The sequence below is a fragment of the Rhinoderma darwinii genome, chromosome 1 (assembly GCF_050947455.1).
Source record: "Rhinoderma darwinii isolate aRhiDar2 chromosome 1, aRhiDar2.hap1, whole genome shotgun sequence".
NCBI classification, from domain to species: Eukaryota; Metazoa; Chordata; class Amphibia; order Anura; family Rhinodermatidae; genus Rhinoderma; species Rhinoderma darwinii.
In genome coordinates, this window is record NC_134687.1 from 181,746,299 (window position 1) to 181,890,477 (window position 144,179).

The following is a 144,179-nucleotide window of genomic DNA, read 5'->3' on the forward strand; positions in this document are numbered from 1 at the left end:
GGTCAATACGAAGCAGGGACAAGTAGTTCAAGAAGCTGCAGCAGGGCCAGGAAACCAACAGAGAAGAATCACAAGCAAGGAGGACCAGGAAAGGCAGGTATAAATAGACAGATGGCGGGAGCTAGCTCCGTCTGGCCAGGCTGCGATAGGCTCTCCCACTCCTAAGCCTGCCATCCTGAGTGGTGGAAGATGGAGTCAGTCTCACAGACATAGAAGCAGGTGCAGACTGATTACCTATGGGCGTGGATACAGAAGCTGTGCCTGGCAGATCCTTAACAGTACCCCCCCTTTTATGAGGGGCCACCGGACCCTTTCTAGATGGACCTGGTTTATTGGGGAAACGAAGGTGGAACCTCCTGACCAATACCCCAGCGTGAACATCCCGGGCGGGTACCCAAGTCCTCTCCTCAGGCCCGTATCCTCTCCAATGGACCAGGTACTGGAGGGAGCCTTGGACCATCTTGCTGTCCACAATCTTGGCCACCTCGAATTCTACCCCCTCAGGGGTGAGAACGGGGACAGGAGGTTTCCTCGAGGGAGCCAAGGACGGGGAGCAGCGTTTAAGGAGGGAGGCATGAAACACGTCGTGTACTCGAAAAGATGGGGGCAACTCCAGTCGGAAGGAGACAGGATTGAGGACTTCAATGACCTTGTACGGCCCTATAAACCGGGGAGCAAACTTCTTGGACGGGACTTTAAGGCGCAAGTTCTTTGACGATAGCCACACCAGATCCCCGACCATAAACAAGGGGTTAGCAGAACATCTTCAATCTGCCTGAGTTTTTTGCATGCTCTGAGACGCCTCTAGGTTCTTCTGAACCTGGGCCCAGACTGTGCACAGTTCCCGATGAACGACCTCTACCTCGGGATTGTTGGAACTACCAGGTGAAACGGAGGAGAACCGTGGATTAAACCCAAAATTACAGAAAAAGGGGGAGACCCCTGACGAGTTACTGACCCGGTTATTAAGGGAAAATTCGGCGAGGGGAATGAATGAGACCCAATCATATTGACAGTCAGAGATAAAACACCTTAAATATTGTTCTAGAGACTGATTAGTCCTCTCGGTTTGGCCATTACTTTCAGGATGGAAGGCAGAGGAGAAGGACAGATCAATCTCCAACTTTTTACAGAAGGCTCTCCAAAACAAAGAAACAAATTGTACCGCTCTGTCAGAAACAATATTGACAGGGACCCCATGGAGACGCAGGATGTGTTTGACAAACAAGGTAGCTAACGTCTTAGCATTGGGTAGTTTTTTGAGGGGCACAAAGTGGCACATCTTACTGAAGTGGTCTACTACAACCCACACCACCGACTTGCCTTGAGATGGAGGCAAATCGGTGATAATATCCATGGAGATATGGGTCCAAGGTCTCTGGGGAATGGGCAAAGAACGTAGTAAGCCCGCTGGTCGGGACATTGGAGTCTTGGACCTAGCACAAACCTCACAAGCGGTGACGTAGGCCTTAACGTCTTTAGGCAACCCAGGCCATGAATAGGTTCTGGCAATGAGGTGTTTGGTACCCAGGATGCCTGAATGACCAGATAGTGCGGAGTCATGATTTTCCCTAAGTACCCTTAGCCGGAATTGCAGGGGAACAAACAGCTTGTTCTCAGGAAGGTTCCCGGGAGCTGAACCTTGATCAGCAGCAATTTCAGAGACTAAATCAGAATCAATAGAGGAAATGATTATACCTGGAGGCAAAATACAAGCAGGATCTTCCTCCGAAGGAGGGCTGGTCATGAAGCTACGTGACAGTGCATCAGCCTTAATATTTTTAGACCCAGCCCTATAGATAACCAAAAAATTGAATCTGGTAAAAAATAACGCCCATCGAGCTTGTCTCGGGTTTAGCCTCCGGGCCGATTCTAGGAAAACCAGATTCTTGTGGTCAGTAAGGACTGTTACCTGGTGCCTAGCCCCCTCCAGGAAGTGGCGCCACTCTTCAAATGCCCATTTAATGGCTAAGAGTTCACGGTTGCCAATATCATAGTTACTCTCAGTGGGCGAAAACTTCCTGGAGAAGTAGGCACAGGGACGGAGATGGGTGAGGGACCTGGTACCCTCGGACAAGACAGCCCCCACTCCCACCTCGGACGCGCCAACCTCCACGATAAATGGCTCCATTTGGTTGGGCTGAACCAACACCGGGGCCGAGATAAAGCACTTCTTAAGGGCCTCAAAAGCCTGGACAGCCTCAGGAGGCCAGTGGAGGAGATCAGCACCCTTGCGAGTGAGGTCCGTAAGAGGCTTAGCGATGACCGAGAAGTTAGCAATAAATCTCCTGTAATAATTAGCGAACCCCAAGAAGCACTGTAACGCCTTCAGGGAGGCAGATTGGACCCATTCCGCCACAGCCTGGACCTTGGCGGGGTCCATGCGGAATTCATGAGGAGTGAGGATTTGACCAAAAAATGGTATCTCCTGCACCCCAAACACACATTTTTCGGTCTTCGCAAACAGTTTGTTTTCCCGAAGGACCTGGAGCACCTTCCTGACATGCTCAATGTGGGAGGACCAGTTCTTGGAAAACACAAGAATGTCATCAAGGTACACTACAAGAATTACCCCCAGGTAATCTCATAAAATCTCATTTATGAAATTCTGGAAGACCGCGGGAGCATTACACAACCCAAAGGGCATGACGAGGTATTCGAAATGACCTTCGGGCGTGTTAAACGCAGTCTTCCACTCATCCCCCTCTTTGATGCGGATAAGGTTATACGCCCCCCGTAGATCAAACTTAGAGAACCATTGGGCCCCCTGAACCTGATTAAAGAGATCAGGAATCAAAGGAAGGGGATACTGGTTCCTTACAGTGACCTTATTCAAGTTACGGTAGTCAATGCATGGCCTAAGACCACCATCCTTCTTCCCTACGAAGAAGAAGCCAGCACCTACCGGAGAAGTAGAGGGGCGAATGTAACCCTTGGCCAGGCATTCCTGGATATATCCTCTCATGGCTTCACGTTCGGGACAAGAGAGATTAAATATCCTACCCTTAGGGAGCTTAGCTCCTGGTACCAAATCGATAGCGCAATCGTATTCTCTATGAGGAGGTAACACTTCGGAGGCCTCCTTAGAGAAAACATCAGTGAAGTCCTGAACAAACTCAGGTAGCGTGTTCACCTCCTCAGGGGGAGAAATAGAATTAACAGAAAAACATGACATCAAGCATTCATTACCCCATTTGGTAAGATCCCCAGTATTCCAGTCAAACGTGGGATTATACAACTGCAACCAGGGAAGGCCTAAAACCAAATCGGACGATAATCCCTGCATCAACAGTACAGAGCACTGCTCCAAATGCATGGAGCCAACAAGGAGTTCAAAAACAGGGGTATGCTGTGTAAAATAACCATTGGCAAGAGGAGTGGAGTCGATACCCACTACCGGGACAGGTTTAGGCAAATAAATCAAAGGCATAGCTAGAGACATAGCAAATTCCACAGACATGATATTAGCAGACGACCCTGAATCCACGAAGGCACTGCCGGTAGCAGACCTACCACCAAAAGAGACCTGAAAGGGAAGCAAGATTTTATTACGTTTCATATTTACGGGAAATACCTGTGCGCCCAAGTGACCTCCCCGATGATCACTTAGGCGCAGAAGTTCTTCCGGCTGCTTATTGTTACGCCCAGGAGAGGTGTTCACTTGATGCTTGTCATCCCCACAATAGAAGCAGAGACCATTCTTCCTGCGGAACTCTCTACGTTGTTGGGGGGACACGGAGGCCCCGAGTTGCATAGGTACCTCCGAGTCTTCCGTGGAAGAACGAAGCAACGGAACCTCGGGAGGCATCATGGGGGAGTCAGAGGAGAAAACACATAAATGTTCACGTTGTCGTTCCCTGAGACGTCGGTCAAGTCGTACCGCTAAAGCCATAACCTGGTCTAGGGAGTCAGAAGAGGGATAGCTAACTAGCAGGTCTTTCAGGGCGTTCGACAGACCCAACCTAAACTGGCACCTTAAGGCAGGGTCATTCCACCGAGAAGCTACGCACCACTTCCTAAAGTCAGAGCAATACTCCTCAACAGGTCTCTTACCCTGACGTAAGGTCACCAGCTGACTCTCGGCAAAGGCAGTCCTGTCAGTCTCGTCATAACTGAGTCCGAGAGCAGAAAAGAAAAGATCAACGGAGGTAAGTTCAGGAGCCAAGGAGAAGGCCCATTCTTGGGGCCCTTCTTGGAGCCGGGACATAATTATACCCACCCGCTGGCTCTCAGAAGCTGAGGAGTGGGGCTTTAAACGAAAATAGAGCCTACAACTCTCCCGAAAGGAGAGAAAAGTCTTCCGGTCAGGCAACTTGAGGTTGGGTTCAAGAGGTGAGGTGAGGGGCACTACCATGGTAGCATCAGGCTGGTTGACCCTCTGAGCCAGGGCCTGGACCTGTAGGGAGAGACCCTGCATTTGCTGAACCAGGGTCTCAAGGGGGTCCATAGTGGTGTGAGGAACCAGGGTAGAGTAGGTATATGGGCTTGTGATTATGTAATGACAGGGATAGGGAAACAGACAAGTGAGCCCTAATCTACCCACCACTCAGTCCCTGTCTACTTGCAACGACCCGCCCTAGGCGACAGGGTACAACTGGGCGACGGTCCCTACACTCAGTAAGTGCACGACGGACAACCAGACAAGGAAACACAGAACAAAGGGAAACGGGGCAGTTGTCCACGGCAACACCGTGAGCAACAAGAGTAGTAAATGAGCCGAGTCAAACCAGGAGAGTACGAGGTGCCAAACGCAGAGCAGGAGAGTAGTGAACAAGCCGAGTCAAACCAGGAGTGTACGAGGTACCAAACGCAGAGCAGAAGAGTAGTCAGTAAGCCAGGGTCAATACGAAGCAGGGACAAGTAGTTCAAGAAGCTGCAGCAGGGCCAGGAAACCAACAGAGAAGAATCACAAGCAAGGAGGAGCAGGAAAGGCAGGTATAAATAGACAGAGGGCGGGAGCTAGCTCCGTCTGCCAGGCTGCGCTAGGCTCTCCCACTCCTAAGCCTGCCATCCTGAGTGGTGGAAGATGGAGTCAGTCTCACAGACATAGGACAAGGTGCAGACTGATTACCTATGGGCGTGGATACAGAAGCTGTGCCTGGCAGATCCTTAACAATTTCATTACAATGATGCCTGTGATCAGTCAGTTCTTGAAGTTGATGTGTTGGAAGCAGAAAGAAAATAGGCAAGTGTAAGGATGTGTGTGCCTTTGACAAGGGCAAAATTGTGATGGCTAGGCGACTGGGTCAGCATCTCCAAAATGGCCGCTCTTATTGGGTGTTCCTGGTATGCAGTGGTCAGTACCTACCAAAAGTCTAAAGAAAGACAACCGATGAATCGCGACAGGATCATGGGCACCCAAAACTCATTGATGAATGTGGAGAACGAAGTCAAATTGCTGAAAAGGTTAATGCTGCATATAATAGGTATCAAAACACACAGTGCATCGGAGCTGGCAGTGTTTGGGCCTGCGGCTTAACCGCAGGCTGGTCATAGTACACTACTTCATGGCAACGTATTCCTTAATGTCAGTGATCTCTTTCAGCAGGATAATGTGCCCTACCACACTGCAAATATTGTTCAACAATAGCTCGAGCATCTGTGGAAAGCGCTGGAAAAACAAGTCCGATCCACGGAGGCCCCTCAGAACATACAGGACTTAAAGGATCTGCTGCTAACGCCTTGGTGCCAGATACCACAGGACACCTTCAGAGGTTCTATGGAGTCGGCAGGTGGTTTTAATGTTATGGCTCATCGGTGTGTTTGTATGTATGTGTGTATATATATATATACACCGCGTTCCAAATTATTATGCAAATGTTATTTTTCGCTGATTTTCCTAAATAGTCAATGCAAATGACAGTCAGTATAATCTTCAAGCCATCAACCGTTGGAGTATAATGCAAATTTTATTGAACAAATCTAATAACAGATTTTTTTTAAGAAGTAAAAAACTCAAAATGCACGGTTTCAAATTATTATGCACAACAGAGATCAAAACATTTTAAAGGTTGTAAAGAGAACTAAAATGGTAATTTGTTGAATTTGCAGCATCAGGAGGTCATATTTACAGAAATCAAAAGCTCTTTCAATCAAAATAAACTTAACAGGCCAAGTTACATGTTAACATAGGACCCCTTCTTTGATATCACCTTCACAATTCTTGCATCCATTGAATTTGTGAGCATTTGGACAGTTTCTGCTTGAATATCTTTGCAGGATGTCAGAATAGCCTCCCAGAGCTTCTGTTTTGATGTGAACTGCCTCCCACCCTCATAGATATTTTGCTTGAGGATGCTCCAAAGGTTCTCAATAGAATTGAGTTCAGGGGAACATGGGGGCCACACCATGAGTTTCACTCCTTTTATGCCCATAGCAGCCAATGACACAGAGGTATTCTTTGCAGCATGAGATGGTGCATTGTCATGCATGAAGATAAGTTTGCTACGGAAGGTACGGTTCTTCTTTTTGTACCACGGAAGGAAGTGGTCAGTCATAAACTCTACGTACTTTGCAGAGGTCATTTTCACACCATCAGGGACCCTAAATGGGCCTACCAGCTCTCTCCCCATGATTCCAGCCCAAAACATGACTCCGCCACCTCCTTGCTGACGTCGCAGCCTTGTTGGGACATGGTGGCCATTCACCAACCATCCACTACTCCATCCATCTGGACCATCCAGGGTTACACGGCACTCATCAGTAAACAACACGGTTTGAAAATTAGTCTTCATGTATTTCTGAGCCCACTGCAACCGTTTCTGCTTGTGAGCATTGTTTAGGGGTGGCCGAATAATAGCTTTATACACACTTGCAAACCTCTGGAGGATCCTACACCTTGAGGTTCGCGGGACTCCAGAGGCACCAGCGGCTTCAAATACCTGTTTGCTGCTTTGCAATGGCATTTTAGCAGCTGCTCTCCTAATCCTATTAATTTGTCTGGCAAAAACCTTCCTCATTATGCCTTTATCTGAACGAACCCGTCTGTGCTCTGAATCATCCACAAATCTTTTCACAGTGCGATGATCACGCTTAAATTTTCTTGAAATATCCAATGTTTTCATACCTTGTCCAAGGTATTGCACTATTTCACGCTTTTCGGCAGCAGAGAGATCCTTTTTCTTTCCCATATTGCTTGAATTCACTGTATTGAACGATACATATGATTTGCGCTCCCACAAAATATGAAAAAATTGTAAATTCACTGAAGTGATATATAAGTAGAATGTATAACTTTATTTCATAACTCTCTAAAAACAGGGGTACAATCACCTCTGTGAAAAAGCCCCACCGTGTGTATTAAAAACGTATTAAACAATTACTCCAAGTCCTGATTCAGTTGCGAACCCTCTATGACGGGGTGTACTGCAAGCTACAAGCTACAGACCCCTGATGATAAGTATAGAAACGCGTAGGGTTGGTTTCAAGTAAGGAATTTTAGCGTAGGGGACAGTGGCATTGTTTTGTACCTGAGCATTAGGAGTTTTTGGTGCGGTTATCGCGGGCTCCGGTGTGTTTGAGGGTCTAAACCACTGTTACACCAATGTTTAAACGCTGATTCCAGATTTGTATCTTTGTAGTACACCCATATTGCTTGAAACCTGTGGCCTGCTTAATAATGTGGAACGTCCTTCTTAAGTAGTTTTCCTTTGATTGCGCACACCTGGCAAACTAATTATCACAGGTGTCTGAGATTGATTACAATGATCCAAAGAGCCCTAAGACACAATACCATCCACGAGTTTAATTGAAAAACTAATAATTTGGAACACGGTGTATATATATATGTATATATATATATATATATATATATATATATATATATATATATATATATATATACATATACACACACAGTATATAGCATCGCTCGATAATGCTTTTAAAGGGTTCATCACTATATAGGAATCAAAGTAAAGTTGCCCTAAATAATAACTGTGTTGTGTTACCGTAGAGGTATTTATCCAGCACTTAGTAGATATTATTGCCACTCATCTCTATGACCTCTGTGTTTACCGTGCATGATATGTGTGAAACAATGTAAGGAGAAATCACCGTTTAAATAATGAGGGTACCATCTAAAAAGTCTTCCAGAACAATCATTAACTAAAAGACCTTTAGTCAACAAAACTAACACATGGAGTTTGGATTCTGACCTTTACTACATCTAGATAAACATTGTTCTCCAGGCTCAATCGTTCCTTACCTAGTCTGAATCTCTCCCCAGTAACAACTGGTCACCGATTCCTAGTAAATGAACTAAAGCCGCCCTTGGAGCAGAGAACGGAATAATGATATCGCTCACCTTATTATTTCTGCTTTGTATATTTTCCACATTTTCTGCTTCCATTAAAGGTAAGTAAATATATATACAGTATATATATATATATATATATATATATATATATATATATATATATATATATATATATTAGGAAAGTAAGACAATTTCATAGGCTTGGTTTTACTTAAGTTGTGTTCCTTAGATAGCACAGACTGGGTGTAATAGTAAGCTCTCCCATGACATATAATGTGTCCTGGTCTATATTTACTTGGGCCATATATAACAGAACATTGTTTGGTGTGATATTGTATAGCATTCCTGTGTATGATGTGTTTAGAAATGTGGAGAAGGCCTTGCTGTTGCATTGCACTAGTTGCTGTTGCACTAGTTGTATTTAAGAAGTTACTGTGACTTTAGACAAAGCATAATATTTAAATCAAAAACACAAATATATATATATATATATAAATATATATATATATATATATATATATATATATATATATATATATATATATATAATTTACAGTATGTATTGTGGGCCAGTATAAATAGTGTAGATAAGATTTGTAGATTCTGAAAATAAACATTTTGGTGAACATTGCTGGAAACATTAATGGTGTCCTCCAGATTTAGTAAATCATCCTTCACCTAGATCCAAAGTTGTGTGGACAGGGTGTTTCGGTTTACATATGCACAATCATATACAATAATGATCCCCAATAATTATGCTTAGAGATCAAAATCCACACATAAGTATAATGCAAGTATAAGAGATATAGAAATAATTTACATATTTGGTTTAGTCTGATGTTTTCTATATGTTGTTGCACACTTGGTACTTGAAGTGGCACAAGGGTCCCTCTTGCTCATAAGGGAATAGCAGTATAAGGTCCCGTGCACATCGTAAAAAATCTCTGTAATTGCGGACCTTAATACACTCCGCAATTACGGACCCGTTCGGTTCAATTAGGCACGGACACCTTTCCGTATCGCTACGGATAGGTTTTCCGCTCGTAGAATCGTGCCGGGAATCATGGAGCATGTTCTACTTTTCGTATTTTACGGGTTGTGCGCCCATGCTTTGTATGGGAGCACAGCATGAAAATGTGGGCCGGGGTGGGCCGTAATTACGGGCACGGCCGCGTGCATGAGGCCTAAGGATAAGTTCACACTCAGCAGATTTATCCATCAACCAGACATAGTAATCCCAGAAAGTTCAGTAGTAATGTACAAAAGTTACAAGAATTGTCCTCACTAAAAACCCGAATCCAAAAGTCATAATGGTCATATGGACGTGATGTAGTAGTACAAGAATAGACACCATGTAATACTACTTTTCACTGCAGGGCAATTGGGTGGCAATCCACACTATCAGCTGGTCATTGGGATTTTTCAGCAGCCAGATCTATGGTGATCAGCTGATCGCTGGGGCAACTGCATTTTGAAAGGGGGTTGTCCAGTTGGGACAGCCCTTTTAACTAACTTACTATTTCATTCATTTGTATTAGCACACTTTTGTTACTGAACGTTAATGCTGTCAAAGGATGGTGCCGATGAATAGATGGATGGATCTAAGCAGCAGTTTGATATGTTTTCACCTCACATCAGGATGTTCGGCGGTGGGGGGACCTGCATGAACAATTTTTAAAATGAGTGGAATATTCGTTGCATTGTAAATGTTGTTCAAGTTTATTGAAGATCATTTCACAAAATGTTACATTTTAGAAAAAAGCACAAATATTTTTGGGCCCCTATGGGCACCTAAAGTGACATAAAAAAATAAAGGAGTTTTCTAGTCTTAAAGGGGTTGCTCGCTACAAGTGGAGGTACACTTTAAAGGGATTTTCCATTAATTTTCTATGTGGCTGCCATAGTGAGTGCTCGGTAACCCCAGAGAAAATTAATGAAGCGGTGGCCGAACATGTGTAGTGGTGCTCCATTCATATGGGGTGCACAGGGACAACCTGGTAAGCCCGTTATCGGGAACAGTGGTGGTCCCCGCAGGCGGACCCCCATCGATCAGACTTTTAATAGCTTTACTGTGGCTAGTTGATAAATATTGATTATGAGAAAGCCCCTTTAATCATTGTTCAATGAAGTTTCAATTAATATAGTTTATGTTTTAATTTCTAACCATTTTCAAGATCTCTACTTGCTGTTGGTGAATGGAAACATTAATGTTTACATTCTCAAGTTTAAAACCCTGATCTGCCCTAGCTCACAGCTGAACTCTTGCTATCTAGTACTGAAAATCCCCTGTAAGCTAAACACAGCACAAATTTCACATCTGTCCTGGACAAGTTATTGTTTTATGAATTGCAAATCTGCCTAGTTACATGGAAATATCAGGGGAAGAGTTATTGACACATTTTATTGAAGTATAGTAGTACAGTAGCCACCGCTAGGAAGATTCTTAAATAAACTCGATTTGTAATAGTTAGCATTTCTACATTGGCTCGATTTGGAAAACGTTGGCAGTATGAGGTAATTATTGTAAGTGCAAGGTTACCTCTGTATTACCAATTATCTATTATTTTATAGTATTTTATTGCTCCCATTTATTGATTAAATGATCTTATTCTGAAGGTCAGTGCTTCTGCTGAGATAACTATGGTTGTGTTGGCCATTGACTTGTAAAGCTTAGGTAGTTGTTGGTTGAGCAAGGTATTATATACCGGAGTTTAGATAAGAAGTTGGGTAGCTGGCATTTCTGAACACTCATTGATAATATAGTCCTTGATAAACAAGTTACAGGAAAGCAGTATCACTTTTAGAACACGCATACACAAGTCTTGTCACAGCCAATTTGACCAGAGCCAAGGAATCTGATTAAATGTGTCCTTACTGTGTCCTTGTGTCGTCACTCTCCATTTTCCAATGGGACTGTAAATCTGTGCTCTTCTTGCTTTCTTTATCAGAGGGACACCGTGAGATAATTTTGCCCTAGGCCATATGTACAGCCCTCTTAGGCAAAGACCCCATTAAAAAGAAAATATCGTTGCTTCCTATTGTCTACTAGATTTCCACTTGGTGTTGTAGTCCTATCATCCGCTACTGATCTCAGTGCCCGTGATCTTGCCTCCTATTTTAAGAACAAGATTGATAACATATGTCAAGAGATTCCATCACATACTCCCCAAAATGATATTTCATAATCCATCTTGCACCTTCTCTATATTTGACGCTGTAACAGGGGAAGAAGTCTCTGCACTTCTTTCCTCTGCTGCCCAACCACCTGTACTTTAACAACCTAACCCCATTCCCTCATATCGTGTCTGTGTTGTCACCAGCTGTCATTCCCCACTTGAGTAAAATGATCAACCTGTCTCTCTCATCTGGAATTTTCCCTTCATCTTTTAAGCATGCTCTCATCACCGCAATTCTAGGGAAGCCAACTCTCTACTCCTCTCCTAACTATCTCCTAGGTTCTATCCTTCCCTTTGCTTCTAAATTTCCAGAATATCTTGTCTATACTCATCTGGTCAATTTTCTGTCTACTACCTCTCTGATAAACACCTCACAGTCTACCTTCTGAGCTTTAGTGGGAGTTCACACAGAGTTTTTTGGCACACGTTTTGACTCGGAAACCACGCCAAAAAATGGTCTGAAAAGGCCTTCCATTGATTTCATCGGGAGGCGGAGGCATTTTTTTCCTGCGAGCGGTAAAAATTGCTCGTGGGAAAAATAAGCGACAATCCCTATCTTTAAGAACTACAAAAGAGAAAAAGAGACACGGCGCCACATGGTGCAGATAAAATAAGAGATGTTGGGAGAGCAACTCAATTAATAGAAAGTGGTCACCTTAAAGTGTAAATACTGGCAGGTATCACACTAAGGAAAGGATGTATGAACAAAAGCTGCTGCCTGGTCCACAAACACAACAAACATGCGTTTGTTGCCAATAATAATGAACAAAAAGTAAAAATGGAAACAAAGAGGCGCTGCTAATGAAAGGCATAAAGGCTATACAAAGTTCATAATTTAATAATGGTGTGCAAGGTTGACAAGCTACGCGTTTCAACGCCGAACTGGCGTCTTCATCAGGCTAACACAGACATGGCACTTTACAGCAGTTTAAATACACCAATAACGAATTACAATTATCTACAAGCCGAGAAAAAAACGCCAAACGGCGGGTCAAAAGTCATTGATTACGTCACAAGAAACACACATCACCAGCATCACTTTTGTGTTAAAAGATTTAGAAAAAACAGAAATCATCTACACACTTTAAAGATACGATATTAACCCCTTAGCGCACCAGGACGTACCGGTACGTCCTGCATTGAAGTGCTTTAAGCCACAGGGACGTACCGGTGCGTCCTGGCTAAAAACTGTCACCCTGTCAAAGGACAAGGTGACAGAACTGTGCCGTCAACTGTTTATGACAGTTGACCGGCACAGTAAGACGGCAGGGGACTATTCACAGCGGTCTCCTGCCGGCGATCGCTGTGATTGGTCAGTCAAAGCAGACTGACCAATCACAGCTCTATGACATGGGTATGTGATGACGCTGGCTCAGAAGCTGAGCCAGCGTTATCACCGCCGGGAATCAGATGTCCGGCACCCCTCTGCAACAGCCAGGCCCGGAGCTAGGCTCCGATCCGGCCGATTAACCCCTTCGATGCATCGATCAACGTGATCGATGCATCGAAGTGGCTTGTAGCCTGTCGGCAACCACGATGATTGCCGCGGGTGTCAGCTGTTTGTCACAGCTGACATCGTGCCCTAACGGCCAGGACCGGAGCAAGGCTCCGATCCGGCCGATTAACCCCTTAGATGCAGCTATCGCTGCATCTAAGTGATTAGATCGTACCCTATGATTGCTAATAACAACCATCGGCACCCGCGAAGGTTCCGATGGTTGCTATGGCAACCATAGCCTAACAATCGCTTCCTAGTACGGAAGCCTATTAGGCCCCGCCGGGAGGCGAAGCCTAATAGGCTTGCTGTCAGTGAATAGCTGACAGCTCTAATACACTGCACTATGTAGGTAGTGCAGTGTATTAGAATAGCGATCAGGGCTTCATGCCTTCAAGTTCCCTAGTGGGACAAAAAGTTAAAACAAGTTAATAAAAATGTTGTAAAAAAGTAAAAAAAAATACTTTTCATGTTAAAAAATACTATAACAGCCTTTTTTCCTATAATAAGTCTTTTATTATAGTAAAAACCAAAAAACATAAAAAAAGTACACATATGTGGTATCCCCGCGTCCGTAACGACCCCAACTATAAAAATATCACGCTATTTTACCCGTACGGTGAACACCGTAAAAAAATTAAATAAAAAACTATTCCAGAATCGCTGTTAGTCACTACCCCTTGCAAAACAGAATAAAAATAGGGATCTAAAAGTTGCATGTACCCCAAAATTATACCATTAAAAAACGCAGCCCGTCCCGCAAAAAACAAGCCCTCCCGCAGCTTTTTTGACGGAAAAATAAAAAAGTTATCGCTCTAAGAATATGGTGACACCAAAAATAAATTATTTGAAACAAAAGGGATTTTATCGTGCAGACGCTGCAAAACATAAGAAAAACTATATACATCTGGTATCACCGTAATCGTACCGACCCGCAGAATAACGTAAAATTGTCATTCATAGCGCATGGCGAACGCCGTAAAAAAAATAAATAATAAAAAACATCAGAATTGCAGGTTTTTGGTCACCTGGCTTGCCAAAAAAATGAAATACAAAGTGATCAAAAAAATCGCATGTACCCCAAAATGGTACCAATGAAATCTACAGATTGTCCCGCAACAAATAAGCCCTCACACAGCTCCGGGGGAGAAAAAATAAAGACGTTTTGGCTCTCAGAATATGGCGATGCAAAATGTGCAAAGTGTCTAAAAGCGGATAAGATCGGGCGCCATTTATCAGTGCGACACCGGCCACATATCTGTGGATTATTATTTATTTACACCATTGTTATACCCTCTTATTATACCCTGATGTACTCCGCACAGATAACATATTCCCCCACATCATAAACTCAAATACCAGCAATACCCCAAACAGAACAACTAGCGAGCAAAATCCACGCTCCAAAAGCCAAATGGCGCTCCCTTCTGAGCCCTGCAGCGTGCCCAATCAGCAGTGTACGTCCACATATATGGCATCGCCATACCCGGGAGAACCCGCTTAACAGTTTGAGATATTTGTCTTCAGTGGCACGAACTGGGCACAAAATATTGTGCACTAAAATGGCACATACCTGTGGAAATTTGCAATTTTCACTTTGCACCATCCACTGAGCATTCATTTCTAATAGAAAAAAAAAACCTGTGTGGTCAAAATGCTCACTATACCCCTTAATAAAATGCCTTTAGGGGTGCAGTTTCCAAAATGGGGGTCACTACTTGGGGGTTTGTTTTCCTATTTGACCCCAGAGCCCTGCCATTGTGGGCTAATGCTGCGAAAATCACCATAATAGGTCTCACATGCGCCTTTCACTCCTAAGCCCTGTCATATATCCAGGCAAATGATAAATGCCTTGAGGGGTGTAGTTTAAAAAATGGGGTCACTTCTCATGGTTTTACACTCTACTCTGGTACCTAAGGGAGCTCTGCAAATGCGACATGGCGCCCCTACACCAGTCCAGCAAAATCTGTCCTCTAAAAGCCACATGGCACTCCTTCCATTTTGAGCTCTGCCATGTGCCCAAATAGCAGTTTAGGGCCACACATTGGGTATTGCCGTACTCGGGAGAAATTGGGTAACAAATGATGTGTTGTTTTTTCTCCTATTACCCCTTATGGGGAAAAAAATTGGGTGCAAAACTACATATTTTTGGGAAAAAATTATTTTTTTCATTTTCACTGCCTGATTCTAATACAATCTATGAAACACCTGTGGGATCAAAATGCTCAGTACACCCCTAGATGATTACCCTGAAGGGTAAAGTTTCCAAAATGGATTCACTTCTCAGGGGTTTCTACTGTACGGGTACCTCAGGGGCTCTGCAAATGTGACATGGCGCCCAAAAAACAATCAACCAAAATCTACATGCCAAGTAGCACTCCTGCCATTCTGAGCCCTGCGGTGTATCCAAGCAGCAGTTTATAACCACATATAGGGTATTTCCGTACTCGGGAGAAATTGCTTTACAATTGTTGGGGCGCTTTTTCTCCTTTATTCCTTGTGAAAATGAAAACAATTCAACATTTTAGTGGAAAGAATGTAGATTTTCATTTTCACTGCATAATCCCAATAATTCAGCAAAAAAACTGTGGGGTCAAAATGCTCACTATACCGCTAGATAAATTCCACGAGGGGTATAGTTTCCCAAATGGGGTCACTTTTGCCGGGTTTGCACTATTTTGGCCCCTCAGTGGCTTTGCAAATGTGACATGGGGCCGCAAACCATTCCAGCAAAACTTGAGCTCCAAAAGTCAAATGGCGCTCCGTCCTTTCTAACTTCCGCCATGTGTCCAAACAGCAGTGTATTACCACATATGGGGTATTGATGTGCTCAGAAGAGTTTGCTTTACAAATATTGGGGTGTTTTTTCTCCTTTATGTGTTGTAAAAATGAAAAAATCTGAGCTAAAACTACATTTTATTAGAAAAAAATTAGATTTTCAATTTCACGGCATGATTCCCATAGATTCAGCAAAAACCGTGTAGGGTCAAAATGCTAACTATACCCCTAGAAAATTCCTTGAGGGGTGTAGTTTCCAAAATGGGGTCACTTTTGGGGAGTTTCCACTGTTATGGTCCCTCCAGGGCTTTGCAAACACGACATGGCACCGAAAACCATTCCAGCAAAATCTGCGCTTCAAAATCCAAATGGTCCTCGTTCCCTTCTGAGCCCTGCCGTGGGTCCAAACAGCAGTTTATTACCACATATGGGGTATTGCTGTAATCGGGAGACATTGCTTTACAAATGTTGGGGTGCTTTTTCTCCTTTATTCCTTGTAAAATCTAAAACATCGTATGTTTTTCCAGAAAAAAAGTAGATTTTCATTTTCACAGACCAGTTCCAATAAATTTAGCAAAAAACCTGTGGGCTAAAAATGCTAACTATACCTCTTGAAAAATTCCTTGAGGGGTGTAGTTTCCAAAATGGGGTCACTTTTGGGAAGTTTCCACTGTTATGGTCCCTCCAGGGCTTTGCAAACACGACATGGCACCAAAAACCATTCCAGCAAAATCTGCGCTTCAAAATCCAAATGGCCCTCGTTCCATTCTGAGCCCTGCCGTGGGTCCAAAGAGCAGTTTATTACCACATATGGGGTATTGCCGTAATCGGGAGACATTGCTTTACAAATGTTGGAGTGCTTTTTCTCCTTTATTCCTTGTAAAAACGAAAACATCGTATGTTTTTTCAGAAAAAAAGTCGATTTTCATTTTCACAGACAAGTTTCAATAAATTTAGCAAAAAACCTGTGGGCTAAAAATGCTAACTATACCCCTAGAAAAACTCCTTGAGGGGTGTAGTCTCCAAGATGGGGTCACTTTTGGGGGGTTTCCACTGTTTTGGCACCACAAGACCTCTTCAAACCTGACATGGTGCCTAAAATATATTCTAATGAAATAGAGGCCCCAAAATCCACTAGGTGCTCCTTTGCTTCTGAGGCCGGTGTTTCGGTCCTTTACCGCACTAGGACCACATGTGGGATATTTCTAAAAATTGCAGAATCTGGGCAATAAATATTGAGTTGCATTTCTCTGATAAAACCTTCTGTGTTGCAGAAAAAACTGTATTACAAACGAATTTCGTAAAAAAAAAAATTACATTTGTAAATTTCACCTCTACTTTGCTTTATTTCTTGTGAAATGCCTAAAGGGTTCAAATAATTTCTGAATGCTGTTTTGAATACTTTGAGGGGTGCAGTTTTTAAAATGGGGTGATTTATGGGGATTTTCTAATATATAAGGCCCTCAAAGCCACTTCACAACTGAACTGGTCCCTGAAAAAATAGCCTTTTGAAATTTTCCTGAAAATGTGAGAAATTGCTGCCAAAGATCTAAGCCTTGTAACGTCCTAGAAAAATAAAAGCACATTCAAAAAACGATGCAAACATAAAGTAGACATATAGGAAATGTTAACTAGTAACTATTTTGTGTGGTATTACTATCTGTTATACAAGCAGATACATTACAATTTAGAAAAATGCAGATTTTTGCAAATTTTCTCTAAATTGTGGTATTTTTTACAAATAAATATTACATAGTTACATAGTTACATAGTTTGTACGGTTGAAAAAAGACACATGTCCATCAAGTTCAACCAAGGGATGGGAAAGGGGAAGTGGGATAGGAAAGGGGAAGTAAAAAATTTCTACACATAGCAGTTAATATTTTTTTGTTCTAGGAAATTATCTAAGCCTTTTTTAAAGCCATCTACTGTCCCTGCTGCGATCAGCTCCTGCGGTAGGCTATTCCATAGATTCACAGTTCTCACAGTAAAGAAGCCTTGTCGCCTCTGCAGGTTGAACCTTTTTTTCTCCAGACGGAGGGAGTGCCCCCTTGTTTTTTGAGGGGGTTTTACATGGAACAGGATTTCACCATATTTTTTGTATGCGCCATTCATATATTTATATAAGTTAATCATGTCCCCCCTTAGTCGTCTTTTCTCAAGGCTAAATAGGTTTAGTTCTTTTAATCTTTCCTCATAACTTAGATTCTCCATGCCCCTTATTAGCTTCGTTGCTCTTCTTTGTATTTTTTCCAACTCCAGGGCATCCTTTCTATGAACTGGAGCCCAGAACTGGACTGCATATTCTAGATGAGGCCTCACTAATGCTTTGTAAAGTGGTAATATTACCTCCCTGTCCCGCGAGTCCATGCCTCTTTTGATACACGACAATATTTTGCTGGCCTTTGAAGCAGCTGATTGACACTGCATGCTGAAATTTAGTTTATGATTTACAAGTACACCCAGATCCTTCTCAACAATTGACTCCCCCAGTGTAGCTCCCCCTAGGACATATGATGCTTGCAGGTTTTTCGTACCCAGATGCATAACTTTACATTTATCTACATTAAACTTCATTTGCCAAGTGGACGCCCAAACACTTAGTTTGTTTAAATCTGCCTGCAATTCACAAACATCTTCCATAGTCTGAACTATATTGCATAGCTTGGTGTCATCTGCAAAAATAGAAATAGTGCTATTAATCCCATCTTCTATATCATTAATAAATAAGTTGAATAATAGTGGTCCCAGCACTGAACCCTGGGGTACACCACTTATAACTGGGGACCATTCAGAGTAGGAATCATTGACCACAACTCTCTGGATACGGTCCTTGAGCCAATTCTCAATCCAATTACAAACTATACTTTCTAAACCTATAGTCCTTAATTTACCCATTAGATGTCTATGAGGGACAGTGTCAAATGCCTTTGCAAAGTCCAAAAACACTATATCCACAGCGGCCCCTCTGTCTAGGCTTCTGCTTACCTCTTCATAAAAACAAATCAGGTTGGTTTGACAGCTTCTGTCCTTTGTAAAACCGTGCTGGCTGTCACTTATAATACTATTTATTGTCACATAATTCTGTATATAGTCCCTCAATAGTCCCTCAAACATTTTCCCCACAATTGATGTTAAGCTTACTGGTCTATAATTACCCGGCGAAGACCTAGTGCCCTTTTTGAAAATAGGCACCACATTTGCCCTGCGCCAGTCCCTTGGCACTATACCACTCATGAGAGACTCTCTAAATATTATGAAGAGGGGGAGAGAAATATTGAATTTAACGCCAAAATTTTTTCAGTATCATAAAGTACAACATGTCACGAGAAAACAATCTCAGAATCGCTTAGATAGGCAAAAGCATTCCGGAGTTATTACCACATAAAGTGACACATGTCAGATTTGCAAAAATCGGCTGTGTCCTGAAGGCCAAAATAGGCTGTGTCCTTAAGGGGTTAAAAGAATCTATATAAATTATTATGAGTAAATAAATATATAAAAATAATAAACTAATAATCGATACTGATGCTAAACAGATAAGAATAGGTACGTGCAATTACTATTTCGCAAGGAACAGAAATAAACGAATATCACAATATATATATATAAAATACCACTCACCCAAATGGTGATGGGAGAGACCCTGTGTAGAAAATGCATGATCCAGAAGAAATAATAATAATACATGATCCAGAAGAAATAAAGGATAAAACACAGGCGGCGCTGGGGTAGCGTCCCTGGCGTCTAGTCAACCATGAAATTACATTGGCCGAGGAAGAGTCTTATTATTATTTTTATATATTTATTTATTTATTCATAATAATTTATATCGATTCTTTTAATATCGTATCTTTAATGTATGCAGATGATTTCTTTTTTTCTAAATCTTTTAACACAAAAGTGATGCTGGTGATGTGTGTTTCTTGTGACGTAATCAATGACTTTTGACCCGCCGTTTGTTTGTTTTTTTCGGTTTGTAGATAATTGTAATTCGTTATTGGTGTATTTAAACTGCTGTAAAGTGGCATGTCTTTGTTAGACTGATGAAGACGCCAGTCCGGCGTTTAAACGCGTAGCTTGTCGACCTTGCACACCATTATTAAATTATGAACTTTGTTTAGCCTTTATGCCAGCACCTCTTTGGTTCCATTTTTTCTTTTTGTTCATTGTGCCCTATCTTTGGGCGTTTACGTGTCTGACCTCCCATTGCGGTTTTCGCAGACTTTTTTGCCCGCGGCGCTCAATGGCTGCGTGCGAAATACACAGAGGAAAACACGGCAAACAGTGTGCAGGCAGGTCAAAATCTGCCTCAAAATTCCTGAAGGAATTTTGAGGCAGATTTTTCCGCCTGCAAAAAACTCCGTGTGAACAGGGCCACACATTCTACTAAAACTGAAAGGGTATGTTCACACGCAGCGAGCAAAAACGTCTGAAAATACAGAGCTGTTTTCAAGCGAAAACAGCTCCTGATTTTCAGACTTTTTTTTTAACAACTCGCGTTTTTGTCTGCTTTTTTTACAGCCGTTTTTGGAGCTGTTTTTCAATGGAGTCAATGAAAAACGCCTTCAAAAACGTCCCAAGAAGTGTCCTGCACTTCTTTTGACGAGCCGTCATTTTACACGCCGTATTTTCACAGCGACGCGTAAAATAAAGGCTCGTGGGAACAGGACATCGTAAAACCCATTGAAAGCAATGGGCAGATGTTTGTAGGCGTAATGGAGCCATTTTTTCAGGCGTAATTCGAGGCGTAAAACGCCCGAATTACGTCTGAAAACAGTGCATGTGAACATACCCTTACACTGGTTACCGTTTCATGCAGAATTAAATTAAGACTCTCCTAGTCTACAATGCTCTCCACAATTCTGCACCGCCATATATCTCCGTTCTTATCTACATTTACCTAGTCACTGGTGTTATTTGCTCTATCAATGACCTATAAGGGTATGTTCACACGCAGTGTTTTCAGGCGTTTTACGCCTCGAATTACGCCTGAAAAAACGCCCCTAATACGCCTACAAACATCTGCCCATTGCTTTCAATGGGAATTACGATGGTCTGTTCCCACGAGCCTTTATTTTACGCGTCGCTGTCAAAATATGGCGCGTAAAATGACGGCTTGTCAAAAGAAGTGCAGGACACTTCTTGGGACGTTTTTGGAGGCGTTTTTCATTGACTCCATTGAAAAACAGCTCCAAAAACGGTCGTGAAAAACAGCTCCAAAAACGGTCGTGAAAAACGCGAGTTGTTAAAAAAACGTCTAAAAAATCAGGAGCTGTTTTCGCTTGAAAACAGCTCCGTAATTTCAGACGTATTTTGCTACTGGGTGTGAACATACCCTAAGCCAACAAGGGTCCTACATACTAACACAGGGGCCCTCTGCTGTCTATGTCTGCCCCTGTCCTAGGCACCTGCCTAGGTGTTCTTTGTGCTATATAAACTTTTTTCTGTTTAAAGAGAACCTTCTACCTGCCCATACATGTGCAGCTGAGTGCAGCATGTAATAGTCAGGGCTGCACAAATCCTGTGGCTCTTTACACTTTTTTCCTATCCTGCTCCGTTATTTAGATAGTGGTGCCGTTATATTTGTCGCCCAATATTTAAATAACCCCCTTAACTGTCAATGGGGCGTGTAATTGGCAAGGAGGTGTGTTACTATCGCTGTGACACTGTCCAATCAGCTACAGACAGTGTCACAGCAAGAGCTGGAGAGAGAAAAGCGCACGTGCAGATCCTCCGCCACCACTGAACAGAAGAGGAGAAGAATGTGAAGGACGTCAAGACTGTGTTATCTCTCGTGAGAGATCACAGTCTTGTCTTCCTTGTCTGCCGAGAGCTGAAAAGTGAGAGCGTGCGCGCGCACAGCTCCGACGCCGCTGCTGACGATACTCCCGCCGTCACGGAACTGAAGAATTCACATTCTTCTCCTCTTCTGTTCAATGGTGATGGCAGAGCTGCGTGTGCGCTCTTCTCTCCAGTTTTTGCTGTGACACTGTCCGTAGCTGATTGGACAGTGTCACCGCGATAATAAAACGCCCCCTTGCCAATTACACCCATCTTTGACATTTCAGGGGGTTATTTAAATATCGGGCGCCAAATATAACGGCACCGATATCTAAATAACGAAGGAGGATAAGAAAAAGATTTAAAGAGCCCCAGGATTTGTGCAGCCCTGCCTATTACATTGTGCACTCAGCTGTATGGGCAGGTGAAAGGTTCTCATTAAGAAAAATGACAATCTAATCTGGGCAGTGCTATTATTTTTAATTGCAGTAGTGCTTGTAAGTGTCAGAAATTGACATGACTTTGTATATATTTGAACTCTATTATATACACATATGTATTATTTATGATTGTGTAATGACAGGGGGTAGGGAAACAGACAAGTGAGCCCTAATCTACCCGCCACTCAGTCCCTGCCTACTTGCAACGACCCGCCCTAGGCGACGGGGTACAACTGGGCGACGGTCCCTACGCTCAATAAGTGCACGACAGACAAACAGACAAGGGTACACAGAAGCAAAGGGAAATGGGGCAGTTGCCCACGGCAACACCGTGAGCAACAAGAGTGGTGAACGAGCCGAGTCAAACCAGGAGTGTACGAGGTACCAAACGCAGAGCAGGAGAGTAGTGAACAAGCCGAGTCAAACCAGGAGAGTACGAGGTACCAAACGCAGAGCAGGAGAGTAGTCAGTAAGCCAGGGTCAGTATGAAGCAGGGACAAATAGTAAGAAGCTGCAGCAGGGCCAGGAAACCAAACGAGAAGAATCACAAGCAAGGAGGAACAGGAAAGGCAGGTATAAATAGACAGAGGGCGGGAGCTAGCTCCGTCTGGCCAGGCTGTGATAAGCTCTCCCACTCCTAAGCCTGCCATCCTGAGTGGTGGAAGATGGAGTCAGTCTCACAGACATAGAAGCAGGTGCAGACTGATTACCTATGGGCGTTGACACAGAAGCTGTGCCTGGCAGATCCTTTACAGTACCCCCCCTTTTATGAGGGGCCACCGGACCCTTTCTAGGTGGACCTGGTTTATTGGGGAAACGAAGGTGGAACCTCCTGACCAATACCCCAGCGTGAACATCCCGGGCGGGTACTTAAGTCCTCTCCTCAGGCCCGTATCCTCTCCAATGGACCAGGTACTGGAGGGAGCCTTGGGCCATCTTGCTGTCCACAATCTTGGCCACCTCGAATTCTACCCCCTCAGGGGTGAGAACGGGGACAGGAGGTTTCCTCGAGGGAGCCAAGGACGGGGAGCAGCGTTTAAGGAGGGAGGCATGAAACACGTCGTGTACTCGAAAAGATGGGGGCAACTCCAGTCGGAAGGAGACAGGATTGAGGACTTCAATGACCTTGTACGGCCCTATAAACCGGGGAGCAAACTTCTTGGACGGGACTTTAAGGCGCAAGTTCTTAGACGATAGCCACACCAGATCCCCGACCATAAACAAGGGGTTAGCAGAACGTCTTCTATCTGCCTGAGTTTTTTGTATGCTCTGGGACGCCTCTAGGTTCTTCTGAACCTGGGCCCAGACAGTGCACAGTTCCCGATGAACGACCTCTACCTCGGGATTGTTGGAACTACCAGGTGAAACGGAGGAGAACCGTGGATTAAACCCAAAATTACAGAAAAAGGGGGAGACCCCTGACGAGTTACTGACCCGGTTATTAAGGGAAAATTCGGCGAGGGGAATGAAGGAGACCCAATCATATTGACAGTCCGAGATAAAACACCTTAAATATTGTTCTAGAGACTGATTAGTCCTCTCAGTTTGGCCATTAGTTTCAGGATGGAAGGCAGAAGAGAAGGACAGATCAATCTCCAACTTTTTACAGAAGGCTCTCCAAAACAATGAGACAAATTGTACCCCTCTGTCAGAAACAATATTGACAGGGACCCCATGGAGACGCAGGATGTGTTTGACAAACAAGGTAGCTAACGTCTTAGCATTGGGTAGTTTCTTGAGGGGCACAAAGTGGCACATCTTACTGAAGCGGTCTACTACAACCCACACCACCGACTTGCCTTGAGATGGAGACAAATCGGTGATAAAATCCATGGAGATATGGGTCCAAGGTCTCTGGGGAATGGGCAAAGAACGTAGTAAGCCCGCTGGTCGGGACCTGGGAGTCTTGGACCTAGCACAAACTTCACAATCGGCGACGTAGGCCTTAACGTCTTTAGGCAACCCAGGCCACCAATAGTTTCTGGCAATGAGGTGCTTGTTACCCAGGATGCCTGGGTGACCAGATAGTGCGGAGTCATGATTTTCCCTAAGTACCCTTAGCCGGAATTGCAGGGCAACAAACAGCTTGTTCTCAGGTAGGTTCCCGGGAGCTGAACCTTGATCAGCTGCAATTTCAGAGACTAAATCAGAATCAATATAGGAAATGATTATACCTGGAGGCAAAATACAAGCAGGATCTTCCTCCGAAGGAGGGCTGGCCATGAAGCTACGCGACAGTGCATCAGCCTTAATTTTTTTTAGACCCAGCCCTATAGGTAACCAAAAAGTTGAATCTGGTAAAAAATAATGCCCATCGAGCTTGTCTCGGGTTTAGCCTCCGGGCAGATTCTAGGAAAACCAGATTCTTGTGGTCGGTAAGGACCGTTACCTGGTGCCTAGCCCCCTCCAGGAAGTGGCGCCACTCTTCAAATGCCCATTTAATGGCTAAGAGTTCGCGGTTGCCAATATCATAGTTACTCTCAGTGGGCGAAAACTTCCTGGAGAAGTAGGCACAGGGACGGAGATGGGTGAGGGACCTGGTACCCTGGGACAAGACAGCCCCCACTCCCACCTCAGACGCGTCAACCTCCACGATAAATGGCTCCATTTGGTTGGGCTGACCCAGCACCGGGGCCGAGATAAAGCACTTTTTAAGGATCTCAAAAGCCTGGACAGCCTCAGGAGGCCAGTGGAGGAGATCAGCACCTTTGCGAGTGAGATCCGTAAGAGGCTTAGCGATGACCGAGAAGTTAGCGATAAATCTCCTGTAATAATTAGCGAACCCCAGGAAACACTGTAACGCTTTCAGGGAGGCAGGTTGGACCCATTCCGCCACAGCCTGGACCTTGGCGGGGTCCATGCGGAATTCATTAGGAGTGAGGATTTGACCCAAAAATGGTATCTCCTGCACCCCAAACACACATTTTTCGGTCTTCGCAAACAGTTTGTTTTCCCGAAGACCTGGAGCACCTTCCTGACATGCTCAATGTGGGAGGACCAGTCCTTGGAAAACACAAGTATGTCATCAAGGTACACTACAAGAAATACCCCCAGGTAATCTCTTAAAATCTCATTTATGAAATTCTGGAAGACCGCGGGAGCATTACACAACCCAAAGGGCATGACGAGGTATTCGAAATGACCTTCGGGCGTGTTAAACGCAGTCTTCCACTCATCCCCCTCTTTGATGCGGATAAGGTTATACGCCCCCCGTAGATCAAACTTAGAGAACCATTGGGCCCCCTGAACCTGATTAAAGAGATCAGGAATCAAAGGAAGGGGATACTGGTTCCTTACAGTGACCTTACTCAAGTTACGGTAGTCAATGCATGGCCTAAGACCACCATCCTTCCCTACGAAGAAGAAGCCAGCACCTACCGGAGATGTAGAGGGGCGAATGTACCCTTAGGGAACTTAGCTCCTGGTACCAAATCGATAGCGCAATCGTATTCTCTATGAGGAGGTAACACTTCGGAGGCCTCCTTAGAGAAAACATCAGCGAAGTCCTGAACAAACTCAGGTAGCGTGTTCACCTCCTCAGGGGGAGAAATAGAATTATATAGTTCACTGAAGTAACAATAAAGTAAAAAATACCTTTTAATTAGTAACTAGTTAAAAACAGGGGTAACACACCACTGTGACATAAGCCCCACCGTGATTGTTAAAAAACGTATTAAACAAAAAACACTGAGTCATTGTGATACATCTAACTCGGTGTTTATAACAATATTATGTCTGGAAACAGCATATATCCAGGGCACATCAGTAGTACAATCCCAAAATAAAGCACAGGCGTCCGAATAGATCGGGTCTCCTAGTGCTGGGTGTAACACGATATGACTATCCCCAATGCAAACATTCCATAAACAGTACAACGTACTGTTTATGGAATGTTTGCATTGGGGATAGTCATATCGTGTTACACCCAGCACTAGGAGACCCGATCTATTCGGACGCCTGTGCTTTATTTTGGGATTGTACTACTGATGTGCCCTGGATATATGCTGTTTCCAGACATAATATTGTTATAAACACCGAGTTAGATGTATCACAATGACTCAGTGTTTTTTGTTTAATACGTTTTTTAACAATCACGGTGGGGCTTATGTCACAGTGGTGTGTTACCCCTGTTTTTAACTAGTTACTAATTAAAAGGTATTTTTTACTTTATTGTTACTTCAGTGAACTATATAATTTACTCATATTGTGGGAGCACAATTAGATTTCTATCAAACTAGACAGTGAAATTGGAGAAATAGAATTAACAGAAAAACATGACGTCAAGCATTCATTACCCCATTTGGTAAGATCCCCAGTATTCCAGTCAAACGTGGGATTATGCAACTGCAACCAGGGAAGGCCTAAAACCAAATCGGATGATAACCCCTGCATCAACAGTACAGAGCACTGCTCCAAATGCATGGAGCCAACAAGGAGTTCAAAAACGGGTATGCTGTGTAAAATAACCATTAGCAAGAGGGGTGGATTCGATACCCACTACCGGGACAGGTTTAGGCAAATCAATCAAAGGCATAGCTAGAGACATAGCAAATTCCACAGACATGATATTAGCAGAAGACCCTGAATCCACGAAGGCACTGCTGGTAGCAGACCTACCACCAAAAGAGACCTGAAAGGGAAGCAAGATTTTATTACGTTTCATATTTACGGGAAATACCTGTGCGCCCAAGTGACCTCCCCGATGAACACTTAGGCGCGGAAGTTTTCCGGCTGCTTATTCCTACGCCTAGGACAGTTGTTTACTTGATGCTTGTCATCCCCACAATAGAAGCAGAGACCATTCTTCCTGCGGAACTCTCTACGTTGTTGAGGGGACACGGAGGCCCCGAGTTGCATAGGTACCTCCGAGTCTTCCGTGGAAGAACGAAGCAACGGAAACTCGGGAGGCATCATGGGGGAGTCAGAGGAGAAAACACAAAAACATTCAAGTTGTCGTTCCCTGAGACGTCGGTCAAGTCGTACCGCTAAAGCCATAACCTGGTCTAGGGAGTCAGAAGAGGGATAGCTAACTAGCAGGTCTTTCAGGGCGTTCGACAGACCCAACCTAAACTGGCACCTTAAGGCAGGGTCATTCCACCGAGAAGCTACGCACCACTTCCTAAAGTCAGAACAATACTCCTCAACAGGTCTCTTACCCTGACGTAAGGTCACCAGCTGACTCTCGGCGAAGGCAGTCTTGTCAGTCTCGTCATAAATGAGTCCGAGTGCAGAAAAGAAAAGATCAACGGAGGAAAGTTCAGGGGCGTCAGGAGCCAAGGAGAAGGCCCATTCTTGGGGCCCTTCCTGGAGCCGGGACATAATTATACCCACCCGCTGGCTCTCAGAACCTGAGGAGTGGGGCTTTAAGCGAAAATAGAGCCTACAACTCTCCCGAAAGGAGAGAAAAGTCTTCCGGTCCCCTGAGAACCGGTCAGGCAACTTGAGGTGGGGTTCAAGAGGTGAGGGGCACTACCATGGTAGCATCTGGCTGGTTGACCCTCTGAGCCAGGGCCTGGACATGTAAGGAGATACCCTGCATTTGCTGAGCCAGGGTCTCAAGGGGGTCCATAGTAGTGTCAGGGACCAGGGTAGACTAGGTATATGGGCTAGTGATTATGTAATGACAGGGGGTAGGGAAACAGACAAGTGAGCCCTAATCTACCCGCCACTCAGTCCCTGCCTACTTGCAACGACCCGCCCTAGGCGACGGGGTACAACTGGGCGACGGTCCCTACGCTCAATAAGTGCACGACAGACAAACAGACAAGGGTACACAGAAGCAAAGGGAAATGGGGCAGTTGCCCACGGCAACACCGTGAGCAACAAGAGTGGTGAACGAGCCGAGTCAAACCAGGAGTGTACGAGGTACCAAACGCAGAGCAGAAGAGTAGTGAACAAGCCGAGTCAAACCAGGAGAGTACGAGGTACCAAACGCAGAGCAGGAGAGTAGTCGGTAAGCCAGGGTCAGTATGAAGCAGGGACAAATAGTAAGAAGCTGCAGCAGGGCCAGGAAACCAAACGAGAAGAATCACAAGCAAGGAGGAACAGGAAAGGCAGGTATAAATAGACAGAGGGCGGGAGCTAGCTCCGTCTGGCCAGGCTGTGATAGGCTCTCCCACTCCTAAGCCTGCCATCCTGAGTGGTGGAAGATGGAGTCAGTCTCACAGACATAGAAGCAGGTGCAGACTGATTACCTATGGGCGTTGACACAGAAGCTGTGCCTGGCAGATCCTTTACAGATTGACTTGACATTGCTCCTCTTGCTATCTTTATCAGGGGGGCATCAGCGTGTCACAGTGACCTAGGAAATTGGCCACAGTTCTGTGTGCTATAATCGTTTCTTTGTGCTTTCCATTGCAGATTCTAGTTTTCCTGCATTTTGCATACACAATATTATGTATATGTATTTTGTAATGTTGTATATTATGTATATTTTGCTGCACTTATTGATATGCAGTTAACACAATATTTGCATTGTAGAGGAGTTAATGTTATACAGAGTTCGATATTGTAGAACAACAGTACTAATCTTAGATTTTTCATTTACATTTTATTAAGGACATCAGTCTATAAAACAAACACCAACAGACCAATGCCAGTCTAAAATCTCTGTTATGTCCATGCCCACCCACATTTCCTATTCTTTGAATTTTACCTATGACTAGTATGCATCCAGGTGCTTTTTACAGTTGCTGTGAATGATGACCCATCTACTTCCTTTATTTTGGCTTAGATTACCCATGCTCCAAGGGGACATTTAACGTTACGCTAACCCAATGACAGCTATGAAGGTCAGATAAATTTAAGCCTTCCAGATGTCCTAGTTTAGTATTCCAAAAGCTAAGTGTACTGAGTGATCAGAATCTAGGACATGAGTTTACATAAGGTGGTACATTTGTAAAAGTAGAATAGACAGTAATTATAATATTATATATATATGCTGAGAATGCTTTCAAAAATAGAAGTGTTAATAGTTTTTTTTTATCAATTAATAAAATACAAAGTGAGTGAACAGAAAGTAAACCTTAATCAAATCAACATTTGGTGTGACCACACTTTGCCTTCAAAACAGCATCAATTCTTCTAGGTACTCTTGCACAAATTCATGGATTTTGTAGCATTCTAGTAGCATGATTAACCCCTTCACGACTGCCATACGGCTATATACGTTCCAACTGCCGATGCCCCGTTCAGTTGTCACGTATATAAACGTTGGCAGCCCGGAACGGGGTTTAATGAGTGTAGTGCTGCTTCAGTGTGAGCAGCGCTGCACGCTCCTGTCTGCCGGGGCTTTGAGAGCCCTGAAATACACCCACGACTGTAGATAGCCCCACACACACAACCCTTTGTAGATAGTGCAAAACCCCCGATAGAAAGCGCCACCTAAACTCCCTCTAGGAGCGGAATCCCCGACCAGCGCTCTGGTCGGGGATTCCCCTCCTAGAGTGAGCCCCCGACGTCTCTCCATCCCCGCTGTAGATGGTGCCACCCCCTTCAGATAGCGCGACCCCCCTCTAGATAGCAAACCCCCCACTGTAGCTAGCATTGCACCCCCCTATAGGTAGCGCCACCTAAACTCACACTAGAAGTGGAATCCCCGCTGTCAGATGGCTCTGTGCTGGGGATTCCGCTTCTAGAGAGAGCCCCTGATGTCACTGTCCATTTGGACAGTGACGTCAGGGGCCCTCTCTAGGAGCGGAATACCCGGCCGACACTCTGACCGGGGATTCCGCTATTGGAGAAGCCCCTGGTGTCACTATCCATATATGAACAGTGACATCAGGGGCTACTCCTGGAGCGGAATCCCTGGCCAGAGCGATGCCGACTCTCTGGCAGGGGATTCCGCTTTTGAGTTAGCCTCTGATGTCACTGTCCATATATGGACAGAGACATCAGGGGCTCCCTCTAGGAGCGGAATCCCTGGCCAGAGGGATTCCGCTCCTACAGGGAGCTACAGTTGTGCTATCTACAGGAAAGGTGCCATTTATGGGGGTGCTGCTATCCACAGGGGGAGTGGCACTATCTACAGGGGAAGTGGCGCTATTTGCAGGGTGGTGGCACTATCTGAAGGGGGTGTTGCTATCTACAGGGGGGGGGTGGTGCTATCTACAAGGGGATGGTGCAATCTACAGGGGGGGGGCTATCTGCAGGGGGTGCTATCTGCAGGGGGTGGCGCTATCTACATGGGGTGCTATATACAGGGGGTGTGGCACTATCTAAATGGGCACTGTGGCATTATATGGGAATTATCTGCAGGGGTCACTATGGCGCTATCTACATGGGCACTGTGTGTGGCACTATCTGCAGTGGGAACTGTGGCACTATGTCGGCACCGGCACTATCTACAGTGGGCAATGTGGCACTAACTACAGTGGTATTGTGTCACTATCCACATGGGCACTGTGGTGTTTTCAGGTGGGTGGGACAGAAAAACCCCTAACGAATAAAACTCATCCAGTTTTTTTTAACGTAAATAGCGGTTAAAATCGGTGAGCCGGCGGGAAATGGATTCAAATTTTTAGACACATTGATGCAAAACAGACATGAAAAACTGACAGTTAATCCGTTTACTGCTATTTTTTTCACGTCGTGTGAATGTAGTCTAAGGGCATGACCACACGTGGCGGATTTCCTCCGCAACTGTCCGCATCAATGCCGCACAGAATCTGCGTTGCAGATTCTGCTGCGGATCTGCACAAAATGTGCAGTAAATTGATGCGGACTAGCTGCTGCGGACTGCGGGAAAAGTGCTTCCCTTCTCCCTATCAGTGCAGGATAGAGAGAAGGGACAGCACTTTCCCTAGTGAAAGTAAACGAATTTCATACTTACCGGCCGTTGTCTTGGTGACGCGTCCCTCTTTCGGCATCCAGCCCGACCTCCCTGGATGACGCGCCAGTCCATGTGACCGCTGCAGCCTGTGCTTGGCCTGTGATTGGCTGCAGCCATCACTTAGACTGAAACGTCATCCTGGGAGGCCGGACTGGAGACAGAAGCAGGGAGTTCTCGGTAAGTATGAACTTATATTTTTTTACAGGTTGCTGTATATTGTGATCGGTAGTCACTATCCAGGGTGCAGAAACAGTTACTGCCGATCGCTTAACTCTTTCAGCACCCTGGACAGTGACTATTTACAGACGTCTCCTAGCAATGCTCCCGTCATTACGGGAGCCCCATTGACTTCCTCAGTCTGGCTGTAGACCTAGAAATACATAGGTCCAGCCAGAATGAAGAAATGTCATGGCAAAAAAGCAAGACGCATCCGCAGCACACATAACATGTGCATGACAGCTGCGGACTTCATTGCGGAACTTAGAATCTCCATTGCTGTCAATGGAGAAATTCCGCCATGAGTCCGCCACTGCTCCGCAACAGACAGAGCATGCTGCGGACACCAAATTCCGCTCCGCAGCCTATGCTCCGCAGCGGAATGTTACGCATCGTCTAAACGAACACTTCTGAATAGAAGTGGAAGTCAATGCAGAAACGGCTCCGCTGCGGATTAACGCTGCGGAGTGTCCGCAGCGGAATTTAAGTGAAATTCCGCCACGTGTGAACCCAGCCTTATAGCCCTCCTCACTCTACGTTCACAGCAATCCAGAGTGACGGAGGGAGAAGAAGACTAATTGTTATAGAGCTGCACAGTGTGTGTATATATATATATATATATATTTATATATATGTGTGTGATTTGTCTGTGAAAAACATGGAATTAAGTAAACTAATCTAGAAAATGAAAGCTTCATATGTCTTGTAAAAAAAACGAGGTAAAAATAATTGTGATATTCAAAGTGGTTGCAAATATATTATCATTTAAAGAAGTGCATATCAGAGATTTGACCTGGACACAGGGGCAACAATGCCCCTTGGTCATGAAAGGGTTAACCAATTATATCAAACAGGACACCATTAATCCTGACTAAATCCCCAAATCCATTTACTGAAATGCAGCCCCAAACTTTCAAGGAACCTCCACCATGCTTCACTGTTGCCTGCAGACACTCATTATTGTAACGCTCTCCAGGCCTTCGGCGAACAAACTGCCTTCTTTTACAGCCAAATATTTTACATTTTGATTAATGAGTTCAGAGAACATACTGCCATTTTTCTGCACCCCTGTTCCTATGCTTTCGTGCATAGTTGAGTTGCTTGACCTTGTTTCCACGTCGAAGGTATGGCTATTTGGACGCAATTCTTCCATGAAGACTACTTCTAGCCAGACTTTTCTGAACTGTAGATGGGTGTACCTGGGTCTCACTGGTTTTTGCTAGTTCTGAGCTGATGACACTGCTGGACATCTTCCGATTTTGAAGGTCAGTAAGCATGATGTGTCTTTTATCTCCTGCACTAAGATTCCTTGGCCGACTACTGGGTCTGCGGTCCTTAACGTTGCCTGGGAGAGACCTTGCTGATGCAGTATAACTACCTTGTGTCTTGTCGCTGTGCTCAGTCTTGCCATGGTAGACCTGTGACATGAAACGGTCTTCCACAACCTCATATTGGTAGCAGAGTTTGGCTGTTCATCACATAGCTTTAAGCCTCCTACACGGACCCATTCATTTCTATTGGCCAGGGACACCTTTCAGTATTTTTACTGATAAGTGTACGTGCTGAAAAAATTATAGAACCTGTCCTATTCTTGACAGTAATTACGGCAAGGACTCTCCCATAGCAGTCTATGGGAGCTTCCGTAAATATGGACGGTATACGGATGTGCATCCGTATACCATCCGTATTTACGGAAGTGTTGCTATGCAACATGCTGGTGACATCATTTGCATACTCCCTCTTTTTTCACAGACCCGTATATACGGATGGAATACGGATACAATACGGACCGTATTTACGGACACCATTCTGTATATACGGATGAAATACGGATGCCTACTGATCCGTATTTACTGACAGTATTTTGGGTTAGATGGAACTACCGTCGTGTGCATGAGGCCTTAGGCCCAATGCACACGACCATAAAACCCGTAGAACCGTGCCTGGAATTATGGATCATATCCGTGTTTTCGTGTTTTACGGGCCGTGCTCCTATACTTTGTATACGAGCACGGCCTGAAAATGCGGGCGGCCGTCAGCAGCCGGCCATGCCCGCAATCGTGGGCTGTGATTATGGGCACGGTCGTGTGCATGGAGCCCGGTGTGGAATTACTGCTTATAACTCCATCTGCTTCTTTCTTTTACTGCAAAACCAGGAAACCTGAATTTTGTACTGATCATGTGCGAGATCTCAGCATGGTGCAGGAGAGAAGGACACTAATAGGAGCTTGTCAGCTCTAGGTGGGTGAATATTGAGATCATTTTAATATCAGGCAGGAAACAAGTTAGTACAGCTTTCTCAGAAATCTATTTAATAATGTAAGCAGTCTGTATTGTGAAATCTGGTGAAAGATTTAAGTAGATAAAGGAGAATTCTGAACGGTGGTTACATCCTTATCTAATACTTTGTCTATCTTTTATTTGATTAACTAAACACTGAATCCATAATTTAGTTCTTCAGTTGGACCCACCATTTTCATTCCTTCGTTGTAGGACTTCCAAGTAGTTACTGCTCACCTATGTGGCCCATCCTCCTTATCATGCCAATAAAGAGGGTCATGACAGATTGCCTAAACTGTATAACATTGAAATGTTTTGATAAAAGGGTCATTATATAAATTCAGGAAATCAGAAAAATCCTGAGAAATTAAGTTTGTTTGCTGTATTTTTCCCTCTTTGTATTATTTTTATACTGTAATTGGACGTATTAAAGAACAACATTTAACCAGCCCCATTGCCTACCTTTTCAGAACTTTTTTTTTATGGTATGGATACTGAAACTTTCCATGATACCTTGTGCCATTCACTCATTATTTTTTTCTTCTCTGAGCCAAAATTGTCATTGTTAGTAAAAGTTGTCCATAAGAAAAATGCCATAATCTGTTTATAACTGGAGAAATGAATCAAATAACGTAAGCCCCATTTCTCAACCCAAACTTCACAAAAGCTGTATCTTTTCCTCCTCCAGCATAGTGACAAAATACCTGTCACTATTCAGCCATAACAATAGAAAACATCTGCCTAATGTTGTGTAGTTTACCTCTTGTGCCGCTAAAATAGCTCTGACCTGTTGTAAGGTGGCGGGTCCCTGGCAGATGGTATATAGGGCTGGTTGTTTCGCGCAATTGACGGTATGAAGACAGAAGTGAGTTATTAACTTCAAACCATCTATTCACAGGCCGGTTCTTCCTAATACGGGAGGCACAAATTTAGACACAGTTCAGCGCAGGCTAAGATAGATGACTTGTTATATTCTTGTTGCAAACAGGGCCAAGTGCTTCCTTTCCTAATGAAGGGGGTGGTTCGGCAATTAGGCCTAGTAGACCCCAAAATTGTGGCTGCTACTTGCTGTATGATCATTCATATTAGACCAAAAAATGGCTTGCTGTTCTGTGGGCCATCCGTCACAAGCACCCACCAGTGCTCATACGCACAGGCCCTAGACGATGGGGGACTCCTCATCCACCTCTTGCTCTTCAGGACTTCTGCCACATGTTCAACGATAAGCATCTCTTGACAGTAGACAACAGCTTTCTCCTGAGCAGCTCTCCTTCTCAGAAACAATCTTCTCAGCAGCTTTTTCTCACCACACTCCACAGCAGCAGAGCCCAGGTCCCACCAACTTCCGCCCAACACTGAACACTGTTTAGTGGGCTAACTACCATTTTATTCCCTAAGCGCCACCTCCAGCGTGATGATGCAATGTGCCAAAATGGCGTGTGGACCATACATCCTGATGCCAATCAATTTACAAACCCAGCAAGCCAAGCATCTCTCACCATGCCTGTAAAAAACAAAGCTAGAATGCAACACAACATATATACAGTGCAATGCAATACAGTGGCCGGACTGACCACACAAAAGCGCTGACCTCCCAGTGGCCGGACTGACCACTTACCTTGTAAGGCCACCTTGTAAGAAAAAAAGCAGACAACAGCAGAAAACCACACTACTTAAAGGTATAGTGTACATATTATACTGTAAAATATGTACAATTCCACAGAGGGCACAAGATACAATTGCATGTAAAGAAAACATTTCCCTTTTAAATCCGGGATCCACATTTGTGCCAGGACCAAAGCTTTCCAGTGGATCTTTAGGATGGAGACTATGAAACCGTTGGGTCTTAATGAATATATGTCGTTCACATGTTTTCTTTGACCAACAGGGGTTCTAAGAACTGATGGTCTCACCCTGTGGGATCCTTAGTGAGGGCTTTTGTTTTGGTTGTCCTCATGTATAAGTGTTACCTTTGGGGATATTTACCCAGTACTATAAGGATTACCAACGCATATATATACCCCTCAACATTTCATCCCTTGATTCTATATCTAATGCATAGTTTCACTATGATGATGTCTTCCGTTTTAGTTCTTCCGTGGTATGAAGTTTTCAACTCTCTATATAGGATCTATTCCTACGTTCCTTGCATAGTGTGGGTCGTACAATTAGTTTATCTGTACTAATATTTACCCTATGTATGATTGATCGCTTCTGTGGAGATCTCCAGTGAACCATGTTAAATTAGCCGCCTGGGTTTCCTTAGGAACCAGGGACGCTAGAACGTCCCACAAACTTCATTGGCGGCTCACTGACAGTGGGGCCGCTCCCAGTTACGGACGTCATGCATGACTTGCCGAACTTCAATTGGCTGCGGTCCTCTGATGACGCTGATTGTAGGGGCGGGATTTAGTCCATTTATACTCGGCGTTCTCCCGATGCGCGAGAGACCAGATATCCGTGTCGTTCGCGCGCCGGGAGACACGATACAGCACTTTTCAGTGCTGTCCGGCATTCACAGTATAAAATACGCAAACTGGGCAGAGTCCTGTAAAATAAATCAGAGGACTGCCTGTTTTGCTTGTGTACCCCTGAGGACGCACTCTTACAATAATTGAGTGCAGAAACGCGTAGGGACACTGTTTCTTTAGTCAGGTGTTTATTCACTGGCAATGTGCATCACTACTTGATGCTGTGTGAGAGGGATTGCTTAATACTTTTTAATGGAGCTGTTGCTCCTTGTTACTAGCACTCTCACATTCATCTTGGTGCCATTTGCTTATGCCTGCAACCGTAGTTACTTTTGGCTATTAGCCCATATTTAACCAAATATATCTAAGAAAATTATTATTGTTTTTTCTTAATCGTTCTTTCAGGTAGTACTATATTATAGGACCAAAGCTTTTCCAGCATAACATTGCCCAGAGTATCACACTGCCTCTGTCAACTTGCCTTCTTATCATAGTGAATTTTGGTGCCACCTCTTCCCCAGGTAGGCATCGCATGTGCATTTAGCCGTCCATATGATGTAAAAGAAAACCAGATTCAGAGACCAGGCGACCTTCTATTGCTCCATAGCCAAGTTTTGATGCTCAAGTGCCCATTGTAGGAACTTTTGGCGGTGGACAGGATGGCAATGAGATGCTGTGTATTTTTTCACACCTTTCTATCACAGCCGGCATTAACATTTTCAGCAATTAGCGCTACAGTAGCTGTTCTGTGGGATAAGACCAGACACGCTAGTCTTTGGTCCACACGCGCATCAATAACCCTAAGTCTAGTGATTACAATTTGGCCCTTGCCAAGTCACTCAGATATTTTGTCAATTTTTCCTTCTTCCAACACATCAAGGCTCCTTAAAGGGGTTTTCCAATTCCTAAAAAATTATGGCTTATCCTCAGGATACGCCATCAATAGCTGATTGGTCGGGGTCCCACTCCTGGGATTCCTGCCAATCAGCTGTATTTAAGGGGGTGCAGCGCTCGTAAGAGTGCTGCTTTCCCTTCATTTCTACTTGCTCCCTGTGAATCCTCAACAAAGATGTAGCAGCAATTCACAGTATTGCAGCCTTCTGCCATTGAAATGAATGGGAGAAGGTTGCAATAGTGTTAATCGCCGCTACATCTTTGTTGAGGATTCACAAGGAGCAAGTAGAAATGAAGGGAAAGCAGCACTCTTACGAGCGCTGCACCCCCTTAAATACAGCTAATTGGCAGGGATCCCAGGAGTGGGACCCCGACCAATCAGCTATTGATGGCGTATCCTGAGGATAAGCCATCATTTTTTAGGAATTGGAAAACCCCTTTAAGAAGCCTTGATGGGAACCCGACCCGACCCATCAGCTATTGATGACCTATCCTGAGGATCAGCCCTCAATTTTTAGAGACTGGAAAACCACTTTAATGACCCATCCCCCACATTTCCTTGCCTGGGCAACAGTTTTAGTTTGTTCTACATCTGTACTGAAGCATATCAGCTGTTCTGAATACTTTTATTGACCCGGCTTGTAACTGACTACTTTTTTGTATGCCGCCTGCCCTGACTATTGCCTATCTTTTGTTAACGACTGAACTATGCCTGCCCTGACCTGTGCCTGTCTGACTATGTACTCTGTCTAATGTCTCGGTCCCGCATCTTGATGACTTCTACCTCTGCTATATAAGCTATTGCTATCAGAGACTACTCCTGGGGTAGCGACCTGGGAGTTCCCTGCAGTGAAGTCCAGATCCCTATATAGGGTGAAAAATGGGGATTTCCTTAGACTCCGCTCCCGGGTTTAGCCCTAAGCCAAACCCGAAGCAACCCAGTGTGTCCACATCAACTTCTACAGGTGTGTGATAAAAGCTAATGAAATATACATTAGGAAGTTTCATTTTTGGATAAATGCAATGGGAAACAGTTTTTACTGGTTTTTCTTGCCTCCCTCTTAGGCTACATTCACACGAGCGTAGCTAATCTCGGGCTAACACCAGACGTGAAAAACTGCAGTTTTTCACGTCCGAGGTGCACCTGTGCGGGGTTCGTTGTCACGGATCCCCCATAGACTAGAGTCTATGGAGGGATGCGTGACACGCAGTAAAATAGGACATGTCCTACTTTTTTCACTGACACTTCACACGCAACGTTGAAGCAACGGTCGTGTGAACGGCCCCATTGAAGTACATAAGTCCGTGTGACGGCCGTTGTTTTAATGGCCGTTACACAGACCACATATACGCTCGTCTGAATGAGCCCATATTAGGTGGAAACGCATGTACAGCTACGCTACATTTGAATGAATTGGAAATACAGAAACAGACACTTTTCGGTTAAGAAAGGGACCTGCTCATTCTCAGAATTGATGGCGGTGCAGCTATCGGACCTCCAATGACCATACTTTTATGACATGTCTACGTAACATGCCATTTACGTATTTACATTGTATAATTCCTTTATGAAAATTGTAATGTTTGCATTTAAACATAGAATTAAGATTGCAGCCTCAATTGAAAAGCCACAATCTCTCACACAACAAATATGCCAATTCTTCTGTTAAGCGTGTTGAGTTTTCTGAAATGTTTGAAACCACAATTCTTGTAATGAGTGTTAGTGCATCTTTTTTGGGTTTGAGGATCTTCTGAGTTCAGTTACCTCTTATAAATAGCAGGTTGTTGCCACACGATGCGCATATGTTTTACTTGGCATGGTTTTGCAAAGCGGTTATTGGTGACATGATTTTTACAGGTGAAATGCGTTAAAACATGTACCTGTAACATTTCACCTGTAAAAATATGTGGCCAATATATCCGCAGCGCTAAACAGTGCCTATTTTTGGTAAAAAGCATGCAGTTTTTGGCCGCGCTACATACTCTTTCAGCGCGTGAACCCAGCCTCAATATCTTAATTGTTACTCATTCTATCATTGTGTTGTAATACTTTCTGGCCAATGACATACATAGAATAGAGGGAGCCCTATAGCAAATATCATAATGGGGCCCTTTGCAGGTGCTGGTTCGTGCTATTGCTAGTCATCCCTTCACATCATTGTATAATTATGGAATGTTGCGCATAATTAACTCTCTTTCAATGTGGTAAGCACAGTCCATTGTATATTCAAAATTATATTATACATAGACATTATCGGACTAGAGTACATTGGGCCCACCAGAGGAAATCATTTTTGGGGCACACCCTTCAGATATATAGAAATAGAGCGACCACTCTTAATTGTGTAGTAAAACAAAGACCAATATTAGCAACTTCCAGTGACAGACAACAGTCCTACACAAGCGCTCTGCAGACCATATAAGTGATTACTGTACAGTTACATCCAGTGATTCACAGGTGATGTCTTCTCAGATTGAAATCGTTCACTTTCCCTTTTATTCTCCATCCAGCCCAGAACACCATGATGACTTCTTCCAACCACAACTCGCCTCTGCAGAATTTGCAACACAAACATCTTTGGCTCCTTGCTTTTTTAGTACCTTCCCCAGCTCTTCCCCACTCTCTACAAATACCCGCTATTTATAGTGCCCCAGATGGAAATAAGGCCCCCTCTTGATGCCCCACACTGTAATAGTACCCCCTTTTCTGCTCCAGACAGTATAGTGCCCACCGCAGAGTAATAGTGCCCCCTTTAGGCCCCACTCAGTAATAGAGCCCTCCCTACACAGTAATGCCTCTCTAGCAGTTAGGCTCTCTTTGTGCACCCCTATAGTAGTTCGGTCCCATTTGTGTCCCCATATACTAATTTAGTCCTTCTTTGGGCCTTTATACAGTAGTTAGGACCCTTTTGTGTCCCAATGCTAGTTAGGTCCCCTATGGTGCCCCTATATAGTAGTTAGGTACCCCTCTGGCCCCCATATAGTGCCCCTATATTTATAAAAGGCCCCCTATTGCTAAAGGCCTTTTTCTGCTCTATGTATGCCACTGGCTACAGGGTATTACAACACAATGATACTATCGCTATACAGTTGTACATCTAGAAGTTTACACTATTAGTAGGATAAGGTGACATGCAGATCATGGCAGCTGGTTGAATATCCACAAGCTGAAAACAGAAAGTAAACTACTTGCTATATTGAATGTGACATGGAGAACCCTGCACAGTTCACACACCACATAGGAAAGATCAATACGTGTAGCTTGAGATTCTTTTTCTTGGGCCCCTTTTTCTTGGGCCCTATAAATGCTGTATGGGGTCCCTAGCGACAAATTACTTATGATGACATGGCTTCTTAGTGTGGATAGACAACTATATTTATAAATGTAAAATTAAGAATATAGGGTTGTTAAGAATAGTTGAACACTCAACAAAAAACAATTGCTCAGCTTTCAAAATTATAGCCACAGGTTTTCATTATTTATTTGTTTTTGTTTTGTTAAAAAAAAATTAATTCTTTCCATACTCATATTTGTGTTGTAATGAAATATTACTTTTGGTACAAGCCAAAACTATTAGTAAACTATCCTTTCAATTATAAGACATGCACAAACTCCTACATATCCTCAACCCCACAGTCACAGCTGTCGTTATCCTGTGACAGGATCTACTCCCCGGTGACAGGCAGAATCCATGGAGGTGCACGTGTTATGTGTGGGAGGCTGCTTACAGTGAATGTCAGCAAGAATTTCTCCTCTGACTTGTTCTTAATAACACCTAATGTCAAGATAACCTATTAGTACAAATGCACCTTGCACCCACCTAAGATCACAATGTAGTATTTTTCTATGTGTATATACACTTAATATGATAAGTATTTATATAACTTTATTAATGTAGGCTTTATTATACAGGTTGGGCCATGAAAAACAGAACCCTGTTTCCTTTGTGTGGCTTGTACAGGATAATGCTTATCGGGCCTCATTCATCAAGACTGACGAACTGTAAAACTTTCTTTGTTGTCCATAGTAACCAATCAGAGCTCAAATTTAATTTTACCAGAACATGAGGCCCAACGTATTCTTCTCTTCCAGTCGAGTGGTACTCTTTGTGGAGGGCAGTAGCGTTGTGCTTGAGTGTGTTCGACATGCCATATTCGATTCACCAAATAAATGCGATACTGGAGGCCTATGTACGCATAGGCTCATTCAACGAAACACAGCACTTTTTTTCTAGTCAATTTCCAGACCTTCTCGTTCCAACAAAAAAACAATATGCATTGTTTGGTGTGGAAGTGGCGTAAAAGCAGAGCATCGGTGGTCGAAACAAAAAATAATAGACAACCACATGTTCGGACTCTCATCATTATTGCAGACATCCGGGAGAAGATTATGAGTAGCCCGAGGAAATCGACGCAAAAACTATGCCAGCAGGCGCACGTCAGTCGAACAAAATGTTGATGTGTACTGAAATCACTTCACTTGTAGCCGTACCCGGTGTCAGTTGTGCTAGAGTTTAAGGAGGGGATCAACAGAAGTGTGTTGCGTATTGCATTTGGCTACTGGATAGAATCGTAGATTGCCATTTGGACCTGTTGCAATTCATCATATCTGATGAAGCGTGGTTCCATCTAACCAGATGTGTTAATTTGCAGAACAGTAGGTAATGGCTCAGAGAAAATTCACACAAGCTGCACCAACAAAAATCGGTGTTCAGTGCGCAGTTTTGGTGTACGTGGATTGTGGGTCCAATACTTTTGAATAGAAATGTGAACACAGCCGTGTACATAGACATCTATGATCCATTCTATGCACAGTTTAGCAATCACAAGTGTATTATTTATTTTAACAGGACCGGGCGACTTGCCATACGTCGCACTTGTCCCTGTGCCAAATTCATGCGACCTTCACAGAAGAGTTGTGGCCTCTACGGTCAACAGACCTAACAGTGTGCGACTTTATCTGTGGGGTTATCTGAAGGGTAGAGTTTATGAAACTAGTCCCCAAACAGTGCCCGAACTGAAACAGCAAATTAAAATTTGTGTCTGGAATATCAAACGTGTGGTGTTGCAGAAGGTGTTCCTGAACATAAGACGGACACAACTCTGCATAGCCGCTGGCAGAATCCACTTCCAGCATCTCCGGTAACAGGTCATTCTTCAATTATCCACTATCCTATACAAACCACACAGGGAGAACAGGGTTCTTTTTTTCAATGCCCACATTCAATTCATTTTGGTTTAGATATTCTTCTATTCTGTGTTGCATAGGCCTGTTCATAGTATGGAAACTCTTCTGAGTAACAATGAAATAAAATATGTACAGATGTATTTGTAATAAAGGTGTTTTCTATCGGAAGAATACTATCCTTAGGTTAGACCATCAATGTTTGATCAAAGGGGGGTCCGGCCATTGTTATTGGCCATGAATTTATACTCCTGGTAAACCCTTGCATGAATTCGAGCCCATTAACTATATAAATTAATATAGTTCTTTTTCAGTGATTTGTCCATTAGACATTGCGCTTGAAGTTTCTAATAGTAAGAAGTTTGTTCCCCTTACGCTACATTTAGACGAGCATAGCTAACCTCGGACGTGAAAAACTGCAGTTTTTCACGTCCGAGGTGCACCCGTGCAGGATGCATTGTCACAGATCCCCCATAGACTAGAGTCTATGGAGGGATGCCTGACACGCAGGAAAATAGGACATGTCCTATTTTTTCATGGACCCTTCACACGCTCCGTTGAAACAACGGTCGTGTGAACAGCCCCATTGAAATACATGAGTCCGTGTAAATGTATACACTGCATACACTGCGGAGTCTGTGTACGCAGTGGCAAGGATGAGCTATGAACAATGATCTCTAGAAATACAGCCCATCACTAGAACTACAAAATGGACACGGCAGTAAAAACACACCCCGAGATCTGCTCTCAGGGTACAAATTCTTAAGTCTCTGCTAAAACACCATGTGCTTCGCTAATTGGTCTTGAGTGTTGAAGGGGGACTCTGGTAACAATTGAAGTTTCCCTTTGTAAATACTCATGTGGAGGTCCATCAGACTCCAGAGAAGGTAACTGTGCCTAGACTCTTCTGGGGCTAGACTCTTCTGGAGAGAATGGCACTGGTCCTCAATGCTGGAGCAAGGAGTATGTGCAGAAAAAATGGGGAATATCCTCCAGCTCACCTTGTCACAAGTAGGGTATGGTAGTCAGCGCACGGATCCTCGTGTCGGCACACACAAGGGAAACAGCAGAAAAAGGGGAGTTGAAACCAGCGCTGAGAGTGCAAAATCTGTTAAAAACGGGAATCTTCTTCCAAGTTTTAATGTATCTTTGTTAAAAACAAAACAATGGACTACGAAAAAATAGTGGTGACGGGCAGGTAATGTCCAAGGTACAGAGAGTGATGAGGAGATAGGCGGTACCGCTATATATGCTATATATGGATTGCATATTTTGGGATTTCTATTAGGTATGGTTTATAACCATTTCTTGTGTTTAGCTCATTTTCAGAAGTATGTTGCAGATTCAGAGTCATGACAATTTAAACAAAAATGTAGTAAAAAAATTATTCTATTGATATATTGACCTCTGATGTCTCCTTGGAGTTTTTCTTTAAAAGTGAAAGCCCCCTTCAATGAGTCATGAGGCAGGAAATACACATTAGCATTTAGAGTCAAATGACAAAGTGATGTCGCTACACATATAATTTAGAAAAACACAGTCACTTCATAAAACCTGATAAGTGTAGATGTTGGTGTTGCTTTATATGTGATTAAGGCTGGGTTCACACGACCTATTTTCATACGTAAACGAGGCGTATTATGCCTCGTTTTACGTCTGAAAATAGGGCTACAATACAGCGGCAAACATCTGCCCAATCATTTGAATGGGTTTGCCGACGTACTGTGCCAACGACCTGTCATTTACGCTTCGTCGTTTGACAGCTGTCAAACGACGACGCGTAAAATGACTGCCTCAGCAAAGAAGTGCAGGACACTTCTTTGCAACGTAATTTGAGCCGTTCTTCATTGAAGTCAATGAAGAGCAGCTCAAGATTTACGAGCGTCAAAGATGCCTCGCATAATGCGAGGAGGAGCATTTACGTCTGAAACAACGCAGCTGTTTTCTCCTGAAAACAGTCTGTCTTTTCAGACGTAAAAGCCACTTCTCGTGTGCACATACCCTAACAGTTTTTACTAACATATGGTAGATAACATAGTAGTGATGCTGTGAACAGACAGATTTGTTCCAAAATGAAACAAAACTGAACTACGAAATGAATTATGTGTAATCTACCTTTAATGACATTGAGGATCATGGATTGAAGGCTTCATGAGGCTCAACTGCTGCTTTTGCCATATACAGTAGACTTTCTCAGTTGACAGGTTCTCCTGAAACAGTCTGACAGATTTGAGCTCTAGTGTGTTACTGTTACTATTCAGGTTGATGATAGTGTTTTTGCTGTATCCATTAATTACTAAAAAATAAGTGGGTAATGTATGCATACTTAGATACATTTTCATACATTATTCTATCTCTAGATCCACAGGTCCCTGCAATTTTCCACCAATTTTTTCCCCTCATATATATTAGAGGTGCAGGGTTCTATAGTGGACAGCACTAGTACTACTACCTATTTTAAGCAGGTCATGGATAAAAGTACGATGGCATTCTTTACTGCACCTTCACTGGGTTTTTAACCCATCTAGTGAGAGGATCGGTAGAAGTGATTGTTGATATTAAATAACTTGTGTTTCCATATGGGACCTGGGATTAATTTGGCCCTGTGCACATCATGTTTGTGAACATCATGTTCATAGACTTCAATAGCCAATAGACAAATAAGTTTTTCAATTCCAGATGATGCCGCAAAAATTGTATGCCGCTCAGCATGTTTTGTTTTTTTTTTGCAGTGGGAGTCAATCCCATTTGTAGCCATCTGTATAGGTTACATACATTCAGTGGCACGCTTCCAACATGTACACCTAGTGTATGCCCTGAACGTCATGTGAACAGAGCCTTACAATAATAATAAAGAATAGAGACCATGTAAATGTATAAGCATTTGATAAATAATGATTACAGTTTCTGAGACTAGTAGCAGTATACAAAATGCCGAAATTTACTATCCACTCAGTGATATAAAATCAAGCTGCTCTTTGATTTTCATTAGAATTTCAGTCAGCAAATGTATTTTCATAACCTTTTCTGCTACTCGCACTTAATTTGCCATTCTTTTATTGTATGATGTAAAAAATAAATGCTGTTTGATGTTAGCGGATCTGTTTAACTTATGTGTGGTACTTTGAATTCAAAATGTGGCTCTCTTGTGAATGGGCTGTGGGTCTGGTTGCAAACTGGCCCATTAACTATTGAATGCTTGATCCAGGTATTAGGAATCCACGTTTATTCCACTATTTTAATATTTCTGTCTGATGTAACATCAGATCTACCAGTCCAAACCTCTGGAGAGCAGGCGGGCTGACTCCAGACACCTTAAACCCGTCTCCTCCCCTCATTGTGCACTTGAGTTTGGCAGCATGTCACATAGTCTCGCTCTCACATTCTGCATGTCTAAACTTTAAGGCCACATGCACACTAACGTATTTTTTTCCTCCCGTAAATACTGGCGTAAATACGGGTCCTTGGTCACACGCATTCGACCCGTATTGCACCAGTATTTACGGACCCGTGCCCGTAAATACGGGTCCAGTGTCATCAGTATTCCACCCGTATTTACGGGCACGTTTTCACTGCAAAATTGCACTGCACTAATCGGCAGCCCCTTCTCTCTATCAGTGCAGGATAAAGAGAAGGGGCAGCCCTTTCCGTAGTAAAAGTAAAAGAAATTCATACTTATCCGGCCGTTGTCTTGGGGATGCGTCCCTCTTTCGACATCCAGCCCGACCTCCCTGGATGACGCGGCAGTCCATGTGACCACTGCAGCCTGTGATTGGCCTGTGATTGGCTGCAGTGGTCACATGGGCTGAAACGTCATCCCGGGAGGCTGGACTGGAGGAAGAAGCAGGGAGTTCTGGGTAAGTATGAACTTCTATTTTTTTTACACGTTGATCTATATTGTGATCGGAAGTCACTGTCCAGGGTGCTGAAAGAGTTACTGTCGATCGTTTAACTCTTTCAGCACCCTGGACAGTGACTATCCACTGACGTCGCCTAGCAACGCTCACGTAATTACGGGTGCACACACGTAGTCACCCGTAATTACGGGAGCCCCATAGACTTCTATGGGCCTGCCCGTGCCGTAATTACGGCCTGAAATAAGACATTTTCTATATTTTTCAACGGCACGGGCACCTTCCCGTAAGCATACGGGGAGGTAACCGTGGCCAATAGAAGTCTATGGGCCCGTAATTATGGGCCATAATTACGGCCCGTGATTACGGGCGTTTTTACGTTCGTGTGCATGGGGCCTTAGTCATTGACCACATTAAGGCTAGGAATACACAAACAGTTTTGATGTCTTTTTTGGTGCAGTTTTTGGCTCAGTTTATTGAGCCGAAGCCAGAAGTAGGTCCAAAAGGAAAGAAAGGTATAAATAAAAGACTGATGCATCTCCTTTCTTTTCTGTCCACTCCTGCGTTTGACTAAAAAAATGGAGCCAAAAACTGCATAAAATCTGCTCGTCTGATTCTGGCCTTAGAGTATGTTCACACGGGTTAGATTTCAAATACGACCCGGATATCGCAGGGAATGCCAGACGGGGGGGGGGGGAATTCGCAGGGGGGGGGATTCTCTCCCTCGCACATATGTCCCCTTTTCTATATGGGCATTTTTCATTAGCCCTATAACCCGTTTCTCAGGTTAATTCTGTGAATTCTCCTAATTAAACTTATGGCCCGTCATTCACCGTGGCTCCTTCTGTGCTGTGCAGCATTGTTCACATAGCCGCCTGAAGCTCCCCCCAGATACCATTGATGCTGCATGCATCATTTCCATTGGTCGCGCCGTTACCATGGGGCCGTCCCGTTCTGTGGGCGTCCGTAACTGACGTCTTAATCACTGATTGGTCCAGGTCCAATAGACGCGACCCAGTTAGGTGGGGCTACAGCTGTATAAGGCTCTATTGTTTCCAAAAGGAAGGAAAGGTATAAAGAAAAGACTGATGCATCTCCTTTCTTTTCTGTCCACTCCTGCGTTTGACTAAAAAAATGGAGCCAAAAACTGCATAAAATCTGCTCGTCTGATCCTGGCCTTAGGGTATGTTCACACGGGTTAGATTTGAAATACGACCCGGATATCGCAGGGAATTTCAGACGAAACTCTGCACCAAATCGTGTCTGATATAGTGCAGACTTTCGCCGGATTTGAATCTGCGGACACCAGATCAGGGGATAAAAAAAAAGTCTATACTCACCTCCCTCTGGTCTGACATAGCTACGTGTCATTCCTCCCCATCTGGTCTGTACTGAGGCAGTCTCTTGGCATGACGTTTTAGCCCATGTGACCGTTACACCATTTGATTGGCTGCAGCAGTCACATGGGATTAAAATTCATTCCAGGAGGTTGGCAGCAATGAGACCAGACAGGGGAGGAGTAAAGCGTTTTTTTGAGAACACAAGGGGAGGTGACTATAGACTTTTTTTTATTTTAAAGCGGAAATATGTTTGCTTTTTTCTTTACTTTTTACTAATTTTTTTTTGCAGAATTTCACTTCCCCATTGAACTCAATAGGGAAAGTCCACAACAAATGCGCAACCATTCCGCAGCATATATTGACATGCTGTGAATTAAAAAAGTCGCACCATAGGTCAGTTTCTGCATGAAAATTTTCGTCAGTGTGTGGATGAGATTTTGAAAACATTATACACTTTGCTGCTACTGAAATACGCTGCAGATTTTCCGTACGCAAATCCGGACAGAAAATCTGCAACAAAGGGTCTGCCTGTTGGGAGATTGTCTTTAGAAAGACCTTCTCTCTAGCAATTCAACTGAATGGAAACCTAATAATACCATGAAATCATTCAGCCAGATTACCAGTGTCTACTGAATGCGAAATTCATCAGTCTCAAATGCAATGCAAGTCCACAGTGTGTTAACAATATATATAATAAGAAAACTTTATATAAAAATATATATAATGGGAAAAGTAAATAAAAATAATTTATTGCTTATAAAAGTCAAGATGCCTACTAAAGGACTTTCAATGTATAACATAAGAGTATGTTGGGAAGGTGACAGGTATGCATGCTTAGCATATCCCTGACTTAGCCAGTGTCACTTGCTTGTGCATGCATTACAAAGTTATTTAGTATACTATGACATGATATAATTATAGACCATGAATACTTATGCAATTGGTGATTAGTAAATATTCTCTTATGAGTAATACAGCAAGACATCTAAAACTACACTACAAACTCTTTCACACTGAATTGTATCTTCATCTAATGTTAGAATTTCAAATGTAATTACAGGGCAGTGAAAGCAGGTTTGATAGATATACAACGCAGGTGTGAATGAAGCCTAACAGTGACACTGTCCAGTAAGTCTAATTTCTAATGATAATGTTTGCTTTCTCTTATACAGTACATACAGCGGGTCCAAGGCTAAACAACGACAAGGTATATAAATATGCATATACAACAGAAGTACTAATCGATAAACCGAGAGGATCCCTAGAGGATAGTGTGGGCTACAAGATTTTGTCAGATGTAGAAGTCAACTTGATATGGAGAAACCCTACCAACAAAGATGACCAACTCATTAAGATTGCGGTATGTTTTTTCACACTAGCATTTCTAGTGTCTTAAGGTACCCATACACTTTAGACAAAGCTCAATTGAAGCCACCGATTCCGGCAGGATCAGCCAAATAATCGAATGTGTATCGGGGCCTCCCGATATAAGATCTTGAGGAAAAGAAGTGTGTCATGTTGGATTTAAAGCATTCATTTTACACCAACTTTTCCAAACAAGTCCACCAATGAGTGCCTCATTTGAGAATCTCTTCTGTGTAGAAAATAAGTTGCATCAGGAAATGGGCCAGTTCTGAAAGCTAGGGAGATTTCCACATTTTCGACAGTTTAGCCATTATATCGTTTTCCAATATAAACTCTTCCTAGGATAAAAGCTTGTATTAGGCACAATTGAATTTATTCAAAAAAATGAAAAATTACACGTGACATTATAAAAATGATTGAAAATTTCAGGAAGCCAACATTTTCACATATAATTCCTAGTGTTGGGGCATTGTGCAGAAGAAAAAAAGATAACTTTGATTCTGTCTTAATGATTGAATTTTTTTTTACCATATTTGTATTTAAAAGTTTTTAGTATTGTAAATAATAAAGTTCCTTAACACCTTCCCGACATCCGCCGTATATATACGGTGGAGGCTGGGAAGCAAAGTATGGAGAGGGCTAACGGTCTGAGCCTGCTCCATAAGTTGCGCGTGTCGGCTGTATTTTATGTCTAAGCTGTTGGAAAGAGGTTAACGGCCCCTTCCAATGGCCCATCACCCCCCCCCCAGCGATGCGATCATGGGGTGCCGATGGTTGTCACAGCAGCCTGGGGGCCTACTGAAGGCCCCAAGGTCTGCCGTCTCTGCTCTCCTATTCAGCCCTGCCAGAGGCCTTTATAGGAGCCTGTAGAGATTACGATACATTAGTATTGCAGTATAACATGCAAGCAATCCAACGATCTCTGGTTCTAATTAAAAAAAAAGTAAAATACAGTTGCATAAAGTTTTTTTATTTATACAAAAAAAATATTAAAAGTTTAAAAAACCCACTTTTCCTATTGCCCTCCGAAAGCTATGCAAAAAACAAACATAACGGGTATCGCTGCATCCGTAAATGTCTGAACTATGACAATATAGCTTTATTTAATTTGCACGGTGAACGCAGTAAAAATAAATAAAAATAAACCGCCAGAATCACTGTTTCCTTTTTGTCCTACGGCAGCACCGAAGGGTAAATGGCCTCTGAGGATTTAGCCCTATGACAAGCCCACCTAGCATAAATAATTAAATAATTAGCCAACGCAAGCTACCAATCAGCAGGCAGCTGGCTGATTAAAAAGGACCATACACCAAACACACATTGTGTTTTTTTATTTGTCTTTGAGGAAGCAGGTGCAGCGTAGCTTACCTGCAGAGCCCACTGTTTCTATACAGGGGTGTGTCCCTGTTGATTATGTTTCAGTTTTATGGGGGGTGTCCCTGAACTCCTGCCAGGTATGCTCTCTTTTTCAGGGGGGTGACCCTGGTTGATGCAAGTTTCTATCAGGGGTGTGTCCCTGTGTTACAAGGGTTTATTTCAGGGATATGTTTCCTTGAGTTCTGGGAGTCCTGGCTTACCATCTCCAAGCGCTTGTGTTTTCCCGTCAATGGAGTCCTCTTCCGGCCTGCACCGGTGTGCGTTTCAGACGCACTGCGCATGCGCCGCTTATTCAAATCCAGTATCACCGGATTCTGGAGTTTGCCTTACTCCCGGCAGGTGCATGCACACTAAGTGCGTTCCAGTAGTTATCTGGCGTGCGTGTCAGATTCACTGCGCATGCGCCACTCATTATAAACGCTATTTAAAGTGGCTTTTCACCTCGGCCCAGCCCAGTGTGCCTGGGCAGGTTGAGGTTGGAAAGATGTCAAGCATACAAAGAGATGGGTCTAAAAGAAAAAGAAAAGAAAAACAGAGTACCCGTTCGCAATAGACGCGTTTTCAATTTCATGGAAAAACAAGTTTGCTTATCTGTTCCCTCCAGTCCCCTTCATCCAGAGAGTTCTGGCAAAGTTGAGAACAGATCAGCCATCATAATCGCCTCCTTTTGGCCCTGAAGGGTGTGGTTTCCAGAACTATTGAGGCTTTCGAGGGAAGAATATTGGAGGCTTCCAGACCAGAGAGATCTGCTACTTCAGAGAAGGTTTCTACACCAACATCTTCGCAAACTTCAGTTGACGGTATGGATTTTGAGAACATAATCCTGACTCAGGTTTTTCTACAGCTGTAGTCAATACTCTTATGGCAGCCAGAAAGCCATCCACGACATTAGTCTACAAGAAAGTATGGAATAGATTTACCTCCTGGTGTGCAGAAAAGCACATATCTAATCCTAAATTACCTCAAATTCTTCAATTTCTTCAGGATGGTTTCCAGCTAGGACTCAAAGTAAATTCTTTAAAGGTCCATTTTTCTTCGATCAATGCAATCTCTCAAGGAAAGTTTTCATCACAGCCTTTAGTAAGAATTTTTTTTTAAGGCTCTAAAGAACCTGAGACCAGTCGTCAGAAATCCTATATCAACTTGGGACTTACCTTTAGTTCTTGATTGTTTAACCGAACATCCGTTTGAACCCTTAGAAGAAGCAGACATAACATTTTTATCATGGAAAGTACTCTTCCTGGTGGCAATTACTTCCGCTAAGAGGCTTGGTGAACTTCAAGCACTATCTTACATAGAACCTTATCTTCTTTTTCTTCCAGAAGCAGTGATTATCCGTACGTTGCCTGCATTTTCACCTAAGGTTGCGACCACTGAGAATATTAATACAGAGATTTTTCTTCCAGTTTTTTCCTCTGATCAAGTAGCAGATCCTCAATCTAAGTTACAGTACTTGGATGTGAAAAGAGCGTTGTCAATTTATTTACAAAAGACTGAGATTTTGAGAACTACAGAAAAATTTCAAGGTCCCAGAAGAGGGAATAAAGCAGCTAAAGATTCTTTAGCAAGATGGATTATTCTGTGATCCTCCATTCCTATATTCAGAAGGGTCTGGAACCTCCTTCTGGACTGGGCGCACACTCAACAAGAGCAGTGTCAGCCTCATGGGCAGAAAGAGCAGCGGTACGTCTGCAAGATATTTGTAATGCAGACTCGTGGTCATCTCACTGCACATTTGTTCGCCATTACAGGCTTGACATCCAGGCCTCTCAAAGCTCAGCCTTCAGCACTGGAGTGATTAATGCAGCTGTTCGGACGAACCCCCCCCTTTTTTTCCTTGTTTTGCTATGCATATCCCTCTGGTGCTGCCGTTGGACGAAAAGGAAAGTTAAAATTTGTCTTACCTGTAATTTTCCTTTCCTTGAGTCCGAAGGTAGCACTATATCCCTCCCAATAAATGTTTTTGCTTCAAGTTCTAGCTATGTTTTGTTCACAATATGTGTATGGTCCTTTTTAATCAGTCAGCTGCCTGCTGATTGGTAGCTTGTGTTTACTAATTAATTATTTATTTATGCTAGGTGGGCTTGTCATAGGGCTAAATCCTCAGAGGCCATTTACCCTTCGGTGCTGCCTTCAGACTCAAGGAAGGGAAATTACAGGTAAGACAATTTTTAACTTTTTTGGTCACCTCATCTCCCACAAAACATGGACTAAAAAGTCTGATGTACCCCAAAATCATATCAATAAAAACTACAGCTCACACCACAAAAACAAGCTCACGCCGCTCAATCGACGGAAAAAAAAGTTGTGGCTCTCAGAATATAGCAACACAAAAATTTTATTTTTAACAATTTGTTTTTTCCTTGTAAAAGTAGTAAAAACAATATAAATTTGGTATCGCTATAATCATATTGACCCACAGAATAGAGTTAACATTTAGTTTTGTACCGCACGGTAAAAACGAAATCCAAAAAATAATGGAGAAATTAATGTTTTTTTTGCCATTCCAACATTCCAAAGAATTTATTTTTCCGTTTCCCAGTATATTATATGGTACAATAAATGGTGCTGTAAATACTACAACTCATCCAGTAAGAAACTCATACAGCTATATCGACTGAAAAATAAAATGTCTTTTGGAAGGTGAGGAGGAAACAGCTAAGTGAAAAACCAAAAAATGGTTGCAGAGGGAAGGGGTTAAAGTAAAGTATCTTCAGCACCAATCCAGGGTAGTATAGGGTGTTATCTTTATTAGCTGTACAAAGGCCATGTCCTGATAAAGTTCCTAAGTTACCTGTTGATGGTAATATTAAAAACCCACTGCAGGAGAAATATATTTCCAAATCTGGCTTTCCCTTTCGATTACAGCTGATTTCCACGGGTTAGAGAAACCAGACCCACGGCGATCTGCTGATCGTCAGGCTAGCCTGTGTTTAAGAAGGTGTTATCTTTGCGAGACTACTCTTTTAAGTGACCAAGTGTGGCCTTTGCTGACCATAAAATGATCCTTTCTACTCTAACCTAGACAGGTGTGGCTGATTGTTTACATCATGTAAATTGTCTAACATGACTCCTTTCCCTATTAGTTCTTCATTAGTTCTTCACAATACTTGGGTGGTCCTGCTTGAGTTTAAGAAATGAATAGTTAAGGTGTTTCTTTTTGTTACAGGTGAAAAATATTAAAGTAGAAAATATAAACACACGTCCACAAGGTCAGAATATTTTTACAGAGACCAATGCTGCAAAACTACTAGGAGATACTAATCTGGATATTCTTCAGAGACCACTTCTTGTACAATGGACTAATGGAAAGGTAAGGAAGAAAGAGATTATTACAAATTTCGTGCCTTCTTTGTCATTGGAAGGGTTAATAATCTCAGTCATATTCAGGCCAATTTGTTCCCTATTGTGTGATCAGACTATAGAATCCTGCCATGTTTGGCATCTTAACCTGTTGCAAATAACAATTCAAGTTTATGACTATGTGCATACAAGTACATTGACCTCTGGGGTGAGGGATTGTATAATGGTTAAGGGGAACTTGTAATTGGGGACCATATGGCAAGGGAGTTAGAGTAGTGTGGGCAGTTGGGCAATAGGGGGTATGGGTTACTTGCTAACTGTATCAATTATAATACACTTTTTTTTTTTATATATAAAACACTGACTGTAGTGGAATATAATTGATGTCAGGAAATCCAGAAAAATGTTCGTCCCTATGATAACTACTTTATCTCTCTTTAGTTCTGAGAGAGTCCAGAAACATTTACATACATACATATTTGCAAATATATCTCAAATCTTCTTATAAGTTTTACTTCTGTGAGCTTTCTTTAAGAAGAGTCTTTCTATTTGCATTACATTGCTTTCTATAGTTTAAAATAGTTTATAATAGAAATTATTGTTTTTTTAAACATTGAAGGGTTTGTCTCACAAAGACAACCCCTTTTAGAAATGAAGCTGACACGCAGATCTCCATGGGTACAGCTTCTCTCACCCCCGGGGAACAGCTTTCCTCGCCGAGAGAAGCCATGTCTTAGCATGCATTCTGCAGGAGAAATGTGGCACTCCGCTCTGGACCCCACTATATGACTTCCACATAGGGCACATGGCCAGGGTTTGTTGTGCTGTGATGACCCCTTTAAATGTAATATTATTTGCAGAAAGTAGCATAATGAAGCCTACGTTTTCTTCTGCTATCTACAATATTTAGTTAAATTGATATCTGAAATAAAAAACTGGCAGCATTGACAAGTTCCTACAGCACAGATAAAATAGTTTAGAGTTCATCCACATAGACATCCTGGCAGCAGTTTATTAGACCTGCGCACAACTACCAATATGAGCCATCTATAAATCAAGTCTATCACACACGTTACGTCTTATCTGATGGCAGCCTTCAATAGTGACTCTATGCAGCCTATTATTGATTTTAATATTTAAAAAAAACTATTAATAAAAAAATTTAGTTCATTAGTCACTTTTATGTATTTATTTATATTTGGTAAGTATTTTACATCAGTATTTGGAAGCCAAAACTAAGAGGGGAACATAAAAAGAGAAAAAGTATGATTGAAATATTCACACTTCATTCGTGTTTTGAACACATTCCTAGATTTGGCTTACAAATACTATTGCACCGATGCAAAACACTGATCCTACCAAAGGATATGTTTGTATATCTCGGGTCTAAGGCCACGCACATAGATCAAATATAGCACCTATAGAGATAATATGTGCTCAACCCATATAGAGTAAAAATCACATACATTTTAAATAATTTTCCACAATCCACCAGACTCAATAGTAAAGGAAAAATGACTGGATGTAAAAGCAAAGCAAAAAGTCAAAAGTACAGGAATATAAAGAAGTTACAAAAAGTGTATGGCCTCGCAATCCTATCTAGGGAAAATGAGGACAAATGTTTGGAAGACAAGTGCCTAGGACCAGCGAACGTACATATCCACCAGACACTACACTCATTTTGCTTGGAAAAGCTTCGTCTAGGGTGGTTGGTAATTGATCAAACCCTACCATTAAAGGTACTAGTAGCCAATGGAATCATCAACATTCTTGCATTCCATTTTATTATTTGTGTACGATTTTAATCTATACCAATAAAATGTATGTATTTTTTACTCTATATGTGAGCACACATTATCTCTATAGGTGCTAGATTTACGAATACTATTGCAAAGTACTGACCAAAATATATCCGTGTACCCGAGTGGTCGTAATCATGGCCTATGATATCAAAAGATCCACAGATAATATGCAGCTTTGTGATTAACTAATCCTCATTGTTACTCAATCGGAGCAATTAGACCCCACTGTCTGACATTCAGGGGATGTATTCTCAAACATAGGTGTTGTTTAGACATTTCAACATAAATGCTGCTTAACACCCAATGGAAAAATGCCCTACTAGGGCGTAATGAGGACATGGGGGGGTGGATACCTCCCTCTTTTAGACAGATCAGAGAGTCCCTGCAAAGACTGGCTCTCGATCTGGAGAATATACTGTATTTTAATGCTGCATCTTCTGCAGGTGAATCGAGTATGAAGTACCCATTTCCCCTGCTAATAAGGGTGAATTCACAAGCGGCAGATACTGTTGCAGATACTGAAAATCAGTTCCATTCATTTGAATGGTGTCGTTTTGGTGGCAAGCAGATGGATTTCTGCAAGTTCCATTCAGATGAATGGGTCAGTCGCAGAAATTTCTACAACAAAATCTGCTGTATGTGAATCCACCCTAATATCTTTTAATAGATAACTACAGATGGCCAACTAGAATTTTAGGGCTCATGCTCAATGTGAAAGGAATTTTGATTAGAATCTAGAGCAAATAGAGTGTATAATGTAATGTTTGAAGAAAGTCTCATTTGGGTAAATCTTTTGAAATGGTCACTAACTTTTAAACAAACTCTGCATAAATCAATAGTACAAGCGAATATAAGAAACTTTGTAATATATCTTAAAAGAGAAAAAAATCCCTCTCCACTTATCAGACCCCCCTCTTAACTATTCACTCACTCTGAATTTACTGCTAAATGTCCTCTCAAGATGAGACAGATTATCATGTCACTGAGGGATCAGTTTACAGCTGCCCTCAGAAGCCTATGTAGAGGAGAGGAGGAGGAGGGAGCAGAATGAGAGAGAGGCAGAGAGACATACAAAGATGCTGCTGCAGCTTCTGGTACTGAAAGTGTTTTCTTTCACCTCAGTGCTGGATTTACAGCTACACTGCTCATTACTGCTGTATTATGTCGTCCATGCTGCTGCTTCTTTAGGTGTGCACACCTTATAGCATTCAGGCTTCAACTACAAGCTCAGGTAAAACTGAGATTTAGAGATAGAGCCTGCAGGGGGGGCACTGCTAAAACATGCAAGCCATATAATGACCAAAAATAGTGCTAAAACATGCAGAGTACAAGTCATATAATGACCAAAAATAGTGTTATTCCTCATGTACACACATGACCACTCATTTTGAAAGTCACCTGAATGGTTAGGTACGCTTAAAGGCCCTTTTACACCGGCTGACACTTGGCCGGTGCAGAGAGCACCGATCAACGAGACGTCGTTGATCGGCGCTCGTTTGCTCCTGTCACACGGAGCTATGGATGGGGACGAGCGGTCGTTATTCCGATCGCTCGTCCCCATCCATTATTATCACGTCGGCAACGCGTCTCCCTATTTACACAGGGAGATGTGCTGCCGACAACGATAATATTTAACTTTTTTAAAACAATATGACCAGCAGATGATCGAGCGTTTGCTACCGCTATTAAATAAGACGTGAAGAAAACCTTTTATTTATTAGAGGTCATATTAATAAAAAACATAGATGAGCCATGCATTACCAATACAGAATTACTTGCTGGGACGGAATGCAACCTTCTGGAGAGGAAACTTTTTATATTTAACAACTAGTTAGCCTACGACTAAGGCAAATTTTGCAATGAGGTTTAAAGCCAATATTTAAACCTACTTTATTGTCCATGTCTGTGGTTATGGGTTACTTTGTCTCTAAGCAGATTCCTACAGTATTTAGATATGGTTGTGTGTGACCTGTATACAGAGATCTTATTTATTAGTTTTATTGGTACATGGTGATAAGTGAAGATTATTTTACTGCACATTTAATGTTTAAAGTCTCTGAAGACTAAATGGGGTTTTATATAGGACGATTATCTTGCAGACAAGCGTTAATATAGTGAAATCCTGTTCCATGTAAAAACCCCTCAAAAAACAAGGGGGTTCTCCCTCCATCTGGAGAAAAAAAGGTTCAACCTGCAGAGGCGACAAGCCTTCTTTACTGTGAGAATGGTGAATTTATGGAATAGCCTACCACAGGAGCCGTCACAGCAGGGACAGTAGATGGCTTTAAAAAAGGCTTAGATAATTTCCTAGAGCGAAAAAGTATTCGCTCCTATTTGTAGAAATGCTTTACTTCCCCTTTCCCATCCCTTGGTTGAACTTGATGGACATGTGTCTTTTTTCAACCGTACAAACTATATAACTATGTAACAGCTTGTGTCCCAAAGGTTGCTGACCCTTGACCTATCCAGTGGATAGATGATAAATAATAGTTATGGGAAAACCCCTTTAAAGCAAGATAAGTTATGACATAGCAATAAGAAATAATCAATGGAGATTCAACTGCTTGGATCCTCACGATCCCTAGAACAAAGAAGCCATGGCTTCCTGCGTCACTTTCACTGCTCGTAACCAGGCACTGTGACTTTATTATTTAATCAGAGAAATCTCATGTGTTTATGGATAACATTTGTGTCAAGAATAACCTTAGTTGTTGTGGGTCTCGTCACATTGACCACCCGCATTCAAATAATGTATTAGATAATTTTCTTTGTTATCAGTTAATTTATAAGTAGAAAAGCTTGGCAAAAAGGATTTTTGTAACTGGTCTACTCGTAGCAAAAAACATCAACCCTTTTTCCCAACAGAATATCTATTTGACTCTTCAATTACCAGTTCCTTACACAATCCCAGGTCATATAATGAGAGATAAAGGATGCCTAATCTGAACATATATGTTAGTGGGTGAGTCGAGGCCGATAGCTTTTCAGATAAGAACTTTTATTTTCCACAGCTACCTACTGTGTACGTCCAGTTGACCACATCTAGAGTGCTATTTATATTGGGAAAGTATAATGCTGACAAATAGTTTGAGGTTGAAGCGTCGCACATGCTTTGGTCAATAAACGCCTAACATTTGGGCCCCAAACACACGACAGTATTTTTCATCAGTAATTATGGACAGTAATTACTGACGGTAATTACGGACACATTAATTTCTATTGGCCACGGACACCTTTCTGTATTTTTGCTGATGGGTGTCCGTGCTGAAAAAAAATGATAGAACCTGTCCTATTCTTGTCAGTAAGGCCCCCATGCACACGACAGTATTTTCATCTATCCCGAAATACTGTCCGTAACTATACGCCTCGTGTGAACAGACAAACGTCAGCCCATTGCTTTCAATGGGCAGATGTTTGTCAACGCATTAAAGCCGTAATTTCGGACTTAATTCGGGGGTTAATACGCCCGATTTACGTCCGTAATTAGTGTGTGTGAACATACCCGAATGGGTTTGCCGACGTACTGTGCAGACAACCTGTCATTTACGCGTCGTCGTTTGACAGCTGTCAAACGACGACGCGTAAAAATACAGCCTCGTCAAAAGAAGTGCAGGACACTTCTTTCAGACGTAATTTGAGCCGTTCTTCATTGAACTCAATGAAGCACAGCTCAAAATTTACGGCTGTCAGAGAAGCCTCGCAAAATGCGAGGAGGAGCATTTACGTCTGAAACGTGGCAGCTGTTTTCTCCTGAAAACAGTCTGTCTTTTCAGACGTAAAAGCCTGCTACCGTATGCACATACCCTAAAGCCCAGTATTCACAAATCTGTGTCACAAATGCAAGAGCTCATTTGATTGATTTCACAGGGGTTAATAAACCTGGATGGTCATTTTTTTTTCCTATACGATCCCCTTAGACTAAAGCTAAGTTTGCACTTATGTTGTATAATCTATTACTCTCACCCGTTTTTAGATCAGAATAACGGATAAAAACACATCTGTTAAAAATCCCATTGAAATCAATGGGATTTTTAATTACATCCGTTAGTGTCCGTTATGTTAGTCTTCCGTTTGTTTTTTTACGGAGATAAACGTGCAGAATACAGGACTTTTCTCTCCATTCAAGAAAATGGATGTCTAACGGATGGGTTATTTTTTTTATCTTTGGTGACAATGGAAGGCTTCGTTCGTCTGAGCTTTCTGTCAGGGGAACCCATGAACGGAACCCTGACTGAAACAATCGAAAATCATAAGTTTCCGTTTGCATCACCATTGATTTCAATGGTGACGGATCCGGTGCAAATGGTTTCCGTTTGTCACCATTCTTTAAGGGTTCCATTGTTTTGACGGAATCAATACCGTAGTCGACTGCGCCATTCATTTTGTCAAAATGACGGAACCCTTAAACAACGGTGACAGATGGAAACTATTTGCACCGAATCCGTCATCATTGAAGTCAATGGTGATGCAAACGGAAACCTATGGTTTCAGTTTGGATTCCACTCATGGGTTCCCCTGGCGGAAAGCTACAACGGGACCCATGAAAAGAGCCCTGACGCAGATGTGAATGAAGCCTAAAACTGATACAAACCGTTTGCATCCTTTATTTAGATTTCAATAGGATTTTTAACAGATCAGTTTTTATCCCTATTCTGATCTAAAAACGGATTAAAGTAACGGATTATGCAACACAAGTGTGAATTTAGCCTAAATTCACGCTTTCATTGTATAATTCGTTACTTTGATTCGTTTTGAGATCAGAATAATGGATAAAAACGGATCCGTTAAAAATCCCAGTGAAATCAATACAAGTTCTCCAAATGAGTACTGTTAATTGGGGATGGCGAAATGGTGAATTGTGAGAGTTGTGGTAACAAACACTTACCAAGACAGAAATGGTATTATGTTATCGAGCCTAGTGTCTGGGACCGCAGATTTATTAAAATTCAGTAAAATTGTATTACAAGTTAGTACAACTGATGAATGCAAAAATGGCTGTCATGTTAAATGCTACCCTACCATGTACTGCTGTACGGAAATTACATGTGCTTCTATCTATTTTGGTATTTTTGTATTATGTAGTTGCTGTTCCTTGTACCTGTAAATAATAAAAACAGATTTGATAAAAAAAAAATCCCAGTGAAATCAAAGCGATTTTTAATTGCATCCGTTAGCGTACACTTGCGTCCGCTATTTTAGTCATCTGTTTTTTAACGAAGGTAAAAGTGCAGAGTACAGGACTTTTTTCAAGTTAAAAAAAATGGATGTCTAACGGATGGATTCTTTTTATCATTGGTGTCAATGTAAATCAATGTTATTTTGATACCATCTGCTGATCTAAAAATGGATCAGAGAAACGGATTATATGACACAAGTGTGAACTTAGCCTTTAATTGACCATTTCAATCATGAATATAAGCAACAAATTATAGTAGTTCTAGCAGAACATGTCACCAAATAAAATCACAAACAAACTATTATTTATGCGCAAAACTACTTTCAAATAGTAGGGGTTATATGGTGATGTAAAATTGGTGGCCTATCCTCAGGATAGGCCATTAATTACTGATCTGTAGGAATCTTACTCTCATGGAACGGGCTGCCCCTTCAAACAGCTGATCGGCGGAGGTAGAACCGGAGTCAGACCCCCACCAATTAGATATTGATGGCCTATTCTGAGCATAGGCCAACAGTTTTAAGTCACTCTTTAAAGGGTCAATTACATTTACCAAGGAATCTGTGCACAAAAAGAATGAAATACTCTGGTTTACAAAAAAAAAACAAAAAAACTGTAGAGAAGACCCAGCTCTGCCAATCCATATGACTCTATGGGAGTTATAGAAACAGCCGACTGAGAGCACTATGTGGTTTTACCAACTAGAGCGTCAAACAGCGTTGTAGCTTAAAGTTGGATTGACACTGTACTGACAGGAGAAAAGCAGAAAAACATCTTAGCAACAGTTAGGCTTCGTTCACATCTGCGCTAGGGTCCGATTCCGACGTTCAAAATGACGGAACCCTTGCACAACTGAGACAAACGGAAACCATTGGCACCGGATCCGTCACCATAGAAATCAATCGTGATGGAAACAGAAACCTTTGGTTTCCGTTTGTGTCAATCAGCGTCCCATTCCGACGGAAAGCTCAGACGAAACGTCGGAACAGATGTGAACGAAGACTTACTCTGCATTATTCTCCATCTCAGACAGCACCATCATCAGATTTTTCTAAAAAAGAAACAAACAAAAAAACATTTAGATTGAGAACCTATTTAACTTCGCATGTACCTTATTAGTGGCATAAAGTTCCTGCAGAATGCCGTACATGTACGTAATTCTGGATCGTGCAGGCACAACAGCTGAACCCACGCGATCAAAAATGGGAGTGTGGCTGTGATTGACTGTCACACTTCTGCACTAACAGCCAGGATCAGAAAAAAAATACTGATCTCAGGCTGTTTAACCCATGAAGCACTGCGAGCAGTGCCAATAGAGATGAGCGAACCGGGACAACCGAACCCGGTTTCGGTCCGAACATCGGGAAAAGTTCAGTTCGCAGCGAATCCGAACTTCACCGGGTTCGGCCGAACCCGTTTTGACCGAACCCGGTCAAAATTATTATACAAATCGGCAGCCACTTGTCTCTATCAATCACTGATGATTGGCTGCAGCGGTCACATGGGCTGTATCGTTATCCAGGAATGTCGGGCCGGATGTCGAGAGGGACGCGTCACCAAGGCAACGGCCAAGAGACCGGACTGGAGGAAGCAGAAAGTTCTCGGTAAGTATGAACGTCTTTTTTTTTTACAGGTTGATGTATATTCTGATCGGAATTCACTGTCCAGGGTGCTGAAACAGTTACTGCCGATCAGTTAACTCTTTCAGCACCCTGGACAGTGACTATTTACTGACGTCGCCTAGCAACGCTGCCGTAATGACGGGTGCACACATGTAGCCACCCGTCATTACGGGGCCTCATGCACACGACCGTAAAAACACCCGTTATTACGGGTCGTAATTACGACCCGAAATAGCGGGCCCATAGACTTCTGTTAGCCACGGGTACCTTCCCGTTTTCTCACGGGAAGGTGCCCGTGCCGTTAAAAAGATAGAACATGTTCTATTTTTTTATTTTACGGGCCGTGCTCCTATACTTTATAATGGGAGCACGGCTCGGAAAAACGACCGGCTGCCCGTGGCCGGCCGTGCCCGGCCGTGCTCATCTCCTGAAATACTCTGTGCTGCCTTAAACTCTGTGGACAGGTCAGGATCCTGTTTCTTTTAAATGCTGCTGGGGAACCCGCTCGATCCACTATATAAGGCTGCGCTACAGTGCAGCATTTAAAAGAAACAGGATCCTGACCTGTCCACCGAGTTTAAGGCAGCACAGAGTATTTCAGGATATGAGCGTGCGGATCTTGTGCGGGGTGGTGACTTGCCAATCATGTGAAGGTGTTATTGAGGACAGGAGTGGAAGAGAGGTAACAGACTGAGCTACGTAATGGTAAGAGCAGAGTTCACAGCAGCACAGAGTATTTCAGGAGAGGAGCGTGCAGATTCAGTGCTGCTGTGAACTCTGCTCTTACCATTACGTAGCTCTCAGTCTGTTACCTCTCCTCCACTCCCGTCCTCAATAACACTTTCATATGATTGGCAAGTCACCACGTAATGGTAAGAGCAGAGTTCACAGCAGCACAGAGTATTTCAGGAGATGAGCGTGCAGATCTTGTGTGGGGTGGTGACTTGCCAATCATGTGAAGGTGTTATTGAGGACAGGAGTGGAAGAGAGGTAACAGACTGAGCTACGTAATGGTAATAGCAGAGTTCACAGCAGCACAGAGTATTTCAGGAGAGGAGCGTGCAGATTCAGTACTGCTGTGAACTCTGCTCTTACCATTACGTAGCTCTCAGTCTGTTACCTCTCCTCCACTCCTGTCCTCAATAACACCTTCACATGATTGGCAAGTCACCACGTAATGGTAAGAGCAGAGTTCACAGCAGCACAGAGTATTTCAGGAGATGTGCGTGCAGATCTTGTGCGGGGTGGTGACTTGCCAATCATGTGAAGGTGTTATTGAGGACAGGAGTGGAGGAGAGGTAACAGACTGAACTACGTAATGGTAAGAGCAGAGTTCACAGCAGCACAGAATCTGCACGCTCCTCTCCCTAAATACTCTGTGCTGCTGTGAACTCTGCTCTTACCATTACGTGGTGACTTGCCAATCATGTGAAGGTGTTATTGAGGACAGGAGTGGAGGAGAGGTAACAGACTGAGAGCTACGTAATGGTAAGAGCAGAGTTCACAGCAGCACTGAATCTGCACGCTCATCTCCTGAAATACTCTGTGCTGCCTTAAACTCTGTGGACAGGTCAGGATCCTGTTTCTCTTAAATGCTGCACTGTAGCGCAGCCTTATATAGTGGATCGAGCGGGTTCCCCAGCAGCATTTAAAAGAAACAGGATCCTGACCTGTCCACAGAGTTTAAGGGTATGTTCACACGAGGGCGTCCGTAACGGCTGAAATTACGGGGATGTTTCAGCCTGAAAACATCCCCGTAATTTCAGCCGTAACGGCATGTGCAGGCGCTTGAACGCCGCGTCCATTACGGACGTAATTGGCGCTGCTATTCATTGGAGTCAATGAATAACGGCTCCAATTACGGCCAAAGAAGTGACAGGTCACTTCTTTGATGCGGGCGTCTATTTACGCGCCGTCATTTGACAGCGGCGCGTAAATTACGCCTCGTGTGAACAGACAAATGTCTGCCCATTGCTTTCAATGGCCAGATGTTTGTCAGCGCTATTGAGGCGCTGTTTTCGGACGTAATTCGGGGCAAAAACGCCCGAATTACGTCCGTAATTAGTGCGTGTGAAAATACCCTAAGGCAGCACAGAGTATTTCAGGAGAGGAGCGTGTGATTGGCTGCAGAGGCCACTGCAGCCTGTGATTGGCTGCAGAGGCGGTCACGTGGGATGAAGCGTCATTCCTGGAGGCCGGCTTTCTGACGTCATCCTGACGTGCGTGACCGCCACTACAGCCTGTGATTGGCTGCAGCGGCGACATGGATGAAACGTCATCGCTGGAGGCCGGACAGGAGGAATGTAAGTATGAACGTATTTTTTATTTTTTTTTATTACATTAAAATTGTATTTTCCGCGCGCCGAGCATGTACTGTCAAGGTTGCTGAAAGAGTTAGTGCAGCCCATTAACTCTTTCAGCACCCTGGACAGTACCATGCTCGGTGCACGGAAATTACAGGTTCGGTCAGAACTAGTTCGGTCCGAATCTAACCTTTTCGTGAAATTCGGCGAACTAGTCGAACCGAACTTTTCATAAGTTCGCTCATCTCTAAGTGCCAATTGTGGTGCGGACGAAGGGAGGGGGCTCCTTTTGTCTTGTCCCTGCCAGCCCCGGTAACGCGACTGCTGGGGCTGACCGGGAAATCAGGACAGCCCTTATCTAATAAAGGCCCCAAGGGGCTTTGAATATAAGGGATTGTTTAGGAGATTAGACCATTCTGGGATGTTTCTTTGTCCCCACCATACAGGTTTGAATGAAAAACTATTATTTGTCAGATAAACTTGCCATATGAACACGTTTTTAGGGTTGTTTTACAAAGACCTATAGTAATACCAGCTTCTCCTGATAGTCCGGTATGAGCATTTCTATACACAAATGATTAATAAGGAGGTACAGCTTATGTAGTTGTTAGATGACCTCTTGTATCAGTAAATATGTTGTGATAGTAAACAGGAGAGAAATCCCATTTGTTATGAGATTGTGCCTATAGGTATATGATCCAAAGCTTTGTATGAATTGGCCTTTGTTTATCTCTGATTATTTTGCTGTGTTGAACCTTATGTGGAAATGTTAATGCTGAAGAAACAGTCATCACCTTAAATCATTTACTGTATCATTTAGATCAAGATAGTGCAGTTGTTTTCTTTGTCCATAGAAGTGGCACTTGAAAGTGACAGTCCTTGAATGCACTCACCTGTCCCCTTTTGACTCTCTTTTTTCATATATATTTTAAATGATGGCAAAGCCTACATAAAATAGTATAAAGAAAATTAAAATATTAATAAGATAGGGCAGATGGTGAAAGTCTTAGGAGCAACACATTTCAGGCCGGATATAGGGGAATACCTGTTGATTTATGGGGACTTTTCAGAATAAGCTGTCATATGTGTCTAAATGATTCTATTTTTGGCCATTATATGACTTGTATATGGCAATTATTTTTTTTTAGCAGTTTTCCCCTCTGCAGGCTTTTACTCTAATTATCAATTGTCTCTGAACTAGTGAGTGGAGCCTAAATGCTATCATGTCTTCTATAGACTGCATACAGAGAAGAGGAGAATCCTGCTCTCCTATGTCTATCACATATTTATAGAAACAACAGCGACATGGAAGACATTATACAGCAGTAATGAGCAGTTTAGCTGTGAATCCAGCACGGGCGTGAGATATAACATTTACTGGGAAGCTGCTGCAGCGTTTATATGTCTCTGTCTTTCTCTCACGTTGCTCCTGCCCCCCTCCCCACTCCATAGACTCTTATGGGCAGCTGCAACCTGTTCCTTCAGTGAGCTGATAGTCCATCTAGTTTTGAGCCAACTGAAAAAGCCTTAAAGCGATTATCTGGGGACTAGTAATTACTTCAGATTTATATTATTATGTGAAAATAAGTCACTTACTAATGTACTTTCATTTTTAACTCTGTCCTGAATTGTGTAGTTCAAACCTGGTCAAGTGGTGCCAGAAGTCCTAAAGTTTTGTAATATTGATGACGTGCCAACACAGCCCCATGTAACTGAGGGCTTTTTCTGCCATTCCTGTCAGCGTGTTATCAAGCACATGACCCGAGAAGAGCATCAGCTAGTGCTCTGCCCAGGGACTCCAGCACTCCTCCTGATGTCACTGTCCATATATGTGGACAGTGACTTCAGAAGTTACCTATTACTGGAGTCCCCAAGCAGAGAAAATTCATTGGTAGGAAACTATATATATATATATATATATATATATATATGGACAGAGATGTCTACAGCAGTACTGGAGTCCCCGGGTAGAGGACTCCAGCGATAGGAAACCCCTGACATAACTGTCCATATTTTTTTTTTTCCAGGATTATTATTACTTTTTTAACTTTATAATTGTTTGTTATTAAAAATGTTGTGCCCTTTAGTATATCTAGCATGCTTCACCTGACTCCAAGGCAACCGCATGTACACATTGTTGCCACATAATCTCCTCATGTGGTCACTAATAGTGAGAGATCTATAGGATGATATATTGAAGGGATCAGCAACCAGTGGTACTTGTTCCACAGCTGGCATGTGTGGCATGGTTTCCTGGCATGCTACCCTCTCCCAGTGTCCAGAACCATTGCGTACTTTGCGGTGCTGAACTCAGGTAGAGAGGGCGGCACTGCATTATGTGCATGGTGGCACTGAACACCAAGAGAGAGAGTGTCGCTGCATTGTGTGTTTGTTGGTGCTGAACACTAGGCGGCGCTGTGTTGTGGGCTTGGAATGCACACAATGTACCACTGTTCTCCCTACTGAGTCCAGTAGCCGCTCTCTCTCCTGGTGTTCAGCGCCGCCAAGCCGGAGCTAAGTGGCTGCAGTTTCTCCTGTCTGCAGACGCCCCAAGCTGGCCAGAAAGTTTCCAAGATTCCAAGCTCATGGGTTAAGGAGATTTCTGGCAGCTCTTTCTCTCCTGTGTGCAGACCCCCTAAGCTGGTGTTCAGTAGCCGCTCTTTCACATGTGTGCAGCCCTCTTCCGAAGCTGGTGTTCAGCAGCCACTCTCTCTCCTGTGTGCAACCCCCCCCCCTACACCAAGCCTGTTTTTCAGCACTTATATAACTTTCATGTTTGCATTGCACACTAAGTACTTCATTTTTTTTATTTTTTGGCACATCGTACAAAAAAGTACCTGAGGTACAAAAAGTATCATTGTACCGGATCTACTGTATGAAGCAGACACATGACTGTATGGAGCTGTTATCCATACAATGTGTGGGGAGAGGAGGGGTATATACGTCCTGAGTCGTGGCCAGTGTGGGGGACCATTCGAAATAATAAAAAGGACAGTATTTTCCCGTAGTAGCAATGCTTTTGGAGACACCATACAGCGACACATTGAGTGGCTACGGGTCCAAAATACAGACTTGTCGTGACTCTGTACGGGGTCCATAAAAACGGAATTGCTATGTGCATGAGCCCGTAGGCTGTTTAGATTTGGCGTTTGAGGGTTTTCTCTTAAAACTTCCAATATTATAGACAAGAATATTAGAAGGTGTTTTTTACATTTGCAAATATTTATTACTTTGAAATGCCCAAATACAAAGATCCATGGAATTTAGTGCAACATTTTATTTTTAAAGATCGCCAAACTAAAGGAATGATATCTACAAACAAGCACCCCATTCCATACAAACATATCTCATGAAACTGTTTGGTAAAAACTCATAGGAATTGTGAAAGTGATTGATTGTTCTTTGCAATATTATTTTCATTTTCACCAGTTCTGTCATTATGCCTACTCCTGGTTTTTGTGTCATGCTCTGTTTCATGTTACAAGGTACAATTTCAGTGATCATACTGTATGTTCTTATTATCAAGCTGGAAGTAAGGATACAAAGTCCTTAAGGGTAAAGCAACACATAATAGCAGATTAAACAGTAGTTCAAAGACTACTGAACTGGTGACACGTCACTACCTATATAATATTGTAATACTTTGCATAACAGTAAATTGAAATATTAACAAAACCTTTAGAGCTTTTTGAAAGGCTGGTGGCAAATCATTCTATATCCATTCAGCCTTGCCCTTTTACCAGAACTTTTTTTTTAGTGTGATGGTATAGACAAATTTTTGTCACGATCTGTGCGTCTGTGGACCCACAGGGCCGTACCGCCGTAGCGGGATAGCAGCTGGCCAAACAGTGTACCAAGTCAATGTCTATATAGTCCAAGCACAAGGGTACCTGTAGAAGTTCAGACAGTAGTAACGGCTAGGCTCAGATGGGACCATGGCGGCAGACACCAGGCGTGGTGTAACACAGCAGGTGGCACAACACGACTCCAACTTTCTAAGGCACAGGAACAATGGTAGCATGGGAACAGGATAACACTAAGGGACCATTTGCAAGACTAAGACGGGTAAACACAACAATGCTCAGGCAATGAGTGAAAGGGCAGAGCCCTTTTTATAGTCCAGGGTAATCATGGGTAAATTGATGATTATATGCAGGTGCGCACGCTGGCCCTTTAAGGCCGAGCACGAACGTACGCTCGCATCCTACGGGACACAGGAGAACGCAGCAGAAGTGAACGCTGGCGTCTCCTGGGGAGGAGATGCGGGCCAGCGCTCACAGATCCATGGCTGCGGCCGTCAGGGGGTGAGTAATCCCGACGGTCCGAGCCTGTGGACGCTACAATATTACACCCAGAACACAGTCTAAATTTAAAGTATTTGGTTTTAATAAGTGTGATTTTCACTATAGGAGGCAACTGTCGCTACAATGTATAAGAACCCCATAAATCAAGCTGCATGTCTGTCAGATCTCCTGACATGTTTGTTCACATAAATGCTTGCATTCCACATAAGATAGCAATTCTGGAGATGTTTTCGTAGGACTGAGTTGTGCCATTACTCTGTAATTCCTCTTGAAAATGGATACATTAACAACTGGGTGTTATTATTCCCCTTGTTAATGGGGTATGTCACTTTATATTTTGACACTGTGCAAGTAGTGTCGGGCTGTAGGGACAAACCCTATTGACAAGGCGAATGGTAACCACCAGTTCATACATTTCCAAGAGTAATAAGAGAGGAACATAATGTAATACAAATATTCCTAAACTCTACAAATACTGATTCATACAATTGCTATAACTAATGGCGTATTACAGTGTGAGAAAATTTGAGTTAACCTTTCTGTACTGAAAGGTTATACTATTTTCTACTATATTTTAATGGTTTTCAAGATCTCTGCTTGCAGTCATTCTATAGAAACCTTCATTAATTATTACGAGGGGATAAAAATCTGTCTCGGTCATGTGATGAACACGCAGGTGCACGGCTCGTTACAAGACACAACTCTCATAACTGTACTGTAACAATCCATGAACCTGTGAGTCCATCACATGACCAGTACAGGTTTTTATTTACTGGAAGTAAACAATGAAGGCATCGAATGACAGCAAGCAGACATCTTGAAAACCATGAAGAATAGATACAGAAAGAATATCGGAAGATTGTTTAACTTTTTAATATACAAAGACTATGCTTTATTTATAGAAACCGTAATAACTTTCTCGGTAAGTACAAATGAGTCATAAACTGTCAAATAATAGTAAAGAAAGTTGACAAAGTGCAAATGCATTTCATGTTCTGTGTAATGTTTATCATATTAAGTGTCTGGTTACCAAGTGTTTGTTTGTTCCCTTAGGTGAAAACACTGTATCTGTACCAAAATGAACCCACGGTCCTTGCTAACATCAAGAGAGGCTTGGCAAGCCTATTTCAGATCCAGCTCAGCCCTGGTTCAGTCACTGAGGTAATGGTCTTGCGAGATGTGGGCAGTTAACACAAGTGGCAGCTTGTGGCCCAGCACGAAGCTAGTCAGGCCATAAAAGTCCTTGGATTTAAGATTCCAGGATAGGTCATCTCCTGTGGTTTTATGATATGTAGGAAGCAAAACATAGAGTGCGTAGAATCATATTCTTGTGGTGGGTAGGAAAGAAATAATGGAATTTGAAGGATTGATCATCAACTGTAAAACCTGTTTCCTCATAAATCATTTTTAATCTGTCACCCATACCCAACATGTACTATAGGAACGACAGTAGGGTGTTTGAGTATTTGGCTAAGGGTTTTCAATAATTGTGTAACCACAATATATACATGCATATTAAAATGCACATATTTCAGATGTTATATGATGGCCACTTTAAAACAAGATATCTTATATGTAAATATCATTAGATCTTCTTGAAAAAAGGTATCCTAAATTTTAACCAGGAAAAAAGGCATGCCACTACTTTCTTTTCACTAACTTCTCAATATAAACACAAATGCCTCATGCACATGGCGGTATTGTGGCTCCTTTAGGCCTCCGAGACTTCTACGGGGGCCTAACTGTACCTCTGTATTCCTACGACTTTATACAGAGGCTTTTTCTGTTGAATTCTGTACAAATCTTACAAAGAACAAATAGTATAAATAGTGGCACGCTACATTTGATGCCGTAATAAGGCGCTACATGGAGCACCATATGGCAGCACGTGAAGTCCCTGAATACGACGCTGTAGGGGACTCCTTGTGCCTCCATATAGCTTTCTTCACCTAGCTCTGAAATGTGCATGAGGCCTAAGGGTATGTGCACACGATAGCAGGCATTTACGTCTGAAATGACAGACTGTTTTCAGGAGAAAACAGCTGCCTCGTTTCACACGTAAATGCTCCTCCTCGCATTTTGCGAGGCTTCTCTGACAGCCGTAAATTTTGAGCTGTGCTTCATTGAGTTCAATGAAGAACGGCTCAAATTACGTCTGAAAGAAGTGTCCTGCACTTCTTTTGACGAGGCTGTATTTTTACACGTCGTCGTTTGACAGCTGTCAAACGACGACGCGTAAATGACAGGTTGTCTGCACAGTACGTTGACAAACCCATTCAAATGAATGGGCAGATGTTTGCCCAAGTATTGTAGCCCTATTTTCAGACGTAAAACGAGGCATAATACGCCTCGTTTACGTCTGAAAATAGGTCCTGTGAACCCAGCCTAACTCTCATGCAGAAAACTTGCTTATATCCTGTTTGAAAATGTAATTGTTTATTTCAGGTTGATGTTTCTGGAAATTGTAACGTTACCTACAAGGCAAAACAGAATCAGGTGACCAAAATCAAGAAACTTGACAGCTGCAAGATTTCCAAAACTGGGTTTACTAATTCTAACAAGGTATAGCTAACATATTGTAAATGTGTTATAAGGGTATGTTCACACGGCATATGTTTGAGGCAGAAGGGAAGCTCCGGACCAACGGCACGTCAGGGGAGGAGCGGCTTGACCACATGGGGGGATGTAGCGTCTGAAGGTAGGGGCGGAGTTTGGGCAGAGGCACCAAACGCGCAAGGAAGGAGGAAGTGTGAGCGCTCAGCCACTTTGTGTCTGTTCTGCTGTTTCCGGAAATAAATGTATCGTGTACGGACTCAATACAAAGTCTATGAGCCCGTACTCCGATACATCGGCTTTCCGGAAAAAGCCGAACAGACATGAAGCGGCTGAGCACTCACACAAGTGCTTCAGGTGCTTCGTTCTAGCGATTGCTGGGGGTCTCCATGCTCGGACTCCACCAATCCAAACTTCTGACATGTCACTATGACATGTCAGAAGTTTGTCAAACATTTAGCTACACTTTAAACCTTAATGACCAAGCTATTATAGACCTTAATGACCAAGCTATTTTTTGCATTTTTCCATCGTCGCATTCCAAGAGCTATAACTTTTTTATTTTTGCATTGATACAGCTGTATAAGCTCTTGTTTTTTGTGGGACAATTGTATTTTTTAATAGCACCATTTTGGGGTACATATAATTTATAGATTAACTTTTATTAACTTTTTTGGGGGTAATGGAAAAAACCCCATAAATGTCACCACTCTTTTTTGCGTCTTAGATTTACATTGTTTACTGTGTGGTATAAATAACTTAATAACTTTATTCAGCGGGTTGTTACGATTGCAGCGATACCAAATTTATATAGACTTTAGATGTTTTACTACTTTTACACAGTAAAAACCCTTTTTTTTTTTTTTATTATTTATTTTGTGTTTTAAGAGCCATAATTGTTTTATTTTTACGCCGATGCAGCTGTATGGGGCTTGTTTTTTGCGGGACGACTTCTAGTCGTTATTGGTACCATTTTGGAGTACATGCGGCTTTTTGATCACTTTTTATCACATTTTTTTAAGGCAGGATGAACAGAAAACAGCAATTCTGGCATTGTTTTTTATTTTTTACCGCGTTCACCGTGTGGGTTAAATAACATAATCACTTTATAGGTGGGGTTGTTACGGACGCGACGATACCAAATATGTGTAATGTTTTTTTTAAAAATAGTTTTTTCATATTACAGTATTATATAAGGGAAAAAGTGGGTTTTTCATTTTTTTCATTTGGGATTTTTATTTATTTATTATTAACTTTATTAAACTTTATGATAACTTTATTTTTAGTCCTAATAGGGGACTTCACGATCTTCTGATCGTTTTTATAATACACTGCAATACTTCTGTATTGCAGCGTATTATTCCCTGTCAGTGTAAAACTGACAGGCACCTGCTATGTCATGCCTCGGGCATGGCTTAGCAGGCATCCACCACAGGCAGACCTGGGGGACTTTGTTAGACCCCCGGCTGCCATAAAAGCCATTGGCAACCAGCGATTGCGATTGCAGTGTACCGATGGGGTGAGAGAGGGAGCTCCCTCCCTCCAAAACCACTTGGATATGGCGCTCGCTATTGAGCGCTACATCTAAGGAGTTAAACGTGTGAGATCGATGTTGAAATCCATCCCACCCGTTAGAGCAGGTGTCCGGCTGTCTTCAGACCGCCCGACTCCCACTCTAGCCGGCACAGGACATGAAAAGGCGGCGCTCTGGCATAAGTACCCTTAATGGCCGCCGTGAAAAGGCGTATTGGCGGTCGTTAAGGGGTTAAAGAGAACCTTTCACCTGCCTATACATGTGCAGCATGTAATGGGCAGGGATGCACAAACCCTGGGGCACTTTACTTTTTTTTTCTACCCTCCTCCTTTATTTAGATATTGGTGCCATTATATTTGGCGCCCGATATTTAAATAACCCCCTGAACTGTCAATGGGGAGTGTAATGGCAAGGGGGCGTGTAACATGGCTGTGACACTGTCCAATCAGCTACGGACAGTGTTACAGTGAGAGCTGGAGAGAGGAAAGCGTGTGCATGCACACGCTCTCACTCTTCAGCTCTCGGCAGACAAGGACAAGACTTGTCCTTGTCTGCCGAGAACTGAAGAGTGAGAGTGTGCGCGCGCATGCGCGCTCTCCTATCTCCAACTCTTACACTGTCGCAGCAGTGACACGCCCCCTTGCCAGTTCAGCAGACTCTGTGATCTCCCGCGAGAGATTAGTCTTGTCCTTGTCTTTCAAGAGCTGAAGAGTGAGAGAGTGCGTGCGCATGTGCGCTCTCCTCTCACTAGCTCTTGCACTGTCCGTAGCAGTGACACGCCCCCTTGCCAGTTCGGCACACAAGTACAAGACTTAGTAATCTTTCGCGAGAGATCAGTCTTGTCCTAATCTGCCGAGAGCTGAAGAGAGAGCGCATGCGCACGCACGCACACGCTCTCCTCTCTCCAGCTCTTGCTGTGACACTGTCCATAGCTGATTGGACAGTGTCACAGCCATTACACGTCCCATTGACAGTTCAGGGGGTTATTTAAATATTGGGTGCCAAATATAATGGCACCAATATCTAAATAACGGAGGAGGGTAGAAAAAAAAATGTTAAGTGCCCCAGGGTTTGTGCTGCCCTGCCTATTACATGCTGCACTCAACTGCACATGTATGAGCAGGAAAAATGTTCTCTTTAACAGTGTTGTCCATATAGTCCTAGTGTATCCAGTATATATGTTCTTTACTCATATAAGAATATTTTTATTACAGTTTACATGCTAGTAACATCCATATTACACAGGTCCTGGGCATCGCTAACAAAGAAACATCTAGTACAATTTACCATATACAAGATGGCAATATAAAATCTGTGTTGGCTGAAGAAAATCATGTGCTGATGCTTAATGTATATGAAACCATTGCAGCAAAAGTTATTTGTAGGTAAGTTTTCTTTGTTATGTCCTTGTTTGTTACCAAGTAAGTTTAAGGGCCTGTTCACATCAGGCTTCCGTTCATGTGTTTCGACCTTTCCATAGGATGAACCGATGAATGGAAAGCAAAACGGAAACCATAGCTTCTGATTGCATTACCATTGATTTCAATGGTAATGCTACCGTTGCAGTTAGTTTCCGTTTGTTTCCGTTCTGTAAGGTTTCCGTTTTTTTTTTAGCAGAAACAATAGCGTAAAAACTGAAACCTTATGGAATGGAAACAAACGGAAACCAATTGCAATGGAAGCATTACCATTAAAAATAATGGCAATGCAAATGGAATCTATGGTTTCCGTTTGGCTTTCTGTTCATCTGTTCCTCCGGTGGAAAAGTTGAACGGAACCCCGACACTGATGTGAACACACCCTTAACCATACTAAAAACAAAACTAAGAGCAGAAATTCAGGTAGGAGACTTACTGTACTGTACCAGAAGAGCTTATGACATATTATTTCTTGAAATTACATACCCAAAGCCTGAGGCTGCACCACTGAGAGAATCAAATGACAACATGTCTTGTTCGTATTTCTGTCAGGTGCAGTGTTGTCATGGAGGCATTTTGTGGACCCAAATTTTTTATACACCTAAATCATCTAATTACTAACTAATTTGAAAGTTGGCAAATGTGTATATATGTGTCAACATTTATGTTTGTAATGGGGGATTTCAATTTTAGTTTTATAGTAAAAGAAAAAAATACTATGGTATACACTTTATAATTACACATTATTGCAAATAAAATAATATTGTAATATGGTCATAGGAGTCTGTACTTTGTAGGAAACCCTGATTGCACATTGTTCACACTTTAATGGGTACTTTCAGTGTTGCAGGTGTTTTTTCTTATCTCCAACCAGGAGATTAAATCTTGCGGTGGGAGGTGCAGCCAGCAAATTGTGCAGTGCTGTACCCAGCGTAAAGCCTCTGCTACAAAGCTCCTATCAGTTATGTTACCTACCATAAAATTTAAACAAGAACAGTAACTCGTCTCTGGAGATACTATTAAAAATGTAATATCAGTTAATGACGTATTCTTTTATATTCTGGACATTAAAAGGAACAAATTTGGATACAATTCAAAATACCATGGGCACAAATGTTGTGAAATTTGTGCCTTTTACGCCCACTCTTCATGCATCTCTTTGGTAGGCTGTAGCTTACCAAATTCCATGGGTTCGCTATTGGACTCTTTATGCATTATTTGCAAAATAATATTAAATCCATTTTAGTTGTTCACAATCTCGTGATATGAGTGTACAGTATACTTTCTTTTAGTTAAAGTTAGTTCTTTACAATTTCATTTCTTCACACATGTAGACAAAGACTAGAACTAAAATCCAGTAAAGCTGGACCTAAGGAAGTTGCTGGAAAGCAGTTGTCCAACGTGGTAAAGGCAGTGGATCCCAAATATCTAGCCTCTCCCCTTGTAGCTGATCAGGTGAAATCAAAGTGTGAAAGCTGTCTTTCTGTGAGTACAATTCATCTTTTTTGTAATATTCTATGCATATACTGTAAATCAAATTTATGTTTATAGAAAATACACACAATTATTAAAGTATTGTCCCTTGCCAAAAAGCTCCTAGAAGTCACCAATTCTCCTTTTGGAGAGCCAGCTAGTAGGGAACATTAAAAGCAATGCTCTCTGGGAAAAAAATATGCAAAACAGAACCCTACTCTGTACTGCTGAGGACCAACAGCTCTGAACTACTGCTGTTTACAGATGGGTGTCTTTGTTTTGACTATTTACTGAGGTTTCAAGACTCTATAAATGGTCAGAAATTGAATTACAGCGTAGTCCATTATAGGTGGCACTAGAGAGACTGTTTTCTGCTTTCTGGAGGAGAGCTATTTTTCATACTTTTTCACAGGTAGCATTGCGCTTAAAACGTCCTACTAGCCGGATCTCTGCAAAGAGAATTAGTACCTTCCAGGAACTGCATCAAAGCCATCTCATTCAGCCAACCAGAACCCTTCTCTGTACTGGTGTGTAGCAAAAACTTAGAAACAGTGCTGTCTACAGATGGGTGTCTCTGGTTTAGCTAGTAACCCGAGTCATGTTTCAGGGCTCTATAAAAAGTCTGACATTGACTGACAGGGTAGTCACCTTTAACTGGCACTAAAAAGACAGTTTCTTCCTTCTGGAGTAGAGCTATATTGCATGTCATTTGCCACTTAACTTTGCACTTCTAATTTTAAAGAATCTGCCTCTAAAACAATTGCTTGTAAAGTATCTAATTAACTAGAGTCCTTGTGGACAAGCCTTTTCTACTATTTTCCCATTTTATTTTTGCTGAAAATGTGTTAATTTAGTGTAAATGAGTCTAAGGGTACGGTCCCATGAAGTGGCAGCCACCTGCGGTGGCCAATGGCCATGCGATTGTGCCGGTAGAACTCAGCAAAATCCTGCGCCCAATGGCATCTGGAAGTGAGGTAGACTTCGGCCACAGCTCCGTGGGACCGTACTCTACAGAGTAAGGCCTTATGCACATCTCCTTCACCGTTTTCACGTCCGTTTAAAACAGATCCGTGTGTCCGTTGTGACATCTGTGTGGTTTCCGTTGTCACTCCGTGTCCGTTCCATTGTTCCGTTTTAAACGGATGCTGTGCTTTCGTTTGTCTTCCGTTTTAAACTGTCCGTTAAATTCCATATTGTGTGTTAAATGCAGGGAACTTTGGCACACCCTGCCGTTGCTTAGAAACGGATCCGTGAAAAACGTGCCTTCCGTGTGCCGTCCATTTTTTTGATGGACCCATAGACTTCAATGTGCCCCACGGTCACTGAGCGACAGAAAAAAGTATGACATGCACTACTTTTGACGGAACGGACGAACGGAACCGTCAAAACAACGGAAGTGTGCATGGTCCCATAGAAATAAATGTGTCAAATGTGTCATTCATTTACTCAGACATTGTGATCTTGCGAGATCATGATGTGCTGTCACTTACTCACACATTAACTTTACTGAAGTGTCTTGAGAGTGAATAGACATTGCCTCCAGCCAGGACGCAAGGTCTATTCACAATCCCGATACTTCGGTAACGTTTGTGTGGGACTTAATGACAGCAAGTGTGATCTCGCGAGATCACGCTGTAAATGACAGCACATCGTGATCTCGTAAAATCATGATGTCTGAGTACATGAATGGAGAGAAGTGTATGACGCTGATTGGTCAGCGTCATGCATTTCTCTTTACAACGCACCCTTGGTCAAAAAGTAAAAAAACACCCAGTTGTCTATTAATAAACTAATTTGCATAAATTTATCGTTTTTCTAAATAAAAACCACTGTTGTTATGTACATTACAGTGCCAATCACATTATGTAGGAGATAGTGCACTTATAATGTGGTGACAGAGCCTCTTTAACCCCATAACACTCCATGATGTAAATGCACAGATTGCCTTACCTAAAAGCTCCATGGCCTAAATGTACTTTGTGGTGATCACCCGTGCACAGGATTTGTGCAAATAAACTGCTGATTCTGGGTGTTAACCCGTAGATGCCAAGATCAATAGCGATCGCAGCATCTAAGTAGCTTGACAGAGAGAGGGGCTCCCTCTGTCTGCCTATCGGTGCCCTGTTACCATGGCAAACGGGTGGCCTAATATGTTGCCTTTTGGTGTAAGGCTATATGCACATGATAACTGGCTTTTACGTCTGAAATTACAGACTGTTTTCAGGAGAAAACAGCTCCGTCGTTTCAAACGTAAATGCTCCTCCTCGCATTTTGCGAGGTGTCATTGACGCCCGTAATCTTGAGCTGTTCTTCATTGAATTCAATGAAAAACGGCTCAAATTACGTTGCAAAGAAGTGCCCTGCACTTCTTTGACGAGGCAGTCATTTTACGCGTCGTCGTTTGACAGCTGTCAAACGACGACGCGTAAATGACAGGTCGTCGGCACAGTACGTCGGCAAAACCATTCAAATGAATGGGCAGATGTTTGCCGACGTATTGGAGCTGTATTTTCAGACGTAAAACGAGGCATAATACGCCTCGTTTACATCTGAAAATAGGTCGTGTGAACCCAGCCTAACACTGACAGGCAATAATAATTTCGAATACTAAGCATTCCAAAGCCTTATACAAGCAACTAAGAGATATAAAGCAAAAATAAAGTGCAATAAAGTTTCTTAAAAATAAAATTTCCTTAAAAAATAATTTATTGTGTATAAACAATAATAAAAAAATACACATGGGGCTCCTCGACAATCGCATTGACCCTTGGAATAGTTAAAAGCAAAGTTAAAAGCAAAAAAACAGGCCATATTTATACATGGATGGAAAAGTAAAATGATGGAATGTAGCAACACAGAAAATATCTATTTAGTTTTTTATGTTTTAGTATTTTTGCACAAAGCACGTAGAATTTATACTGCACAGTAAGCAGTGTAAAAAAATTTGATTTTTTTTTTTTTTATAAAATAAACTACAACTCGTCCCGCAAAAAAAAACAAGCCATCATATAGCTAGTTCAAATCATAAATAAAAAAGTTCTGGCTTTCTAATTGCGGCAATGATAAAATAGCTCATTCTGAAAGCCCAAAATAGGCCAGTCCTACTGGGTTAATAGATCATTTGCAAACCAAATATCTTTCAGCTTTTACAGCAATGGAAAACCATTCGTAAGGACTTGGAACCTGAAAATCTTTCAAAATCCAGCGCTGCACGTAGCTTTTTGCAACTAATTCAAAGTCTTCGAAGAGCTGGAAAGTCAGAGATTGTGAGGCTTCTCAAGTCGGTGAAAGAAGATGTTCTGTGAGTATCAGTGATCTTTTCATATGGTTCCGTACATACGGTGTCAGGTACAAGTGGCTTTCTAGTCACTTGTTTATGGTTTCAGATTGAAAGCCTTTGGAGACTTCCAAATGTTTCATCGATGGCTTGTTACTGCCATCTAGTTCTAGTCAGAGTGTGACTAAGATACCTTGTCTATACAGCTATATAGAACATGCACATGTAGTCATCGCATCATAAATATTACTTACTATATTACTACGTAGAAACATCCGGATGTGGCCTAAAACCTTCTCACTTGCGGTGGCCAATAGGTGCACGATTTTTCCGGTACTACCTGGCAGAATCGTGCATCCGTTGGCCACCGCAAGTAAGTGGGAATGTATCCTTATAGTGACACATTAATCTATTAGGCTATAGCTCTTATTATCTGCGGCATCCACCAGAGGATGATGAGCTTACATACTTCAGCACTTCTTGTGTTGCATAGTCAATGTTTCCAATTTAGATTCCACGCATCTACTGCAAAGCTAGTACATGTTATGTCTGAACAAGTTCTTGAAGTCCCTTAAGAAGAAATTTGGATGCAAAAGTTATAGAAATATGTGGCCAACTCCAAAGGGGACATAACAGTGAGGTTCCTCGCAAAGGGGCTTTCAACAGTAATGCTAAATTTTCATATAAGGCAAGGAGAGGAGAGGAGTTCAGCCATTTAGACATTTCCACTCATACAAATATCACTCTGAATGCTTCATACAATCAATATTCACATATAAAACTAGTGTATGAAATAATAATTCTTCTCAAGTTTTTATATTCTTATACTATAACTATACTCTTCCCACAGTCCTCAGCTGGTTGATGCTGTTACGTTTGCTCAAACGCCTGATGCTCTGGAAGCACTTTTGGAGTTTTTGGACTTTGGGAATGGAACTAGACCTTTGTTACAAGAGAGATTCCTATATGCCAGTGGCCTTGCCTCACACCCAAATGAAAGCATGCTGCGAGCTCTACTTGTAAGTTTACTTGACTTGTGACCAGCAAACACAAATGCTCAATAAGGCACAAAAGTATTCAACCACGTCTACAGCAGCCAATATCATGGGCATAGTTTGAATAGCGCACAGAATATAAACTGACCACCAATCATCTTCTGAGATCCATAAGCCCCCTTAGAGTAGTTATAAGGCCAGCGCTACGCCTAGGCTTTTTGTACCGCTACTGATTGATTTTAACTCTTGAGTGACAGCTGCAGTCCACAAGATTCCACAACTTAATGTACTAATTTGGCCTGCAGCTGTAGCTCAATAGTTAAAATCAATCAGTAGCACTACAAAAAAAGTCTAGGTGTAGCCTTGGCCTAAGCTGTGCAGAGGTTTCAGCAGTACCCAGGCCCTAGTGCAAGAGGGTGTCCAGGGCCCCATTTATTGCCATAAGAGAGGGCAGAAGTACTATAAGTCATTGTTCACAACGTGCATATTCGCTTCAGATTTTGGATGTGTTTTTTTAAGCCAAAAACAGGAACACAACCTAAACAGAAGAAATTTATAAAAGGAAGGCCTTAGGGTATGTTCACACCAGTGGCATAACTACCGCTATAGCAGCCGTAGCGGCTGCTACGGGGCCTGCAGCATGAGGGGGCCCATGCCACCCGCCGGCACAGCCCCCCCATGGCCGGAGGCTCCGCTAGCAGCTGCTATGGCTGATACAGCGCGACGCCACTGAAGGGGTTGTTCCTACAAAAGACATGCATCTCCTATCCACAGCATAGGGGATACATGTGGGATCACTGGGACACCCAGCAATAAGGAGAACGGGGGACACAAAGTCCCCCGAAGTTCTCCATGACAAACCTCGGACTTCCGGGGTCTGTCTGCAGCTCCATAGAAATGACTTGCTCACCGGTCGCGCTTGTGCGCATGCGTGACCAGTGCTCCTTTCATTTTTATTGAACTGCGCAGATGCCGGAAGTCCAAGGTTTGTCATGGAGAACTTCGGGGGACTTTGCAAAGATGCATGTCTTTTGTAGGACAAGCTATAGGCCGGTTTTTATTTTTTTGGGGGGTCTGTATGGCGTTATCTACAGGGGGGGGGGTTCTGTATGGTGTTATCTACAGGGGGGTCTGTATGGCGTTATCTACAGGGGGGGACTCTGTATGGCGTTATCTACAAGGGGGACTCTGTATAGCGTTATCTACAGGGGGTGTCTATATGGCGTTATCTACAGGGGGGTCTGTATGGCGTTATCTACAGGGGGGACTCTGTACGGCGTTATCTACAGGGGGTGTCTGTATGGCGTTATCTACAGGGGGGTCTGTATGGCGTTATCTACAGGGGGGTATCTGTATGGCGTTATCTACAGGGGGGTTCTGTATGACGTTATCTACAGGGGGGGTTGTATGGTGTTATCTACAGGGGGGGCTGTATGGCGTTATGTACAGGGGGGCTGTATGGCGTTATCTACAGGGGGGCTGTATGGCGTTATCTACAGGTGGGATTTGGGGCTGTAAGACGTTATCTACAGGGGGCTGTGTATGGCGCTATCTACAGGGGGCTGTGTATGGTGCTATCTATAGGGGGGCGCTGTGTGGTGGAATCTATAGGGAGACACTATCTACAAGGGGGGGGGGGTTGTGTGATACCCAGCTATGGGGGCCCAGTCTTTCCTAGTTACGCCCCTGGTTCACACGGCCTATTTTCGGCTGTTAAAAAAGACTCTTCTGTACTACGATGGCATGTGTGGTGCCATCAACCAGAATCCGGAGGGGCTGCAGTTATTCTATGGGGCCCTTATCCTCATTGTATGCGTAATTTAAAATAACAATTTAGTCTTAGACCCCGTTCACATGTGTCGGATTTGGCACGGATTCCGCGGCGTAATCCATTGTAAATTAGGCGACAGTGTGCATCCCATGCTTTTAAATGTGGTTGCCGCAACCCAGTAGACATGTAGCAGAAAATTTCTGCATAGAATTTTGTTCGCAACACAAAAAAAAATAAGCCCCAGAAATAAGTAGCCTTAAGCACGGAAAATCCAGGATTAGTCCTATTGAATAGCAATGGGGATGATCCTTGTGCGGATTTGCTCCATACCCACGGCACATCCACGGCAGAAGTTTGATAGTAGGCCTCAGATTTCAACCGCAGAAATACACATTGTGTTTTAACCCCTTCCCGCCATTTCACGTACAGTTACGTGATGGGAGATGGCCTTTTCCCGCATCTCCACGTAACTGTACGTGATGGAGATGAAGCTGGCTCAGGAGCTGAGCCAGCGACATCACCGCCGGGTGACAGCTGTATGTTACAGCTGTCACCCTGAGGTATCGGCCAGGACCGGAACTAGCATCCGATCCGGCCGATTAACCCCTCACATGCTGCGTTCAATAGAGATCGCAGCATGTGAGGAGTTTATAGCCACCGGCACCCCAGCAACGTGATCGCTTGGTTGCTGGTGGCTGCAAAAGCTATCGGAGGGCTTATACTTACCTCCCGGTCCGCCAGTAACGGAATCCTCCTATGCCCCGTCTTCGGCGGGGCCCAGGAGGCTTCCGGTACCATCGGCAAGATGGCGCCGGCGCAGCTTCCGGCTCAGAAGCTGAGCCGGCGTCATCAGCAGTGGGTGTCCGCTGTATGTTACAGCGGACACCCCGATCTATCGCCAGGAACCGGAGCTAGCTCTGATTCCGGGCATTAACCCCTTCAATGCAGCGATTCAATGCAATCGCTGCATCAAAGTAGTTTGTATGCAATCGGCAGCCTTGCCATGCGATGGCAAGGCTGGCGACTGCTACTATGGCAACAGGATGCCTAACAATGGCTTCCTATCTGCCATTACGTTAGCCGATTAGGCTCCGCCCAGAGGCGGAGTCTGATTGGCTTGCTGTCATTGAACAACTGACAGTTCTAATACATTGCACTACATAGGTAAAGCAATGTATTAGAACATCAAACAAACAGTTGGACCTTCAAGTCCCCTACTGGGACCAAAGAAAAGTGTAAAAAAAAGTAAAAATAAAAGTTGTAAAAAATACAATAAAAGTTTCAAATAATAACACAAAACACAATCGCCCTTTTTCCCTTATCAAGTCATTTATTATTGAAAAAAATAATAAAGCCATACATATTTGGTATCGCTGCGACCGTAACGACCTGAACTATAAAAATATTATGTTATTTATCCCGCGCAATGAACGCCGTAAAAAAAATAACTAAAAAATACTGAAATTGCTATTTTTTGGTCACTTTGTCTTCCAAAAATTGAAATAAAAAGTGATCAAAAAGTCGCATGTACCTAAAAATGGTACTTATAAAAATTATAACTCGTCTCGCTAAAAACAAGCCCTCATACAGCTCCGTCGACGAAAAATTTAAAACCGTTATGGCTCTCACAACATGGCAACAGAAAAAAATCCATTCTCTTTACAAAAGTTACTTTATTGTGCAAAAAGTTGTAAAACATAAAAAGTGCTATAAATTAGGTATCACCGGAATCGGACTGACCCGCAGAATAAAGGTAACGTGTAATTTATAACGCATGGTGAACGCTGTATAAAAAGAACTAAAAAAATATGCCAGAATTGCTGTTTTTTGGTCACCTTGCCTCCCAAAAAAAAGGATAACAAGTGATCAAAAAGTCGCATGTACCCCAAAATGGTACCAATAAAAACTACAGCTCGTCACACAAAAAAAAAACAGCCCTCATACCACTACGTCTATGAAAAAATAAAATTTGTCAAGGCACCAATAAGCCAGGAAATAAAAATATGCAGTTGTGCCGGCCCGAGGGGAACGTTTCTTCTGTTTCAAGTGGCGATTTATCAAGGCCCCTAAAATTAGGGAACCAGGAAGGGGAGGGCCAATCATATCTGCTGGAAGTGAGGGTGCCCGTATTATACCAGGACAAGACTTTCCCAGCAAAATTCCCCAAACTTCAAAGGTGCGGAGTGCGGACCAAAAGGGGAATAAGTAAAGACCATTTATTAGTGTGACACCGGCCTGTGCAGAAAGGATTGTGTCACAGCGTAACACACATCTATGGATTATTTTATTGTTTTTTTTTACCCCACTATACCACCTGACTATGCCCCTTATATACTCCGCCCGCCTTACATGTACCCCCACATTATAAACGGAAACACCAGTAAGACTCCAAACAAAACTACTACAAGGAAAATCCACGCTCCAAAAGCCAAATGGCGCTACCTCCCTTCTGAACCCTACAGTGTGCCCAAACAGCAGTTTACTTCCACATATATGGCATCGCCATACCCGGGAGAACCCTTTTAACAATTTTTGGGGTGTGTGTCTCCAGTGGCACAAGCTGGGTGCCACATATTGGCATATCTATTGAAAAATTATTTTCACTCTGCAACATCGAGTGCACACCAATTTCTGCCAATCACCTGTGGGGTTAATATGCTCACTACACCCCTAGGTGAATACCTTGAGGGGTGTAGTTTCCAAAATGGGGTCACTTCTGGGGGGGATCCACTGTTTTGGTCCCACAGGGACTTTGCAAATGCGACATAGCGACCAGAAACCAATCCAGCAAAATCTGTACTCCAAAAGCGAAATGGTGCTCCTTCCCTTCTGAGCCCTACTCTGTGCCTAAACAACAGTTTATGACCACATATGTGGTATTGCCGTACACAGGAGAAGTTGCTTTACAAGTGTTGGGGTGCTTTTTTTCATTTATTTGTTGAGAATATGAAACATTTTCAGCTAAAACTACGTCTTATTGAAGAAAACTGATTTTTTTTATTTTCACTGCCCAATTCTAATAAAATCTATGAAACACCTGTGGGGTCAAAATGCTCACTACACCCCTAGATGAATTCCTCAAGGGGTGTCGTTTCGTGAATCGAGTCACTTTTGGGGAGTTGCCACTGTACTGGTACCTTAGGAGCTTTGCAAATGTGACATGGTGTCAAGAAACCAATCCAGCAAAATCTGTGCTCCAAAAGCCAAACGGCACTCCTTCTCTTCTGATCCTTGCCGTATGCCCAAACAGCAGTTTATGACCACAAATGGGGTATTGCCGTACTCCAGAGAAGTTGCTTTACAAATGTTGGGGTTCTTTTATTCCTTTATTTGTTGAGAAAATGAAAAATGTTGAGCTAAAGCTACGTCTTATTGGAAAAAAAGGATTTTTATCTTCACTGCCCAATTCTAATAAAATCTATGAAACCCCTGTGGGTTCAAAATGCTCACTACACCCCTAGATGGATTCTTCAAGGGGTGTAGTTTCCTAAATGGAGTCACTTTTTTGGTGTTTTCACTGTTTTGGTCCCTTAGGGGCTTTGCAAATGCGATGTGGTCTCCGCAAACCATTCCTGCTAAATTTGAGCTGCAAAAGCCAAATGGCGCTCTTTCCCTTCTAAGCTCCTCCGTGTGTCCAAACAGCCGTTTATGACCACATGCGGGGTATTGTTTTACTCGGGAGAAATTGCTTTACAAAAGTAGTGGTGCAATTTCTCCTTTTAGTCCTTGCGGAAATTAGAAAAAATTAGCTAAACCTACATTTTCTTTGAAAGAATGTAGATTTTCATTTTCACGGCCTACTTCCAATAATTTCTGCAAAAAACCTGCGGGGTCAAAATGCTCACTATACCCCTAGATAATTTCCTCAAGGGGTATAGTTTCCAAAATGGTGTCACTTTTGGGGGATTTCCACTGTTTTGGTGCCGCAAGAGCATTTCAAACCCGACATGGAGCCTAAAATATTTTCTAATAAAAAGGAGGCCCCAAAATCCTTTGATTCTGAGGCCGGAGCTTCAGTCAATAAGTGCACTAGGGCCAGTGGCGTAACTGCCGCGGTAGCAGCAGTAGCGGCTGCTATGGGGCCCGGGGCTTGAGGGGGCCCGTGCCGCCAGCCGACACGCCCACCCAAATGCCCGGTGGCGCCGCTAGCAGCCGTTATGGCTGCTATAGCGGTAGCGCCGCTACTGTGGGACCCGCCCCGCCGAGCCTTACACAGGCCCTCTCATCATGCCTGTAGGTGTCGCTAGCACCGGAGGGGGCCCCAGTGCTAGCGGCAGCCAAATACATGTGTTAGCACTGAATGGCCGGGCATGTTCCGTGCCTGACCATCCAGTGCCTTACAATGACACTGATTGGCTAGCGGCGCGATCACATCATCGCGCCGCTTCCATGCTGGGAAGGTGCTGATTGGCGGGGCAAGTCAATCTGCCCCGCCAATCAGCGTCATTGGAGGACGCTCGTTCAGCTCCTGCAGACATGCTCAGAAGAGAGCATGTCTGCATCACCAGTGAACAGCGTGGGAACGGGATCATGTGAGTATGGCAATTTATTTATTTTTTTCTTCAAAAATGTGAATGGCATTATCTATAATGGGGTTGGAGGTCGTCTTTATGTGGGCTATTATATATAGGGGGGTCTATATGTGGGGCAGTAGCTACAGGGGGGTCTATATGTGGGGGTGTGGGCCACTATATACAGGGGGCTCTATATGTGGGCCATTATATACAGGGGGCTCTATATGTGGGCCATTATATACAGGGGGGTCTATATGTGGGCCACTATATACAGGGGGGGGTCTATATGTGGGGCACTAGCTACAGGGGAGGTCTGTATGTGGAGATGTGGGCCACTATCTACAGGGGGGGTCTATATGTGGGGCAGTATATGTGAGACACTATACAAGGGTGGGCTATATGTAGAGCACTATCTATAGGGGAGCTATTTTTTAGGGTACTTTCTATAGGGGTAGGCTATGTGTGGGACACTATATACAGGGGTGGGATACCTGTGGGGCACTAGCAACAGGGTGGCTATATGTAGTGCACAGTCTACAGGGGTGGGCTATATGTGGGACACTATATACAGGAGGAGCTATATGTGAGACACTATCTACAGAGGTGGGCTATACGTGGAGAACTAACTATAGGGGAAGCTATATGTAGGGCAGCACGGTGGCTCAGTGGTTAGCGCTATTGCCTTGCAGCTCTGGAGTCCATATGTGGGCACTATCTACAGGGGGCACGGTGTGTGTGTGTGTGTGTGTGTGTGTGTGTGTGTGAGACAGTTATATTTAGATGTGTTGAGAAATTTAACTTTGTTTATAGGTGCAGAAATGTTTTAAAACTGAGAAGCTGAAGACATCTAAACGGAAAACTGCAGAAATGGGTCATGGCCGGGAGAAATCCATCATAGATGTCTGAACCGGAGGGAGAAGAAAAGAACTAGAATCTGAGATGTCACCGGTGAGTCACTTAATGTAAATGTTTATTCTGCCTCTAATCAGCACTGTAGTCACTGTATGATCTGCAGCGAGATGATGGGTGGTATGATTATGATAGGATTTTTTTTTGTGAAACCGCATCTCCCAGCATATCCTTACCATTGTTCCGGCCATGCTGGGAGATGTAGTTTTACACCGTACAAACCTATACGCAGTGGCGTAACTACCGCTATAGCAGCCGTAGCGACTTCTACGGGGCCTGCAGCATGAGGGGGCCTGTGGCACCCGCCGGCACGGCCCCCTCCCATGGCCGCAGGCTCCGCTAGCAGCCGCTATGGCTGCTACAGCGCGACGCCACTGAAGGGGTTGTTCCTACAAAAGACATGCATCCCCTATCCACAGGATAGGGGATACATGTGGGATCGCTGGGACGCCCAGCGATGAGGAGAACGGGGGACCGAAAGTCCCCCCTAAGTTCTCCATGACAAACCTCGGACTTCCGGGGTCTGTGTCGGCAGCTCCGTAGAAATGAATGGAGCGCCAGTCGCGCTTGTGCGCATGCGTGACCAGCGCTCCTTTCATTTTTATTGAACTGCGCAGACGCCGGAAGTCCGAGGTTAGTCATGGAGAACTTCGGGGGACTTTCGGTCCCCCGTTCTCCTTATCGCTGCCAGCGATCACACATGTATCCCCTATCCTGTGGATAGGGGATGCATGTCTTTTGTAGGACAAACTATAGGCCGTTTTTTTTTTGGGGGGGGGGCTTATATGGTGTTATCTACAGAGGGGGCTGTATGGTGTTATCTACAGGGGGTCTGTATGGCGTTATCTAAAGGGGGCTGTGTATGGTGCTATCTATAGGGGGCTGAGTATGGTGCTATCTATAGGGGGGCGCTGTGTGGTGGAATCTATAGGGAGGCACTATCTACAAGGGGGGGGGGTTGTGTGATACCCAGCAGAGGGGGGGCCCCAGTCAAAAGTTTGCTATGGGGCCCAGTCTTTCCTAGTTACGCCCCTGACTAGGGCCACATGTGGGGTATTTCTAAAAACTGCAGAATCTGGGCAATAGATATTGAGTTGCGTTTCTCTGGTAAAACTTTCTGTGTTACAAAAAAAATAGATGAAAAATTAATTTCTGCAAAAAAAAAAAGAAATTTGAACATTTCACATCTACATTGCCTTAATTCCTGTGAAACATCTAAAGGGTTAAGAAACTTTCTAAATGCTGTTTTGAATACTTTGAGGGGTGACGTTTTTAAAATGGGGTGACTTATCGAGGGTTTCTAATATATAAGGTCCTAAAATCCACTTCACAACTGAACTGGCCCCTGTAAAAATAGCCTTTTGAAATTTTCTTGAAAATGTGAGAAATTGCTGCTAAAGTTCTAAGCCTTGTGATGTCATAGAAAAATAAAAGGATGTTCAAAAAACGATGCCAATCTAAAGTAGACATATGGGTGATGTTAATTAGCAACAATTTTGTGTGGTATTACTATCTGTCTTACAAGCTGATACATATAAATTTAGAAAAATGCTAATTTTTGAAATTTTTCGCTAAATTTTGGTGTTTTTCACAATTAAATACTTAATGAATCGAGCAAATTTTTCCAGTAACATAAAGTCCAATGTGTCACGAGAAAACAATCTCAGAATCGCTTGGATAGGTAAAAGCATTCCGGAGTTATTACCACATAAAGTGAAACATGTCAAACAGGCTGTGTCTTGAAGGGGTTAAAGCAATGTGTGAACAGGGCCTGTCTCAGAAAATGTCATAATTCTTTGCCACCACATAAAATAGTTTCAGCAAATAATATTAACGACCATACAAAAGCAAAAATATTTACTGTTATTTTCTATTTCATTTTTTGCTTTTTTTTATGCAAAATTACAGGACAAGTACAAAGGAAAAATAGCAAGTGATGACATTAGAGAAACTGTGGTTATAATGATTGGCGCTCTCATCAAGAAACTTCACCAGGCTACAGGCTCTGAATTACCGGTAAATATTGTATCACATTGTTTTGTATATGTGTATGGGAGACGGGGTGTTTGTGGGTGCATTTTGGTGGGGAGGTTTCTTTTTGGGTGCCACTATTTGTTAAATATGCAGGTCATGCCAGAACATTGGAATTTTAGCATTTGGAATCCTAGTAGATCATTGGCACACTGACATATAGGAATCCACATTCGTTTTAGCAGTTATATATGACATTGAGTAAAGGCCTTTTATGCTATGTTGCATTTGTCAGGTATGAGGTGAGGACAGCTAAAAATTAAAATAAGTAAACTTGTCGGAAGCATGAGTATTATATCATCTGCATTGTTTGCTTTACAGGCAGTTTTGCAAGCCAAGAAATTAATCTTGGATGGTTTACAAAAGGCGAACAAAACTTCTGATGTCAAGATGTATCTTCTAGCCCTGAAAAATGCCAATCTGCCAGAAGGAATTCCATCGCTGTTAAAATATTCAGAATCTGGGGAGGGGCCTGTCAGCAGCATTGCTATCAGTGCTCTCCAGAAATATCCTATCTCCTTCATTACTGATGAGGTAAATGAACACAGAATCCCTAAAACGACAGTACTACACAGTGTTCGTGTGTGTGTGCGTGCGTGCGTGTGTGCGCGTGCGCGCGTTTCTTTCCTTAATTTCCACATTAGCTTTCATGTAGAGACTTCCAAACACAAGTACCGCCACCTCCTCTCCATTGGGATTTATGGAGAATGTGGCAGCTAAAGGGGATCACCAAAACCCTGCAAGATGGCAGAGATCACTTCTGGCAGAATTTACTCTGCTAAAGAGTTGGGACCCAAACCTATCAAGCATTTATAACATAACCTGTAAATATGCCTTTAATACCTAAGACTGGAATACCCCTTTAAGTGATGGGCTTGTTAATTATTTGTCTGTATGATGTAAATATAGTAGAATTAAAGTATAAACATATGAAGGGAGATTTATGAAAACCAGTGCAAAGTAAGGCTCTGTTCACATCTGCGTTGGGGTCCCGTTCTGACATTCCGTCGGAGGTTTCCGTCAGAACGGGACCCTGAGCAGTCACAAACTGACACTTTTCCATCACCATTGATTTCAATGGTGACGGATCCGGTGCCTGTGGTTTCTGTTTGTCTCTTTTGTGCATCCGACATTGCTATTGCTTCCGGCAAAATGACGGATCTGGTGCACAAAAGAGACAAATGGAAACCACGGGCACCGGCTCCGCCACCATTGAAATCAATGGCGATGGAAACGGAAATCTCTGGTTTCCGTCTGTGTCAGTTTGTGTCTGCTCCGGGTCCCGTTCTGACGGAAATCTCAGACGGAACGTCAGAATGGGACCCCAAAGCAGATGTGAACAGAGTCTAAAAGTTTAGGAGTTGCACCTAGGAATAAATCCAAGTCTAACACACATTTCTCAGAAGCCCTTTTGAAAATGCGAGAAGCAATTTTATTGGTTGCTATGGGCAACTGCTCAAGAAATTGAGTAACATTACAAATATATTGCATTACTTATACTGATTCTATAATACGGCCTCTATTATAATTATGGTTGCCACCTTTCCCACCCAAAAATACCAGCCAGGTTAACACGCGTAAAAAAGTGGGTGAGGTTTTGGGGGTTGGCTATACACGGAGTATGATTTTACACGTGGAGTTTCAATGCCTTTTTGGTAAAGGCGGCCATACACATTAGATAAATGTTGGCCGAACCCCCACGCACACATAGTGCCCGCCTGAATACAATCATGTCACACACACAGTGCCCAATAACAATAGTACCATACGCTGTGCCCCCTGAAAATAGTTCCATAGGCAGTGCCCCTGTAGATAGTGCCACACATAAGGCCATCTGTCGATAGTGCCCCACATAGTGCCACACACAGTGTCATCTGTTGATAGCACCACACACAGTGCCATTTGTAGATAATGGCCCTCACAGTGCCCTCTGTGACTCCAGAGCCCTGATCAAACCTCAGACCAAACTAAAAAATAAATTTTAGTTTATAATATATAAAAAAAAAAAAAGTTACTCACCTTTTAAATACTCCTGCCACTCCAGTGCTGACATTCCGGTTGTCCCCGCCAGTCCTGCAGCAATGATGTCCTGTACATGATTCACATGACCACTAAAGATATTTATAGGCCTTAATTGGCTGCAGCGGTTTACGTGAATAATGTATGTGGCGTCATCGCTGCAGGAACATCAGGGAACATCAGACGCCGGCTCTGGAGTGTAAGAGGGATTTAAAAGGTAAGTAGTCTTTTATTTATTTTATAATGTTAACTGCAGTTACTTAAAGTTTTTCACCAGCAATTATAATTGCCGATTAGAAAACTTTTACCCAGAGCTGCCATCATAATACTCCTGGTTGTTATTGACAGTTGACAGGCTTCTCAACAAACACAGCTTAGAGAGTTAGCTTTTCCTTTATTGGATTGTTGTACAATGGCCAGTGTAACTAATGCACCTACCATAATGCTAATTACCAGTGAAAGCTCTGTGCAGGCATTAAGCCAGCAAGGAATGCTGGGGGGGTTTTAGCTCTGAAGCATTCAGAATTGTGAATGCAGCTCTGGGCTATAATATAGACTGTGACTAAGGGTCAATGCAAGCTATGTAATGCAAAGTGTTTACAAACCTAGGTCTCATGCACATAGCAGAGCCAACGATAATTCTCCGTCGGGTGCTTTATGTCGGAGATATTCTCTCCTTGCAGCAATGTCTCTAGGTGAGTATAGCTCTATAATGCAGCATATGATGGAACATGCCATGATTTTTTTTAATTATCAATATTGCACGGAATCTGAAAGTAAAAGCTCCGTAAGCCTCTGTATGAAATCAGTGACATATGGAGTCATAGTAATGCCTCTATGGGTGCCCTATTACGGCTCCATACAACATCACCATGCACATGAGAACTACTTTTTTATATAGATGAATTATATGTAAACTGTAGCGGGTTGAAATTTGGTAAATGTTCCAATTCATTTTCATGGAATTTTAAAACCTGTAACTGCTATTTGATATTCTTTAATGCATCCAGTAGCCAAATATGGTCTTGATTTAAACATTTTTCTTATTTAACTAGGTAAAAAAGGTCATGAACAGAATCTACCACCAGAATTCTAAAATACATGAAAAGACCGTAAGAACGGCAGCAGCAGATATAATACTGAATAGCCAGCCTACATACATGGAGGTTAAAAATCTGCTTCTTTCTATTGGCGAGCTCCCACTAGAGATGAACAAGTATATGCTCTCTGTGTTTCAAGATATTCTTCAATTTGAGATGCCAGCCAGGTACATGAACATATGAGTTCACTAGTAGCAATACTGATAAGACGATTACAGATACTTATGGTACAAGTGGGCAAGCGGCATTCACTTGCATGGGAGAAGACTGTAATACTGTGAACTGCGGCTACTGTCGGCAAATCACAAAATGAGCAGGTTGAAATTAAATGGAAGCAGTGCTCGTACAAGTGCTGCGGCCCCTTCAAAACAGCTGATTGGCGGGTGTGCTGGCAATCGGACCCCCTTTGATCAGATATTGATGGCCTATCATGAGTATAGGCTATCAATTTCTTAGGACTGGAAAAACTTTTCAATAATACATCATAATACCATGGGCAAACTTCATAGGGGTTTCCTAGTACCGAGACACCCCCCTCTGAGCCGTTCAGGAGGAAACATTGGCTGAGTTCACGCCAGTTGTAGACAGAAGCCTGCTTGAGTAAGATGCAACAAATTTATTAAGCCTCTCAATTTATTTGGTGCATAATCTATGCCAGATTTCCGCTATAATTTATGCCAATTTCTGGCTTAATTTATAGTAAATTTGTTGGGCTTCTGGTGACCATGTCCCGTCAGCTAATATCCGGCCACTTTAAATAATGTGGTGAGAGTGGCATAAAAGTGAAAAAAGTCACAATGTATTGCACAAAACAGGCGTATGCTAACATTTGCAACATTTTTTTTGCCAGAATACTGCCGCAAATACATAATAAATCTCCCCCACTGAGTTAAAAAATTAATTCTTTCTATCATAACTAGGGAGAGCTCATTGCATACTGATCTATTATAGAGTTCAATGGGACAAAATCTCTATTAAGTGAGCTCCCTCTAGTGGTGGCTTTAGGCAGACAAAACATAATCATTTATGAGTGTGTGAATGGAAGTAGAGGAATTGGAGCTCTACATCAAAAACAGATCTGACACTTACAAGGGTTCTAGACCTATTTTGATTCAATTAAATCATAGGTACATGACCTAGACAACTACTAGTAACCCCTTCACCATCCGAAACGATATATTGTTGAAGCAAACTTTAACTGAACTTTTTTAAAGCCTTTTGTTCTATTAAAGGGAACCTGTCACCAGCATTTCACCTATTAAACCAGCAATACCTGGTGGAAGTGGTTGAAAAATCATTTTTTATGTAACTTATAATTGTCTTCTTAGTAGGCTCTGTACCTTTAGTATTCAGTTTTTTAATGTTCCAGCACTGTATGCTAATGAGCATAAAAGAGTCATATCTTCGTTTGAAAAGAGCCAAATCTTCATTCCTCAAGTCTTTCCAACCTAACCCCGCCTCCTTACTTTTGATTGACAGCTCCTCGCCTTCCCTCTGCACTCACGAAATCTCACGCTTGCGCATCGATTTCCTGTTGTGGTTCTTGCGCACAACGGGACACCATAGCGGCGCATGCGCAGTAACTAGATTTGAGGCCCGGACGAAGCAGGGAAGGGTGTTAGACCATACATGACCGACGCTATCTCAGATGAGATTTCCGTATTAAGGGCAGGCCAGTTTTTGGAGGTGGGCGAGCATGAGAAGAGAAACAAACGAGACTGCCCGATTATTATCATAAAAGGCAGAAAATGTTTGCAGAGCGTTATTTACGGTCGGAGGGGGAGTTTAGGAGAGGGGATAACGCCAATGAACTTTTGACAGCAGCGGCCAGCACACTTTAATTTTTGATTTAAAGTTTGCTGCAACTGTAATAATAACAATATAATCAAATTATTATATAATATTAAGTGCCAACCAACAAACCACCCTAGACCAACATGGATAATAAATATCAACATTAACCACTTCATTTCTTTAGACTAACAGAGATATGAAGTTTTAACCGCTAAGCTATGTTGGGAAACTGTATATTATCAGGTATGAATGGGAAAGGAGGGGAACTTCACCATCTCTGTAGTGGGTACCAACCTCCTACGGTTGCCCCTAAATACATAATAATACCATCTAAAGTGGCTATTAGGAAAAGAAACCTCTGCTTTTCTTTATAGAAATGTTGGCTAAAAACAGTTTTATAATTCTGTCCATCTAACTACAGTACATTAAATATGTGAAGAAGAATATTCTGTATCCGTAGGAAGCTGCCTGTAAATTGGGACAATTTCTTGCTCAATATCAAGGATCTGTAATTTCACAGACTGTTTCTTGCCAGTAACATGTGTATGTCTATTCTGTACTTTAGTAAGCTCATTTGGCAAGTGTTGAAGGATATGAAGGTTCATAACTATGATCGATTTTCAAAGACTGGATCCTCATCTGCTTACTCAGGATATGTGACACGTATGTTGCATTCTCTGTGCTTCTTTTCCTTTATATCTACAATTTTAAAGATAAACATAAAAGCCTACAGTGTAGTCTATATAGGGCTGCAAGTTGTCTAAAAATCATAGTTGAAGCTACATGAAGCTATTAGTTGCTAATGATTGTAGTTAGTATGTTGCATTATAGACCATTACATCTAATATACAAGATATAAATACGTTACATGAAGTATATAACACATGCAAATATTTTATAGGCATCTAGTCATTAGTATATTTATGCACCTACAGATTGTGTGATCTTTAACTTGACTTTTAACGCGTTAAATACACAGTGGCAAGAAACTTTAACTTGACTTTTTCACTGGTTTTGTATGGCTTGAAGGGGTTATCCACTACCGGACCACTGATGAACTATCCACATGATAGGTCATTAGTATATGATTCGTGGGGGTCAGACACCCGGGTCTTGCACCGATCAACTGATCCTGCTGCCTCCGGGCACCAGATGTCAATGCCGGAAGCAGATGGCTCTGGCCACGGAATAGCGGCAGAGCTGCAGTACTGCAGCTCTTCTCCTATTCAAGTGAATAGGAGCAAAGCTGCAGTTCTGCGGCACAGCCCCTATGCAGTAGTCGGAGCAATCTGCTTTCGCCTCCGACTACTGAATACCGTTCCTAAGATCCGGTGCCTGGAGACAGCTGGAGCAGCTGATCGGTGTGGGGTCCTGGGGATAGGTCATCAGTTGTCCGGTCGTGGACAACCCCTTTAAGTGATCATTTATCACACTGCAGAAAACTATCAGAGTCAAAATAAGGACTGCTACATCTGTACATTTCAGTGGGATAACAGGGTTCCTTATAGATAGGGAAAATGTTCTGAACATGTGGTGGTTCATGGGATGTTGCAGTAGTTTCTATGGGTAGTGCTTTGCATTTGTATAAAATGAATGTAGAAGTATTTACAAGTGATGATAACTTAAATGAACGCTTTTGTGCTTTAGGTCTCCCTGACTCATCAACAACATACAGTCTTGATATACTATACTCTGGATCTGGCATCCTCAGAAGAAGCAACATGGATACCTTTGTCTATTCTAAAAACACTGAGCTACATGCCATTCAGGTAATGAGATACGTATCCAACTTAATTATCCAAACATCCTGCACCGTACCCTTGCTGGACTTGTCCTTTAGGCCCCGCTTTGTGCACTAAGAACTTCCAGCGAGATCTGTAGCCTGGCATGTTGTATTTCACGCTAAATTAGCAGCCCGACAGCTGTCTATGTCTGAAATCCACCTCGCGGACTAGTGAAATGTATGTATGCTATTCTCCAAGGAGAAGGCAAAATGTTTACTTACTACGCACATGTAGAACAGGACTTCTGTCTTGGTTATTCATGTTCCAGTGTGTTGGTTATTATAACAAAGTGTTAGATTGCCATGTTCTCTGTGATTTGTGGCAGGCTATGATTCCAAGAGGGATTATAAATTATTAATTCCTGACCCGAATTAGGACTTTATTATCGCTAAGGACCCAAGGAAAGAAAATATGTAGTTAATTTGTAATTTTTCCCATGAACAGTATTTATTATTATTATTATTATTATTATTATTATTAAGGTACCATTAAGCCAAGGCAAAACTTATCCATGCATTAGCTTCCAAAGCATGAGCATGTTTAGCAAACTATTCACTGCAGATAGGTTAAGTAAGCAGAATTTAGATATATGAGGATTTATCACAGGTTATAACGCTCTTGATTTTAGGTTGTCATTGAAGCTCAAGGTCTTGAAAGTTTAATAGCTGCCACTCCTGATGAAGGAGAAGAAGACCTGGAGTCCTTTGCTGGAATGTCAGCCATCTTGTTTGATGTCCAGCTCCGACCTGTAACCTTCTTCCAAGGATATAGTGATTTGATGTCAAAAATGTTCTCAGCAACTGGTGACCCAATAAGTGTGGTGAAAGGGTTGATGCTTCTAACAGATCATTCTGAGGTAAATTATACCATATCTATCTATATCTATAATCTATATATGCTATATATGCTATATATGCTATATAGATGCTTGAGAAAGGCCCCATGGAGTAGGGCTGAAACGTCGCATGTGGTTGAATAAATCCACTTTTTTCACTATCAAGGTGTGCTGTCTCGTATTTTGAAAGGATTTACTAGATATCTATATAGATATCTATATAGATATCTATATAGATATCGATATAGATATCTATATAGATATAGATATCTATAGAGATATAGATATAGATACACATATACTAAGATGCTCTCAGCACATTTATGTTCTGCTCCATACCTGCTATACTAGACACCTAGACACGCTGATGATCATGTATACGTTTCCAACACCTCATTGGATTCTATCTCATATTGCATTTCATAGCGCTAGTTCTCCTTCACACAGGTTTGCGTTTTGCAAGCATACATGTTTTCACTCTATATTTTACATCAACTCATACAACACCTCCCGGTATTATTTATCACCATTCAAGCAACCCTGTCACATAGTCTTTAAAAAATACATGAGGAATGTTTTATATATACGCAGTTACACATGCACAACTGTTGTATAAAAATGATTAATCCAAAGAACAAGAACAGGCTGAAGTCTGGACCTGTTATTCATCAAAGAATAATTTATCCATATTTTCTTAGACTTGTTCAATGGATTTAAAGGGGTTATATGGGGGACCAAAATGTATTAGCATGTACTGTGCTCACTGCGGTATGTGGGTACACTCGCTAATATACATTCCGGTCCCCCGTCACGCTGATTATGAGATTTTAATAGCTTTATATAGCGCTGGCGGGGAACCGGAAGTCTAGTGGCACAGTCTTCCTTCATGACGACAGACTCATCGTCATGTGACCGGTCCCGCAGTACTCTATATAATCACTGTACTACTGCTAAATATGATACTGTATGTGAAAACTAGAGGAACAAATATCAAATACAACAAACTTGCTTAAAGGGGTTTTCAGTTAATAACAGGTTTATGCACCTTTAAAAGTAAAGAGAGCATTATATACATCTACATGGCTGCTCAGGCCGTTATCAGCACCAGTCACATGTTTACATCAGCTCCGCCTCTTCATTGGTAGTCAGTGGTAACGACTACCGATCCTCCACATATGTCCTAAACACGCCCCCTGCATAGGAGTGGGAGGGGTTCGGGCTGCGCATGATGTAATTGACCCGTTCGTTTGAATGCCCTCTGAAAGAAGAATGGAGTGCCATGATCACGTCACTGGTACTGATAAAGATGTAACGGGGCGGAATGGTGAATCTGAGCGCCAAAGTGGCCATCTGTATGTAAGTGACTCTCTCTTTATATTTAAAGGGGGCATAAACCTGTTATTAGCTGGAAAACCCCTTTAACAGGTATATATACACCATATTTTGGTGGATGTGGAGAGTTTTGTAACGAAAAGGGTTCGTAGGTTAACTCTTTTAATACCCAAAGGATAAACATGATCATATAGTAGTAAATCAAGAGTTTTAGCAGTAGCCAAAGTTTGGTAATTCAGTTTTTTTTAATTTACAGAAATATTGGTACTTTTCTATTTTGACCATTTTGCAACAGTGACAAACGGAAGGGCAGCCATATTGGTTGTCACTTTTGAATTAACGTCTCAGAAACTGATGCTAAAACTACAATTTTGTCAGCATGTTCTTTAAAAGGAAAGTTTACAATCAGCTTCTGAGAAATAGAGTTGAGTAGAGATCTTGATATTTTCCAAGAACACCTTTAGCTGGCACTGCTAAAACAACTTTATAAACGTCCATGTATAAAATATTAGTATTCTTACATGGCAGCATGGCAAAAGATTCAAGCATACATTTTCTTGTATTAGTTAATTAGCATTAAAATGAAATCTACAACATTAAACATCAGGATGAGTTTTAAATGCATTTATATTCATATTTATACACCAAGTTTAAACAATTTAATTTTTTAATTTTTTTGTGTTATTAAGGGGGAATTATAAGTGGCACCAATGATAAGTGGTATTTTAAAAACATGCGACCACATTCTATGGCATGCATGTATTGACAAGATATTATTTTTTGGGATGTCACAATTATTGCAGATCCATGCTAGCGTTTACCTTGGTGATATAAGTAATATTGTGGAATAATAAAATAAAACCACGTTTCAGATTGCCTACTCCTGGATCTGATAATGACACCGTGCTATAACTTTTCTAGACTATTCAGCTTCAATCTGGGCTGCAAGCCAGTGCAGAGTTCCAGGGCGGACTGGCTATAGATATCTCTGGGGGAATGGATTTCAGCCTGTGGTATAGAGAATCCAAAACCAGTGTAAATAATCGGTAAGAAAACCTATTTCTCTTCATCTGCATGTACAATTACTGACAAAATCCTAGTTAGGAGGGCGCTGTCAGCAAGTAATGTATTGGCTGCTTTTATATCTCAGCTTGAGAATTGTTATCTGATTGGTCACTACACCTAAAGGGCCTTTTACACCTGCCGATATTCGGCTGGTGCAGTGAGCGCCGATCAACGAGACATCACTGATCGCTGCTCGTTTGCTCCTGTCACACGGAGCTATGTATGGGGAGGAGCGGTCGTTACTCCCATTGCTCGTACCCATACATTATTATTATGTTGGCAGCGTGTCTCCCTGTTTACACAGGGAGATGTGCTGCCGACAACGATAATATTTTCCATTCTTAAAACGATACGATCAGCAGATGATTGCTGCCATGTTTACTGAACGCTTGTCTGCCCAATAATCGCCCAGTGTAAAAGGGCCTTAAGCCACAAGGGAATTGCAGAAACAGGTTTCCATAATCTTAAAGGGCATGTTCAACTTTGAACACCAAGCTCCATGCATACGCTGAGCAAGCAATTCTAAGGGTATGGTCACACGCCCTATTTACGGACTTAATTCGGGAGTTTTACGTCTCGACTTACATCCGAAAATACTGCTCCAAACCGCCAGCAAACATCTGCCCATTGAAATCAATGGGGTTACGATGTTCTGTGCATACAGGCTTTTTTTTTTACGTAATTGACGCTGCGAAAAACGCGAGTACGAGCAATTACATCTGAAATTCAGGAGCTGTTTTCGCCTGAAAACAGCTCTGTAATTTCAAGCGTATTGGACGCTGCCGTGTGAACATACCCTAATAGATTTCAGCTCTAAAGTCTGCAAAATTGTAAATACAGCTCTGGACTATAATATAGGTTGTAATTTAGGATCATTATATAATTAAAACAATGTATCTGCAAATTTATTCAACGGTTTATGTAGATTAATTCTAAATTAACTTTAAAATGTATACAAAGGTGATTATGTACTTTATTATACACACAACACAATGTCAATACTTGGAAACATGAATAATGTTCTCCTTGGTGGGGAAAATCATCAATAAGGAAAATCTAATTTAGAGTAGAGATCAGAGAACACACAGGCCAACAAAAATGGTATGGAATTAAAAAAAGGGGAAAGAGTTGGGGACTGGATTACCCCAAAGACCAATAGGTTTATACACATAGTACAGTAAGCATCTGATAATCACTTAGAATTTACAGAACATGTTGAGGTTTTGGTGTCTGCTTAGTATGTTGTAGTGAAAGGAGAAATCTAGTATCAAGGTCATACTCCCCAAAATTATCTATATATATATATCTATATATATATATATATATATATATGTAGAATCCAAAAATCAGGCAGCACTCCAAGGTATAAGCAAAGTAGAAAAAGGTACTTTATTGGTCCATATACACACAGAACGTTTCAGCTCAACTCAGGAGCCTTTTTCAAGTTTCCCACTCCTCCTGTGTTGAGCTGAAACGTTGTGTGTATATGGACCAATAAAGCACCTTTTTCTACCTTGCTTATACCTTGGAGTGCTGCCTGATTTTTGGATTCTACTACAGCAGGTCTGTTAGCCCTGACCTGGGCAGGTCGGCACCCACCTACGATTTACAAGGCTGTGCGGCTGACATTGTATTTGGACTTTTTTTTATGTATATATATAGATATATATATAGATATATATATTGTTATCTGTATCTATCTATCTATCTATCTATCTATCTATCTATCTATCTATCTATCTATCTATCTATCTATCTATATATATATATATATATACATATATATATAATTTACTCATACAGACACTCACAAATTTAAACATGTCTGCTTTTACATTATAGTGGGGCTATGGTTATTATAGGCAACATAACCATTGATTCGGAGTTTGCTAATGCTGGCATGGAAACCAGCTTTGAAACAGAGTCGTCCTTTAACTTTATTACAACAGTGAAGTTTTCATCATATCCATTTTTGGTTTGCATGCAAATGGATAAAGGAACATTTCCATTCAGGTAATTTATTTTTAGCCATATTAGCTATGTATGGTAATAGAACATGTACCATAAAAGCCAAAATTATCTCCAGTGCATTCTACAGGGTGGGCCATTTATATGGATACACCTAAATAAAATGGGAATGGTTGATGATATTAACTTCCTGTTTGTGGCACATTAGTATATGGGAGGGGGGAAACTTTTCAAGCTGGGTGTTGACCATGGCGGCCATTTTGAAGTCGGCCATTTTGTATCCAACTTTAGTTTTTTCAATGGGAAGAGGGTCATGTGACACATCAAACTTATCGAGAATTTCACAAGAAAAACAATGGTGTGCTTGGTTTTAACGTTACTTTATTCTTTCATGAGTTATTTACAAGTTTCTGACCACTTATAAAATGTGTTCAAAGTGCTGCCCATTGTGTTGGATTGTCAATGCAACCCTCTTCTCCCACTCTTCACACACTGATGGCAACACCGCAGAAGAAATGCTAGCACAGGCTTCCAGTATCCGTAGTTTCAGTTGCTGCACATCTCGTATCTTCACAGCATAGACAATTGCCTTCAGATTACCCCAAAGATAAAAGTCTAAGGGGGTCAGATCGGGAGGCATTTCTTCTGCGGTGTTGCTATCAGTGTGTGAAGAGTGGGAGAAGAGGGTTGCATTGACAATCCAACACAATGGGTAGCACTTTGAACACATTTTATAAGTGGTCAGAAACTTGTAAATAACTCATGAAAGAATAAAGTAACGTAAAAACCAAGCACACCATTGTTTTTCTTATGAAATTCTCGATAAGTTTGATGTGTACACCCTTTCAACTTCCACAATCATCAAAGGTGGTTTTTCACGGGCAGATATCACCCGTGTTCACCACCTTTAAAGGAACAGTGTCACGAAAAAAAATTTTTACACATCAGTTTGATTTTAGTGTTTTATTAAAAAGTTTTATATTTATTTGTGTGTTTTACTTTTTTTCTATTTTTACACTTTTTCTTCCCTATGGGGGCTGCCATTTTTTTTTCCATTTCTGTATGTGTCGATTAACGACACATACAGACATGGAATACGGCAGCTAGAGTCCCATAGTGAATGCGAACGGGGCCCGTTCCATCCACTATGCTGTACGGCGTCTGTGTGGGAACGGCGTATGCGCCGCTCCCACACAGTCCAAGTTGAACTGTGCGCCGTCCGGCGCCATTTTCCTGTAGACCGGAAGTCGCGGCCGGACAGTAAAATTACTACTTCCGGTCGCGGCTTCCGGACTTGTGCACTTGGAGTGGCGGTAGCAGACGGAGCGGACGGACCGGAGGGAGCGGCGGTGGCAGGAGCAGGTAAGTTATTTCTATGTATGTTCGTGTTTTGGTGTGTGTTTACTAGCGTATGTAAACCTACTACACTGTGTGTTAGCTCAAAAAATGGCGACACACAGTGTAGGATAAAGGAGGGGGGGATTCTGAGAGCTCACTAGAGCGAGTGAGTTTTCTCAAATTTTGCAGCATAAAGCAATGTGGTTGCTTTACCACATGCAATGCTGCAATTTTGGGAATTGCTCCATCTAGTGACCAGCACTGGGAAATATTATAAATTAGAATCGAATTTATAATATTTCCTGACTCGTGAAAAAAATTAAAAAAATTAGAACAATGTTTAATCACCTATACACTAATTGTTTAACTAAAAAAAAAAATACATTTTTTTCTAGCGTCACATTCCCTTTAAAACAAGCTCATTTGCTTCCTTCAAATAGAGCAATGATCATTTAGTATAGGGACGAATGATCATTACTACTATTGTCCGTCCCCATGCATTTGCATCATCTTGGCAGCTCATCTCCCTGTTTACACAGGGAGATCTGCTGCTGACTAGCAAACTTTTTTTTGCCTCATAAAAGATGCGATCAGCTGATTGTGTCATTGATACACCCATTAACTCCACATTAAACCAGAATTTTCTTGAGGCAAATGTGAGGCTAACTTTTATGCAGCTTAAAAGCTATGCACACGTTTGAAAGGCAATTTTTTTTTAAATAAAAAGGTCAGTCAGCGTGATTAGTGCAACTTTCTGAATAGTTTTTATTAAAAATTATTTTTTATCTATACAGCTGCTTTGTATACTGTATACAGATTAGCTGTATTAGCTCTATGATCTGAATCCGTCAGTGGGTCCTGCGTGTCTCTGACAACGCAGGATCCACCTGTAAACTATCACATCTATTTAAATTATGAACTTAGATGTGATAGATTACAGGTGGATCCTGCATGTCAGAGACACGAAGGACTCGCTGTCACTGAACCTGTCAGTCCCATGGATCTGACGGGAGCAGGATTTAGCGGAAGATACAGCTGCTATGCAGGAGAATACAGAGCAGCTGTATCTCAAAAAGTAAATTTTTTTTTAACAAAAGCTATTTGGAAAGTTGCACTATTTACTGAGCTTTTTTTTTAAATTTCAAAGGTTTACATATCCTTTAACCCCTTAATGACCGGGCCTGTTTGGGCCTTAATGACCAAGCCAGATTTGTTAAATCTGGTATGTGTGACTTTATCAGAGAATAACTCTGCGAAAGTTTTAAATATCCAAGTAATTCTGACATTGTTTTTTCGTCACATGTTGTACTTTATTTTAGTGGTAAAAGTAGACTGATACGATTTGCGGAAATTAATAAAAAAATAGAAAAAATTAAGAAATTTTGTAAAAATTATCATTTTTCCCTATTTTTAACGGCAATATGTCACATATGTACATACATACATACAGTACAATTTTTTTTATTAAATATATATTTCTATCTCTTTACTCTATTTTGAAAGCGCTTTTAAAAAAAAAAAATTTTTTTTTGAGCAATTTAGTAGACATACAAGTTTAGTAATAATTTTATACATTTTGAAGTACATTTGGTTTTCCTGCACCAAGCCAGGTTTTCAGAGGCTCATAGGTGTCAGAATGGTGGAAACCCCCACAAGTGACCCCATTTTGCAAACTACACCCCTTAAGGTATTTATTAAGGGGTGTTATAAGTATTTTGACCCCACAGTTTTTTTGTAAGAATTCATGCAAAGCAGGCATAAAAAAAAATTTAATCTCACTTTTTTCATAAAAGTATCACTTTGAAGACCGATTTCTTTGTAAAGCGACCATGAGAATGAAGAAACACACCCCAAAATCTATCACCCTGTTTCTCCTGTTTTCAAAAATGCCCACATTGTGACCCTAATGCATTTCCTGGACACACGACAGGGCCCGAAAGGAAGGGAACACCGGAGACTTTCAGGTCTCATATTTTGCTTGAAAATGTTTTAGGCCCCACTGTATATTTGGAAAAGTTTTAAACTACCAGAACGATAGAAACTCCCCATAAACGACCCCATTTAGAAAACTAGGCCCCTTAAGGTATTTATTAAGGGGTGTACTGAGTATTTTGACCCCACCGTTTTTTGCTAAATTGAATGCATAGCAGGTGAAAAAAAATAAAAAATCACTTTTTACATAAAAGTATGACTTTGAATACCGATTTCTGTGTAAAGCGACCATAAGAATGAAGAAACACACCCCAAAATCTATCACCCTGTTTCTCCTGTTTTCAAAAATGCCCCCATTGTGACTCTAATGCATTGCCTGGACACACAGCAGGGCTTGAAAGGAAGGGAGCACCCGGAGGCTTTCAGGACTCATATTTTGCTTGAAAATGTTTTAGGCCCCACTATATATTTGGAGAGGTTTTGAACTACCAGAACGATAGAAACTCCCCATAAACTACCCCATTTGGAAAACTAGACCCCTTAAGGTATTTATCTAGGGGTGTAGTGAGTATTTTGACCCCACAGTTTTTTGCTAAATTTAATGCATAGCAGGTGAAAAAAAATTAAAAAATCACTTTTTCCATAAAAGTATCACTTTGAATACCGATTTCTGTGTAAAGCGACCATAAGAATGAAGAAACACACCCCAAAATCTATCACTCTGTTTCTCCTGTTTTCAAAAATGCCCCCATTGTGACTCTAATGCATTGCCTGGACACACAGCAGGGCTTGAAAGGAAGGGAGCACCCGGAGGCTTTCAGGACTCATATTTTGCTTGAAAATGTTTTAGGCCCCACTATATATTTGGAGAGGTTTTGAACTACCAGAACGATAGAAACTCCCCATAAACTACCCCATTTGGAAAACTAGACCCCTTAAGGTATTTATCTAGGGGTGTAGTGAGTATTTTGACCCGACAGTTTTTTGCTAAATTTAATGCATAGCAGGTGAAAAAAAATAAAAAATCACTTTTTCCATAAAAGTATCACTTTGAATACCGATTTCTGTGTAAAGCGACCATAAGAATGAAGAAACACACCCCAAAATCTATCACCCTGTTTCTCCTGTTTTCAAAAATGCCCCCATTGTGACCCTAATGCATTGCCTGGACACACAGAAGGGCCCCAAAAGAAGGGAACACCAGGAGGCTTTCAGGACTCCTATTTTGCTTGAAAATGTTTTAGGCCCCAATGTACATTTGGAGAGGTTTTGAGCTGCCAGAACGATAGAAACTCCCCATAAACGACCCCATTTAGAAAACTAGACCCCTTAAGGTATTTATCTAGGGTTATAGTAAGTATTTTGACCCCAGTTTTTTGCTAAATTGAATGCATAGCAGGTGAAAAAAATACTCTCATTGTTGCCCCAATCTGCTTATTAGACGTGTGGCTTGGCCAAAAAGAGAGGGAGCACCCTTTGGCTTTCAGGGCACAATTGAATAAATTCTCGGCCCCATATCATGCATTTAGAGGCATTGAGCAGCCTGAACAAAAAAAAAACCACGAAGAAATGACCCCATTTTAAAAACTAAACCCCCTAAAGGTATTCATCTAGTGGTGTAGTGGGCATGCGGACCAAATTTTTTTTAAAGGAGCAAATAATGGGTATTATTTCAGACACTATGGGTATATGTTTTCTTCAAATTCTTATTACGTTCCCACATGAAATAGAGGAGACGTGGTAGAAGGTTATTTTGTTAGAAATATGCCACATTAATAAATTTGTGCAGCATACAGAAGAGAAGTGAAGCCGTGTATTCATAATGGATATGTCAGGTCCGTATTTCACACCGAATAACCACCTCTGTAAATTGAAAGCTGAAGGCATGCCTGGAAAGAAATAAACCAGCCAAAAATGTTTGGTACATAACTTCCCTTGATCAGACAAAGAGAACTGAACTTTATTTAGAACAAAGAAACACACAGAGAAGACACATGCCCCTCCCTATAGATGTGGGACTTGCTTAAATCCTATTGGCTCCTCAGCTGTAAGTTTTCCTGTACATTCTTCTGCACACTCCTCTTTGCATTCCAGGGGGCGGTGTCTTCCAGAGGCGTGTTATGCAGGCTCTTTGTGCTCCATGAATCCAATATCTTTGTGTAATATACTGAATATATATATATATATATGTAAGGATAATATTTTTCAAACAATATACATGGTAATGATCCCTGACAGTCCCCCCTAAAAATATTATTATTCTATCCCTGAGTCTTGCCTATCAACCTACCACTAACCACTCGAACCAGGCGGGTAGGGGTTTTGGATTTCTTCACCAGCTTGAGACGAGCTACTCCTGATGAGTAACCCCCCTTTGTACCTGGACTTCCAAGGTGTCGGAGTGGTCCTAAATTTCCCTATTCTCCTCTGGATACAGGATGGTTGTCTTGATATAATCTACAAACCGCTGCTGGTTGTAATGTATATATAATTAATCCAGTCTACATTTTATTAATGGTAACAACTGTCGCACTGTCACTTACTATTCTAATGGGACTTTTACCCCTGCAGATATGACAGGTCATGGGCAGCACAGTGACCTTCACCTCACACCTTCACATAAAACTCCTCAGATTGTAATTTGCAGTGCCGTGGCATATTTACACACATTATAATTATAAACCTCAGACAATATAAACAATAGGGCCTCAACTAATAATCATAATGCTATCACCAATCTCATGCTATCACCCTCAGGTTTCGGGTCCCATCAGTTCATTGCCAGTCCTGTACACCATCGTCTTCTTCTTCTCCTGTCTTCTGCTCTTCACTGACTGTCACCCTCAGGGTAACCCACACAATTGTGGAGTCAGACTATGTTGGTGTCCAGTGGGGGAGTTATTATTACCCCCTCCTAGCCACTTACTTATCAAAACACTTGATCCTGCTGACGGATTCACTCAGGTCTTTGGTCTTTACTTTGAACTTTGCTGATGTCATCAGGACTTGGTTTGGTCCTTCTCATCTGTCCGACACCGTCTCCTTTAGTTTACGTCATCAGGCTGTACATAGCACCTCATGCTGTGAGCCTGGGATGAGATCCCACGTAGGCGGATTAGTGGAGTTGTATTGTGACTATCACCCCCTCCGCATCTGTACTCTTCCTCTGGCAAGTTACTTGTCTGGGCAGCCGCTTAGAATTGTTACACTGCCGTCAGTTCATGATAAACGCGTTGTAGTGGCTCAGGCTGCGCCTGCCGCATCTCAGTGATGGAGTTCATCGTGTTAAAAGTCTTTTAGTTCATATTTACTGCCACTTGCTGGGGACCCCCAACTCTTGTCAATTGTTAAAATAAATACTAATCTGGTGATAACATCATCCGCATACATTATAAACGTTGTTCTAAGTACATACAATAATGTCAGGCCCTTAAATGACATCAAACACCTTAATATAAGGAAAAACTTTTCTGTTACAATGGACAGGGCACCTAGAAGATGTGTAATTTATTGGGTACATTTCATTTGCACTTGGTGATACTCTTTCAGCAGTATTTGTATCTTGATCTCAGCTGATTGCCTAGAACATCTCCACCTCACAGAAATATACACAGATTCCACATGTTTATCTGATAAGTGTCTCAAACCAATTTTTCTTACTCTAATCTGGTTCGTTCTACCTGGGAAGACCTCTCAAGGTCGGTTCTCTTTGTGGGAGGCGGGTATAAGGTTGGCACCGGTCTGCCAGGACTGTTCTGTAGGCAAATCAAACTGCTCTAACAGAATTTAGCAGCATCAGCTGTAAAGCCTGGGACTTACCAATTAGATCTTACCAAATCGATCCTTGCAGTCTTGGGGCATATGTGAGGTCATACACCATCAATGCAAGTGCCATCAAGAGTGCCTTGGGTGTTACCGGTTCACGTTCCCTTATCCGTCCACATTCTGTTAGAATCTGGTTCTCACGCCTTCCGCTCCCAGTTGGACTCTTCCTGTGGAGAACAAGCTTTTTCATTGTATAAACATTAATTGATCTTAATCAAATAATTAATTTGAAGAAAAACATTAACAAATTGCATCTTTACATCGAATGTTCACATTGGTCAGTAACTAAAACTTACAAACTGATTCTTCTTCTTCATATACATATCTATACATACACATATACACTGCACAGAATTGCTGTGCTCTAAAATTTCCCTTTCACAACAAAAAATAAACAAATAAAAATGTTTTTGAATGGGAATATTCCACTTCTGTACCTTTTATCTGACGCCTCCAATAGTCCAATGCTAAGGCTGGTCCAGAACATTACATAAAACTTAACCTCAGTATTTAATATTCCCACAACACTTCTTAAATACAATTATTAAACAAACTAACTTTGGGATAACATCTAGAGAACTGCTAACATCTTATCATTGTACAAACAACAGGTCAATACTTGGGATAACACTGTTCCCCCGTCACTTACACACAACGTCTGCAGTGGGGAAAATACAGGCCGGGCTTCAGGCCCCCCTGAGAACAGGTCTACACACACGAGCACATTGTCATACACTTCTACCTCGGGTAGTTGTATGTTCTGCAGTCGCTGGGACGGATAATCTGGCCGGGCTGCACTTTTCACAGGTACCTTTGCTGTTTTACCTATGTCATGCCGTGCGCACATCATGCCGGCTGCTACAAACCTAGTGGTGGCATTATTGTATCCAGGGACAAGCCAATTTACTGACACCTGACTGCACATATCCTTGTTGTCAGGTCTGTCTTCTCTTGCTCTCTCAATTGGCTTACCCGATGATCCAATAAAGTTCCTACTACCAATGGGCCCATAATTGTGGGCGATGCCAAAAGCGTACCTAGAGTCAGTGTAAATGTCGGCCGTCTTACCTTCTGCCAGGTTACAAGTCTCAGCGAGCACCTCCAGCTCCGCTCCTTGAGATGAACAAGAAGGTGAGAGTGGTTTCTGGGTAATTTACCTGGTGCCTCGTATCCTGTCATGTACATACTGTATAATAAAATCTCTTTATTACAAATTTACATTAGAAACCCATGTCACATATAGATAGAACATCTCAAAGGGGTGGCGTCTTCATCCTCTAAAAATAAAACAAAATGTTATACACTTCTCCACACTCATCTGATAATCCAGAACACTTTGAGAATCTTCACTTTTATCAGATTCTGCAAATACTTGATTAATACAAAAACAAAATAAAAAAAATTCCTAAAAACTTTACATCAAATTAACAATGTCCAGACAATTTTTGTTTGTTTCCTTCTCCCCCTTCTAAATCTGTAAAGACTCATCTGTGAGTGACGTCACCTCCTGTGTAAATTTGCTGGAGGGGGATGGTCTCTTACACAATACCTCATATTGGGTGGAGACTACAGCACAGCATACCCAGTGCCATATTTACTGTTCTGGAAAGATCTGGAACCATCTACACAGAAAAACCTCAAAATGTAGGTTACTCTCATACACATTTAATCTGGATTACTCATTGGGGTCTCTTACACATTTTTAGATCTCCTGAAACCAAAATAATTAACTCAAAACAAACCAAAATTGTACCTGATCAGTTCCTTCACCATTCCCCCCTTTGTGGACTCTGCGAAAGTAATGTAGCAGAGTTCAAAATGACATCTCAACATAACACTAGTTTAACCCCCTGTAATGTACAACAGCCTGAAACAAAAATGACTTTTTCCTGACAAATACATTTGATCTTTACAATGACATAATTTATGTGTGAAATCAAAAACAAAACAATTGTAGTTAGTTATTCAATAAAAACAGAAAATATTATATCTGATAATATTAATTACTGCAAACCAATAAACTGTATATAAAAATAGGGAACGGTGGGGGGCACATACGTTTTCAAAACCCCGTGTCTCACAGTATCTGTAGTTTAATACATCTGAATTATCAAAACCCATGAAATCTGATCACATCATAACACATAAATATCGTAACTTTTATAAACATCAGCGCATGCGCAAAGAGAAGAAATTTATTTAGGTTTGTAGACATCACTGATATATATATATATATATATATATATATATATATATATATATATATATATATATATCTCAGCAGTGCATATTGAAATCCCTTTGTCTCCTCAGCCCTGCAGACTGCACCCAGTCAGCCCCCCTCCTCCTCCCAAACACGGCATACTACAGGGGGGAGGGAGGGGGTCACACACTCACAGCTTCTAACAGCGTCTAGTCTCACAATCTTAACACTTTCAATGCCGGCAAAACAACATACGTATCTGCAATCATTCATCACACTATTGTATAGGAATTATCTACGTTCAAAACATCAACCACATAATTTGTAACAGTACAATCTGTCGGCCACCATCTCTATATTATGATGACGTGTTGTTTCATCAGTGAACTAGACTGGAACTTCTGTAAATAGAAAAAAAACACTACAAATGACAAAATTAACAAGGCGATTATTTCATACTGATTTGGTTGGGCCGGGCGTGGCCACATCAGGGGCAGGGGGGGGCAGCCTCTCCCATTGGAAACACATTGCTCAGCTGTGAAGGGGGGGGGTGGTTTCCCACCCACAATGAGGACACACTCAACATGAGGTACGGACACCATTACCGGGCGTCGGCTGGTCCTGTGTTTTCTCATTCAAATAACATACAATACCTTTCTTATTCCTAACTTCCATTCACTTCACCAAATCATGAATAGGATCGGATGATGCTGATGATTTGAATATGGACCGTAAACCATCCGTTCTAACAGTCTATATTATACACGTAATTTATATAACAATTTTCGATCTGCAACTCTTGGTCTGGCAGGAAACATTATAATTTCACAGTCTGCAGCTCTCGGTTATATAATCTTCTATTTAGACTCTAATTACCCAGAGGATGGTTAGTCGGGCGCGACTAAGGTCTCACAGGTTTTCAACCTCACAGCGGAAAATATCACCTCTGTCGCCTGAGATAATCCAGGAAATCAACAAAAGGGTTCTACAGATCGCCACAAGACTGTCCACTAACACAGATAAGACGAAGATTTATAAAATCAATTCGCTTACCGTGTTATTGCGGAGGTGATCAAATTCCTTCAGTGGGCAACTTTGAGTTATCTGTTTCACCCTGTGATTGTCGATTGTCCGGATTTTGATATTTCCTCGAGTGAGGCCCCACGTTCGGGCGCCAAATGTCAGGTCCGTATTTCACACCGAATAACCACCTTTGTAAATTGAAAGCTGAAGGCATGCCTGGAAAGAAATAAACCAGCCAAAAATGTTTGGTACATAACTTCCCTTGATCAGACAAAGAGAACTGAACTTTATTCAGAACAAAGAAACACACAGAGAAGACACATGCCCCTCCCTATAGATGTGGGACTTGCTTAAATCCCATTGGCTCCTCAGCTGTAAGTTTTCCTGTACATTCTTCTGCACACTCCTCTTTGCATTCCAGGGGGCGGTGTCTTCCAGAGGCGTGTTATGCAGGCTCTTTGTGCTCCATGAATCCAATATCTTTGTGTAATATACTGAATATATATATATATGTAAGGATAATATTTTTCAAACAATATACATGGTAATGATCCCTGACAGATACATGTTGCTATAGACGTATCTGCCTGTACTTATGACTATGTCTTGCTGAAGAAGCAGTTGGTGCCATTATGATGTCATTGTGAACAGAATTCTGTCTTAATATAAATTCAGTCAGAGAGGAAAAAATAAACTGTACTGGAGTGACGAGCAATATCTTCAAACAAATGGAGGAAAATGTATCCAACTATGTTGCGAACTCGAGTCTGTTCACTAGATAGAAGAACACCTGCAGGGCTGTCATGACAAGGTTTTGTTTTTTTCAGTGACTGATTGTACAACGTCTCTTTAGCTCCATCAATCCCTATATGAGGGACGAACGTGCCAAGTGACGCGGTACACCATAACAGGCCCCTGCCCGGCAAGGTAGGAACTGCTATGTGCACAAAACAACCAATCACCTACAGAATATATAAAGGGACAGTGTCCAAAACCATCTATAGGAACAGTAAAGGATCACTAATCCCCAAAATGATGTCAGTATTTCCAGAAGTACCGTAACAAAGCCCATGGTGTATTGATAAGGAACAGCTCGATTATTAGAGATCCTCCAAAAAAAAAATATCATGCCCGTATCACGGTACAGAATTAGGAATGTAACAGCTGTATGTGGCAGGACATAGTCATAAGAAAAAGGAAATACATCCCCAATTTATTCTTGTAACCATTGCTAAAATGCACAACTTCCACTAATTCAGGGGCGGCACGGGTCGCAGGTGTTGGATTTATCTACTAATAAATGCAATGCCCACATTTCTTTTTTATTTCAAGAACACTTGTGGGGTCCATTTTCTGAATAGACAGATGTGGGCTCCTGCAAAATAAACTGTATTAATTTGTGAGTGATCAAGTCCTGGATTTAATTGTCCAAGAAATGTATAAAAAAAAAAAAAAAAAGGGGAAAATTAGTTTTACAGTCTGAAATAAATAATTTACTACCTCCCCGTGAGAATCCCTCCCTCCCTTGGAAAGCTCAGAAACGAAAAAAAAAATATGAATAAATGAAATTGACTCACTAAAAAGAATCCCCCCACCCCACCCTTTTTGGTGTTCCCTAAATTATAGATAAAATTAATAATTAGAAACGGTGTGGTAGGTCTCAAAACAGGGGTAGTTGCACAGGCCTGGATTTGAAGGGCACATGGGGCAGTAAAACCGGGTATCCCTCTTCCTTCCGTGTTTACTGCACACCCGGCATCTCCTTTGGGGGTATTCCTTACTCTCAGTGGCAGGGACGGGGTGAAGGAAGTGGCGCTCAGTGAGCCTTTTGACATTCTCTGACTCAAAGGTGCGGGGGAGTCAAACAGGAGGTGCTCTATAATTTTCTCCTGATACTGGAGGAAACTGAGCGTTCCCTGGGTCTTGTACAGCACATAGCTGTTGTAAGTGGCCATCTGGATAAGGTAGATCGCTACCTTTTTATACCAGGCCCTAGTTTTGCGCTTGACCAGGTACGGTTGTAGGACTTGGTCAGATAGATCGACTCCCCCCATGAACTTGTTATAGTCCACCACGCAGACCGGTTTCCTCTTATCAGAGGTAGCGCCCCTCTCTCTCACTGCCACTGTGGTGTCCTCGTGCACAGTGGAGAGCATATACACATCCTTTTTGTCACTCCATTTGATAGCGAGCAACTGGTCACTGGTGAATGAGAGTGACACACCCCTTACTAGTCGCCTGGACACCAGTTGTTGAGGGAAGCCGACTCTATTTTTTCGTACCGTCCCACAGGCCCCTGTATTCGCAGCATGGAGGGACTTATACAGGGGGACACTGGGGTAGTAATTGTCGGTGTACACATGGTACCCTTTCAGTAGGAATGGCACCATGAGTTCCCAGACAATTTTCCCACTAATGCCAATATCCTCTGGGCATCCTGGGGGATTAAGGTGGCGGTCCCTACCCTCATATATAAAAAAGGCACAGGTGTAGCCCGTTGTGCTCTCGCACACCCTATAGAGTTTCACTCCGTATCGGGCTCTTTTGGAGGGGATATATTGGCGAAATGATAGACGGCCCTTGAAGGACATAAGGGACTCATCTACCGCTAGTTTTTGTCCAGGGGTGTACAAATTTAGAAAAGACTCAGATAGGAGGGAGATGAGGGGTCTCAACTTGTTGAGGTGATCATGGCCTGGGTCACTTCTTGGGGGGATTTGGGAGTTGTCCGAGAAGTGCATGAAGCACATTAGCGTCTCATAGCGCGTTCGGGTCATAACAGCAGCAAATACAGGGGTGCTATGGATAGCGCTAGTAGCCCAGTAAGAGCGGATAGAAGTTTTTTTTACTATCCCCATATTTAGTGTAATTCCCCAAAAATGTTTCATTTCACAGACGGTTGTGGGGATCCATCCTCTGGAATAGTAAGACCTGGGATTTTGGGTGACAAATTGCCTGGCGTATAAATTTGTCTGCTGGACAATTAGTTCCAGGACCTGATCGCCTATAAACAAATTAAAAAAATTATAGGGGGTAAAATTTGTGACATCAGAGTTGATGCCTGGAGTCGCTGTAAATGGCGGAATTTGGGGGGGGGAAAGAAACTGCAGGATCCCACATTGCGGGAGGGACTGCAGTACTCCTGACGCTTTACCGGTGACCGCTGCGTCCACCACCATAGGGCTGGGGGGTCCAGTGGCAGAAGCAGAACTTGTGTCGCTTTCTGAGCCAAGTTCTGCTTCTGACGCAGTGTCCGTATCACTGCCGGAACCGCTAGAGCATAGCATGGCGTATGCCTGCTCTGCAGAGAACATTCTGTGGTTCATTATCTTCTAACACTAAACTAACAAGTAAATTTTTTTTTTTTTTTGTATTTTATTTTATTTTTTTATTTTATTTTTTTTATATAATATAGACACAACACTAACAGAAAAAAATTAAAAAATACGGTAAACCGCAGTTAATTACAGCAACTAAAAACAAATTCAGCGAGAAAAAAAAAAGAATTACGGAGATAACAAGTAATTACCGGTAATCTGGCGTGATTACGGGTAATCTGGAGTGATTACGGGTAATCTGGGGTAATTACGGACAATATCGTAACACTGGCGAGTATGTGGTGTATTTTACAGTATAATACAGCACAAGATGTCTATAGTATTTCTCTCTCTCCTGTCACAGATCAACTACAGTGAGAGGAGGGAGGGAAAGAGCACAAATCTTGTGCTGTATTGTTAAAATATGGGACTATGGTCACTGTGATAGGTATATCACAGTGACCATCAGATCAGGGACCAATTATCAGGGTCCCTGATCAGTTTCTATTTACAGGCAGAATAGCTGCCTTAGACTCACAGCGCATGCGTGCGCCATTTTAATTTTTTTCCCGGCAGTTAGGCACGGGGGGGCACGGGGGGACGGACGGGGGACACGATCGGTGGCAGCAGGGGGCCTAAGAAGCAGTTTTTTTTATCTCCTCTCACCAAACATACATGGTGAGAGGAGATAAAATCCTCATTTGCATCGGCACATTTATTGTAACGGCGGTCGCCGGTATTCGTTGAATACCGGCGATCGCCGGTATGGGGACCGCAAACAGCGGTCCCCAGTCACTGCTCCAAGCCCTCAGCTACCTCCGGCAGCTGAGAGCAGGGAGCTAAACCTCCCCCCGGCGGCGCTATTTTATTCCGATGCCGCGACGTAAAAAGTCTATGGCATCGGAATAAAGCCCGTTAGTGACCGACGTAGAAACACGATGGGCCGGTCACTAACGGGTTAAACCCTTTCCCGTCGCAGCCATTGTTCGGATTTTCACTTTTGTTTTTTCCTCCCCACCTTCCAAATACCATAACTTTTTTATTTTTCCATCAATATTGCCGTATAGGGGCTTGTTTTTTTGCGGGACGAGTTGTAGATTTTCACAGCACTATGTTTTGTACCATATAATGTAGTGGAAAACGAGAAAAAACATTATATGTGGTGTGGAATAGGAAAAAAACAGCAAGTCCTCAATCTTTTGGGTGGTTTTGTTTTTACGGCGTTCACCGTGCGGTAAAAACTGCATGTTAACTTTATTCTGTGGGTCAATACGATTACAGCGATACCAAATTTATATAGTTTTCTTTATGTTGTACTACTTTTACAAGGAAAAACTGATTGTTAAAAATAATAACTTTTAGATTTTTTCGTCGATTTAGCGGTACGAGGGCTAATTTTTTGCGGGGCAAGCTATAGTTTATATTGGTACCCTTTTGGGGTACATGGGACTTTTTGATCACTTTTTATTTAATTTTTTGTGGGAGATGAAGTGACCAAAAATCATCAATTCTGATATTTTAAAATTTTATTTTTTGCGGCGTTCACCATGCGGACTAAATAATGATATATTGTAATAGTTCAGACTTTTGCGGACGCGTTGATACCAGGGCTTCATAGGAGTACAAAGATGGCGGACCTGGGGGCCTTCATCAGGCCCCCAGGCTGCCATGCCAACCCATGGCACCCTCCCATCTCACCTCAAGGGGCCGTTGGAACGTTACAGGGGGTCGCCCCCCTGTTTTTAGTCATTTAAATGCTGCGGTTGCTATTGACCATGGCATTTAACGGGTTAAACAAGCAGGATCGCGCTCGAGCGGGATCCCGCTCGTTACCCGGAAGTGTCGGCTGTAGCACACAGCCGACACACTCGCTCTATGGAGCGGGCTCAGTCCGTGAGCCCGCTCCATACTCCCCCACCCGGCGTGCGCCGTATATATACGACGGATGTCGGGAAGGGGTTAAGCTGGCCCAAAATTGGGTCATTCAACAGGACAACAATCCCAAGAACACCAGCAACTCGTCACCTGAATGGCTAAAGAAGAAAAAAGATCAAGGTGTTGGACTGGTCAAGTCAAAGTCCATACCCCATTGAGATGCTGTGGCAAGAGCTGTGCAACGAATGCCCTAAAACTTCAATAAAGTGATGACACAATGTTGTAAAGAAGAGTGGGCCAAAAAATCTCCAAACCTATGTGAGAGACTAATAAACTTTACATAAAATGTTTCCTTAAAGTTATAGTTGCTAAAAGTGCTTCTACATGTAATTGAATTATAGGGTGTACTCATTTTTTCCCACCTGGTTTTCTGAATGTTGGTTTATATTTGGAAAAAATTTTTTTGTCACCAGAGGTTATTTGTTTGTTTATAGGCCCTGATAACTAAAAACATAGAAATTCCTATGACTTTATATGTGCTTATCTTGTGAAGAGAGCATTAGCAGAAATAGACACGTTCTAAATCAGGCCCTATTCAGACAACAGGGAAACTCGCCCGTTTATTTTAAACGGCCGTCACACGGCTGCTTTGAAATCAATGCATGCCTATGGGGCTATTCACATGCCCGTTTTTTTTAACGGCCAGGGAAAAATAGGACTCCAGTCTATGAGGGATCCGTGAAAACGAGTCCCGCATGGGTGCAAATTAGCCATGAAAAACGGCAGTTTTTCAAGGGCAATTTGATACCCGGTCGTCTGAATAAAGCCTCAGGGTCAGCAGAGGTTCTGTATATCTTGCTGTGTTAAATAAAGGAAATAGCAGCTTGATATGTGTAATGCATCTACCATCAGATAGAGGTATGTTAAAATTTTAAATTGCATGATATTTAATGAATGTCCTTAGAATTTGTTTTGATTTTGCAGGCGATACATCACAAAGTATGAAAAATTGCCCTGTGGCAAGTCATACGTATCTCGAAAAGGAAAAGTACAAACCGTGGCAGGTTCTGAACTTCCTCTTCATCAAGAAAACTCCAATATGTGCCGGGAAGCTTTTGGAGATAAACAGGATTCCACCGACAGCTGGTTTTGAAGAGTAATATATTTGTGTACTGCCAGTGCGTATCACCGGAGGGTTGTGTATGTACTGTATTTGTGTGGTGCATGCAAGTTTACATATTTACACTTATTTAAGTCATTTGTAAAGTGTTATAAGAATCAAATAATTTGTGGTGGTTACTGAGTGCACTGATATTGTAAAAAGTGAGTCTGTATTAACCCCCTCAGTGCTGAGGCTACCTAATACATTACTAAAAAAAAGTTGTCCTCCCTGATTTTGGTTCCTGGGTAAGAAACCTGTCATAGTAAGGCTATGTTCACACGGGGTCTTTTGCCGAGTTTTTTGACGCGGAAACCGCGTCGCAAAACTCGGCAGAAACGGCCCGAGAACGCCTCCCATTGATTTCAATGGGAGGCGTCTGCGTCTTTTTCCCGCGAGCAGTAAAACTGCCTCGCGGGAAAAAGAAGCGACATGCCCTATCTTCGGGCGCTTCCGCCTCCGACCTCCCATTGACTTCAATGGGAGGCAGGAGAAAGCGTGTTTTCTGCCCGCGGCGCTCAATGGCCGCGGGCGAAAAACGGCGCGATCATTGCTATTCACACGGAGTATTTTGGGGGAGGAATATCTGCCTCAAAATTCCGTTTGGAGCTTTGAGGCAGATATTCCTCCCCCAAAATACTCCGTGTGAACATAGCCTAACTGTTCAGTACTTGCTTCTAAACTATTGTGTTATTGCTTTGTGAAGTTGTCACTAAAGTTTTAAAGAATACCTGAACCTAAAAGCCAATATTTTATAAAGAATAATAGCAGCGCTCACAAGTTCAAAATATAAAGACTAAAGTAAGGTGTTAAAGATAGGTTGGAATTAGTCTGAGAATTAAAGCCAGTTTATCTTAATATTAATTCATTGTGAAGACAGACCAGGGCTGTCCACGCATGGTTTGAATGGGCATATGCTGACTTACAATGTATTTTATGACCCCCAAAAGTTTTCAAAGCCTCCATAGATATAGTTACATAGGTGGTTGAAAAAGACATACATCCACCAAGATCACTCTTTTATACCTACAACTCAAGTTGATCCAGAGGAAGGCAAACACCACCCAGTAGTACAGACCAATTTGCCAAAGAGTGAAAAAAATCCTACCTGACCCCCTACGGGCAATCAGACAGATCCCTGGATCTGCATTGTTAAAGGGGTTTTCAAGGACTATAATACTGACAGCCTATCCTCAATATCTGATTGTGGGGGTACAACTGCTGGCACCCCTGCCATTTGGCGAGTTCCACGTTCACTTCATTGTTTACACAGCGCCATACACTGGAATATGGCTGTGCCTGGTACTGCATGCAGCTCAGTTTCATTCACTAGAATGAACTGAGTTGCAGTAACAGGCACAGCCACAACTAAATCTATGGCACTGGGAAGCGCTCCGGCCCCTTCATGCAGCTGATTGGCAGGTATGCAAGAAGTTTAACCCCCACCGATCAGATATTAATGGCCTATCCTAAGGATAGGGCATACATCCTACAGTCCTGGAAACCCCAGTAACCCTGTATATTTGGTTTCTTAGGGAAAATTAAAGAAAAACTCTTTCTTAAATCTATTCACATGTTCTACCATAACCAATTCTTGTTGGAGAATGAAACAAATTGACACTTCAGACAGCAACATTTTTAGATTTTGAGATAAAATCCCATCCTTTAGCCACAATAAGTGACCTTGTGTTTTCTGTGGGGTCAACAAATAAATTTATTTGAGAAATTCTAACAAGATTTAGTATAAAATGATTAATATCATTGCATAATGGGATCTGGGAATGCAGATTGAAAAAGAAAATGATGAGCTTAGTTTGCAAGACTGTCACTTAGTGCTATACACGCAGTCCCTAACTTGTGATCATACTCTTGAACCCTGTATAGACTTTAGAATGCAGCTTCTTGCTGTGAAATTCAATGTGAACTGTAACTCTACAAGTGTAACAAACAGAAAAACTATTTTAAAATAAAATAACATGAAATGTGCTCGTAGCTTTCTTTTTATAACAGAATACACAAAATACAAAGCAAATTTGTTAATAAATATTTACAGATATATAAAATGGGAATTTTGTCTTAATCTCAGCTAAATGTAAAATACGACAAAAGAATTTGAGTTTGCTAGACAAATGGGAGTCAAGTATATGCCATCAATGTGTGATCGGTGCAGATCCAACCACTGAGAACCGCACTGATATGATAAGCTTTTTCCATACCCCGCACCACTCATGTTCATGGGCTTAGTCTCTGGCATTACAGTTCTGGTGCAATACCGAACACAGCCCATAGACAAGAGAGGTGCTATTTCTGTGACTAAAACCATGGCCCCTTTGTAATTTTACAAGATACAGAATTGTCCTGATCATTGCGTTGGCCGGCCTTGGTCACACATTGGGATGCCATAAATGTTTTGTCCGACACAACCTTTTTAAGCACAATTCCTCTTTTTGCTATGATACGTTCCTTAAAGGGACACTCCAGGCAAAACTGATACACTGTGGTATGTCTAGTGTACTACCTGGAGAGGCGATTCATGATACAGGGATTCAAAGAATCACACACTAAATATCAAATACGAAGCTCTGTGGCTAAATCGCGCACTACCAATATATACAGGGAGAATAATGGCATTCAGGAGGTGCGGAGAGGTCTATTTATATCCCGTAGCTTCCCAAACACAGCGGCCAACTTCACAGTTGCCTGCTGATCACAAATACACCATATGTAGCATCATTGCATTTTAAATGGAAAGACAGTATAGTACAGAAACCTTCCAAGAGTTTGAAAAAGAAATGGAATTTTGTATTCCATATACTCACAAATGTTTAAAAAAACAAGCGAAGTATATGTAAAAAATCTCCAAATATGAGCACGTCAGTGGCGGATTAAGAAGACCATGGGCCCTGGGTTGTTACCCAAACTTGGGCCCCCCTTCTCCACCGCCACCCTGCCGCGCCGTAACTATTGCTAACACTACCTTTTTGCACAAACATTAACAAATGGGTGTTACGATTCCCCTTTCACAGGCCTGTGTCCCTACATACTGACAGTATCACACTGTGTAGGGACACGTCCTCCTGACAAGGGGATTGGTAACACCAATTTTTCTATCAGTCCCGGACTGCACAAAGACGTTATGTGGAATACAAGGATTTCCTATAATAAACATGTCAGGAAAGGGGACAGGTTCTCTACAAATCCAGTGACTCACAGGTGACGACGTCTCAGATGCTAGTTTTTTTCCCTCTTGTCTTCTCCATCCGGTCCAGAGCACATGACGACTTCTCCTGGCCATGACCCATTTCTGCAGCCCTTAAATATAATATCACCATGCACTGCGCCCCTGAATATAATTGTGTCACACACTGTAAAGTAAAGCACCACATACACAGTGCCCCCTGTAGATAGCGCCACACACACACACCTGTAGATAGCGCCACACGCACAACCCCCTGTAGATAGCGCTACACACACAGCCCCCTGTAGAGAGCATCACACTGCCCCCTATAGATAGAATTACACAGCCCCCTATAGATAGAGCCACACAGCATTTGTATATAGTGCCACACAGCGCTCCCTTCCTTATATATAGTGCCACACAGCGCTCCCTTCCTTATATATAGTGCCACACAGTGCTCCCTTCTTTATATATAGTGCCACACAGAGCTCCCCCCCTTGTATATAGTGCTACACAGTGTCGCTACAGTGCATCCCTGGGATGACATTTTATCCCATATGACTGCTGCAGTCTGTGATTGGCTGCAGCGGTCACATGGGGTGAAACGTCATCCCAGGAGGCCGGCAAGGACGAAGAAACTGCATTCTGGGCAAGTATAAGATTTTTATTTTTTCTAAATTGCGTTTTTACATAACATCTGTTATTTGTTGTGGGTTTTACCTCCCCATTGAATTAAATGGGGAAAACCCGAAACAAATGAGCAGCGTTTACGCAAATACAATTGACATGCTGCGGAATAAAAAAACGCACCGCAGGTCAATTTCTGAGCTTTTTCCCCACTTATCATTTATGCAGTGTGTGGATGAGAATTGTTCACATCTATTCTACTCTGCTGCTACTGTATTAGGGCTTGTCCACATTTAACGGAATGGCTGCGTATTTTCCATCCGGAAAATATGCAGAATACAGTAGTGGCAAAGTGAGTGAGATTTACCAAATCTCATCCAGACGCTGCGTAAAATTTCCGACCAGACATTTTGTCCTGCGGTGCGTATTTCTCGTACTGCAGCATGTCAATTCCTGCTGCGGAAAGTGGACTGAATTGCTGCGTTTTTTCAGAGGAGACGTCACCATCCCCAGACACTGAGAAAAATACGCAGCATTTTCTGCAGCGGAATTTCTGCTAGTTTCTGCGGAATTGCTGCTGAAATATATATATTATACACACACACACACACACACACACACACTATATATATATATATATATATATATATATATATATACATACATATACACTATATATACACACACACACACACACACGAAAGACACACATGAGTATGCACATTATACACATATAAAGTACACATTGTAAACACACATGAGTATGCACATTATACACATATAAAGTACACATTGTAAACACACATGCACTTACCTTTTATGTAGGATATTTGTGAAGGGCGTTCAGCAGCTTGATGTGGTGGGAGTCTTCACACAGCGTTTCTCCTGTTCACAGCCAGACACCGAGCCCGCAGACAGTCTCCCCTCCCCCATGTCCCGACTGCTAGCAGCAGGAGGAGAGATGTGTAGAGCAGGGAAGGGGGGCTGGAGGGGGAGTTTCAGCACAGACCACGGCTGCTAAGCAGGAGCGAATCTCACCTCGCCTTATGACATGTGCGGTCCTGGCACTGGGGCTCCCTCCGGTGCTAGTGACGCCACTGGGCATGAGGGGGTTCGGGCGGCCATGGGCCCCCTGGGAGCCTTGGGCCCCGGGCGGCCACCCGAACCGCCCTAATGATAATCCGCCACTGGAGCACGTGGCACGCTGAGTACAGTCCTGGCCAAAAGTTTTGAGACTGACACAAAGCTTCAGTGTTTTTAGATCTTTTAGTCAGATGTTTCTATGGTATACTGAAGTACAATTATAAGCATTTCATACATTTTTAAACTTTTATTACATCAAATACATCAAGTTTATGCAAATTCTCAATATTTACAGTGTTGAACTTTCTTTTTCAAGACTTCTGCAATTCACCCTGGCATGCTGGATATCAGCTTCTGTGCCAAATCCTCACTGATGACAACCCATTCTTGCCGAATCAGTGCTCAGAGTTTATCACAATTTCTGTGTTTTTGTTTATCCACTCGCTTTTTGAGGATTGACCACAGGTTCTCAATGGGATTTAGATCTTGGGAGTTTCCTGGCCATGGACCCAAAATGTAAATGTTTTGTTCACCAAGCCACTTAGTTATCACTTTTGCCTTGTGACATGGTGCTACATCATTCTGGATAAAGCATTGTTCATAACCAAATTGCTCCTTGATCGTCGGGAGAAGTTGCTCTTGGAGGATGTTTAGATACCATTCTTTATTCATGGAAGTGTTCCTAGACCAAATTGTGAGTGAGCCCACTCCCTTTGATTGAAAAGGAACCCCCCCCCCACATGAATGGTCTCGAGATGCTTTACTGTTGGCATGACACAGGACTCATGGTAGTGCTCACCTTTTCTTTTCCGGACAATCATTCTTTCAGATGTCCCAAACAGTCTGAAGGGGGCTTCATCAGAGAAAATAACTTTACCCTAGTCCTCTGCAGTTCAATCCCTGTACTTCCTGCAGAATGTCTGTCTGTCCTTGATGTTTTTCTTGGAGAAAAGTGGCTTCTTTGCTGCGCTTCTTGACACCAGGCCAGCCTCCAAAATCATTTGCCTCACTGTACGTGCAGATGCACTGACACCTGCCTGCTGCCATTCTTGAACAAGCTCTGTACTAGTGTTGAACCGATCCCGTAGCTGAATCTTCTTTAAGAGACGGTCCTGGCACTTGCTGGACTTTCTTGGGCGCCCTAAAGCCTTCTTCACAGAAATTGTACCTCTCTCCTTGAAGTTCTTGATGATCCGATAAAAGATTTAGGGGCAATCTTACAAGCAGCAATATATCGCCTGTAAAGCACTTTTGATGCAAAGCAATGATGACTGCATGTGTTTCCTTGGAGGTAACCATGGTTAACAGAAGAAGACAATGATTTCAAGCACCATCCCCCTATTAAATGTAACCGGTCTGCTCTTATAGTTCAATCAGCATGACATAGTGATATCAGCTGCCTTGTTCCCATTAACACTTTCTCCTGCGCTAACCTAAAATCACTGAAATGATGTCAGCAAGTCATTTTGTGGCAGGGCTGAAATGCAGTGGAAATGTTTTTTTTTGTGATGAATGTAATTTTCATGGCAAGGAATGACTTTGCAATTAATTGCAATTCATCTGATCACTCTTCATAACAATAACTAAGTCATGTGATCACTTCACCTATCATCAAGAATATGGGTGACTGCTCCATGTTCCATACCTTACGTAGACATTATTGAAGAGTGACTGCACATCTGTGGCAACTACTTTGCTTAAAATGGAGGACAGGACACCCCTGTTCTTGGGATCGAGGGAATCCTAGTGGTCAGATACCTATTGATCAGACATGGAAAAACTCCTTTAAAATGATAGGCTGAATCAGAAATATTTAAAATGAATCCCCAGTCATTGGACTAGGGTATGTGGGGTGGCCCAAAAAAAATTCTGTTGTGGAGTTTTAACATTTAAAAAATATAACCATTGCATATACTGCACACTGCAAAACTGAGTACACCCCCAGTGAAACCTAATAAATTCAGCAATTTCTCTTTACAAATAAGACAAATTTGGGGTTCAAAGCTCACAAAGCTGTTGCATGCCAAACTGTAAGCCAAACAGTAGACACATCCTGCTTAGAAGTGCAATGCATTGTTATCCTCCATGTAGAAAAGGACTGCTAAAACCAAAGGACAAGAAACTCAGTTTGACTTATTTTAAGGCTCAAAGACTGTTGGAAATCCATACTCTGGTCTGTTCAGACCAGTCAATCTTTTTGGATGTGATGGCATCCTACTTGTTTGGCGTCACAAGGGGGATGAGTATGATGAGAAGTGCATTTTGCCACGGTGATAAAGTTCATATATAGGGATGTATTCGGACTAAAAGTGTAATAAAATTGTACTTAATCAATGGTATAATGAATTTCCATATGTACTTCAAAATATCGAAAGAGAAGATGCTACCGACTTTATACACCATGCGTCGTTGAACACTTTTTCGACCTGACAATGACCCAAACATTCTGGTCAAGTATGTCACCCGACCTCAACCCTATTGAGCACCTGTGGGAATTTAGAAGAAATGTGTTCAGCAGCGCTCCCCATAAAGAATGAAGTCACTCAAGGAGGTCATCCTTCAGGAGTGGAACAGGATAGATGTAATAATAAGTTGTGAACTTGTACACTCCTTGCCAAGAAGGGTCCGCGCAGTAATTAAAAGTAACGGAAGACATACTAGTATGTTACCTATTTGTTGCATATATTCAAGGATGTACTCATTTTTTCTAGCCTGGATTAAAGCAAAGTTGCCTCGTTATTTTTTTTATGTTTAATATATTTTAATTTTGTCTTTCTTCCATGAATTGTAATGGTGATTATTTAGAAATATATCTTTATGTTCAGAGGGGGTGTACTCATTTGTGCAGTGTAATATATATATATATATATATATATATATACTACCGTTCAAAAGTTTGGGGTCACCCAGACAATTTTGTGTTTTCCATGAAAACTCACACTTATATTTATCAAATGAGTTGCAAAATGACTAGAAAATATAGTCAAGACATTGACAAGGTTAGAAATAATGATTTTTATTTCAAATAATAATTTTCTCCTTCAAACTTTGCTTTCGTCAAAGAATTCTCCATTTGCAGCAATTACAGCATTGCAGACCTTTGGCATTCTAGCTGTTAATTTGCTGAGGCAATCGGGAGAAATTTCACCCCATGCTTCAAGAAGGCCCTGCCACAAGTTGGATTGGCTTGATGGGCACTTCTTGCGTACCATACGGTCAATCTGCTCCCACAACAGCTCTATGGGGTTGAGATCTGGTGACTGCGCTGGCTACTCCATTACAGATAGAATACCAGCTGCCTGCTTCTTCCCTAAATAGTTCTTGCATAATTTGGAGGTGTGCTTTGGGTCATTGTCCTGTTGTAGGATGAAATTGGCTCCAATCAAGCGCTGTCCACAGGGTATGGCATGGCGTTGCAAAATGGAGTGATAGCCTTCCTTATTCAAAATCCCTTTTACCTTGTACAAATCTCCCACTTTACCAGCACCAAGGCAACCCCAGACCATCACATTACCACCACCATGCTTGACAGATGGCGTCAGGCACTCTTCCAGCATCTTTTCAGTTGTTCTGCGTCTTACAAATATTCTTCTGTGTGATCCAAACACCTCAAACTTCGATTCGTCTGTCCATAACACTTTTTTCCAATCTTCCTCTGTCCAATGTCTGTGTGCTTTTGCCCATATTAATCTTTTCCTTTTATTAGCCAGTCTCAGATATGGCTTTTTCTTTGCCACTCTGCCCTGAAGGCCAGCATCCCGGAGTCGCCTCTTCACTGTAGACGTTGACACTGGCTTTTTGCAGGTACTATTTAATGAAGCTGCCAGTTGAGGACCTGTGAGGCGTTTATTTCTCAAACTAGAGACTCTAATGTACTTGTCTTGTTGGTCAGTTGTGCAGCGGGGCCTCCCACTTCTCTTTCTACTCTGGTTAGAGCCCATTTGTGCTGTCCTCTGAAGGGAGTAGTACACACCGTTGTAGGAAATCTTCAGTTTCTTGGCAATTTCTCGCATGGAATAGCCTTAATTTCTAAGAACAAGAATAGACTGTCGAGTTTCACATGAAAGCTCTCTTTTTCTAGCCATTTTGAGAGTTTAATCGAACCCACAAATGTAATGCTCAAGATTCTCAACTAGCTCAAAGGAAGGTCAGTTTTTATAGCTCCCCTAAACAGCAAAACGGTTTACAGCGGTGCTAACATAATTGCACAAGGGTTTTCAAGTGTTTTCTAATCATCCATTAGCCTTCTAACACAGTTAGCAAACACAATGTACTATTAGAACACTGGAGTGATGGTTGCTGGAAATGGGCCTCTATACACCTATGTAGATATTGCATTAAAAACCAGACGTTTGCAGCTAGAATAGTGATTTAGCACATTAACAATGTATAGAGTGTATTTCTGATTAATTTAATGTTATCTTCATTGAAAAAAACTGTGCTTTTCTTGCAAAAATAAGGACATTTCTAAGTGACCCTAAACTTTTGAACGGTAGTGTATGTGTATATATATATATATATATATATATATATATATATATATATTACATAGTTACATAGTTCGTACGGTTGAAAAAAGACACATGTCCATCAAGTTCAACCAACGGATGGGAAAAGGAAGTAAAAAATGTCTACACATAAGAGCTAGTATTTTTATGTTCTAGGAAATTATCTAAGCCTTTTTTAAAGCCATCCACTGTCCCTGCTGTGACCAGTTCCTGTGGTAGACTATTCCATAGATTCACAGTTCTCACAGTAAGGCCTTATTCACACGTACATACGTGTCCATTTTGCGCGCGTAAAAAACCTCTGCGTTTTGCGGGCGCAAAAGGTCAGTGTGTCACCAGCATATGGTGCGCGGCTTCGTGATTTTTCGCGCAGCCGGCATCATTATAACACTCTGTTTTTATATTTACAAACAGAAAAGCACGAGGTGCTTTTCTGTTTTCATTCATTCTTTTTACTACTGTTGCGTGATTGACACGCGGCACCCGGAAGTGCTTCCGTGTGCCGTGCGCGATTTGCACGCACCCATTGAATTCAATGGGTGCGTGCTGCGCGAAACACGGGCAAGTATAGGACATGTCATGAGTTTTACGCAGCGCACATACGCTGCATGAAAATCACTGACAATCTGAACGGCCCCATTCACAAACATAGGTCCGTGCGTATAACACGCTCGTGTGAATAAGGCCTAAAGAAGGCTTGTCGCCTCTGCAGATTGAACCCTTTTTCTCCAGACGGAGGGAGTGCCCCCTTGTTTTTTGAAGGGGTTTTACATGAACAGGATTTCACCATATTTTTTGTATGTGCCATTAATATATTTATATAAGTAAATTATGTCCCCACCTTAGTCGTTATTTTTCAAGGCTAAATAGGTTTAATTCTATTAATCTTTCCACGTAACTTAGATTCACCATGCCCCTTAGGGTATGTGCACACGATAACGACCATTACATCTGAAATTACGGAGCTGTTTTCAGGAGAAAACAGCTCCGTAATTTTAGACGTAATTGCATGTACTCGCGTTTTGCGAGGCGTCAATTACGGCCGTAATTTGGAGCTGTTCTTCATTAGAATCAATGAAAAACGGCTCAAATTATGTCTCAAGAAGTGTCCTGCACTTCTTTTGACGGGCCATCTTTTTTACGTGTCGTCGTTTGACAGCGACGCGTAAATGACAGGTCGTCGGCACAGTACGTCGGCAAACCAATTCAAATGAATGGGCAGATGTTTGCCGACGTATTGGAGCCGTATTTTCAGATGTAAATCGAGGCTTAAAACGCCTCGTTTACATCTGAAAATAGGTCGTGTGAACCCAGCCTTATTAGCTTCGTTGCTCTTCTTTGTATTTTTTCCAACTCCAGGGCATCCTTTCTATGAACTGGAGCCCAGAACTGAACTGCATATTCTAGATGAGGCCACACTAATGCTTTGTAAAGTGGTAATATTACATCCCTGTCCCGCGAGTCCATGCCTCTTTTAATACACAACAATATCTTGCTGGCCTTTGAAGCAGCTCATTGACATTGCATGCTGTTATATAGTTTGTGATTTACAAGTACACCCAGATCCTTCTCAACAAGTGACTCCCCCAGTATAGCTCCCCCTAGGACATATGATGCATGCAGGTTGTTCGTACCCAGGTGCATAATTTTACATTTATCTACATTAAACCTCATTTGCCAAGTGGACGCCCAAACACTTAGTTTGTTTAAATCCGCTTGCAATTCCCAAACATCTTCCATAGACTGAACTATATTACATAGCTTGGTGTCATCTGCAAAAATAGAAATAGTGCTATTAATCCCATCCTCTATATCATTAATAAATGAGTTGAATAATAGTGGTCCCAGCACAGAACCCTGGGGTACACCACTTATAACTGGGGACCATTCAGAGTAGTAATCATTGACCATATCTCTGGATATGGTCCTTGAGCCAATTCTCAATCCAATTACAAACCATACTTTCTAAACCTATAGTCTTTAATTTACCCATTAGCCGTCTATGAGGGACAGCGTCAAATGCCTTTGCAAAGTCCAAAAACACTATATCCACAGCGGCCCCTCTGTCTAGGCTTCTGCTCACCTCTCCATAAAAACAAATCAGGTTGGTTTGACAGCTAGGACAGAAGCCGTGCTGGCTGTCACTTATAATACTATTTTTTGTCACATAATCCTGTATATAGTCCCGCAATAGCCCACTCAAACATTTTCCCCACGATGGATGTTAAGCTTACTGGTCTATAATTACCCGGTGAAGACCTAGAGCCCTTTTTGAAAATAGGCACCACATTTGCCCTACGCCAGTCCCTTGGCACTATACCAGTAACTAGAGAACCACTAGAGAATCTCTAAATATTATGAAGAGGGGGACGGAAATAACTGAACTAAGCTCTTTAAGAACTCTAGGGTGTAACCCATCTGGTCCCGGGGCCTTGTGTACATTTATTTAATTTCATTTAGCTTGGACCATATCTACATTCATCCAATTCAGTATATCAACTGATATATTTACAGCACTGGCAGCGGCTACATCAGCTGCTCTTTCTTCTGTTGTATATACAGAGCTGAAGATCCCATTTAGTAACTTTGCCTTCTCTTGATCCCCTGTGACCAACTCCCCATCTAGGGGTCCTACATGTTCAGACCTTGGCTTTTTTGCATTTATATACTTGAAGAATTTTTTGGGATTTGTTTTACTATCCTTGGCCACCTGCCTTTCATTTTGTATTTTTGCTGATTTTATTACCTTTTTACAAATTTTATTAAGCTCTTTATAATTTACAAAGGCTACAGCTGTACCCTCAGATTTGTATTTTTCAAATGCCCTTTTTTTGTCATGTATTGCCCTTTTTACTGACGGTGTAAGCCATGTGGGGTTTAATTTTAGTCGTTTATACTTGTTATCTAGGAATAGGAATTTTATTCTTAGGAATAAATTTTGCACTATAATTACCCAAAGTAGATTTTAAAATCTCCCATTTGTCATTTGTACCATTATTGACATTAGTTCTTCCCAGTCTATATCCTGAATTGCAGCCCTCATCCTGGAGAAATTGGCGTTCTTAAAATTAAGTGTTTTTGCCCTCCCAGCCTGTGTTTGTTTTTTACAGTATAGGTAAAATGTAACTATATTGATCACTGTTACCAAGGTTTTCACGAACATTGACGTTCCCAACAAGCTCTGCATTATTAGAAATGACCAGATCCAACAGAGCTTCACCTCTAGTCGGGCCTTCCACAAACTGGCCCATAAAATTTTCCTGCAACAGGTTGAGGAAATGTCTCCCCTTTGCAGTTGAAGTCAAACCATGACACCAATTAATATCCCAGTAATTAAAATCTCCCATTATTACTACAGTAACAGCCAGTGTAGCCCGCTCCATCTGTTTATATAGCTGACCTTCCATCCCCTCAGTTATATTGGGGGGTCTGTAGATTACACCAAAAGTAATTTTTTTAGTGTTTATCTCCCTTTGTAATTCCAACCACAAGGTTTCAACCTCCTCACAATCTTCACCCAATAATGTCTCTTTCACACTGACCTTCATATCACTTCTCAAATACAGACATACACCACCGCCTTTCCTATTTGTCCTGTCTTCCCAAAACAGTGTAAAACACTGTATATTTACAGCCCAGTCATGTGAAGAGTCTAGCCATGTTTCAGCAACACCAACTATATCTATATTTTCTTTCAGTACCAAGGCCTCCAGCTCCCCCATGTTGCTTGCTAGACTTCTGGCATTTGTGAACATACACTTTAACTTGCCTTTAAATGTTTCACTTTCAGTATCAGAAATGTGATTATTTTACATTATTTGGGCATTTTTATTTTCATTGCTATTTTGTAACGAAAGGATCTCCTTATCCTGTTGTCTAGTCCGCTCCACACAGTCTGTTTCTCCCCCCACTAATATTGTCTGACCCCTCTCTAACCTAACTACCCCTTTATTTTCTACATTGGCCTCCCTTCTCAGCCCTAGTTTAAATATTCCGCCACCCCAGCTAGAATTCTCTCCCCCAGCACAGCGGACCCCCTTCCATTTAGGTGCAAATCATCTGCAGAATACAGTTTGTACCCCAATGAAAAGTCAGCCCAGTGCTCTAGGAACCCGAAGCCTTCTCCTCTACACCAAGACTTCAGCCATGCATTTAACTCACTGAGCTCCCGCTGTCTTTCCTGTGATGCGCATGGCACAGGCAGTATTCCTGAGAATACTACCTTGGAGGTACTTCCCTTCAGCTTGTAGCCTAGTTCTTTAAAATTATTCTTAAGGCTCCTCCACCTACCATGTATTCTGTCGTTGGTACCTACATGGACCACAACAGCTGGATCATCACCAGCCCCTCCCAGTATTTTATCCGCCCGTTCCACCACATGCCGAAGGGAGACAGCAAACCATTCGGTTGAGGCGGTCTTGGCGACAAATTATTGTATCCGTCTTCCTGATTATAGAATCCCCTACAACGACCAATTGTCTTGCCTTACCTGCATTACCATCCCGCTGACTACTAGCTCGGCTGTTCTCCCGGCTGTTAGGGAGATCAGTATACACATCTGCCACAGAGGTATTCACCCTGGAACTCCGGCTCCAGTCGTGCATACATATGGCAGAAAGTGCACTTAAGAAAACCTCCAAACTTGCTATCCATTATCCCAGTTACAAAAAAACTGTGAACAATTGTTAAAGTAAAAGAAGAGTACTTACAGGGGCTTTAACTCCTCCTTTTTACTCCGGTTTCATAACTCCACTTATATCACAAGCCACTTAAGTCAGCTAGCTCAGATATATATATATATATATATATATATATATATATATATATATATATATATATATACAAACAGAAATAAGCAACACTCAAAGTATAATTCCAAAATGGTACGGGGTGCAGGCAGGTAATCCTGATCCAAGGATTATAGATAAATGTAGGAGAAATCCCACAGCACTCCAATGTAGAAAAGCAAGTGATTTATTCAGTCAATGCAAGCTGCAACGTTTCCGTCCTGTTATAGGACCTTTTTCAAGCATAGTGATACAACAATGTGTGAAGCATATGAAGCAAGTGTCTCATTAACATAATGAGTAGTAATCAAAACAAAATATAATCAGATATTGCTTTTATACATATAGTACAAAAAAGGCATCAAGTACAATAATATAATACCGTGTTAGTGAAAACATGACAGTGTAATCCGTACATATAACTTTTAAAACAAGCCTGTATAAACTTGATTAGTTCTAGATTAAAAATGCAACAATGTGTATAGGGGTAGAGAACACAGGGCCACTCACCAATCCAGCAAACGATATGCAAATCTATCATGTAGAGTGTAAAAGGACTCAATATATATATATAACTATATATAATGAGTACTCACTACACACTCACCCACGTGTGTAAAAGGGCAGGTATAATAGCTGGGTTTCACCTACTTGGTCGCCCACTATTACTACCTCCTTTATAACTAGGGTTATGCCTAGTTCCCCTACCTTTTCCTTATACTAACGTCTACCTGCTTTGCTTTGCTTCTACGGAATCAGACCGTACAATAAATACAATTGTATAGTAAATAAAGGGTAATATTTATTACTAACAATAATCACACTTACATATAAAATACACCAAACACAGAACACAGTAACCGATCACAGTATAGTATCAGTATACCCCAATACATATAACACGTTAATATATATTGAGTATACTCACACTATACGTGGTACAGTATAACCACGATATCCTATGTTATGCCTCCACCCACTTACCTAAACATACATATGAATACAGTTACATTACAGTCCAATACACACAATACTATTTCTGTCTCACTCACTCCTAATATAACTTTCCCTATACTCTAAGGGTTAATAGCAAGGGTTACCAGGGACAGCAAGAGGATAAAGGGGGATGGAGAAAGGGTTTTCAGACTGCAAGGGGTAGACAGCAGAAATGGGTTAAACCTGTATGCAGGTAAAGGGTTGAAGTAAGGAGAGGGGAGAGCATAACGTGTAGCTGCTGCTACACGTGGATACTTAGCAGTCCATGTGGTACAAGTTGGTGTGGTCTCTCAGGAAGGGCCATGAGGCAAGAGCAGGCCAGGAGGGAAGAGGAGACCCTTAGTGGAGCCAGGTAGCAGGAACGAGAGAGAGAGAACTTTGGGACCGTTTGTCCTTTTAAACCTCCCCATGCACACCTGTGTGACATCACAGCTCATGCACGTGAAAGGGGGGAGGCCTGGGCCTCATGGTATCTAGTAGGGGGATGGAAGGGCAATTGGAACTTCCTGCTACCTGGATTAGTTGATTGTTTGTTTTACACCCCCCAGGGTGTCTGATTAGATGACACCTTTCTGGAGGGACAAATACATATATATATATATATATATATATATATATATATATATCTACACTACATGTACATAGATATAAATATATAAAACACTTCCCTTTACATAGAGTATACACCCATAAACAATAGAGTGTCAGACAACTCGGTGTTCTCCATATTATACTGCACGTGCTCGAATATAAGCTGGAAGCATAATGTTGCCTAGCAACCAAGTGAAGGAGCGACGCCAAAATGTGTAAAACACGCCCATTCGGAATCAAATGAATATGTGGAAACGGCACAAGGTAATGAGAACGATATATCACCCTCTCATTGTCCGCCTGATTGTAAACTGTAGAAGACCATATGTTGAGAAAAAGGCAAATAGCGCCTATAAGTACATGATATGCACATGTCGGTAAAGAGAAGAAGACATACAGAAATACAGCAGCATTATAATAAATGTAAATGAAAAGAAGAAGGAAGGGGCTGGCACTGTTGAACCAGTAGTTGTTTGAATGACCTTTACTAATGGATCACGGCAGTGAAAATTGCCCCGGAGGTGCTCATCGACAAGTACAGCACAAAACAACTTGATATCAACAGATAGAAAGTATCGAGGCACTCACCGACTTTGCAAGAAATTACTTTATTCAGGATTTTGGTCAGGATGTGAAATTAGCTTACGGCCGTTTCGTGTATGTACACGCTTTTTCAAGGCACTGGCGTCACTTCCTTTTCCTGCCCTTTTTATTCGAAAATCGGCATAGATTATTTCGTAAGAAAATGATAATAATATTAATAGCAAAAACAGGAAAATACACAATATATAATACTAGGTGATGCACCATAATTATATCATAGCTTAAAATAACTATATATTTATTTATTCGTTACATTCTTTTAAAATAACAAGGTTTATGTTATGAAGGCACTCAGGTCGTTTCGGTCATTAAGACCAAGAGGTCCTAGTGCCCCTGTCTGTAAAATAATCTCAGCCCCTTTTTGTAAAAGGGCTCTATGTCTATCTCCTCCAGACAATAGCGGCTTAATGTGAACTATGCCCACAAACCGCATATATCATGCATTACCTGCATGTTTTTCCTGCATATGTTGTATTAACCTAAGACATCCTTCACCTGTGATTAATGATCTTATATGTTCACGGAATCTTATATACATCGATCGTATCGTTTTACCTATGTAAAATCTACCACAATTGCAGATTACTGCATATACCACATACTGGGTTTTACAAGTTAGCAGTTCATTTATTTCAAACGCACAGCCCCCTAAATTAAGGTTCCTAGTGCGTATTATGGAATTGTAAAAATTGGATTGTCCACACTTGTGATTACCTTTCGGTCCTATTGCTGATAACCAGTTCTCATTTCCCTTTTCTTTTTGGGAAAAGCGGCCCTTGATCAATATGTCTTTTAAATTTCTACATCTACGAAAATATATTATTGGTTGTCTAACAGTGACACTAATCATTTTTTATTCCAGATCAGCTAGAAATAAATTAGCAAAAGTTGGGGCCACTGGGGTTCCCATGGCCGTTCCTGATTTTTGACGATACCATGTGTCATCAAACTGAAAAGAATTATGACTCAACACATATTGCAGTGCTTCACAAATAAATTCAATAAACATAGGATCACCTTTTGTATACTGTAATTGACGTCTAATCGCCTGTACACCAGCATCCTGTGGGATGCGGGTGTATAGGCTCTCAACGTCGACACTAGCTAATTTAAAGCCCTGCTGCCAACCAAATCCCTTCAAAATTGTCAGGAATTCCTGGGTATCTTGTAAATATGAGGGAATATTCCTTAATAATGGGCACATCACCCAATCCAAGTAGCGTGAAAGTGGCTCAGTAACTGACCCAATTCCTGCTACGATCGGGTGTCCCGGGGGGAATTCAATCGATTTATGTACTTTTAGAATGAAATACCAATAAGGTTTTTTCGGGAACGGTGTAATTAATTTTTCTGCAAAACTCTCTGAGAGAAAACCACCTTCAACTCCCTTTCTTAATAATGATCTCAATAACCTCAAGTACAATGATGTTGGTTCTTTTTTAAGAATTTCATAAATCATGCCATCATCTAGCTGACGATGTGCCTCCTGTACATAGTATTCTCTTGACAGCAGCACTATATTCCCTCCCTTGTCTGCCGGTTTTAGAATAACGTTTTTATTAGAATTTAGTCATCTTAATGCCTTTCTTTCACCCACTGACAAGTTGGGATTGGCTGATGGATAAATCAAACTCTTCACATCACGTGTGACTTCTTTTTTAAATAAATCCAATTGTGTATCGGCAGGCAAGGGAGGGTTAAAAGTGGATGGTGTTTCACCCTTGAATTTCTCAGTGTTCTGCATATGTTGATCATAATCTATTTCCTCCAATGGAACAATCAATTAATACATGTAACATCTTTCTATCTTCATCCGAAAAATTATCACTTAGGCTAAAACCTAAGGTTCCTACATTAACCCTCCTTTCCCCAACAGGAGATGTTTTGATAGAAGTATTGTTTGAAAACACTCGATGTAAATTCATTTTACGTATTGATTTATATAGATCTATCTCAAACTTAGTAAAATCAAATTCAGAATTAATGCAGTAGTTGAAACCCTAAGGGTATGTGCACACGATGAGAGGCTTTTACGTCTGAAATGACAGACTGTTTTCAGGAGAAAACAGCTGCCTCGTTTCAGACGTAATTGCTCCTCCTCGCATTTTGCGAGGCTTCTCTGACAGCCGTAAATTTTGAGCTGCTCTTCATTGAGTTCAATGAAGAACGGCTCAAATTACGTCTGAAAGAAGTGTCCTGCACTTCTTTTGACGAGGCTGTATTTTTACGCGTCATCGTTTGACAGCTGTGAAACGACGACGCGTAAATGACAGGTTGTCTGCACAGTACGTCGGCAAACCCATTCAAATGAATGGGCAGATGTTTGCCGACGTATTGTAGCCCTATTTTCAGACGTAAAACGAGGCATAATACGCCTCGTTTACGTCTGAAAATAGGTCGTGTGAACCCAGCCTTAGAAAGAAGAGAAATACAATCTGAGGTCAGTGTCAGTGTGAGATCAGAAAGATTAATAATTTATAATAAATGTATGTATAATAGATATACACGTGAACTACAAGGCCCAGGTTATAATGAGAACACTGGTATCCTAAATATAGGTACCCTGATGCTCCCTAGTAAACGGGGATATCGCTGCAAAAGATATTTCAAGGTGAAAAATCATAATAGCAAAAACATTATAGTATCTGCATGTCAATGTACCAACAATGAGCAACCAAAACAAAGTGTGCAGGGTAAGTATATCATGAACCATAAAGTAGGAACAATCAAATGAAAGCAAAGCTGCCTCGTTATTTATTTATTTTTTATGTTTAATAAATTTACATTTTGGTTTTTTTCCATGAATTGTAATGGTGATCATTTAGAAATATATCTTTATGTTCAGCGGGGGTGTACTCATTTGTACAGTGTAATATATATATATATATATATATATATATATATATATATATATATATATACAGTAAAGGAAATAAGTATTTGATCCCTTGCTGATTTTGTAAGTTTGCCCACTGTCAAAGTCATGAACAGTCTAGAATTTTTAGGCTAGGTTAATTTTACCAGTGAGAGATAGATTATATTTTAAAAAAAACTGAAAATCACATAGTCAAAATTATATATATTTATTTGCATTGTGCACAGAGAAATAAGTATTTGATCACCTACCAACCATTAAGAGTTCAGCCTCCTCCAGACCAGTTACACGCTCCAAATCAACTTGGTGCCTGCATTAAAGACAGCTGTCTTACATGGTCACCTGTATAAAAGACTCCTGTCCACAGACTCAATTAAACAGTCTGACTCTAACCTCTACAACATGGACAAGACCAAAGAGCTTTCTAAGGATGTCAAGGACAAGATCATAGACCTGCACAAGGCTGGAATGGGCTACACAACCATAAGTAAGACGCTGGGTGAGAAGGAGACAACTGTTGGTGCAATAGTAAGAAAATGGAAGACATACAAAATGACTGTCAATCGACATAGATCTGGGGCTCCATGCAAAATCTCACCTCGTGGGGTATCCTTGATCCTGAGGAAGGTGAGAGCTCAGCCGAAAACTACACGGGGGGAACTTGTTAATGATCTCAAGGCAGCTGGGACCACAGTCACCAAGAAAACCATTGGTAACACATTACGCCGTAATGGATTAAAATCCTGCAGTGCCCGCAAGGTCCCCCTGCTCAGGAAGGCACATGTACGGGCCCGTCTGAAGTTTGAAAATGAACATCTGGATGATTCTGAGAGTGATTGGGAGAAGGTGCTGTGGTCAGATGAGACTAAAATTGAGCTCTTTGGCATTAACTCAACTCGCTGAGTTTGGAGGAAGAGAAATGCTGCCTATGACCCAAAGAACACCGTCCCCACTGTCAAGCATGGAGGTGGAAACATTATGTTTTGAGGGTGTTTCTCTGCTAAGGGCACAGGACTACTTCACCGCATCAATGGGAGAATGGATGGAGCCATGTACCGTCAAATCTTGAGTGACAACCTCCTTCCCTCCACTAGGACATTAAAAATGGCTCGTGGCTGGGTCTTCCAGCATGACAATGACCCGAAACATACAGCCAAGGCAACAAAGGAGTGGCTCAAAAAGAAGCACATTAAGGTCATGGAGTGGCCCAGCCAGTCTCCAGACCTTAATCCCATCGAAAACTTATGGAGGTAGCTGAAGATCCGAGTTGCCAAGCGACAGCCTCGAAATCTTAATGATTTACAGATGATCTGCAAAGAGGAGTGGGCCAAAATTCCATCTAACATGTGTGCAAACCTCATCATCAACTACAAAAAAACGTCTGACTGCTGTGCTTGCCAACAAGGGTTTTGCCACCAAGTATTAAGTCTTGTTTGCCAAAGGGATCAAATACTTATTCCTCTGTGCACAATGCAAATAAATGTATATAACTTTGACTATGTGATTTTCAGTTTTTTTTAAATATAATCCATCTCTCACTGGTAAAATTAACCTAGTCTAAAAATTCTAGACTGTTCATGACTTTGACAGTGGGCAAACTCAGCAAGGGATCAAATACTTATTTCCTTCACTGTATATGCATATATATATATATATATATATATATATATATATATATATATATATATATATATATATATATATATGCATATATATATTTGGAAACAGAGGTCAGTCCTCATGCATGTATTACAACAGACATAAAAAATGTGCTGGGACAGGAAATTCAGAGAAGGGGTGAAGTAATAACTAATATAAATGTGTATTTGTCACCAACATCTTTCATGGAGTAAATGAGTCCTTTGTAAAGCGCGATGATTTCAGCCATGATGCATACAATATCCATGAGGTCAGTTAACATGACAGTGCACTGGTTATTAGCTGCTCCGACAGCTGAGAATAATGAGAGTGCCTGTGGCTTTATTCTGAACAGCTGTGAGACCTGAGGTAACAGCTTAAAGCTCCGAGACACCATGACTACAAGAACAACAAAACTGATAATCTTCCAAATATACGGTATCTTGCAAATGTGTGTACTGTACAATGCACTATGACAACCATGCACAATTGGGTGGGGGTCATGCTTGGACCTTTGGATTTGAAATTATTTTAAAGTCAGGGGGGATTATCACTGGGATACTTTATGATATCTGCAAAGCTGGATGACAGTTCCATAGGAGACATGGACACCGACAAACCCACAAAGAAAACAGGGCTATCCATTAAATGCCGTGAGAGAATCAGGCAAGAGAATACAATACTTGTTAGTTTGTTTCTTCCCACCATCTGTCTCCAGTATGTATATTTATATATGAATATATACTATATGGACAAAAGTATTGGGACACCTACACATTACACCTACAGGAGCTTTTATGACATCTCATTCTAAATACATAGGCACTACTATGCAGGGGCGTAGCTAGGGGGGCAGGCGGGGCGTGTGCCCTGGGCGTAACTAAGAGGGAAGGTGGGGGGGGTGCCAGGGCCACACCATCCATGATGGCGGCCTGCTGCTTCTCTAAGGGGTGGGGGGCGCCACTGAAACCAGCGGCCGCCACCCCCTTCTGCACTTTAAGGGTATGTGCACACCCACTAATTACGTCCGTAATTGATGGACGTATTTCGGCCGCAAGTACCGGACCGAACACAGTGCAGGGAGCCGGGCTCCTAGCATCATACTTATGTACGATGCTAGGAGTCCCTGCCTCGCTGCAGGACAACTGTCCCGTACTGAAAACATGATTACAGTACGGGACAGTTGTCCTGCAGCGAGGCAGGGACTCCTAGCATCGTACATAAGTATGATGCTAGGAGCCCTGCTCCCTGCACTGTGTTCGGTCCGGTACTTGCGGCCGAAATACGTCCGTCAATTACGGACGTAATTAGTGTGTGTGCACATACCCTTATTGTACCTGCGTCTTTCAACGACGCGAGCGGCACGATTACTTCTTTGCGCCGCTTGCGTCGTTGAAAGGCGCTGATTGACAGGCCAGAATGACTTGCCCTGTCAATCAGCGCCTTTCAATGACGCAAGCGGCGCGATGACGTTATAACGCTGCTTGTGTCATTCAATCCCAGTAGACCTGCTCAGAGGACAGCATGTCTGCATTGCCACAGGACAGCGCGGGAATGGGATTAAGGTGAATATCATACATTTTTATTTTTATCCTAATAAAAATGTGAGTGTCATTATCTACAGGTGGAGCTCTATCTACAGGGGGGGGGGGCTATGTGTGGAGCACTATCGGGGGAGCTATATGTGAGGCACTATATACAGGGGTGGGCTATATCTACAGGGGGCTATATACAGCGGAGGGCTATATGTGGAGCACTACAGGGGAAGGCTATATGTAAGGCACTATCTATGGGGTTGGGCTATATGTTGGACACTATATAAAGGAGTGGGCTATATGTTGAGAACTATCTATAGGGGAAGCTATATGTGAGGCACTATCCACAGGGGTGGGCTATATGTTGGAGCACTATCTACAGCGGTGGGCTATATGTGGAGTACTATCTACAGGGGGAGCTATATGTGGGGCACTATATACAGGGGAATCTATTTGTGGGGCACTATATACAGGGGGCTAAATGTGGGGCACTATCTATGTTGGTGAGCTACATGTGGGGCACTAACTACAGGGGGGCTAAATGTGGGGCACTATATATAGGGGGGCTATATGTAGGGCACTATGTTCAATAGGGGCTATATGTGGGCACTATCCACAGGGTGGGCTATATGTGGGCACTATCTACAGGAGGGCTATATATGGGGCACTATCTACAGGGGGGCTATATGTGGGGCACTATATACAGGGGGGCTATATGTAGGACACTATGTACAAGAGGGGCTATATGTGGGCACTATCCACAGGGTGGGCTATATGTGGGCACTATCTACAGGGGTGGCTATATGTGGGGCACTATCTACAGGAGGCTGTATGTGGGGCACTATCTACAGAGGCTCTATGGAGGTCACTATCTACAGGGGGCACGGTGTGTGTGTGTGTGTGTGTGTGTGTGTGTGTGTGTGTGTGTGTGTGGGACACAGTCTATGGAGCTATTATATTTAGGGGCACAGTGTCTGGCACCATGAGAAGTTTATCTTCATTTATAGGTGCAGAAATGTTTGAAAAGTGAGAACCTGAAGACATCTGAGCGGCAAACTGCAGAAATGGCCTGTGGCCGGGAGTAGTCATCATAGAGGTCTGGTCGAATATAGAAAAAAGGAGAAAAAGCAACTAGAATCTGATCTCACCTGTGAGTCACTTAATGTAAATGTTTATTCTGCCTCTAATCCTCTAATCAGTACTGTAGTCACTGTATGATCTGCAGCGAGATGATGGGTGGTATGATTTTTTTTTGTGAATCAGCATCTCCCAGCATATCTTTACCACTGTTTGGGCCATGCTGGGAGCTGTATACAATTTAGTGCAAGCCTATACGGCAGGGGTTGCACTAAATTGGGCTGTATTTGTGCTTGTGTTGTATTTATGTACTGAGCTTTGTTCTGGTGTTGTATATATGTACTGAGCTTGGTTCTGGTGTTGTATATATGTCACGTAGGGTTCGTGGACCCACTGGGCCGTACTGCCTTGGCGGTATTGCAGCTGGCCAACAGGGCACAGGTCAGAGTCTATAGTTCATATAGGGTACCTGTGGCAGCTCGGACAGTAACAAGGCAGACTTGGCAGGAACTAGGCAGCAGGTAGACGTCAGGCGTGGAGAAGCAGGACAGGCGTGGAATACAGCACAGCATGACTACAGCTCAGCACGGCACTAGATCAGGATACAGGTTACAGGATACAGGAACTGGAAACACTGGGAGCAGGAAAAACTAAGGGACCATTTGCAAGACAAACTTGGAATACGACAACAACGCTCAGCCGTGGGAGTATGGGGCTGGGACTTCTTATAGCCCAGGGTGCTCTGGGAGCAATTAGCTCAATCTCCAACATGCGTGCGCTCTGGCTTCCTAAGTCTGGACTGAGCTTGTGAGCGCACCCTGGTGGTCACTGTGGAGCAGGACGCCGTATGTGCATACATCTCTTGAGAGAAGGGTGTCGACTGGATGGACCACGGACGTTACAATATATATAAAAAAAAAATATATACAATATATGTACTGAGCATGATTCTGGTACTGTGTGTATAAATATTGAACTTGGTTCTTGTGCTTTGATTATGTACTGAGCTTTGTTCTGGTGTTGTATATATGTACTGAACTTTGTTCTGGTACTGTGTATATATATTGAGCTTTGTTCTGGAGCTGTATTTATGTACTGAGCTTTGTTCTGGTGCTGTATTTATGTACTGAGTTTGGTTCTGGTGCTGTATATATGTACTGAAATTTGTTCTTGTACTGTGTATATATATTGAGCTTTGTTCTGGTGCTGTATTTATGTACTGAGCTTTGTTCTGCTGCTGTATTTATGTACTGAGCTTGGTTCTGGTGCTGTTTGTAGAAATATTGCTTATAAAATGTACAAATGATTTTATGCTCGAGTTACACAACCAAAAATGTGGAAAAAAAAATGACACCTCATTGATTGGTAGAGAAAACAAACATTATGAGGAAGGAGATGTCGGGAAAGAGGTTTGGAGGGGGGGGGGCGCCAAACTGAATCTTTGCCCCGGGTGCTGGAGAAGCTAGCAATGCCTCTGCTACTATGGAGAGGGTCCCCCCTTTTTAGCTAAAACATCTTCCACTTTTCTGGGAAGGCTTTCTATAGGATTTTGGAGTGTGTCTGTGGGAATTTTTGCCATTCATCCAGAAGAGCATTTGTGAGGTCAGACACTAATATTGGCCAAGAGGGCCTGGCTCACAATCTCCATTCTAGTTCTTCCCAAAGGAGTTGGATGGGGTTGAGGTCAGGGCTCTGTGTGGGCCAGTCAAGTTCTACCACATCAAACTCACCCAACCATGCCTTTATGGACCTTGCTTTCTGCACTGGGGCACAGTCATGCCGGAGCAGAAAAGGACCTTCCCCAAACTGTTCCCACAAAGTTGGAAGCATACAATTGTTTAAAATGTCTTGGTATGCTAAAGCATTAAGATTTACGTTCACTGGAACTAAGAAGCCTAGACCAGCTCCTGAAAAACAACCTCATAGCATTATTTCTCCTCTACCAAACTTTACAGTTGGCACGATGCAGTCAGGCAGGTAACGTTCTCCTGGCACTGGCCAAACCCAGACTCGTCCATCAGAGTGCCAGATAGAGAAGCGTGTTTACTCCAGAGTCCAGTGTCTACATACTTTACACCACTACAACTGATGCTTGACATTGTGCTTAGTAATGTAAGGCTCGCATGCAGCTGCTCGGCCATGGAAACCCGTGCCATGAAGCTCTCAGCGCACAGTATTTGTGCCAATGTTAATGTCAGAGGAGGTTTGGATCTCTGCAGTTATTGAGTCAGCAGAGCGTTGGCAACTTTTATGCACTATGTGCATACCATTGGTGCAGCTACACAGGGCCTAGAAGCAGGGTTGCCAACCTCCATTTCAGAAATTTCTAGACAACTAAGCTAAAAATCACGGACAAACCAAAATTTTTAGGGACACATTACAGAATCAAGAGTAAGGCCCGATGCACACGACCGTAGATTTCATCCGTAATTACGGACCCATTCATTTCTATGGCCGTAGGAACCTTCCATAAAAAATAGGACATGTCCTATTTTGTTCTTTTATGGGCCATTCTCCCATCATTTATAATGGGAGCATAGTCCGCAAATGCGGATGACTGTCCGCAGCAGTCCGCGGCTGGCTGTGCCCATAATCACAGATTATGATTACGGGCACGGTCGTGTGTATGGGGCCTCAGTGATAATGAAGAGCATAACTAACAACTTTTATAAGTGATCACACGAGTGGGATAGTAAAAAGAAGAGTACGGGCAAAACTGAAGTTGAATTAAAAAATGATTAAAGTAAGGCTTCTTTCACACTAGTGTTTCTATACATTTACCTCTCTTCCATCAGAGGCAGAGAGGATTGATACGTTAAACGGAAAGCAACGGTTCCATTAGAATTACCATTGCTTTCAATGGTAATTATTTTGTATCAGTTGCATTCCGTTTGTCTCCGTTCGATAGGTTTCCGTTTTTTTTAACGGAAACAAAAGTGCAGTTTGCAGAACTTTTATTTCCGTTCAAAAGAACGGAAACCTAGCGAACGGAGACAAACGGAAAGCAACTGATACAAAAGAATTACCATTACATTCAATGGGAATTCTAATGGAACCGTTGCTTTCCGTTTAATGTATCGATCCTCTCTTCCTCTGATGGAGGAGAGGTAAATGTATATTAACGCTAGTGTGAACTTAGCCTAATACAATTAAGATATTAATAATATAAAAAAAAACAAAAAAAAATACTGGGCTTTGAACCAGTGACCTGTCAAACACATGACAAACAAGCTAACCACTACACTACAGAAGATCTCACATTCAATCCCTGCCAAACAGTAGTAGTTGAGTGTCAATTCAATACCGGCGGACACTGTCTCAGTCTTTCCTGCCGGTAACGTCTGTCTGCTGCGTGGGGGTGGTAACTGGTCAGAGACTCAGAGTC

General features: G+C 42.2%; 1 protein-coding gene across 1 annotated transcript; it reads left to right on the forward strand.

Moving 5' to 3' along the window:
- The first annotated feature begins 8,216 nt into the window (after positions 1-8,216).
- MTTP (microsomal triglyceride transfer protein) lies at positions 8,217-117,858 on the forward strand. The gene is made up of 18 exons (XM_075860635.1): positions 8,217-8,355; positions 48,173-48,360; positions 52,912-53,055; positions 69,306-69,413; positions 70,698-70,814; positions 73,585-73,724; positions 75,092-75,242; positions 78,374-78,531; positions 79,358-79,526; positions 88,605-88,712; positions 89,049-89,261; positions 91,802-92,013; positions 94,206-94,303; positions 95,288-95,409; positions 96,053-96,280; positions 98,513-98,637; positions 100,499-100,669; positions 117,122-117,858. Exons 1-18 carry the CDS (start codon positions 8,292-8,294, stop codon positions 117,288-117,290), a joined length of 2,685 nt encoding a protein of 894 aa, XP_075716750.1. The 5' UTR covers positions 8,217-8,291; the 3' UTR covers positions 117,291-117,858.
- Positions 117,859-144,179: the final 26,321 nt, after the last annotated feature.

Coding starts and splice junctions, on each gene's coding strand:
- MTTP (XM_075860635.1), top strand. CDS start 8,292: ATGATATCGCTCACCTTATTATTTCTGCTTTGTATATTTTCCACATTT. Junction 73,725..75,091: donor GCAGCAAAAGTTATTTGTAG/GTAAGTTTTCTT, acceptor TCACACATGTAG/ACAAAGACTAGAACTAAAAT. Junction 92,014..94,205: donor CAATTTGAGATGCCAGCCAG/GTACATGAACAT, acceptor TCTGTACTTTAG/TAAGCTCATTTGGCAAGTGT.